The following is a 137,043-nucleotide window of genomic DNA, read 5'->3' as shown; positions in this document are numbered from 1 at the left end:
GATAGGGGTCTAACGACGGCCCTGAGTGCATATAGTAAAACGTCAGATGACCTTCTGCAGTGCAGTTAACCAAACTGCGATGTGGACTGTAGTGACGATTCCGTTTTGTTGTGAACTGTGGTGGTATTAGCCCAAGCCTTAATTTACACTACACTACATTTTTTGTATTACACTACTGAACGGTTGACCATACTGCATGCACTCTACCGAAGTATTTTTACACTTGGCGCTAATATTAGGCGTGTGCATTTCTCCATTCTTTTGAAGAAAGGATGGTGGTCGATCATTATTATAGGAAATATAACTAACGAAGCGCACAAAAATTTGTAACAAAAAAACAGAAAGGTATCACAGACATACTCAATACTTCTGTCAGTTCTATGTGATATACCATGTCATATCTTTTGGCCAGAAACGTCAATAGTGACTTTCTGAACGAACCATTCATTTACAGTGCGGTCCGGTTGAACCCAGCACTCGACCACGACTGGTTGCTGACGAATTACCAGCCATTGAATTGCTGTCAGGTTCATTTGACATGGCACTTTTACTGGATCGGTAGAGAGTCGGCATTTCAAACCAATATAGTCTGTCGTCAGCCCAACTAGCGATATGGTTCGCGAATCAAAAGCTGTGAGTAAGTAGTCCGTCATCCCGCGTTGTTGCTCCCTGGGCACATCCATGAATTTCCCGTCCGCTTTCCAGATGAAGTTCGGATATCTATCGCAATCGCAGCTGTACGTAGTTGTGCACGTAAAAGAAATCCAGGAACGCTCGCGGAACTGGGTTTTTGGGGTTTTGCTAATTGTAATGTCGCCCTTAAAGACTTCTTTCGCCGAGCGGAATTCCCCACGAGTTCCCATCGCTTCACCACGCATAAGCTGTCGTTGCAGTACTGTAGACACTGGACGGTCCCGCTAGCGCCAAAGGTCATGTTGTGGAGGAAAAAGTGGCTGGCATGTCCATGTGTGGCGTGCGTATAGAAATACGCCTCGGACGTGGTCGGTGGTACACTGGAGTTGGCGAAAATCATCAAGTTTTTATGACGCCAGATAAGCTGTTTTGGATCCATGACGCCCGTCGCCAGAGGTGTACAGGAAAACGACACGGTTGTCCCGGTGGCAGCGCGGATGATCTCCTGCTCCACTGCTGGTGGTAAAAACCGGTCGAGGATCGGCAACAGCATCCGACCATCTTGCATTTGCTGCTCGGCTTTTAGAAGGAATGTTTCCACTGAAAAAATTTTTGAAACAGAAATATGTAGAAAACTTGCCGAAGAATGTTGAAAAATCGTAGAAAATCTTACGGGGCGTCAGTTTCGGAGAGGAGGAGCATCCATCGCTCCATCCGCCATCCAGTGTCATTTTCAATATAATTAAAAACCACAGACGGCAACTATGCGAGAGTGCCTGAATCAGCGAGAATAGTTTGAGGAGCACTACAGACCACATCACGCATAGGTCATGACTCCGGATTATACCGTAAATACTGTCGTGTATAAGCGTTCACGCCGTTTAAGGCTCCATGAACAATCTTTACTCTTCCACGCCTGTAATGCTCAATCGGTAGGCACTCGTACTCTCAAACTGTAACAGAAGAACTATGGTGGAAATAAGACGAACGATTCAGGAACACGAGTCAGGAATCCCTCAGGAACAAGCTAACCACAACTTCCGGTCGTAAGTCCTGTGAGGATCGGCAAGAGCTAGGACGATAGTGTCACGAGCAAACCTGTATTCTATGCAATAATCCGGGAACGATCATGTACATCAGAAGGAACAAGTATTGCTGTCTCTTTATCCAATACACATCACAGTTCACAACGCTAGGAAATCGTAATTAGGAAGCAGTCTCAGAAGTAAATCTCAGACTACTGATTCCGATATTAGAAGAAACAGGAACTTATATAGACTTCGCATTATGACATCATATACATCGCTAGTAAAAGAGAACAACAAATCACAGAAGAGATTGACTAGATTATCCGTTGTGTTGCAGGTGGAAGGCGGACAGTCAGCATCCGTACGTACATCCGGCGTATGATCCTACTCCCATACGTCACCCCCACGAACGATGCTTGGCCGTGCCAAAATAAACAATCCATCCCGCAACATCCCAGTGCGATTGTGCACTTCCATCCATCCTGATCCCGATCCACCGCACAATCCACGTGTCCATCTGATGCCCAATGTGACTGTACGCCGCGATTCCGAGAGAGCTAGAGTGTGAAATCTTTGGCGAAAAGGCATCCGGAAGTCCACGGGTTGGCAGGGCGGAGGTCCAAGGATCCAGGAAGGGGAACTATGAATTACTAATACTGTGCCGTTTAAGTTTAGACGGTGCTTTGTATGTACGGAGACGGCATAAGGCTTTATTAGCTGACATTAAATGCTTAAAGTTGAATATGGCTTGTGGTTGATTGAACTATTATGCATTGAACGTACGAGTGAATCATCCGACTGGTATTCTTACGAATTCTCGAATCCAGATTGCACCACAATAACACGGTCAACAACAACAAACAAGCTAGACAAAATCATATAAAGATCAGTACAGATTACTGGTACACAGAACCAAATTTAAACCAGTAGAGAAGCAGTAATAAAATCAAAAAGGCAAAATAGCTTCGGTACAACAAAGTGAGAAACAATATGAGATCAAAGAAGGCAAACAAGGTCAATGGCAAAGGTGAGTCAAGGTTACTTGCCAGCACTGGGAGCCAATGAAAAGAGACCAGTAATACCAGAGCCAGATGCAGCGGCATCCAAACGGCGAGAAACTTCCGCAGCCATCTGACGTCGGCGATCAGCATCCAATTCACGCTGCTGTTGCTGGGCCAAATAACCAGGCACAAAATTATGCTCAGCTGATCCAACAGGGCCGGAAGGCGCGGACGGCGCGCGTGGGCGATCAGCCGGAGAACGGTCGCGGGCATCGCGGACAATCGGCACTTCGGCAAGGGGCAACACGTTTGGTGGCAGACCCGGAAACTCGGCGTTCTGCGGGGCTTGCTGCTGCGCAGGTGGAATGACAGCCGGAGGAACGACAACGGCATTCAAGGCTGGTGGGCCATGTAGATTGACAGCAGGGTTGACACCATTGGGCTCACCTGCAGCAACATTTCCGTTGCCTTGGACCGGATTCGGTGCATTCGCTGCTTGGTTGCCCGGGTCATCAACCTCCATGTTTGTGGCGGCAGCTTCCACTGGAGCAACTGGGTGATCGACTCCATCAGGTACTTCAATAACTTCCGGTGCGCCCAGAGGTCGGCCATTACGACGCCAATGATCGTTTCCACGACGCAAGTTATTGTCTCCAAAGTTCCTATGATTTCCTCGGCCGTACGGACGAAAGTTGCCACGGTAAGCACCACGGGCTCCACCCCTTCCTCGGTGATTATAACCGGCATTATACTGCTGTTGCTGCTGGTTGGAGGACGAATGAAAAATAGCGTCTACCAGCTTATCAAAGGCTCGGTTAGGATCAATAGGCGGCATGCCCAAACTAAAGAAAACTAGTGACCTTAAACGCTAAAAGTGTATAGAGGAAAAGCGTCGAAATCACAGTCTACACACAGTGAAAATCCAGCATGCCAGAAGGCCGAATCGAAAAATCCACAATGCCAATTTCTGCACACTACGCGCAAGTGATTTTATACCTGTCTGCTGGAGCGAAAATTTAAAGTGCGGCAGATTCCATACTAGTAAGAGAAGCAACCAATCAGCGCTTCGCGCTATATCCTTTTAATTCAACGTAATCGGAAAATCAGATCTAATCCAGGTACAACGAAAGATTCGGCACTGGCGGCTACCGCGCACATACAATACACTAACGACCAGTTCAATGACTCAAAACGCGTAAACTTAGAAAAATAAAAATTGGATAATACAAAATTCCTACAACTTCACAGCGAGAGCTACAGAGTAAAAACCAAGAGGACAATTTACTCATCCAAATGCAAATTAATACAAAGAACGAGTGAATCAGCTCATGGAGAATATATACGACATGAAAAGATAAAAACCAGCAAAAATGGATTCACAATTCATCAGAATGCGGCTGTTGTTGAATATAGCCTGCCGGTTCCGCAATCTCAGGTGAGTCCTCGCGGACAACTACGGCAACAGGTGGCACAGCTGGAACAGCCGGCTGCAGAGACGGCAACGGATCTACATCCATCTTCCCCAAGTCAGATCCATCGTCGCCCTCGCAATCAACTACCATGTCCGCGTTCTCATCAGCTTCGACATCAGCACTCTGATCAGGGGATAACACGGCCGAAGGATCCTCACGATCTTCCCCATCGTCCGAGACCGACACTTCGCTTGGTGAAGAAGACGAGGACGGCGAGACCTCCTTGTACTTGCGCTTTTCCCCACGAGTACGAAAATTATACGGGCGTGCAGCAGAGGTTGAAGCCTGCGGTTCAGCATTTTCCACGACACCAGCATCGACTATCGCTTGACGAGCCACCGCATCACGCTGCTGACGATTGGCGATTTCTTTAAACAGACCAATAAAAACAGGATTGAGATAGAGATATTGGCCTCGCAATTCAAGAGCGATAGCTGTAGGAAGCATCTGAGTAAATGCACATAAGTCAAAACGGTTAATCAAAGCTCCGTCACGGAATAAAAAGCGCGACAAATATAGACGTGGATAAAAAAGATGAAAGCGATTTAGTCCAGAAAAATAGGCTTCAGATATAGCCAGCTCACCATTCTTGTTTGCGACAGCCATTCTTGGAAATGCGCCGGAATGCGCTCGTTTGCGAGCCGTCTGCTTGGTCTTGAAGACCGGCCGCGGTGCATCCGGGTTATAGGGCGCGTATAAAATTCCGCCTTTACGCAGATGCACCTCATCTCGCTTTGCTCGCACAGACGGAGTTTCAGAAGATGATGGCTCCTCTTCAGTCAAATCAGGAGTGCCCAACTGTCTCTCCGCCTGCGTCTGCAATTTCTTGGGTGACGGCTGACGAATCTCAACGTCTGGACTGGTAGGGAATGATCCCCGACGGGCACGGCGGCGAACCACAGCAGCATTGCGTCGCAGGATCGTTCGTCGCCGTTGTGCGTCATATCGGCGCTGTAAAGCATGCAATATCGCATCTGTCCGATTCATTGAAGGGTGCTGGACCACTGCTGCACTTACACTTCCAGATGGAGCAGGGGATTGTGCAGAGAACACTGGCTGAGCCGAAGTTCGGCGAGAAACTCGAGACCGAGTGACACGCGATGAAGAACGGGCTTCATCGCTGTCCGGAGAATAACCAAAACTCAGTCCCGCTGTTGCACGACTCGGGCGCGGTGTTCGCGATGCAGTCTTCCGCGCAGTTGCTTTCTTTGCGGGAGGCGACATCCTCAAGGCGTAGAAATGATAAATCGTACGAGACGAGAAGAACAAAACAAAATAAGCGAATGCCAGCTGATGTAGAAAAATGAAGGGATGGAGTGCAGAGAAAAAGCACAACAGACCATCAGCACTGGCACCGACACTGGAAGTACTCAAATACCGCAAACTGCCCCCGAAGCGGTTGACAGGCGACAGACTGAATTTTTGGATTTCCTAAAATTGAAAGTACTTCACACAATGGAACAAAAGGACCAATCTTTTCCGGAAAAAATGGACAATTTTAAAGCGTTGCAGATAGTTTTTAATAATTATACACTTGATGCTCAAATGAACGACAGCCGTCACAAGACGAAGAAGCGAAACACGCGGCTGGGTTACATTTAAAACACAGACCGGAAACCACACAGTTTCCGAGCACACTGTCAAGTCAAGGCGGTTGACAGGCGACAAAATACCGGTACATCGCACGAGAAATATCAGCTGTTCTTTATTAATAGAGAAAGTGAAGAACCCAACAATATTTATCTTTTTGTGGTGACGGGATTTTTCTGTTTCTCATTTACTAGCGCATTTTGTTTTCTCTTATTGCATTTAATTCAATAATTTTTACTAATCATTATGTCAAGACAGCCTGTAGGACCAGCTGGAGAGCCTCTACCATCGCCCGAAACGGACGCGATTGCCCACTACGAATACTGGAAGGGACGGACTCGCGAATCAGTTCAGTTTGCCATGGCAGAGCCTCTACAGCCAAACGAAACCATCCGAAGCCGTCGACAATTGGCGATGCATACGGCAGCCCACGCGTGCATTCTTGAGGCTGACATTACGGGATATTATGTGGACATGTCATCTATCAAGAAATTCATTGTGGAAATGCACGATGATTTCACGGAAGAACGAGTGGATTTCTTCCTCGGCGACGCTATTAATGCTGGAGTCTTGCTCAAGAAGATGAGCCGCGATGGACGTTTCGTGCTCGAAGTGGCCGAGGAAGTAAAGAATAACCGCGATCCAGAGACGAAGGTAATCGACACAACTAGCAAGTTTCGTCGAATGATTCGAGTAATCCTCTACCACGGCCGATATGCCATGTCACGCACCGAAATCCAACACTGGATCTGGACGTTCGACATACATCTGCAGGACGTAGACTACTGGCTGGAGCGCGGGCTGCGCCAACTGGTTAAAAAGAAACATGTCGTCGTCGTCTACGGAAATCTTTTCGTGGATAGTTGCATCGACCTGTGGCTACGAAGCATCCGAGGCTGCTGTCTCTGCACCACTCTAGCCCAAACTATCAGTAAGTACTAAGCAGTTTCGATTTCCCGTAATAAAGTCAGGAAAATGTAATGTAGGTGCTTGGTTATATTAATTTATATACATTTGCGCGTTAAAGGAGGCTAACCATGCTACATACTGCAATTTATCGTACTTTCCGTAGCCTAATTAAAACGACGTATTTTGCAGATATCAAGATGGGCACGATGAAGGTTATCGTAAACGGCAAGGAGACCGAACAGCACGTTGCCGATTGCAGCTTTGGCCATGTGGGGCAAGACGCAGATTTAGTTGTGGATGGGGTTATGGAACGGCTAGAGGCAATCGAGCCCGGGAAGAACAACATCACCAACGTAAATCTGGTAATCCGGGCAAGCAAAGATGGACGCATTGAGCGAGAACCAATTATCACGCTCACTCAGCTGAAAGCTACGGGCGGCCGTCCTAAATACGTTCCCCGATCGAAAAATACGGATACCGAAAAGAAAAGCCAGAAGATGAAGGAGAAGGCTGAACAACCTGGCGCTGAAGTGAGCGCTGCAGAACCAGATGCTATCAAAAAGCCAGACGCAATCGACAAGTTACTGGAACAGGTTGAACGCGAAAAGGATATCATGGATAACTGCAAGGCGCTGGTAAATACGCTGAAGGCTCGAGCGACGATGGATGCTAAACATATCGCATATATCCGTGAGGCGCTGGAACAATGTCTTGCGAACTTGAAAACTGCGAAGGAGAATCTGGATCTGGACTAAACAGCAGTTGTAACATATCTGATAATTTCCGGCGGCTGTCTGATAATTTTGTTCTAAAATTCGGCCGACTGTTATTTCTTCCGTTTAATCTCACTCTTGTTGGTTTAATAATTCTCATTCATACAGATTCTCGTATAGTCGTTAATTATGCTGGTCGGACAGATCTTAATTTGAGATTAATTTTGGATTTATGTAAGGCTTTAAATAATCGGAATAAAATCAGTGTAGGAGAATACGCAGTCGCGGCTGCAGTCAATTCCGATATAGAATGGCCAATTAACAAGGTAAAATCAAATTTCACACCCGTAAGCGTGAATCAAACGCTAAAAACAATTTTAATATTCCATTCTGGGAATAAAGTTACAGAAGCCACCAAAGAAAGGAAAAAAGAATGGAGAGAAACTCGTAAAGCTTGCAAAATTTGTATTCACGCAGGATTGAACCTTGCATCTAGGTGGACAACTAAATCCTGCTCTTGCCCATACGCTAGCATGGCTATACCACATTTCACTTTTAATTTGGCAATCACTAGAGGCGCTGTACTACGAAAATTCACAATATAATAAAAATTCACCACTGAAGCAGCTGATAAGTGTTAAGATTTCACCGTCACCGTGGCTAAAAGATTCATTCCGTCAACGGCAATATTTTCACAATAACAGTAATAAATTCACAAAAGCAAAAAAGATAAGGTTTCAGAAAATGCACATTAATTGTAGGGGACTCGAACCCGCAACCTTCATTGCACCTGTTGTTGTGGTTCAACAGTTCAGTGCACTACGCCACTACAATCTGCGGAGTTAAACTTTAACTTCGCTCACCGGGAGTGAACGAAAAATTAGCGATCTCAACGCCAACATAATGCTGCATATTGATTTAAAAATATAAAACCGAAAAAGAAGGTTTTAAATTAAACGGATTAACTTTTAGGATTTGAACTCTAGACTTGCGAGAAGCGGGTCGGTATGGATTCTTAGTCTAGCCACTACGCCACAAGGTGCTCTACGCTAAAGCCAAGTTAGATTCAACACCGGAAGCGCCATGTCGTGTATAATTAACCTGACTGCAATAAGGCACTAAACCATTAACCCTTCGGCGTAATTTCATCCCACAAAAGTACGAAAATATAGGGCAGAAAAAGGTAGTTTTCCACATGCAGCATGCAACCCTGAGATTAAGACCGGCCGTTAAGGAGGTAGTACATGAGGCGAATGGCCATCATTCATAGCCACTGAACTACGAAGTCATTCGAATACAGACAAACAGACGGCCAAGTGCAATGTTAACCATTGAGTGTGCATACAATTTTACGCCCAGCTCTTTGAGTTTAATTCTAATATTTCTGGGAACTATTGTCAATACTTTTCCCAAGACGACAACAAGAATATAAAACGAAAAAAAGGTAAGTTTCTCAAAATTGCAAATTAGCTGTAAGGGACTTGAACCCGCAACCGTTTCATTTCCCCGTTGCTGTAGTTCAACGGTGCAAAGCACTATACTACGCTGTTCTACGACAGTAACTTTGGAATTCGCTCGTCGGAGAAGAACGTAAAATTACAACGGTCAATAGCAATGCATATTCGATGTCATTATAACAAAATAAAATCCAAAAAAGAAGGTTTTAAGAAATGTGCATTACTTGTAAGGGTTTCGAACCCAAGGCCCTAAATTGACCGAGTCGTAGCGGGGACAAGGCGGACAACCACTACACTACGACGTCTCATGAAGAAGGAAGAAAATCTGAACGGTAAGGGTTGTACAACTGTGTGCCGCTCGTTGGAAACTAATAAGGAATTAACAGTATCACACCGAATGTGTAAGTACAACCAAGTGCAAAAATTTAGGCACGAAAAAGAAGGTTTTAAGAAAACGCTTTTTGATTTTTTGGGATTGGAACCCAGGACCAGCAACAGGTAAACGGATTCGCCTGGTATTGTCCACTTTACTGGACCACTCGACTACAAGAGTCATTGACAAAAATAATACTAATAACACAGCTTGCAGTGTTCATTTTGACACCTCTCAACAGCGATTCACCCAATATTCCCCATGTTAAGTCCCGCTAAATAAAATATAACGATTCATGAGATAAAAACCAAAAAGAGGGACATTTACAAAATCGCGTTTTAATGTAGACTAGAACCTCCAATGACGAAGCAACGGAAGGCACTACTATACTAGCGGGGTCGCTCTACGCAAAATCCTATTGAACGGAAGCGCCGAAGGCGTACACTGACAACAATCCATAGTGAATGTGCCTGTGGCCTACCCACCGAAGTGACCAGCTACTTGCAACCAACACAATGTCCCAACGGAAGTGTAGTCTCGTGCGGTCGTGCGCTACGCTGTTCAGCATTTACCAACAACAGCACAGACGGTGACTACATAGACTTTATTGAACTCGCAACTCACACAGTAAGTAAACAACAAGAACGCCTTGCGGGACGAAACGCAAAAACCATAATGTACCAGCTAAAGAGTGTACAACCCGTGTGGCAAAACACAATCTAAATAAAGGGGAAAACTAACCGTAAACCATAAAAATACAAGATAAAACGATACACTAAATCTACAATATGAGATCTCAGAAGAGACATGAGCGTACGAATAAAAAGATGAAGGCAAGGGAGATCATACGAGTAAAGCACGGTTTCAAGCATTTCGCACAAAATACCAGACATTCTAACAATAGTGGGCAAAATCAGCCTGCATAAATCCACCCAATGATGCGACATCAAGGAGTCTTCGGGGGAAGCTTAGACACTGCCTCCTTGACAGCGATTCTGCCACGCTCAAAACGTTGCTGAGCTTCAGTACGTTCGGCCATCTTCTGAGCGACTATCTCCGTCCATGCGGTAACACGGTTCTCCAGCGCCTGCTTGGCCGCTTTCTTCCTCTCGCTTGCCGGAGGAGTCATGATGATGCGAACGATTGGGAGCAAATCACGAATTCCGCAAATAAGGCTTAAAGCAGCAGAGTTAGCGGAATTAGATCACAGTAATAGTAAATAATTAAATTTAAATAAAAACTCATACTGGGATACATTCAGGATAGGAGTTTGACAGCCGCCCACGCTGGCGACCGCATACTTCGTAACCAGCGAAGTCCATTAACACACGGCCTATGGCAGAGCGTGTATATTGCAACAACACTTCTTACCACCGTCAGCGATTTCGCTAGAGTGTGTATATTAAACGAATATACGCTCGACAATTTACCGCTTTCAACACGCAAAATCCTAACTTCCACAGGTTTTTAATTCGTTTTTACAAAATACTTAAAGCCTATAAAATTACGGATCATTCCATCAGTACAAAATTCATGGAAAACAGAGCCATAACGATGGGCTCGATCACAACTGGAGGAATAGCAAGACAACTAGCAAGACAACGCTCATTTAAACATTCAAAACGCGGCAGCTGTAAAATTATACTGGATTAAGCGTGCCACACTGAGACATCATAAAGAAAGAACGCAGAAAAGGCAGAGAACAGCACGAGATTTAAACAAAAGAGCCATCAAATCATCTGGCGTGCTTTAAAAATACAAACGGCCGATCGGCAAAAATCCTCACTTCCAATAGTTGTGGGGAATGCCACGCAGAGAGTGACGCTGCACAACGATGTGCTTACGCTTCTTCTTGGGCGTCCGGTCAGGACCGAGGTCTTCATCCACCCACAGCATATCCGCAGGCGAGGTTTTGACTGGATCCGGAAAATCCAGCTTGTGCTCTGCCCACCAGTCATCCAAATCTGAATCTGGCTCTTTCCAATCTTCAAGATTGCCAGATCCCCAGATATTTGGAACAGGCTCGTCATCATCCAAGGTGTACAAAATACGGCCACACGAACCCGGGCCATTATTCTCGCAGTCAACACAACAGAGTTCCTCCTCCATCACGCGCTTGTTGTGTTCTACCATGCGCTGATGGCGCTCGCGTGGGGTTTCCGGCGGGTTGAATAAGGATGGCAAGCCAAATTCCTTACGAAGCCGTTCAGATGCTTCACGTAGGACAGGAGTGTCGGGATACAGAATGAAACCGATCTTCAAGTAATACATCTGCATTTCCGACGCACGAACTTTCTCGATCTCTAAAGCCACCTGAGCCTCAAAATCCATTGGCTCGGGTTCTGTAAAATTCAAGGCCATAATTTCGGAATTAGAGAGTTTACAAAGCTCCGAAATAGAAATATACGGGCCGTCCAAAGAACGCCAAAAGTACACAAACTCGGAAATGTGTTCCTGGTTCGCCAGAACATACGCAACGGAATCAGAAAATGTGACGAACTTACGGCGCTTCTTCTCATCTTGCTCAGCACAAATCATACGCCCGCGCTCGGATTTATAAAATTCCATCTCCATTTTAAAAGAAAAGTAGGGATTTAAACGGAAAAGAATGTGAATGAGAAAAGACGAGAGAGCTGCAGATCCAAACATGAAAACTGCTGACACACTGCAGCTGTGCAGACCAGAAACAGCTGTGTGCACTCAAACTGCGACTGCCCTAACATTTGGCTACGTTCGGGCGGTTGACATGCCCAGAGTACTCTACACATTCTAACATGAAATCTAGGATCTTTCTTGAGATTTTTTAGAGTTTTCGTGTTTCCTAACGAGCTTTTAGCTATTTCCACACAATTTGATACTAGCAATAAGAATTTCAACCTATTTAACCAGATTTTATTGCGGAACGGTCCAAATCTATCTCCTGCGGATAAATGGTAAGCCAAAACACAGCGGAGTCTGTACAACATAAGATTATGTCAAAAAGCTAACCGTAAAAGGGAAACGACTGTACAAAAACTTAAAACTAGAGAAGAACTATTTATCTCCAGCTGCGCCAAAGTATAGATGGCCAAGCAAAATATGAACTATACCAGAAAAATAGTAGGAAAAGCCAATTGAATGCTGAGTTTATAGGCAATTGGCTAAACAGCGGCACCCATGTTATCATTGTCGTCATCACGACGTGGACGATGGCGTTTGGCGATCGAAGCATCCAGTTTACCCGGGCCACGCTTCTCCTGTCCTTCATGTAACAGCCAACGAGTTTGTTGCAATTGCTGCTGTTGTTGGGATGACGAGCGCGGATCCGCTGCATTCAGACGATCGAAATAGCGCTGCTCTGCTTCCAAGCGGTGATCCTCGTCAATATTGGAAACCAATTCCTCGATATGCTGATTATACGCGTCCACGAGCGTAACAACGGCACCATGATCTCCCGTTTCCCCCGGGACATAATCCAACGCGGTGAGAAACTCGACAGGATTGCGCACCACATTGATGCCGTAGTTCCGACGGAGTTCGCAAACAATTTGCCCGATGAGCCATCCTTGGCGGAAGTCCACCCGCAGGTAACGCAACAATGCATAGTGTGCGTCCTTTGACAAATCTAGAGTGTGAACAAAGCGGTTGTATTTGTCCAACGTCATCTCCGATCCATTATGGTAAATCTTGCCGCGGAAACGCAATCGAGTTTCGGAGTGCAGCTCGACATAATCGGTGTCCGGATTGTAGGGACAATGTATCAAACCAGACGGGGGAATATAACTCTTTCCTCCACGAGCGTAGTCGTGCGGAGACGGACGAAGGCCACAATCCACCATGCGATGGGACCATTCAAATGTTGGTTCAGGCCATCCAACATGAGGATCGGGATACATTGGCGGCTGAACATCGGCCAAGACATCTGCCAAAACCTGCACAGAATTCTCCGAGGAACTCGTGGTATCCTCATGCTGATAAGAAGGATGTGACGGCACTTTCGGACGATACATTATAGCGGTATATCAGAAATTGTTAGGCATAAAATCAGTACAAGGAAGGAGAACACACAAACGAGACCGAAGGCGACTTAATGACAGACACAAATCTTTGCAGGTATGAATTTGATTTGCTGCCAGCTAAGAGCAACTTTCCTACGCAGCTAATATGCAGGAAGAGCAACGAACGCGACCACGTCACTGCGGACTGTCCAATGGCGAATACGACTACTCAATCCGTACGTACACACAGATTTAATGGGAACTTTCCAAACAATTTTAATGCGTTAAGGAATAAAATTTCAACCCTGTAAAATTTAAAAATAAAAGGAATGTACATATTTAGACGGCCGCTCAGCTTGTTTAATCGTTATTGCATAAGGTACAGATTTTTATAAAATAATCACAATCACGCCTCATTTCCGGCCAGAAGAGACGAAGACTTCTATACAAGTAATCATACGGCGTAATATTACTGTTATACTTATGCAACAACCGCCGATGTACAGACTCAACTAAGATTTTACGCCACTGATAAGGAATGAGAATTTTAGGTACCCTTTTTGCAATGTCCTGTTTTTCTCCATAATGGCAAATAATGCCGTTTACTTTTAGAACTAAAGGAAGATGCCAGGCCGCGTATGCAGATTCCTCAAGAGTGCAATCTCCATCAACAACGGCGTCCCACAACATCATGTCACTGCACTCCATCTGGCGATACTTCCAGAATTCCTGTTTATCAAGGGCGTCATCGGATATTACACCCTGAGGCCAGAACTGCTCAATTGGACGCGCCCAAGCCGGGACTGGAAGAATTCTGTCTTCAACAACTGCTAAAGAAGTTTTTGCTGGCTGCGCCGGCCCAATCTCCATTGCGCTACAGGTAATTGACGAAGTATGACTGGCCAATAGTTCAGCTGGTTCGGATTGACCCCCTCCCGGCTGGGATACATTCAGAATAGCCGGTTCTCTATCATTTGTGGCCATGCGCTTTTTAGCATCAGCCGACGGGTCTCTTTTACGCTTTTTGTCGTTTATCTGGTTCACAAGTCTTTCCACAGGTTTCACCACACGCCCGGAGCGGGTTTTAAGCAATGGAACCGCTTCCATCTGGTTATCCAGATATTCAGCATACTCAGCATCAAGGCGCGACGATGCTGAGTCAACGGATGGAATCACCGGCGGCGGCGCGGGTGCCTCAACTAATTCATCGGGGCACTCCTTCTCCACACAATCGAGCAACTTCGGTAAGTGCTCATCTTGTAGAATAGTATCGACGTCGCGGAAATTATACGGCTTTAAACGGCTGACATGTACAGTGTCAGTTTTGACATTTCCGCGCCGGTTACTTTTACTACATAATGCACTGGCCCTGACTGACGCACGATTTCCCATCCAGCAGTCCAACGGGGCATAAGGGATGGATTCTTCCCCACTTTTCTATGAAGTACGTACACCAAAACCTGATCTCCCGGTTTATACGAGGTATGGGATATATTGGCATCATATCTAATTTTATCTTTTAGTTTATGGCGAAACTCTTCTGCATTCACCAAGTCCAGGGCCTCACCAAGGCCGCGCTGCATCTGCTGTACATATACGTGAGCAGGAATCACGAAATCCTCTTCAAAAGGCAGGAAGTTATTTATCGGTAAGCGCATCTCGGTGCCATGCATCATGAAGAATGGTGAGCGACCCGTTCTCTCCACAACCTTACTGTTAAAAAAAGCACAAAGTGCTGGGAGGAATATATCCCAGTCACTTTGCTGTTCATTAACATACTTCGCCAACGCCTTCTTGATTTCCCCTACACGTTTTTCAACAAGACCGTTACCCTGCTGGTGGCCTGACGCCGTCGGTGCGTGAGCAACACCAGCGAGAGCGAGAAGCTCCCGAAACATTTCAGACATGAAATTACTGCCGCGGTCTGAAGTGATGTGTACAGGCATACCAAAGACCGTGAGGATACGACGATAAAAGAACAACGCCAAAGTGGCAGCGTCATTTCTCTCAACTGCCTCTGCGACTATGTATTTGCTCCCGTAATCTACTGCAATAATTATGTTTTTGTTTCCAGATTCCGTCGTTGGGAGGGCCGGAGCAACGTCAATTGCCCAAACTAACCGGGGAGGAACCGTCGGATTTGACTGGAGAGCACCGGCCGGTGCCGTAGCAAGAGGATTTTGTGCAAGGCACGCCGGGCAAGAGGCACAATAACTTTTAACAGACTCGAACATACGGGGCCAATAAAAATATTTATACATCCTCTTATAGGTGGCCAGGACGCCCAAGTGTGCCGCTAACGGGGAATCATGGTTATCCTGAAGGAACTGAAGCCGCCAGTGAACAGGTACATACATGCAGTAATAGATCTTCCGGTTTAATTCGAACTTGTAGTATACAACGCCCTGTTTCACTACAAATTTGTTTAGATGTAATCTCTCGTGCTCTGACATTTTTTCCTTTTTATTTTCTAGGAGCAGTCGCCATCGGACAATTCGGGCATCGCGAGACTGCTCCTCAGCCCAGTGTGAGGCTTTATCATCCGTAATCAACTTTTGGACTTTATCAGCGTCGAAGGCTTGCATGTCCTCCTGGGAGACTGCCTTCACTTCAGCCGACATCATTTCGAACCGGATGTCCACATAATCCCTCTCCAAAACCGCAAAACAACATTCAATCATCGCTGCATCACCGGCAAAAGGGTAAGTTTGCCGATAATCAAACTCAATGTCCGAGTCGTCGGAGTCGGGTGCCGGTTGCTCTCCTGGATTTCTACTCAGGGCATCAGCAATAACGTTCTCTTTGCCAGGTATGTGAACAGGTTTAGTGTTAAATTGCTGGATATACAACGCCCAGCGCCCAAGGCGGCCAGCGGCATCGCGCATATTATTAAGAAAGACCAATGCTTGGTGATCAGTTTGTACTTCGAACTGATAATCAGAAAGATAGTGTTTCCATTTCTTGAGAGCGCAAATAACAGCATAGGCCTCAAGCTCAGTAGGGAAGTAGAGCCTTTTCTGAGTCTCGGTTAACTTGCGGCTTAAATACGCGATAGGACGCCAGTTTGTTGGCACATCCGTCGGCTTATCTCGCGGGCACTGCATGAGTACTGCGCCGACTGCGATAGTGCTGGCGTCGACAACCACTCTCGACAAGGCCTCTGGATCGTAACGGGCCAGGACCGGCGCCGTCACCAACGCCTCCTTCAATTGTTCCACAGCCCGACACTGGTCAGTTCCCCACTCAAAGGTAACTTTTTTAGGAATTAATTTCTGGAGCGGCTCCGCAATCTCTTGAAAATTCTTAATAAATTGGCGATAATATCCAACCATGCCCAGGAAACGCAGTATATCTTTTTTGTCTTTTATAGGGCCGAAATCCTTAACCGCCTGAATTTTCTCTGGATCCGTACTTATACCAAATTGATCGACCGTATGACCCAAGAACGTAATCGAATTAACAAATAATTCTGTTTTTTCAGGATTAATGGTCCAGCCGCATTCCTGGAGCCGCAGGAAAAGCTCCTGTAAATCCCGCATATGATCAGCCAGGTTTTTACTGAAGACAATAATGTCATCAATAAAACCAACACGTTCCTCCACTTCATGTTCGCAAGCGTCAAATCCATGGCGCGCTGGAAAGCCGAAGGCGCGTCCTTCATTCCAAAAGGTAAGACCTTATACTGGAACGTAAATTCTTCCCCCACCATCGTTGTTTTACACCGGTCTTCTGGTTTAATTTTTATTTGCCAAAAGCCACTCTTTAAATCTATTTTACTGAAGACAGTAGCTTTATCGAGGGCATTTAATATGTCGTCAACTCTGGGAAGCGGGTAACTGCTGCCCATTAACCGTTCGTTTAATTTACGAAAATCCACGGTTAATCGCCGAGATTTATCCTTCTTTTTCACAATACAAATAGGACTTCCCCATGCCGAATTTGTAGGCTCAATAATACCATCTTTAATCATTTCTTGTGTTTTAGCTTGGAGCCACTTGCGATCTTCAAACGATGTACGGTACGGAGGCGTTCTAACCGGCAAACTTGTACCTGTATCCACAGAGTGCTCATAAATGGTACAGCATCCCACAGGACGCGCCTTAGTCGGTAAGACAGCTTTTGCTTGGTAAAAGATGGCTTTTAATTCGTCCTTGCTGGGGCAAATGTCTCCCACTTTAATTTTCGCGAAAGTTTCTTCTGTTTCAGGATCGACAACGGCAACAGCGGATGGCGGCGACTGGATAACCATGCATTCATTTATTTTCTTCGGCACCGGGACTGCCTTTTCGCTATCTGCAGGAATGCCAGTAATCGCTTCTTGACAACTGTGCTGAAACTCTGGAGAGTCCATCTGGTAGACAGCGTCCACGAGCGCGACTTCACCCAGGTTTGTTTCCTCATTTAAAACCAGTGGTTTGTCAGAGACATTTACAACGCATACTCTACAATTTCCGTATTCGTTTAGCGTTAAAACGCCGTCCAGTAATACCGCATTTTTATTTGATTCTGGAATTTTTCCTTCGTAGAGAAAAGGCTGAGTATATAAATACTCATCCTGAAACTCCATAAATTGCTCATCGGACATAGACGTCTTTGCGCGAATAATTCCCTGCGAGTGGGGTTGAATTATCACCGGTGAAGCCGGGAATAACTCCATTTTGAAGCAATCAATCGGACCAGGTTCTGGCTCAAAGCGGTAAATATCATGTTCGACTGAATTAACTTCAACTTGTGCTTGTGCCTGTTTCAGGTGGGCGTCTCTATATGCCAGCTCGATGACATCCTTCGAATACACGCAAGCCGGAATATCTGTGGACTCACGGACGTCCTGAGACCGTTTGGGCAAATTTTTAGCCACCGGCTGTTGTACTACCAGTGCTGGCTGCACTGTCTCAGCTGACATCTGGCTTGCCGCCTCTCTTTCCGCATATTCCCGTCTGATTCTACGGCTGTAACTGGACTTTTTACGCCGAAAAGAACTCCTTCCCGAACCTTCCGGTGATGGTTCGTAATTTCCCACGGTGGGTTGCGCTGGGTTTACAGCTACAGACTCACTCAATGCTTTCTGTTTCTGTATTTCATTCCAGATTTCCCACTGTTCGTTCATATTAACATTTGTCGAGACATCGTAGGTCGCTCTGACATCCTCTGAAACGAACTCAGACGGCTTCGGCGGCGGTGAGTTGCTAATCATTTGAGAGTTTATTTCCCTTTGCTTCTCCGCTTGTATATCTTCGTAGGAAACCGGAAACGGGCCGATGTTAACGGGCTTCATGCTTTCCGCGGGAATAAAGCTACCATTCTCGAATTCACCTGCTGGTGCCGGGTTATCCACAGAAAAGGTAACTTTACGTTTTCCTGTAGCTTTCTGTGCGTGTAATTGCTCCGTGCGTTTCAAGGTTTCAAAATGCCGGCGATCATTAATCGAGTTTCGACAGGCATTGCAGTTCTTTTCATAGCGTTCGACTTCAATTATACAATCAGGCCAGTAAAATAATTTCACCAAGTACGGATATAGCTTTTCATGCCGGCCGTAGGCTTGCTTATGGATTAAAATTTCGTGAAAGCAGGCTATCAATTTCTGTCGCCATTGGTGCGGCACGTAAATTCTCGGGCAAGCACCACTATGATCAGGGACTCTACATAAAATCCCTTCACAGATTACGAACCGATTTATTTCGTACTTAGTAAAATTGGTATTAGCATGCGACGGCTTTTTGTACATTTTGTACCACATCCGGCTATCAACACATTGCTGCTGAGTTTCGCGCCAAAACTGTGGATCTCTGAAACGTTGTTCCGATGGAAACAACTGTTTATCCTGTGGCCTATCCATCGGCGTCATCCACTTCTTCAACTCTGGATTCCGTGCCATGTAAGAAGGATAATCGTGGACTTCATCAACGTCTCTGCGATCGCGTTTAACAGGTATGACATTTAGCAGTTTATTATCCATGCTTAAACATTCCACGGATTTAGCGGATTTTTCTAGGACACCCATATATAGGTATTTTGTTGCAGGATGCTGTTTAAGGACTGCATCCATCGAAGCAATACGAATCGGAAGTTGCAGGGAATCGTCACCCCCACGAACTTGACTGGAGCCAGAATTAAGCACGGGACTAACCGATGTCGGAGACGAGGTACTCGGACTGCTTGCCGGTGACGGCTGAACAACTTTTTCCTTTTTAACTGGCTGCTGAGAAGACGCCTGTTCTCTCCCCCGCGAACTTGACTGCATATTATGTACAACTGTCTCACCGCCTCCCCCACGAACTTGACTTGGTTCTGGGTGTTTCTCCGTTTTAATTTCCTTTTTAATTATAGGTTTAACCGGTTCATCCGCCACCGAGGCTGCTTTAGGGAGATATTGACGAATCATCTCCTGGACAACACTTCGAACAAACTCTTCGTCACGCTGATCTGATCCCTTTTTGATCTGTGCTGTCTGTACAGGTGCAGTTTCTTTAACTACCGTTTTCACTGGGGCATCAGTCACTTTTGTTGTTGGTGGCAATTGGACAGGACGCGGCCACTCCTGCTTGGCTTTTTGTAAGTGTAAAATACAAATTTCTGGATCTGCTTTCGCCAGAATTAAATGGGCTGACTCATATGGTACAAATTTTGCTTCTTTAGCTACGCCAATTCGCTCTGTTAACATCAACGCAGGAATTGTGGGGGACGGCTTAACTCCCGGAGGGATTAGCGGGTCAAAATCGTGCGAGCGAATGACGTCGGACATGAGGTGAGTCTCACGACGGAAAAATGCCGGAGCATTAGGCTGTCTACGCGAGAGACGCCAGGTCATTGTATTCATATCTAATATAAAAGGTTTTGTAGCTAAAAAGTCCAAACCTAAAACAACGTGGTCCCGATCAAAAGTGGAACTCACAAGTACTGCATGCTCGAAAGCCATCCCAAATTCATGGAGGGTGACCACCACCGACAACGGCTCGATTAATTGTCTTCCCTGGTAGGCCGTATGAACGACTCTGCCCTTAATATGATCAGGACACCGATGGATGTTTAATTTTAATTCATTCGCCATTTTCAGAGACATAACTGAAATGCTAGAGCCGGTGTCTAACATGGTTTTCACTTTCTGATAATTAATATCAATTACAGAATACCATGCCTGAGCGTCGAGTGTCGGCAACAAGCACACATGATCCGCTAGCGGGTACTGGGAAAAATCCTGAACTTCCATTTTATTACATTGGGGCGTCGGAGAAGACAAACCAGCAGGTAAGTCTAATTCCATCATGTTAATTTGTTGCTGCGGATTGTTATATCGAGCCAATAATTCCGCAGACGGCTCGTACTGCCGAGGCAGGACAAACTGATTGGTGCAACCTGCCGCTGGATGTAGACCATGACAGCGGAAGCAGATTTCGACTCCGCGATTTGTTCGCCATTTATCCTTCAGGATATTCCGTTCATCAAACGGAGGTTGGCTGGTAGCCTGCTGATTTTGTCGGTAATTCTGGTTATTTTGCTGACGATTATTGTTGTTGTTGTAACCACCGCGTCCGCGATAATTATTATTATTATTTCGGTAATTTCCACGATTATTGCCGCCATTATAGTTATTGTTATTCGCAGGGCCATCCTGTTGGTACTGCGGATCGAAGTTCTGTACCGGTTGTTGGAACTGCGGTTGCATAACCGGCATCATCGGATTCATCATTTGCATCGGAACGGGTATCGGAGCCTGCATGGGGATAGGCTGCGGAAAGGTCTGCGCAAATTGCACCGGGTGTTGTTGCTCAACATATTGCGGCTGTTGAAACACCGGGACTGGAACAAATTGCGGCTGGGAGACATTCAGAACAGGCTGCACAGGAGCTACCAAATTCTGTGGCTGAGGAATTACCGTCTCCGTGTACGAGCGGGAATATCCGCCTCGATTATTCCCATAATTCCCGCGGCCTCCTCAGTTCGAATAATAATTTCCTCTTTGAGACGAGCCACCACGGCCGCCTCGATTTTCGTAATTCGAATTATTATAATTGTTATTACCGGCACTTCTCGGTTCTGAAGGAGCACTTTTCTGTGTTGAATCGGGTGCCTTTTTATCCTTATTCATACGCTTCCATAGCTTCTCGCACTCTTGTAGTTTCTTTTCAAATTCGGTGTAATTTTTAGGCGCTGCATTATATATTTCGCGGAACCACGCCGGTCTGTGCTCCTGAACGCCCTCCAGAAGTGCCTCAACTTGTTCCTCATCAGATACTTTTAATTCTTCGAACCATGGAAGGAAGCTATCTAGGTAAGCACGAACTGGTTCATAGAACTCCAATTTGCGGTTATTCATTTTTCGACGAATATCGGCTTTAGACAAAGAGCCGTTAAAGTGCTCTACAATAGCCGGCTTGAAGAAATCTGACCACGATTTGCCTTTATTGTCCTTCCAGAACTTTTCAAACCATTGAAAAGACGGACCGGTGAATGCACCGATTACTCTGCGACACGTTGTTTCATCATTCCAATTATTTGTGGCTCTGCATTGTTCAACATTCATGAGCCATCTTTGAATTTTTTCTGGATGAGCATCGTCAAAGGCAAGGAGCTTCATGCCACCTACCGTTTTATCGCTGTCCTTTTCCACAAATTTCGCTAAAAGTTCAACAACGCTTTCTTGTGTAAGCGTCGTTCTATCCGAAATTTGGGTCTGTTTATTCAGCCATTCCTCCAGCTGAGGATTTCTGGACATAGACTCATTGCTGGCCGTGCTACTGGGGCGACGGTGTTCATCCTCCATGAGGGCATCATCCATCAGTTCATTTTCTGTATCGGAACTGTCCCTATTTTCTGTTCCTCGCATCTGGCGGCCAGCGTCGTCAGATATTCTTCTAAATACCTCTTGGCGTAAATCTGTTGGTTTATTTTACTTTTGCTTAGGTGGTACTGTTTCCCTGGGAATCTGACTCTCTGAAGACGAGCGTGGCATGGAGTGAGCCTCCGAAAATTCGACTCGCGATACCTGTCTAGGTCTCCGCAAGATGCCAACCGGATTACTGCCAGTGGCTAAAGGCTGATCCACGTATGACGAGAAATTTTGGGGATAAAATGGTGTAAACGCGGGAGGACGTAATACGTCTCCTGTCGCTACCGGCGCTTCCCTTTGAAAGTATCCTTCACCGCCGCCAAGAGCAGCATCTGTATTTCGAAGCTGACGAAGTTCGTCATACGCTTGCTTTAAGTCCACTTCCATCTTGGTAAGTTGGTCTTGTTTTTCATGCCATTCCTTTCGGCATTGCGCATTTTCTTCATACAGTCGATTACACCTTTCAGACTTTTCATATGCATCAGCCTGTGCTGTATTTTTCGCTTGAATCGCGTTCTCACAATTATCACATCTTTTATCCTTTTTCGAATCTTTTAATTCCTTTTGGGCCTTTTGAACATTCTCTCGCTCTGTGGTCAACAGATCCTGTAACCTCTCAATTTCCTTTTGGGACGAATCATCCTTTTCCTTGGGAATATGCATTGGGCCAACTGAGGACACCTTATTCAGCTGTACCCTCGCTTGTGTGAGTTCACGCTGTAGGGAGTCTTCCGCATCTTTGGCTCGCTTCTTTTCATCTTCCAAATCTTTAGTAAGTTTCTGGGACAAATTCTGCGCATCAGTTAGTTTTTTATTTGTGACTTGGTGCGCATCTTTTTCGGCACTCAAATCTCTCAGTGCTTTATTCAATTTTTGGTCTAAATCCACAATCTGTTTTGCCGTATCCGGTGTTGGATGAGCACTGAAGCCATCAATCGTAGCTTTCGCGTTTGAAAGATCTCTCTGAGCATCTTCCAACTGTTTTTCAAAATTACGATTCGTGTCTGTTAAAGTATCGCGCTCATCTTTCATTGCATTAAACGCGGCCTCCGCATTTCTGTTGGCTTGTCTTAAACCGTGCAGATTATCATTCGCAATGCGTATTTCGTTAGCCAATCTATCATTTTCTATTTGTTCATTTTCAAATTTAACACGCATCTCATTGAAATCGTTTTGGAATTTCAATTTTTCATTTCGTTCCGCATCGACACGAGCGTCTAAAGACATTGAATTGCCCATTTCATCTACTTTTGTTTTTGTAGATGCGATGAGCGTGCGGAGACTTTGGATCAATACGGGCATAGTTTGCCGGACTATCAAGCCCACGTCCTGGTCAGTTTCTGCCGCAGCTAACTGCTCATCGACTTCCCTAGCTTGAGTAAGAAAGTCCTCATCTGGTTGCTCAAAATCTTTTTTCCGATACAAAACTGTGTAATTTTAGTTGTGCCGGGTGGAATGTCATTGTTCCACCTCGAATGCTTTTACTTGCTCTTGTTTCTGATCCTTCAGAAATATCCGCTTTATCCGCAGCCGACAACGCTATCAAGTTATTGTCCGACTGGGACGACTGGGGTTCTGTCTGGCTCTCGGCCACGCTTGGAGTTTCCGATATGGGTTCATCCAATATCGCACCGGATGCCTGGGCTGGAATTCTCTCCTTGGCACCGCGCGTGACGCGCTCATTTGCTGCCTGTTTTTTTGGAGTTTTTCCGGTTGCTTTTGACGCTGTAAGTGCTGCTTGGGCCGCCTCTCTTCGTCTATTCAAATCTTCCGTGTATTCTGGCAGCCACCTGTTTGCATCCTGCAAAGCCGCTTTAAACTGCTCATCAGTGATGTCCAGGTAAGCTTCAGGGATACATCCCTCGTACTCAATCCAAGGTTTAAAATGTGCTGGTAATCTCGTTTTGGAATTTAAGTACCGCCTGATTTCCTGGTAATCAATCCATGACTTCCCACAGAATGCATCTTGTGCTTCTGGTGGTTCAACATTAAGAGCAAGGTACATCAAATTCAACGGAATTTCTTTTGCGTTGAATTTGAACCTTGTCTGGGCTCTCGACCCATCATACGCCCCAATGATCACTTTGTTGTCTGGAATTTTACGCGGTGGTGGGCGATTTCTAGGAATCGAACCGCCCAACATTTCTGCTTTTTATTTTAAATAACCTTTGCGGCTATTTAAAATAATACTTACAGTAGCGATTGTGCTACTGCTTCCGAAATTGCAATTGTGCAGTTACTACTACGTCACTTCCCAATCCTCCTTTTAGGTTTGAATTGTTCAGTGATGGTTTACTGACAGCCGACCTTTGCGGTTTCGACTGTAACAAGTTCCTAAAATTACACTGCTGCACTTTGCGTGCTACAGCAATTTAAAATTCGCAGGTCAATCACCGTTTGCCGGTGTTTACCTTTTTTCACGGTCAACTCTCTCTAGCTGCTGATTTTGGCTACCGCTTGCGGCTTGCCTTTATCAGTCTAGCTGGAGATCGTTATCTCACCTGGCCGCTGACAATGGCTCGGCGCTCACTATCTGATTTATCTGCAGGCCAGGTGCACTGACACTGCTGATTACGCTTTCTTCACCACGGTTACTGCTTTGTGCAGACAACCCGGAAATTACCCACACAGGCACCGATTAATTACACAGCCGACCTTTCAGGTTTCGACTGTTTAATCCTACGGTCCAACTTAATTAAATTTAATTTAATTGGCGAGGAAGCTCACCAGTGAGGAAGCTCACAATTGCGAGGAAGCTCGCTGAAAATAAATTAAACTAGGCCAGATCAGGAACGCTGACCTCCTTCGGCGTACCTTTGCGGTTCGACGCTTTTCAAAAACGGACCACTTTTTACCAATAGATTACCATCAAACTTTCCACCATTAATTTTCTGTTACATCGGGAAAATTAAAAGACACCGGTGGGCGCCATGTCGTGTATAAGCGTTCACGCCGTTTAAGGCTCCATGAACAATCTTTACTCTTCCACGCCTGTAATGCTCAATCGGTAGGCACTCGTACTCTCAAACTGTAACAGAAGAACTATGGTGGAAATAAGACGAACGATTCAGGAACACGAGTCAGGAATCCCTCAGGAACAAGCTAACCACAACTTCCGGTCGTAAGTCCTGTGAGGATCGGCAAGAGCTAGGACGATAGTGTCACGAGCAAACCTGTATTCTATGCAATAATCCGGGAACGATCATGTACATCAGAAGGAACAAGTATTGCTGTCTCTTTATCCAATACACATCACAGTTCACAACGCTAGGAAATCGTAATTAGGAAGCAGTCTCAGAAGTAAATCTCAGACTACTGATTCCGATATTAGAAGAAACAGGAACTTATATAGACTTCGCATTATGACATCATATACATCGCTAGTAAAAGAGAACAACAAATCACAAAAGAGATTGACTAGATTATCCGTTGTGTTGCAGGTGGAAGGCGGACAGTCAGCATCCGTACGTACATCCGGCGTATGATCCTACTCCCATACGTCAATACAGCTGGCACTGTAAAGGTACGCGTGTTTCGCGTAGGCGTACCTGTAAGTACGTGTACTGTAAGAATTTACTCGTACGTAGCGATAACTTATTCTCATGATTGACGGCTGTGTGAGAGCAGTTCGACGATCTCACGAAGCTATGGCGACTGCGGGATGAAATCGACGTCACAGCGGTAATGTTATACCGGTATTAATATCCATGTATTGCAGCATATGCAGTGAGTTATATAATATTTTTATAAGTGACGTGTTTGTGTATCAGCAGTACTGCATTGTTGTACTCGAAACTCATATAATTCAAATTTTTAGGTGAAGCCTCCGCATACCACCTTTGGCTCCTGGTATCACCTTTTATACCCTTTTGACTCCTAATATCACCTTTGACCCCGCATACCACTGTTTGATTTATTATTTTTTAATTTTTCATTTTATAAGTAATACAATTTTTACCACCAGCAGCTCAAGACAACATTACATATAAATATACTTACATTACATATACTTTGCAGTAGCTTATCTGCGTAAACACTGATGGACTTACTTTTATTTTATCTGTTTTCACTTTGTTTTGTTCTCCGTCAGCCGCTAATTTATCGTTCATCCCGTAAATAACTGCGCATATTAGGTTGTGAGTAATACTACTAATGTTAACACACAGCAAGTTTGTATTATATAGAAATATTTTACTATACAGTACAACAGCGGTTTAATATCAGTTGAATATTGCTTGTAAAACACAAGGATAATACATAGTGTTATAATGTTTGTTCCGCGGCGATGAAGACCGACGCCGACGCTGCTCTCAATATCCCGCTTCGTCCAACCAACATCTATCTGTATCTGCAACCGACTGCTGTTTATTGGGAAGAAAAGGCTGGATCCCGCGTGTGGACTGGTGATTCTTGGGCGCATAAGGAGGTGCACGGGGAAGCCGATGTGCGGAAGCTGTCAGAGTATATGAACCAGTGCCCGCCGGGAGTTGTGGTGTGGGGGATCCGAAAGGCGGAGATTAGCATACACAATGTACAATACAGCTGCTGCCAGAGCGGCACCGTTGCAGGTACGTAGTTCTGTAACAAATTTTTAGCTGTTTTAATTTCAAAAGATTTTTAGAACACCTTTTTTAAAACAGAAATGTAGATTTACAAGTTACAGTACTTTAGAATTTTAAGACGCACGAGTAAATTTTTTAAAATTATTATTTAATGTAAAAATATTTAGAAGACGGCAACTGATAAATGTAAAACGATAAATATATATATACTTCTGAAAACAAAATTTAATCGAATGAAATCGATCAGTCTGCAAGCGATATCACAGTTAAAACAATAACAACACGTACATATATATCGTATACGGATTTATACGTAATATATCGGTAATAATATCATTATTTAGCAACACATAATATCTATATACTCGAATAGCATTTTTATTTTTTCGTACAGTCGGTAGAAGCACAGATACTTTATTTAACTTTATTTTAACTTTATTTAATTTTAACTTTATTTTAAGGCCACACATATCTGTGGTACGGCCTCTGTCTGCTTGACCAGCTCGGTGGTCAGTCTGGTGGAATTAAGTTCGCTTCCCCAAATTGCGAAATGATATTTTCCTGTTTCCGCAGCAACTCCAAAAGATCGCGCTCTTGGATCGCCGATTTTGCTGCATAGATCACCACAACAGATCACCACAATTACTGCACAAATCGATAGAAGTCGCATATCGGCTGCTAGGTCACGGTTTTCCTTCGCATAATTAAATAGCCTAATGGAAGAGCAGTCCGAGTCCAGAGCGCATGCCACGTCAGACACGTTGTGTCCGAATTTTGTCTCATATACGACAAATTCCGTTTCGGATAAATTAGCCATTGTTGGAACTTGGAGCACAGGTTTATCTGAACTTCCAGATTAGATTAATAATAATTACGAGTACAAAGTTGCAACTTGCATGCCGGCAGCGGGAACGGAAGGTATTCCTTCCTGCTCATCTACGTATATGAAAGTATGCTCCTATGCCTTCATCATAATATATACGGGGAGAGAATGGGAAGTTACATTGTTGATTTATTTATCTTGTGGCGGCTGAGTTAATGTAGTTACTCAATACATCCAATTTGAGACGGAATGTGGCAAAAACCATCCCGATTTATCCATAGTTTTTGCCCACATCCGGTCTATGACAACTTTTCCAGCTCAGGACACATACCCACGGACTCAGATTAGCTTACTTAAGTTTCGCAGAATCGGTAACGGTCATCCAATAATGCCGGGCACTGCTCAATACGGGGAGTGAAACTGACCCTTATCTACACGCTCATGGAATACGCAACGTAAACACCCTACGCTACAGAAGATGGGGGAACAAGCCGGTCTCTCGGAGGTGTTTTTTATTCAAGCAGAAAATTTCCAATTTTATACGCTATCGGTTTCGTCTCATATCCCAGTAGAGCAGCAAAAAACGCTACCGACATTCAGCGAAAGAGCAGTGCAAACAGCGCACACCAAACGGCAATCAGCGATTCAATGGAGACAAACGACAGACTCCTTTGGCCGGGAAACAGGAGTTTGCGAGAGCGGACAACAGCACGGTATCCTCTTCGTTCCGGCGAGAAAATAATCTGATCAACCGGTCTCCGAAACAGCCAGCCATTAACCTACAGTAGACATGCAATCTGATCTTCCACCGTTGTTCAATGATATTTCGCACACATCTATTTAGGACAAGATTCTCTTTCCGCCACATATATTATCACGCTAAGCGGAACCAAATGATTTTCTGTTCAAAGAAAGCGAACGCATGCGAGCCAGTGTGACGCATAAGGCGAAAAAAATGTTTTCTCCCGAGTGCACACTACAAAACACTGATTTTAGCAAGTGACTAAGAGAACGTCAGCTTTAGCACAAAATTATAATTAGCCGGTCTAGAAGTCGGCTTATGACAAGAACGTAAACACAAATGATATCCTAAATTGCATACGCCTGACAAAGGTCCAATAAAATTCTGAAAATTTGATCATTTAAATATTTAATTGCTTTTATCTAGTCAAATTTCATGAGCAGTAGTTCGATTAAATTCAGTTAAATTTATTTCGTAATTAAAATTTGAATTATTTTAATTAGTACCAGCGCAAGTTTACTGTTATGTAAAGTGGGTATGTACTTCCAAATAAACCGTACCATATGCAAATCTGTCATCACTGGATTAGATCAACGCCAACGATCACAAAACGGGCAAGTGGAGAGATTCCGAAAGACACACCAAACCGTCCCGGGTAGCCCCTCCGCTTCACCAAACGACGCACAGCTATGAAGAACACAAACGGTATATCCAGACACAATGTGAAAAATTCAAGCAAGATAGTTAAAAACGAACGTCTGCGCTGCTTACCGTAGCCGCGCGCACCGACCGCCGTCCCTGAACAACACGGATCTCTCTCTCGGACCGTATCCCGCACTCACGACGGCACTACGCATTTTAATACTGCTTTGAACGATGGGGATCCCCGGCCATCCATCCAAAATCTCGCTTCTCGATAACACAACAAATGAGATCAAATTCGTCCCCAAAAACACAGTTTGCGTGGTCCCTTTTCACACCGCATCTACAATCACCTTTCATTATTGACAAAAACGAAAATAAAAACAAACAAAGATTGTTGTTCTTACCAACAAACTTTCAACACCCACAACCACGTGATTGACCGAAGAAAGAGAGAGACACAGAAAGATGAGCAAAGACAGAGACCATCACCCACAAAAGGGACCCGAGGCAAGAATGAAAGCCCGCTACACTTGAAACCACTTCTCCCACATTCTACTGAAGGTGCTCTTCGTGCTGCCTTCTGCCGTGTTCTAAATATACAAATACAGTTACACACAGACTGACCGGTGAGGAAGGTGGACCATGCCGTGTCGCCACCCACTTGGCTCACCACGTCCCCGCCGCCGCTGCTGCTCCCGCTCGGCCCGTTGCCGGGCGATGACAGGTTCAGTCCGCTGAAGGAGTAGCCGGAGGATGTCATCATTTCCTCGCCGGTTCTGTCCACAGTGATTCATTAGATATAGGCAGGAAGCGATGTACAGCATTACGATACAGTGTATGCCGAAAGATATCGCGTTACGGAAATGATCCGCTAGACTTGTCATTTGTACAACGCAACTAGTCCGGCGTGTGTCAATTCTATCGCCGACGTACGCTTCTTGCCAGCGTTGACAAAATCCATGTACAAAATTACTGACGATGAAAATCATAATCGATATGAACACAACAGGATGATGAAAAGCATTCCGCATCAAAAATATTAAATTCCCATTAACACAAATTATTAGATATACTGCACATATGACAAGCAACAGAATAAAAAAATTTAATAATATATAATCTAGCAAAATTTTTTTATTATTTGAAAAACAGTCCCACCTATAATCTAAATGGATGTGAATTTTTAAGCCAAACACTATACCTTCGGAAAAAGGAATGCGAAAGCGCCTCCATGGGGATCAGTCGGTGGGACGGCTCATAGCGGAGCATCTTTAGTACCAGATCACGGAACCGGATGTAATCCAGCGACGAGTGACCCGGTTCTTCCGCACGCCGACCTCCCGGCCCACCTGTCTCCACGCCGAGGATTTTGTCCAGAGATCGTGATCCCGGTGGCAAATACTGTAATATTTCATTAAATCGTTTCAGGTACCAATAATTATACATACATACACCAACAAAATCCTATAAATTCTCACACATTCGAATTTGCAAATTATCGTATTAAGTAGTTTAAATTTTAAAGTAAAGGAAATGTAAATTTCTCTGTACAGCCACTGCCAAAATCAGCAAACGTCAACAACTGCAATAACAGAGAAAATAAAAATAACCGAACATTATCGGCGTTATACTTCACCATTTTCACACAACTGAATTTATTATATTCCTGCATCATGCATTAACACGAGCTTCGTAGTGTTGGGGATGTTATTATTCGGCATTTCGACGCGCCTTGACTAAGTGCAGCAAACTAAAACTTAACGTTTATACGCTCAAGAATAAACATTCTTAAAATTTTTTATTCTCGCACCACATTAAAATTTCAGAGTCAAATTAACGTCAAATATTTTTGATTGAATAAAACAATCAACTGAACTCAGCAAAAAGCAACTCAGGAAGTATCTGTCTTGGTTCGAATTTTTTCAGTCCCAACTCACACTAACCTTTTTCCCATCCCTGGGCAGTGGAATATACGACCCGTCCGGCGCCAGCATAAAGAACTTGGTGGCCTTCTTACTCTTATCCAGCATCTTCTTGGGCGGCACCCCAACACCTCCACAATCTTATTCATCTGGTCGACCTCATCCGCGCCGCAGAACAACGGCTCCCCGGTGTGCATCTCCACTAGGATACAGCCCAGCGCCCAGATATCGATGGCCAGATCATACGGCAGATTCAGCAGGACTTCCGGGGCGCGGTAGAAGCGCGACTGGATGTAGTTGTAGAACTGCTGGCCCATCTGGCACGACGAGCCGAAATCGATGATCTTGATCAGGCTCTTCTTGGGATTGCACAGCAGGATGTTTTCCGGTTTGAGATCGCAGTGGATGATCTGCAGTTCCTGCGAGGAGAGGAACATGAGGGAGCTGAGCAGCTGCTGGGCGAATTTCCGCGTCAGGTTGAGGGAGACGCCGCGGAAGTTGGATTTACGCAGGAGATCGTACAGGTTGTAGGAGAGCAGCTCGAACACCAGACACAGATGGTTCTTCCACATGAATTCGCTCTTCATCGACACTGTTGAAAATCATAAAAAAAAGCTGTAATAGTTAAAATTTTGTTAATGCAACTGCTGCACTGGCTGACTAGCACGCAGCTGCATAGTTTAACGAAGCTGCGAGCATTCGTAGTGCAATGGCCTTGCAAAATATCGTGGTGTTTAGTGTTTACTCTATTATCGTGGTGTTTACACTTTAACATTGACTGCAAAAATGAAGAATCTAACCGAGACAAAATTTGTTTTCGCATCACTTTTTTCTTGGATAAAATTAGCCTCCATTAAAATTAAGATCGCGTAAAGCCAAGAAAAAATTCGCTCACAAAACAAAATGCCCATGGGCCATGCACGCAGCTTAATCACAACAAAACGAAAATGTATGAACTTCGTAGTGCAGTGGCACCCCAAAATGATATGTCACGTTGCTTTTCGCTCTTACAGTAACTAAAATCTAATCTAGACAAAAATCCTTTCGTATCACCTTTTTCTTGGAAAAAATTTACTTTCATTGAAAACGATCGCGTTCAGTCAAGAGAAATTTATTAAATTTAAGATGCATTTACGCATAACCAAAGGCATTACTGTGTACACCACATCACGAAAATTCAGAATTTAGAACCGCAAACTTTAAAGATTGCCCTCAATTGCAGGATGCATTTAATAATGCAATAACACTTAAAATTCCGGAACCATTATGACAATATCGGGAGTTTAATAAAAATCACTGAGTCATTATTACGGGTAATTCCATCAAATCCAAACGGCAATTACGGATGCATTCCACAAAATTCCACAAAATCCAGTTTAAGTTATTTAACCGCTTACCGATGCCGAATTTGGAATCCCCTTGATGGCGCTTAATCATCTCCAGCAGTTTGACTTCCACTTGGGCTTGCAGGAGGAAGGGCTTCTTGTTCTTAATGATCTTAATGGCCACAAATGTCTGCTCCACGTGATCAAAGGCCTTGACAACCTACGGTGCGCACAATCAGCTATGAAATCGCATGGACAAGGCGTATTCAATGCCCCGATTATGTCCTCATTATCGCCTAATTGTCAGCGGAAGCGGCAGTAGTAAAAACGATAATAACAGTAATAACCGAACGATAATCATAATAATAATAAAGCGATAATCGTAATAACATGTTGCCGTTTATACGAGCATTTCCCTGCCAAAAGACGATCAGACAGCTGACAATTACTTCCAAAATCATCAATGAAATTCGACGCGTCGGTAATCAGTACCCGGCCTTCCCAGTTCTATTATGGCAAATTGTAATTATGATAATGCGGTTAAAAACAGATATGGAAAATCGCCAGACAGTCTATCAAAGCAATAAAAATACAGATAAAATAAATACAAAATAAATAAATAGAAAAACAGATCTAAATAAATAGAAAGAAATAAAAAAAATAGTAATACACATAAAATACAGAAATAAAAATATAACTAAGATATAGAAAAATACAGAATAAATTATGGAAAATATAGAAAAAAAATGGAAGTAAAATGCAGAAATAAAAATATAAGTAAGATACAGAAATAAAATATAGAAACAAAAATAGAAAAAAAAATACAGAAGCAAAAATATGCGCCGAGTAAAGAGTAATTCCGCATAATCGCTGACTTATCGCGGCAGCGGCATGCATCCATCTCACTTTTAACTGCCACATTCTCAACCAGTGAATCATCGGCTGCCTTACCTGTCCGAACGATCCTTTACCGATTAATCCGTGCACTTCATACCGCTCCATGAAGCGCTCACCCACACAGATGATGTAATCGTGATTGGCGTCGTCGAAACCTATTCGAACAACCACTCAGACGATTCCATTCATACAGACGGTCTTCACACCCGGTTTACGACGTACCTCCATTGAAGATGATCTCACGTGTCACCGGCGGCGGCCGCGTCATCCCCGCCGCCAGATCCACCAGGCGCAGCGCCTCCGAGGTCAGATTGGGGAGTGGTTCGGAGGCAGGCGGGGCGCTGGGCTGCAGGGCGGCCGGCTGCGGGGGAGGGGGCCGGGCGGGAGGTGGCGGGAGTGGCTCCGAGGCACAGTGGAGGGGAGGAGGCACGGAAAGGCCATTGTGGCCTGTAGTCATTTAATTTCAGTTTTCACAAGTTATAATCACAGAGTTTTGTACCATATTAAATTACTGTACTACCGTACTACGCAACAATTAATTATGCAACAAAATCAAATTCTCTCAAATTGTATCGATTAAAATTGTACCCGAGTATCGCTCTAAGTAAAACAAGTTTCAAATTACAACTAACAGTAAGTAAAAACTAGTTTTTTTGGAAAAGAAAGAATACACGCCAAACATAACGCCGCAGTGGTTTTAAGACACTTTCAAATCAGTCATCTGACGAAAAAGGATACTAAACGACAATTTCACTCTAATAATATTAAATCACAGCAGTTAAAAGAGATGTTTTTAATTGCGTATCCATCATTGATGAAATTTTATTAAATAATTTGAACGGCAAGCTATGAACAACGGCGTCAGTATTAATTTTTAAAGCATTAATTAATTTTTCAATTCGACCAAATACCGCATACACAGTCTGTGTCTAGTGGCTCTTACCCAATGAAATTAAATCACCATGCATCGAGCCATCCATCAACGAACACATGGGATCCACGACTTCGCTACCCAACAAATCAGGCACTGCCGGTCCTTGGCTGGCGTATTTCTGATCATAATAAACCTAGACAAACCAAAAATTCCCCGAATTAATCGCACATGACACCAGACATCGTCACAGCACGCCAACTGGCAAACGTCACACTTTGTTTACCTGATTGATCTGCCGGTAGGTCTTAATCAGATCGAACGACAGCTTACGCAGCGGATTTTCCACCGAGCGGAAGAACGGCACCCCCTTCTCCTCGCCTTCCCCATTCTCGTCCTTCTCCTGCTCCAACCGCCCGCTCTCCTGACTGACATGCACCGGTCCGGCATCCGGCAGCTGGAAGGGACTGGTGCGCAACTGCGGCACGGGCGGATACAACGCCCCACCCCCCATCCCCTCCGCCACCACCACCGGCTGCCAGAACATCACCTGCTCCGGCGGGGGATGGGGCGCCGGGGCCGTGGTCACCACCGGCCACGTCGTCATCTGCACCGGGAGGACGATGAAGGGGTTGGGACCCGGGAGGACCGGGTAGATGGCCGGATAGGGCCGCACAAACCCCCCGGCGGGGGAGGGTAGGGACACCGGCAACGCGCAGCGGACGTGCACCGGGTGGGTGAGGGTCCGCGGATCCCCCGGGGAGGAGTAGGCCGAGATGCTCCCCGGCAGTACGGGTTCCGGCCAACTGGGCAACGGGATGGTGGTGGGCCGCGGGTAGCGCGGGACCATGGCGGCCGGCGGGAGGAAGTAGGTGTCGCCGGCGCTGGTGGTCAGCGGTGTCAAAGGAAGCATGCTGAGGGAAGGCACCGGTTCCGGCTGGGAAGACGACGGGTAGGCGAAGGAGAGAGGCAGGCGGGCCAATGGCCAGGACGTCTCCAGGGGTGCCGAGGGGGGCAGGGGGAGGGCCAGAGGGGGATACGGGGGGAAGTCCGTGGGGACGTTGGGGAGGGAGCCCATTGTCGGGGGTTTCACAGGGGGCTGGTGCAGGGGGGACAGTGAAGTGGGAAGAACATGATTGAAACTCTCTTTCTTATCCTCCACCATTCAAAATCCTGTCAAAAATCAAACATCCACCCGTTATATTCCACCCACTTTCTTCGTGAATTCCATGGTACACTTGTACACTATCCATGAAAAAAATTTTATAATGAGCATTTTATTTTCAGTTCCTAACCATGCCAAGCTTTTTCTGCCAACAAAAAAACTTTAAAATACAAATATTATTTAATATATAATAATCTAATTATTATATAAATTTTTTTCAGCATGATTAATTAGGTTTATTAATTAATCCGTCATATCTCCACCAAATTTCTTCATAAATTCTCCTGGTATAGTGGCATTAAAATTATTTTTATGATGATTATTATCAAATTATGATTTTTTTATTCTGCCAAAAATTTTCCGTCAATAAGCAATGATCAATCCTTAGAGCGTAAATCGTATTCTGAAATAATCAATTATGCAATAAATGTAATTATTAAAGATTTATGTTTGGGCAGATTCCCAATCTGTGAGATTAAATTTTAATCCCCGAATTGATAGAATCTCCAATTCAAAATCACAAATAAAATAAGTCGGTGAAAAGTCAAAAGCGGTGAACTTCTTCACCTTGCGTCAATCACAAACGGACAAATTCTCCCTTCTCAACCGTCACATCGACATTCATATCACCGGTATGACACGCCATGAGCCAGCAGCGCTCCATCCTCGTGTGGGCCAATTCCTCGAAATAACGCTTCTTGACGGGTCGTGACTCACTGCCTTCACGATGCCAGCGTCTCCATCACACACGGCATGTTCATCCCGAATTTCCTCACACTTTTCGGTTTTTGCGTTATCCCCGGATAATCACCGATACACCGTGCACACAAGGATCCCGAATCTGACGGTCAATAGCAAGCAGATCACACGCAGAACAACGCGCGAACAAACGTCAACGACACAGGAAGCCAATGGCAGTCGGGGTTGAAATCAGGTTACGTAAATTGAATTTTTTATGCTATGCGACGCGACCAACCACCTCACACGGATCAAACGGTCAGAGGTTTAATTTAATATAAAATATTCCCTCCGCTGCGATCAATAAGATGGGAGAGATGGTTCCGGGAAAAGTCGAGGAATAAATTAAATAAATAATACAAATAAAGGAAAATTATTTTCTATCAGACGGCGTCGATAGAATACCACTCACGGTTATGTCACGCAAAAGAAAAATACAGCCGCGCACTTTGACTGCGGGTCGAACTTGAAGGAGAGAAATACACGGCCAGTAAGCAGCGGCGGATAATCAAAGCGCCGTTTGGCCAGAAATGTAGGCGAGACAAACTTGACGGCGCACTGTCGAGCGTGTACGTACGTGCTCGGACCAGCTCGGTACACGAGCCTGCAGTGCAGGCCGTGCACTGCACAGGCAGCCGCACTGCCGCAGTAGACGTGTACGTACGTACGTCGGTCGGTACAGACGCGCTGATGATCCATAAACGGGTCGGTGTTGAAATCTCGAATCCGGCCGATGCATAGTGCATTCACTGCATTGGCAGTTTCCAGTAGTAAAGGATGCAACTCAGCGGCATCGCCCTTATCGGTCCACTTTTCACCGCAACTCAACAAAAATTTATAAGCTACACAATTTAATAATGCAATTATTTAAGAGAATTTTTGTTTATTTATTTGTCATCAGCACCGTTTTCGAAACAAAATGATTGAGAAACATCGGTAAAATTAGTTTGGCCGCTCTTTTCAGATGGTTGATTCTCAAGGCGCACGCAGCAGTTCCAGTAAAACTGGAAATCCATTTTCCCATTCCATTTCCCTTTCAACCGGAAGACTGCAAGATAAATAAATAAGATAATATTAATTTTTGTATGGCGAAATAAGTTGATCAACCCGAACACCCAATAAAAAAATTTATAAAATGTTTTGCGTTTTTAAATTCATGTGAGTCTTGCAATCTTGCAGCAATTCGACTGATATTCCAGTGGTACCAGAACCGATTGGAACTGGAACTGCGCATTCGACTGCGTAATGGCAGCCTGTCAGTGCTAACTAGGCCGCTGTTCGCTGATCGACAACGCGCGTTCGTGACGTTTTTGCCATCACTTCGATTTGCAAATCGATGTGGTGAGCGTGTGTTTCTCGATTTATTTGTTCGCTTTTGTCAAAAACGATTTCCGCGTGATTGCTGGCCATTTTTACGATTGCCAGCAGCCTCCCTTATTTGTCCGGGGAAAATTTACACCGACTGACCGAGGTACGTAGTGTTAGATGCGTAGGAACCAGCGAGAAACCCTCGCGCGACTAGTGCAAAATACGGCCACTGACGTCATTTTATCGCTCTGCTTATCATACTTATGCGATAGATGGTCTAAGTCTAAAACTTGTGAACAATTTTTAGTTAAATATCTATTTTACAAAAAACCTGTACGGTGTCGTGCGGTAAACGCACACGATTGTAAAAAGCTGCAATATGGCGTTGATGCGGTTCCCTGGTGCCTGGTGGGGTTTCTGCACTAACACAATTTGACCTGATTTCCTTTCTCTCCTGATTGTGGGCTACATAGTTGTCACAGTACACCAGTACTTGATGTGGCTCCAGCACAACGCAGGCGAACTTTGGCCGCGTGTCACATCATTTTTTTATTGTAGGTTTTCCGATTAGAAATTTTTTTAATTTGTAGGAATTCGAAACTGAAAAAAGTGAAAATTCTTTTAAAAATAACTATAATTAAATAATAATAAATTATAAATACGAGTAGAATGATGTAATAGTTTGAGTTCTGTGGTTCTTGACTTTTCTGAAGAGTTTTAAAATATGGCAACCATTTAAAAAACACGGTGCACAATTAAGTACAGCAATTTTCTTGCATAAGCTTTAGGGAAAAAGTTATAATTTGTAAAAAAATGTACTTTGTAAAAAAATCTAAAGTAAATAATTTGTAAAAAAATCTAAAGTAAATAATTTGTAAAAAAATTTGTAAAATTAAGTAAATGGTGATAAAATGTACATTGTACAGTATACTGTCGTCAAATTGTTAAGGTGTGAAAGAATGGGAATTTTCTTGTATTCGGTTAGCAGTAAAATTTGAATAGTTTAAAAAAATACGAAAATGGCGATGTAGTGCAGCGCAACGTAGCTCGATGTTAATCAGCGCAGAAAATTAAGAAACTGGAAGAAGAGAGAATCAGAGATGGAGAGAGCCAGCTGCAAGCAGGGTTTTCTTCCGTTGTTGAGATGTTCGCCTGCGGTGCTGAAAAATTTGACAAGTTTGTTACTTGTATCCTCTGAGAAAAAAGCATGTTCTATAATTTGAGTTTTTTATATTTTAAAATTTAAAAATATGTATAATGGTTGCAGCTTGAATCCATTCCGTATGACGGACACCGAGGAGTTCTCGACGAATCTGGCCTCGCAGTCCATCGCCTTCCACACCAAGCCAGACCCCATCATCAGCAACGGGATGCCGGGTGTCACCGCCAGCAACCCCCCGACCCCCACGGAGGCCCCGGCGGCGGCGGTGGCGGTCGTCGACGCTCCCGTCGTCGTCGTCGCCCTGCCGACCACCCCGGAGCCGCCCGTCACCCTGGACACGGTGTATCTGTTCCTGGAGGAGGCCGCCAACAAGAACCAGACCCTGGCCCCGTGGAAACTGCACATTGATCAGGCGCGCCATATCGTGGTCTTCTACCAGCTGGACATGCACGGACGGGATCTGCCGCGCTTCTCCAAAGCGCTGCGTCTGGAGCAGGAGAGTGCCGTCAGTCGCTGGGTGAAGGCCACCATCTTCCTGGGCGAGCGCCGGATGACGGATGATTTTGTGAAGATTATTCTCGGCCGCGTGCTGCTGCAGGAAATCGGGGATGTGGAGCGGCTGCTGCAGCATGTGGAGCGCTTTCCCATGGATGCGTCGTTCGAGGGGTCGCCGCTGCTGAATTTGGGCGTGGATCAGGGCGTCAATACCATGCCGATGATGTAAGTGTTTAACTTTATTTTTTAGCTTTTGTAAAATATTTACAAAAATAAATTCATTTAACGAATTTACTTTGCTTTGTTCGAAAAATATTTGCAAAAATAGCGAAGCATCTTAGAGTAAATTTCTGAAGTGCTAATTTTGCCGTTTATCGATTTGGTGCAATGTTTGCACAGTGAAAGAAAACAATTGGGATCAATTTATTAACTACAAATTTTATTATTCATTTTTGTTGCAGTTGCTTTTGTAAATATTTTTTGCAGCTGGCCACTATCGGGACGTTTTAGTTTTGCTGCATAGAACTAATAACAAGCGGTGTTGGTTATTGAGTGACTTTCGTAGTGCACTGGCTAGTTTCCATTGGACCGTCTACATCAGTGTTCAAAGTATTACTGTCTTCTACTTTTGGTGGAATATAATCGTTTGAATGGCTTTATGATTAACGAATTGAACAATACGAGTACAGTTTCACTTTCTAAATTGTTTTTTTTAAAATTTACTGATCAGGGAGTGTTTGAAAAGTTTTGTGGTTAATAATTGTACTTATATACGGAATTCTTTTGGAGTGAAATGACAGCATGTGGGGAAGAGAATTACTTGATAAAATTTTCCGGCTGCTGTAGGTTCCACAACGGCAGTATGACCGTGTACGAGCGCAGTGAGCCGGCGTCCCTGACGGCGCTGCCGCCGGCCACCCTGACCCCGCCGGCCGTGCGCGGACGTCGCGGCCGCAAGAAGGGCTTCAGTCCGCGTCGGGCGCAGACCATCTCCACCCTTCCGGATCCCCCTGCTGCTTCCACCATCATATCCACCGCCCTCACCGCGGCGGGGTCGTCTTCCAACCGGGTGACCCGCTCGGCGCACCGCGGCCTGTCCACCGTCGCCAAGACGATGGCGCCGGCGCCGGTGGCCCCCGTGTTCGAGGTGTCCATTCTCAAGGATCCCAAGCGCTTCTACTGCACCCAGTGCGATAAATCCTACACGGCGCTGCATAACCTGCGCGCTCACACCGACAAGACCCATCCCCTGACGACGGGGGTGACGCTGAGTGGCGGAGGCGGCGCGGTGGTGAAACGCGGACGTGGACGCGGGCGTGGAGGCCGCCGGGGACGGGGAGGGCGGCGGGGACGCGGACGCAAGCGCCCGGTGCCGGCGGCGGTGACGGCGATCGCCCCGCAGGTGGTGGTGCCGGTGCTGAACGGCATGGAGGAGAGCGCCACGGAGAGTGAGCCGCGCGGATCGCAGACGGAAGAGGTGAGCGTTTAACCCTGGCATTTCGCTGCTTTTGCTTTAATATTAAATATTTCTCTTTTGGAATACATCTCACTATGTGCGCAGTTTATTCAATTTGTTAAACAGAAGTGTGCAGTTGTAATGAAAATCTCACGGTTGTGGTTGGCTTTGGATTTTTCGAATCTTTACTACTGACTCCCGCATTTTCTTGGTGTTCCTGTGGTGGCGTTTTTCTGTTGTAACTTTTCTGTCTAAATTTTTAATCGATCTGCAAACCAAATATCCAAAAATGTGGCTTTTTTCCTTTTGTAATTCGTTTGCTGGTTTCCATTTCTACGATGTGTATTGTGGGAATGTTTATTAAAATTTAAAACTGCTGCTTATCTTGCTTGTTCTCCTTCCGTCCTTCGAATTCGAAATAGTTTAGTTATACGAATGGCGACGTAGGAAACAGCGCCAAGCGAAAACATATCGAAGAGAATTTTTTGGCAGTTTAATAATATATCAGGAAACTTATTAAGCCAACAAATCGTAGCCGTGCAAAGGTGCAGGAATATTCAAAACAACTGCCGATCCTTTGATACTCGTTGGGAACAATATCGAAAATTGTTAAAATTGGGAGAATGTTTTGACGAATTTTACATTGATTTAGTTTATGCTTATTTGGCATCAGAATATCAGCAGACGGTTCAATTACGCGTCAAGCAGCAAGTTCGATCCGTTTGGTGTAGTAAATTGTCGGTTAAATCGGCGTTGCGTTGAAATTTTGAGTGGATATTGATTTTATAATAAGTCGGTAGATACAACATGAATTTATTGTGTTAGTTTAGTGTTTATTAATTTGTTTATTGTTTTAATAATTTATTTATTGTTTTTTTTTATTCGTTTTACATAAATTGTTGTAATAATGCAGATGACGCAGGCGGCCGTGGAGGCCCTGGACGGCGCCGGCGGCGCGCCCGGCTCCAGCAGCGGAAAAGGCGGCCGTCATGCCTGCCAGTACTGCGACAAATCCTACACCCAGCGTCACAATCTCACCACTCACCAGAAGAAATGCCACCCGGTGGAGTACGCCTTCCCGGACAGCTACGCCGCCCAGCAGGCCGCGCACCACCACACCCGCGGCCAATCGGGCTCCAGCGGGACAGGAGGGGGAAGTAGCGCGGCCGGGGACGGGAACCCCAAGTACGGCTGCCAGCACTGCGGCCGGCAGTTTGACCGGGCGCAGACGCTCAAATTCCATCTGATCCGCGCTCACCCGCAGGAGGAGGCCAAACGCAACGGCGTCGACGAGGATGTGGACATGGAAGAGGGCCCGGGGACGGAGGAGGACCGCTCGCAGGTGTACGAGTTCGCCGACGCCAACGGCTGAAACAGGGGACGTTGGGGCCGGGGGAATCTCAGTCTCTTCCTTTTTGTCGGCTGATGCGGATGTGTTTGGGTCTCAGTTGTTCGTTAATCGTTGCATTATTTACAAACATATTATTTACCAGTAAAATACATTATGATTATTTGAAATTGCTAGGTCGAATATTTGTTTTTCTTTTTGTTAAGATTGTTTCGCGGCGCGGATTGGTGTTTTGGCACAGGGAATGCAGATTTGTAGGTTTGATGTTTTTTTTTGTTCTTGAGGATGAGGTTGAACGTTGTGTACTTGGTGGAATTCGGTTTGATTAGCGGCTGTATTGTACTGGACTCGGGTTCGTTGCATGGGTAGAGGCGCAATGATTTTGGAGATTTTGTTGTTAAGCATAGCAGGGAATTTTACTTTGGATGAAATTCGTAATAAAGATTTTGTTGTACGTCTCAGCGGTATTGGGCAGTGTTAATGCCCAGGTGCTTATGGCGGGCACCCGCCTTAATCGAGAAGGCGATGCGCACATTTATCAGGCTGCATAACATAACATAGCTATGAATATCTTATATCAGGCTATATCGCTGTAAACATTCAGTATGTACAATACCTACTCGTACTTCGAATCTTCTTCGATATGTACCCACTTCGACTATAATTATGTAAATACGGTATGCTTACCGACATCTCCGAACAGGCAAGGCTGCGAGGTGTGAGCACGAAAGAAAATGGGGCATGGTTGGGAGCGCTGCCGGTTGCCTCCCTTGGCAACCTTCTTACGGACTCCGTGGTAAGAATCGCCGTTGGTTTGCGTCTGGGGGCACCGGTAATTACCCCACACCGCTGTGTATGCGGTGAATGGGCGGATACTCGAGGCTACCATGGCCTAAGCTGCAAGAAAAGCCGAGGACGAATCCCCACACATAAATGCCTGAACGCCATTGTGAAGCGTAGCCTCGCATCTGCTGGTTTCGAAAGCGAACTGGAACCGCAAGGTATCTTTCCAACAGAAAGTAAGCGACCAGACGGAGTTACCTTGACACCATGGGATAGAGGACGAATGCTGGCATGGGATGCTACTTGCGTCAACACAATGGCCATATCGCATATTATTGCGACATCCGCACGAGCGGGAGCAGCAGCAGCACAGGCCGAACAGGGCAAGATCGAGAAATATCGCGATATCGGCCAAGAGTACTGGTTCCGTCCTCTGGCTTTGAAACGCTCGGGCCGCCCGGGCCGGAAGCTGCCCGCACGATAACGGAATTTGGACAGCTCATACAACAAGAAACTGGCGAAAAACGTGCCACGGAATACCTTCGCCAACGGATCAGCATTGAAATTCAACGAGGAAATGCGGCATCGATCATGGGGACAGCGCCATTGGGAGCAAATTTAAATCAAATTCTCTCTGTAATTAGGCCGCCCCTCTCGATTGATGCTTAATAAGAGTGATTGCCTTCTAAGTTACTGTAAATGCTTTGGTGAGGAAAAAAAGAGTTCACTCTACTGCTTACCGTTTTTACATTTTATGTCAGTACTCGTGTAATAATTTTCATTGTCTCCTTACCGACCTTACGCTTAGGAGTTACATGCATTCTGGCAAAAATTCATCAAACTGATGTCGGTGGCATCTTTTTCCATGCAGATAATAACAGAAAATATATATACCAAGAAAAAAAATAATTAGTTACAGGCGTGCACAGAAAGTACAGTACTCGTACACTTATACACTGATACAGGCACAAATAATAGCGTAATCATCCAAGTTTCAGTGTTTCACTTAATCGCAAAACCGGTGTATGTATCCTTTTGGCGCTTGCTGACCAGTTAAAGAAATCCCACGAAAAATCTAGAGTACTCAGTAAAGCAGATGTGGCTCTCCAAAACCATGATCGCAGGATGATTCTAAAGGTCAAAAGATCGCAGCTGCGCTTGGTCAACCGTAAACCGCAAAATTAATGTGACAACGCTGCACAGAAAATCGAGAAAAATTAAATTCTTTCCCCAAGGTTGTTAAAAGTGGCTTTCTGGACGAACCATACATTGCGGGTACGGTCGGGTTGCACCCAGCACTGCACGACTAACGGTTGATCGCGGAGTGAAATACACTCGTAGGCGCGCATGGTCATCTGGCAGGGTCCTTGATGCGGATGGTCGACATCCCGGCACCCCCACGAAATATTCTTGAACGTCACACCCAGCGGATTTAAAAGGTCAGTGGTTTTGGAGTCATACGCTTCCATCAAGAACTCCCGCAGCCCGGGTGGTTTTTTGGAGACAACGACAAACTTATCGTCCAGTTTCCAGATAAATTTAGGCGGGTGTCTACCGCATATGCAATTAAATGTGGTTTTGCATGTGAAAGCAATTGTCGAAAACGTGAAGATTTCGGTGGCGCGTGTTCGAACTGTTGTCATCTCACCGGCAAACACTTGCTTAGCTGAGTGGAATTTCCCCACCAGCTCCCAATGCTTAATCACGCGTAATTCGTCGCTACCATTAATATACTGCAGGCACTGGACGTCGCCGTTGGCATAAAAGGTCATGTTATGGATAAAGAAATGGCTGGCATTTTGGTGTATAGTGCGGGTGTAGAAATACGCCTCGGACGTCGTCGGCGGAGTGGTGTTGGCGGCGATCGTCAGAGGTTGTGTCGCCATACCAGTTGCAGGGGATCAGGAATTCCCGTTGTCAGTGGCGTACAGGAAAACGACGCGGTGGTCCCGATGGGCACGCGCACGACCTCGTGTTCTACTTTTGGTAGAAACTGGTCTAGCATCGGTAACCACATCCGGCCATCATGGGTTTCATGTTCGGCTTGTCGCAGGGATTGTTCCACTAAAAAGTAAGTTGATACGTTTAGTTGGTACAGTGCTATTAAATACTTTGAGATATACAAGCTTACAGGGCGTTAATCTCGGATAGCATCCGTCGCACCATGCTCCTTCCAATATCACCTTCATTGATATGAACAGCCACGTGCCACAACTACCTGGGAGCGCTTGGATATGCGAGAACATTCTAGAGCATGGCGTGCAAAGTGAATTATTATGCAGGTACGGGGTTTTTAGCGAGAATCAGTTCCCACCATCGACGGCTGTGTGAGTGACGCTTCGATCGTCACCTTGTTCGACATCAGCCGCTCAGCCAACCATCCCCTTACTTTGCTTGCGATTGTGCAATCATGGAGTGTATGACTGCGCATAAACCCGTTGAGTCGTCAGGTCGTCTTATTAGCGCTGCTAAATTCATCTCATTTCATTGCTTCCCTGCAGATACCGTAATATTTTAAAACGTACTCGTGCGAAGAAAATTTTTTTCAGTAACTGTTCTCAAAATATGTACATCCTCGTATTCCGACAAGCGTTCAAAGCAAGCTGAATTAAGCGACGCGGCCAACGCGGAGGCGAAGCCGCAGCTGTTTCTTGTATAGAATATTATAATATTGATGTTTTTTAACCGAAAACCAGGTCTAATCAATCTGAATACATAACAAGTAGTACGTACATTATTAACGATAAGCTGAACAGCAATATGGGTTTTAAATTGTGAGGAGCCGGTACGAAGCCATACATCTGTAAATGCGGCTCCTGCAGTAAGTGTTTGAGGAGTGGTCCTAGCAAATCAAACAGTAAGTACGATAAACGTTTAACTGTATAAATAGTAATGTAGGTTCTTGTTTTGTACTTGTAACGTAATATTGTACAAAATGCCGACATGGAAACTGCCGTAATGCCGACATGGAAACCCGGGAGTTTGATCTGCGATTTTGTGCTTCGTGTGGAGCGAAAACAAGTAGAATTAACTATGATTTTACTTTCACTTTAGTTCACCTAATAAGTATTCTTAAATATTGTATCCGAGCAAAATTTTTCTAAATTCCCAGGTCGCTTTGAAAGTGGGCTGGATCGTTTGCGGCATCGTGCCGGCACAGTTCTGGCCGAACGAATTTTAAAAACGAAAATCATGTTATCCAGTTCCGGACCGAGGCCGATCTATTGGTAGTGTCTGTTTAAAAAAATGTTCTGGTTACTGAGAACTCAGAACTATGGGGTGCCGCATGTAGTATAGATCTTGTACTTAATATGCACGAAACTCTTGCGTTCGCACTCACTCAAACACGCTTTAGCATTGTTTTTTAAAAGAAATTGTAGAGCCAGATGATTTTTGTACAAGGGCGTGAAAACCGTTTTCGGTAAGGTGGTTATTGAAAAAATTAACAGATTGATCAAACTGATGCAACCAATGCGACCAAACTGGTAACCCGTAAATCATAAAATCAATGTGACATCGCTCAACTACTCGCATAAACTGAAAAATTAAACTTTTTCCCGAGATTATTAAAAGTGGCTTTCTGGACGAACCATTCATTCCGGGTACGGTCGGGTTGCACCCAGCACTGGACGAGCAACGGTTTATCGCGAAGTGACAGAGACTCGTAGGCGTGCATAGTCATCCGGCATCGTATTTGCTCGGGATCAGCGGCCAGTCGGCATTCGTACGAAGTATTGTATACCAACACACCCAGCGGATTTAAAAGGTCAGTGGTCTTCGAGTCAAACGCTTCGAACAAGAACTCTTTCATTCCGGGTGGTTCATTGGGCACGATGGCGAATTTCTCTTCCACTTTCCATATAAAATCGGGGGTGCGTGTACCGCAAATACAGTTAAACGTTGTCGTGCATGTAAAGGCAATTTCAGAAGCTTGGAAGATTCGGGTGGAGCGTGTTCGAATCGTCGTCATCTCGCCGGCAAATACTTGTTTAGACGAGTGGAATTTCCCCATCAGCTCCCAGTGTTTAATTACTTGTAGTCCGTCGCTACTATTGATGTACTGCAGGCAATCCACGTCGCCGCGGGCATCAAAGGTCATGTTATGGATGAAAAAATAACTGGTATTTTGGTGTACCGTGTGGGTGTAGAAGTACTCTGCGGACGTCGACGGTGGAGTGGTGTTGGCGGCGATCGTCAGGTAGTTATGTCGCCATACCAGTTGGACGGGATCAGGAATTCCCGTTGTCAGAGGCGTACAATAAAACGACGCGGTGGTCCCGATGGGCACGCGCACGACCTCATGTTCCACGGCGGGTAAAAACCCGTCCAGCATCGGCAGTAATATCCGACCATCCTGGGCTTCCTGTTCAGCTTGACGTAGGGATTGTTCCACTAAAAAGTATGATGATCCTTCTAGTAGGAGAAATGCTTATACTAATGCTATAATTAAGCTTACATGGCGTAAGTCGCGGATGACATCCTTCGCACAAAGCTGATTCTCTCATTATCATCACTGACATTAACAGACACATACAACTACTGCGCAGCTCCTGGATTTGTGGGAGCATTCTAGAAAGGTGTACACAGTGAATGATTCCTGAGATACGGGGTTGCAGTGAGAATCAGTTCCCACCATTGACGGCTGTGTGAGCAACGCTTCGATCGTCAGCTTGTTCAGCATCAGCCGCTTCCTTACTTCGCTGACGACTGCGCAGTCATGGAATGTATGACTACGCATAATTCCTCGCGGCCATATTGTATGAACTGCTTTATACAAATATTATAATATTATTGTTAAGGAAAGAATTCTATTATGAAGTAAGTAAATGGGTGACACTTTTGGTTGACGGTAGCAGCAGTTTTCGCTGGTTGGAATGCGGTCCATCATCGGTGCAATGAACAATCTCATTAATTTAAAAACGGTATCCAAGTTTTTCACCACGGGCTGAAGTGTTTTTACTTTTAAGTTCTTTTGAGATTAAATACTGGGTGGATTAACACTAACCTTCGGAACCCGAACCTGGCAACGTAAGAAATTTATACTGTACTAACGTTTGCCGTCTAACAACGATGCGACGCCTACCGTAACCAATTTTAAGAAGCCGGCTATGCGGTGTGTAAAGTGTAAAGTCCACCCGGCGCTACATTATCCCGATGCGCTTCTCACTGAATGATACAAGTATTAGAGTAATCCTCCACGTACAGCTCTTGTCGCATAGCTGTTGCGTCGAATCTGTTTTCGCTGCCTTTAAACGGCGTCCACAAGAGTAAAACTTAGTGGTGGGTACTGCTTAGTCACAGTCCTTAGGGCACAGCGCACCGGCAAGAGAGACGCCGGCATCGCCGTTTCAATCTGCGCTACAAAGTGTTTGGAAGTGCGCGAACGCGTCTCATTGACGTACATGCTATGTGCTATGTACTATAGAAGCTCTCATTGCTTCATTCGCAACTTAAAAAGCTACCAGCGAATTATTTCTCAAAAAAACATACAGCCACTGAAATACGTAAATATACTCATAAACATACAGAAAGAGCCGCGGAAGAAAACAATAAAAATAACTTTTTCTTACCTTAGTCTGACGTGGTCTTCATCACGGTCTCCCGGGCCTTCTTCAGGACAAAGTTGCGCCCAAACTCCCGGCTGAAGATGAACTTTTGAATGCGCTCCACCAAGGGGCGCATTAAGCGCTTGCCTACCTGTCAAAGGGCCAAACGACTGACTGCTCGTCACGATAGCCCGCCGCGTATCTCTGCTCCACCTGTGCTTACATTTCGGATCGCCTAAAAATTTATTTTCCATCAAATGATAGGAGACCCTCAAGAACATCCGAGGCGCAGCCGACGATGACTCCTTGTGTGCGTAATATTAGTGCATGATAGTGATTATACGTACGTACACTGTACTGACTGTGTTATGGATAAAGTTCAAACGATACTGCTCATAACGAGTCGTAAGCTATTTACACCAAAGCTGGATTGAGCTTAAACTGACGAAAACTGCTCGAACCGTTAAACAGAAGTGCCGCATTTACTGGCTTCATAATCGAATCCATTCCTCAATATAACATATGACCATGATAATCATATGAGTTACTATATACGAACGAAGCCTTACAATATGGCTGCTAGGGATTATGCCCAGTCATACATTCCACGTAAATGAGTAAGAACAGCGTTGGTGCAGCAGGACCCATGCAGTCGAACAAGTGACGAAACGTTCACTCGCACACGGGCGTCGATCGTGGGAATTCTTTCTGAAAATCTGTATCTCCGGAATAATTTCACTTTGTACATGTTCCCAGAATGCTCCCGCAAATTCCGGCATTGGCGAGTAGTTGCGGCCTGTGGCTGTTAATATCAGTGAAGATGATATTAGAAGGAGCATGGTGCGGAGGATGTTATCCGCGGTTGACGCCCTGTAAGCTTAAAATTAAGTGCATAGTATCATGGGAATGTATGAGTGTGTTGTGCACAGTCCCTTCTCATGTTAATTGGGACAAATTCTTTATGTGATTGTGTTTACTGAGCATGGTGTTCGCTGATGTACATATTATAAATAAATTACCGTATCAAGATGATTATCATCAGTACTACAGTATGACTATGACTCTCTATGTTAACTATTGCTCTCTATGTTATTACTCTCTATATTACTCTCTATGTGTGACTATTACTCTCTCCTTTCTACAGCTGCATCTGTAGAAGGAATATCACCTTATTTTTTTAGTGGAACAGTCCCTTCGCCAAGCTGAACAGGAAGCCCGGGATGGACGAATGTTATTACCGATGCTGGACCGGTTTTTACCCGCAGTAGAGCACGAGGTCGTGCGCGTGCCCATCGGAACCACCGCGGCGTTTTCCTGTACGCCAATGGCGACGGGAATGCCTGATTCCCTGCAACTGGTGTGGCGACATAACCTCCTGACGATCCCCGCCAACACCACTCCGCCGACGACGTCCGAGGCGTATTTTTACACCCTCGCTACACACCAAAATGCCAGCCATTTCTTTATCCATAACATGACCTTTTATGCCAACGGCGACGTCCAGTGCCTGCAGTATATTAATGGTAGCGACGGATTACGCGTGATTAAACACTGGGAGCTGGTGGGGAAATTCCACTCGGCTAAGCAAGTGTTTGCCGGTGAGATGACAACAGTTCGAACACGCGCCACCGAAATCTTCACGTCTTCGACAATTGCTTTCACATGCAAGACCACATTTAATTGCATATGCGGTAGACACCCGCCTAAATTTATCTGGAAACTGGATGATAAATTTGTCGTGGTCTCCAAAGAACCACCCGGGCTGCAAGAGTTCTTGATGGAAGCGTTTGACTCCAAAACCATTGACCTTTTGAATCCGCTGGGTGTGACGTTCAAGAATATTTCATGGGGGTGCCGGGATGTCGACCATCCGCATCAAGGACCCTGCCAGATGACCATGCGCGCCCACGAGTGTATGTCACTCCGCGATGAACCGTTAGTCGTCCAGTGCTGGGTGCAGCCCGACCGTACCCGCAATGAATGGTTCGTCCAGAAGGCCACTTTTAATAACCTAGGCGAAAAAATTTAGTTTAGCGATGTCATATCGATTATATAAATTTTACGGTTTATGACCAAGCCGCAGCTGTGACCTTTAACAGTCATTCTACGATCATGGTTTTGGTGAGCCAGAGCCGCTTTAGTGTTTGTCTACTGAGTAGACTTTTTTAGGCTTCTTTGACTTGTCAGCAAGCATTATTAATAAACACTGCGATTGGATGAAACTTGAGTATTGCATTAATTAACTGCATGCTTACTTTTGCATTGACATGTAGCTGTACGCCGTACGTATTGTACTTACGTTCTGTGCTCGTCTGTAAGTAATTAACTAGTGGTGGTTGTTAACCACATCAATGCACCGAGCGCGAGCGCTAGTCCGCTGGGAATATGCAGCTATAAATCGTAACACTTGCGTTTAAATACTTATTTAAAATCGTGAGGTGTTTTTGTTTCGATTTTTATTCACGTATTGCCGTCATATAATGATTAACTCCATCATAGACTATGTACAAGATTTCTGAGACTGAACATTAGTCTTATCAAAATCCCACACAGTATATGGATGAACAAAGGTAATACTGCACTTCAGGGCTTTAGACGCGGCTACCAATTGCTCAGCACCAGCCCAAGTGTTAGCTTGCAGCATTCCGTTCAAAAGAATTAACAGTCCTTCTCTGGTTAAATCCGGACATCGGTCTTTTAAGAAGGGGAAGTTTTCAGGACGAGCCATGAAATCAAAAATATTTGTTCGAACTTCGAGGTGACGATCTTCAGTTCCATATAGTGCAAACGACAAAGCACGGTAAAAGCAGTTCCCATCACCCGCAACATTGACGAGTGTCAAGCTTCTATCGGCCAGCGTTTTATTTAAAAACGCGTTCCAGACAGCCAGTCTATTCCTCCCTTCTTCTTCTTCTTCATGGTCAGATTCTTCTTGTGGATAATTTATTTCTATCTCTGCCGGTTCGATGTCGCATACTGATTGCCCTATAAATTGTAACTTGTAAAACAACCCTTTACTTCCATAAACAAGTTGTTACATACCACTGGAAAACGTTGATTTTGCAAGAGCTTCTAATCTGGCTTCTTCCTTCAGCCGGTCAGCAATTACTCTAGACCCAGAAAACTGAATTCTCTTATAATCAAACGTCTTTCCATAAGCTAAATCTTGTAAGCGACGAGTGCGGGAAGAACCCGTAAAACTATGACCGGGAGCAAACTCCTTTTTCCCCAGATCTACCACAGTCTTCTCCATTGTACGGCCCTGGCTGGAATGAATAGTCACAGCATCCGCTTGAACCAGTGGAATGGCAGTCCGACTGCATCGATGTTGCTTGTTTGTCTTGAATTCGGGGCAATCAACATTGGCCCAAGATTTCGTCGTTGGCTCTATCGGAACGCAGTTTACTGAAGCAGAAAAGCACGGCCCGTTATATTTGTCGAAACGCTAATTATTTTTTAACATTTTGGCATACTTATGTTCGTTTTGTTTTGTTCGTTCGTGAAAAAAAAGTGTTTTTTGACGTCAGCTTGATGAATTTTTGACAAGAGTTTTGCAATAATAAATAGGTCATATACTACGAAAACGACCAAAAAAAGGTGTTTGGGCTTGCGAATAAGCGGAAGTTTCCGTGGATGTACATGAATTCGATCAGTGTTATGTACCGGGTTAACTTAGAAAGTATTAGCTTGTTAAAGACTTTAAAAGGATTGTAATGAGAGGTCAGCCGATGATTATGGTCAAATTAGGTTTTGTTATTTTGATCCTAGTATATCGTTTTCAGTTAAAACACATTAAATTATTGGTTTTTCGCTCTAATTAATGCAACCACACCTGCAATTTTTTTGAAGGTCTACCGGCACCGGTTCCGGCATGTCTGTCAGCGGGCGCAGAAGTTTTTTGTTAAAACAGAATGTGGGTGACACGGTGTTTAACCGTGATGAATCGAATAACGTTTTTAGGTTTATCGATTTCCTTCTTGTTTTTCTGATCCAGAGGTTACAGGGTTGTTGTAATGTGGATCTTCTTCCTTGATCTGTATATACTGTATAATGCAATACTTGTACCTAATTCATAACTAGGTCATAGCTTTTTCATAGCTAGGTCACTTTGAGTACTCGTATGATTCGTATCCACAATCAGATCAGATAGATCAATATTCCCACGTACTCGACCCACCAAACCAGAAAAGACCGACCAAAACCAATATTATAGTCTGAAAGCCCGTAGTTAAAAACCCGGCCAGATAATATTCATTTCTTTCGAAACAGCTTCGGCTTCAAACAGCGAAGACGAGTTAAAAACAGAAAATAGCCCGACGTCCAAAATACAATTTTTCTGAATATTATTAGTAGCATTGTAATAAGGTGCACCTGATGATGTTGCCACCTAACTAGAAGACCGGCTTATCGCCGACGGGTCTGCGACAAGTACACGGTGCCCTCGGACAGCAGCATAAGCCAGATCCTGAGAAACAAAATCGGTTAATACTCTATGAATTTAGATCCATGAACAGAAATATTTACTAACAAAAACAATTGTTTCTGAAAATTTTCGTTTTATTCCGAAATAGGGATGCGGGTGTTCGGTCTATTAATAACAGCTCTTCAGCTTCGCCTCCGCGTTTCTTGTGGTCCGCACTCTATGGCCGGTTTATTCAAAAATGATTTTGGTTAGTTTATGGACTAACATTTCAGATTTCGGCGAAGCACAGTAAGTGAAATCCAACAGTGCAAAAACGCAATTTCTTGGCGCTCATGCGCATTTTCATTTACTTTGCAGGTGAACAATGCTAAATTTTGAATGCGGAAATTAACCGAAATCTAACTAACAGTTACTGTCAACTACGCACAAAATACGTACAGAACTGAACAGTGGTGTGGTGGTAATCCGGTCACCCTCCGCCTAACGGACGCGTGCACCGGATAGTGATAGTTTAGTTCACTCGCTCACGTAATGTAGTGGTAGCTCGGTTACTCGCTCAGTTAACGGACTGGGTACACCGGACAGTAACGGTGTTTCGGTTAATGCATACCAACTTAGCCGGCTTTGAGCACTGAACGGATGTAGTAACTCGGTTAGTCACTAACCTATATAGAGGGCTTTGCTCACTGAACACTACTCGTACGGGCAGTCATTTCACTATATAATTTCCAAGAGTCATCTTCGGCTTCGCCTCAGATGCTCTTGTGGTCTACGATCAATTTTCCGGAAAGTCATTTTAGTGCAATTTAAAATTTAACCATACATATATAGGTGGAAATATCGTTTGATATATTGTCCGAAATTTTATAGGAATGATTTTATTACGAAAACACAGGCACAAAACGATTAGGCGCGATTCAAGTATTACGTAACGGCTCAGGGTTGGGGGGTGGGTCCGGCTGGCGTTACCCGCCCATAAGTAATACATGGATAAAGGTCACAAAAGGGTGGGGGGGTGGTCGAAAAAGTTGAAAATTTCCGTTACGTAATACTTGAATCGCGCCTTACAGTGAATTAAGCTGCTGTTCAAGTGGGATGGCTAATCCACCGTACCACGATGTAGCAGCTGTAAAGCTAACTAATAGCCAAAAGGCTGGCATGGTCGGCAAGATGCTGACCGGAAATGAGGTGGCAATTACAACTACCCTAAGTGAGATGAGACGATTCATCCCAGCGTTATCACAAACATCAACGCCGGTCATGGCAGTCACAGCAAGATTCTTATTAGCAAGTAAACTGGGCAAGCAGGCAAAAAGCAAGGTTAGCGAGCTAGCAAGAAGCAAAATCCAAAAATGATCCTAGTGCGCCAAAGTAAAAGTCAAGAGCATCGAGATTGTAGCGGTAAAACGGTAAGATAATGAGATGCTGATGCTGATTCATGATCTTAATGAGGAAGAGAAGCAATGCATGAACCAATAGCAGATGTAGAAAAGCATTTAACAATCCCATTTGGCGGTACTACAATTTTCTATCGTTACAATATGTAGCGTGCGAACAAGCGAGAGCGTGCACACACCGGCATGAAGCAGCACGAATTACATAGCAAGGACACCGCCACATGGAAGCGGGATCAGTTAGATCAGCTGGAGACATGCTGCCGCTGTCGGAATCGGGGTAATGTTGGCGGCAGCGTTGGAGTCGCGGCCAGCGGCGGTAGAGGAGAATAGGCAAAGCACCGAGTAGCACAACTGCAGCCAGCCTAAAATCCAACCAGGAATAATTTATCCATTTAAAACTTATTATTTTATAATATGACACTTTAAATTTACGTATTTTAAAATTTTCTAAATCACCAATCGCCAAATTTTTTATGTCACCAATCTTATATATAATTTAGAGAGCAAAAATGGTGAATTATATGTTGGAAAATTATTCTACTGACCAAACTGAGTGGGTATTCCGGGATACCCAACGGGGATACCAGCGGACTGTGCAGGTCGCTGCAAGGGGGTGTCAGCGAGCTGCTGGGACAGTGGGGGATCCCATCACTGGCAGCGGGCCGGAGGATCGGCGGGGTGGCGGGTTCGTTGTGGTGGCTAATGAGGATCGTGGTGGGACTGACCGCGCTGTGCATCACCGAGAGGAATTCGAGAGCCAGCTGATCCGTATTCAGGCCTGCGAAGATCGAGCCGCGGTCAAAGACCGGCAGCTGCCCGCTGGAGGGTACTGTGTGGACGCCCAGGCGGAAGATCGGGGTGGGCGAGGAGGTGGCCGATGCCGACACCGGCTGCAACCAATAAAAGCCGTAAAAAATATAACCATATACGGTAATTTTTTTTGTGATTATTTTTAAATTATTTAAGTCTATTTTTCATAATTTCTCGAACTGGAATTTAACATTAAATAAATGGTTATGCATTGAATTTAATTTATAAAATTAGTTGATGAATTAGTTAAAATTGCTTTCAATTCGCCAAAAGGAAGAGTCCGGCAGCGCCGGGGAAACTGACCCAAGGAAAGAGCTGCATGAAACTAGAGGAAGCGGACCAGGTCGCCTGCCCGGGAACAGGCAGAAGCTTAGCCGAATAGCAGTAGTGCAAGTAGGCGAACACGACGAGTTGCGACGCGCTGCCCATCCCGGCGAGACCCCAGCTCAGAAAGGTCATCTCCAGACCGGCGACGCTGAACTGCAGCAGCTTCAGGTAGCCCTTCCACTCATCCTGCGACAACATCTGCAACCACACTGTCACAGCAAGGGCCATTCAAGCGTCAGGCACTCCATGTCTGCAAATCGATCCGGTTCATACAGCGTGACAGCGTAAGGGTGTGTCTGCATCACCTACCGTGGGAATCTTAGAAGTCAACGCGGACGTAGTCCACACTGCTGTACGTGTGCTGCATCGGCTGCCGGTCAACCGAGTCTTCATTGCAAAAGCGGTCCAGATCCGGGACACCTATTTACCGGCAAATTAATTTAATTTTCCAAATTTTGTTATTGTTTATTTTACCGATCATCAGTAATTTCCCATAGAAGAACGAAAACGAGGTTAAGAACTCCACATTGTACTTTACAAATTATATTCAAAGTTTATGAGTTATTAAAAAAATCGAAATGCGGTATATTGTATCTGTGAACGAACTCATGCTCTTGTGATGTAACTCATGTTCAGCTTTTCGGTTCTTTAATTATCTGGTTATGTAAAAGTACAATCGGTAAATTGCTTAATAAAATTATGCATTTATTGAACAATTGAAATTAAAGCCATAATTTGCTGAACGCGAATAAAAACTAATAAGCCAATATAAACATAATTACTTTAATTGCAAGTTACCTGTACAAGTTACAATATTAGCACCGAAAGCGCAGTCAGTTAAACGCCGATTAACAGTATCGTACAAATAGAGTACGATGTAATCATGCCGTACACAGATTACACCTCAATCAATTACAATAAATATCCATCATAATGCTTGCTGACCAGTCAGAGTGACCTCGAGAAAAATCTGCGTAGATTAACACTAAAGCAGTTCTACCTTTCCAGTACCATGATCATAAGGTAAATATTAAAAAATAACTAATACAAAATGTGAAAATGACCAGAACATATAATCGCTAATCTGTACACTTCGACGTAGCAAATTCCGGACATTTTCACAATACGGATTCGCGTACCGGACATCAGAGACACGGTATATATCCTCCGCGTTGCTCGGAACTTGTTCCACATGACAAAAACTGCTTACCAAATAATTATTGCGTTTATGCAGCGGGTGATCTTGAGTGACCTTTTGGCAATGAAGATGAAATGTTCGGCCGTGCGATTGACAATGCCTACTCTATTGAATATACGATGAACAGGGTCTCACTGCAGTATTGAACTTATTCAATCAGAAGACATTTCAAATTAACAGTTTAAATTTAAATTCCAACTTTTTTAGAAGTTTAAAGTAAATTTAACGAATTTTAAAATTTAACTTAAAATTTGAAGGGAGTTATGCACGTGAAAACGATTTTCGTAGCTGTACTTTTTCATTTACGGACAAAACCTGCAGAAGATCGTACCTTGACAGCAACTTGACGCCACAGCGAGCGGAAATGAACTGATAAAATTAATTGGGACTGGAAAAAGGTCACTCCCAACAGATTGTCACCGCAAAAGTTAATGATCAGAAGAGGGATAAAAATAATTATTCAGATGAAGAAGTGCCGGCTGATAAAGGTGAAAAAGAGACTGTTGTCATATTTTCATCATCCGGGCGCGCCGGTAGCGTCAGCACCGAGAGTAACTCCGTCTGGACCTCTGTATGATACTGCAGACTGCTGACCATTTCTTTCTGCATTTGCGTTTGCGTTTTCGCCTCCTGCAGCAACTGCTTTTTTTGATTCGCTGAATTCCGGTTTATAATCAGATTATAAACGGAGTGGAGCATGAGAAGAAGAGTGACCGCGGACATTACGCACAGGGAGATGGTCATCCAATAACCATATCGTGCGTACAGGATCATCCTGTACGTGGCACAAGCCCGATCTGAGGCGCAAACAATATCGGTCATGTTGGAATTAAAGCCGTACGAAAGTTCCATCTGCGCCACCCGAGTGGCATTTTGGAAATCCATCGTTAATTTCGGAAGAAGACCGATAAAAACGTCTGTTAAAAAATGTGATTCCAGAGGATGCCGGCATCTGTTTAGTGGGCGCTTAAATACCATCTGAACACTGAACTAAGAGCATGTGTATAATCGATATCAATATGACGATATCGATTTGTTTATTTCATGAAATACGCACATTCATTTTAAAGCGGATGTGGCAAAAACTTGGCAATCCAGCCGGTAGATTAGCGCCACTGCTGCCTGGATCACGATTACCATATCCACAGAGGCCGTTTAATGGTGATATTAGACTTAAAAGCAGCGTTTTTGCGCCATCCTTTTAGGCAAGCAAAAAAAAAACCTTTTAAATGAAATTCCTGCCTGAACTCTGTGCGTATGTAAAGATTTAGCGCTTCTCCGTGTGTCTAATCTATTCATGTGACATCACGTCATGCTGTTTTCCCAGAGCACCGGAAAAAGTAAGAGCATCATCCCGAAAGCACTTTACACAGGCAGCGCCAACCGCAATTACGGATAAGCAGGCTTTGATTCGTTGGCTAAATGTCAAAAAGTAATGATAACTTAATTAAATACTTGTACGAAAAGATCCCAGTGCGTCGCCAGTTGACCATAATTAACAACGAAATGATTTTTACCCGTTTCGTGGCCAGATACGAGATTGTCCCGGCAGTCAATAATTACTGTAATTAACATTAAAAAGCTTATTGTTACAAAAATTATTTTTATTTTTTAATTATTATGAATTGCGTAATTGATTTTAATGCGCACTCGCGTCACAGTGGAATGTCTTCATTCTTGGCGATGCTTTTTAAATGTTACGTAATTTAAGTGAAGTATTAAATTTTAATGCGGAGTATGTGTGATTAAGTACTATTAATTCATAGTTTCAAGTAGGGTATTATTACTATCAAATTTTAAGTGGAAAACTATTATTACTTTGAAATCTTAACTCCATAATCCTATATAATTATGTAATCTTTGTAATTATTATCGCACGGCCAATGGCGACCATTAATGCATAATTTATTTATTTAATATCTTTTTTTCCGTTAAAAATACTACGCGCGTTTACCAAATGCAATGCAGCACAAGAAACCAAAACCAAACAGCTAACAACCATAAATAATGCCGGGAAAATCCCACAATCCACAAGCGACGAATTAATTCCACCAAGAAGAAAAAAACAACAACCAAAATCAAAATTAATAACTAATGCAACCTTCTCATCTGGCAGCGCCTAAACCGACCATCCACTTCCCGCTTTCTGCTGCTGCTGTTGAGCGGATTTGTCCTGCTTCTCCGCGCCGTTGTCCTTGGAGCGCGATCCGCCCTGCGACGAAGGGTGGAACTTCTTGGAGGGATCCCGCGCCATCTCCTGCAGCGTGCGGCAGGGCTGGAACTGGTCGCCGTACAGCTGCTGGAAGTGCTCCATCTTCTCCACCAGCTCATCCGCTCCGTACAGGTCCACGAAACGGAACGGACCTGGTACAAAAATCATAACATAATTACCATTTATGGACACACATCCTTGTTGATGTCTACTTAATGTAAGACAATAAATCATACTGCACAAGACAACAAATCGCCAATCCAATTCTTAAAAAAAGCAAACCAAATCAAAAAATAATTCTACCAGAAATATATCAACCTGATACTTAATCTTTCATTTAAAAAATAAAGAACAGAAAAATATACAGAACATTAAAATGTTTTAATGTCATAATGGGACGGTAACTGACCAATAATTCATTAATTTGTTGTACCGATAGTTCTAATATATACTCGAATATTGTACAATCGGCAATGTATTCGAATATATTGCACAATCATACCTCCCCACATGGGCGGGAATCCCAATCCGAAAACGGCAGCCACATCACCATCCACCTGCAAAAAAAGCGCAATCATCATCATATCATCTCGGTGCAGTAAAACTTCACGATTCCCGATTTACTTTTATTTTTTTAAAAAAGAATTCAAAAAGTGAAATAAATATATTAATGTATACAAAAATTCTCCATATCGAATAAGCCTGCATATGGCTCAATCACAGCGTACCGGTGAATTGAGGATGCCCTCCTCCAAGCACAACACCGCCTCGTTGACAAACCGCGACACCATACGCATCTGCAGATCCTCCACGCTCTCACTACAAAAACATACCATTCTTGCATAATTCTTACCACCGACGGAAGCGTGCACGTACTTCTCCACAACGGGCTTGGTGAGGTACTTCTTAAAGATGGCCTCGGCCTCGGGGTTGACCTCGCGGTTCTTCTTGCCCTCCTCGTAGATGTAGATGCCCTTGCCGGATTTGCGGCCCAGGAAGCCGGCGGCCACCACGTCCTTCAACGCTTGGGGGTTGGCCCCGCTCAGCCGCTGTCCGAACACACCCACCAGGTAGTCCATAATGTGCGAGCCCACATCCAGACCCACCTCGTCCGCCAGGGTGGCCGCGCCCACCGGGAACCCGAACTGCTTGAAGATCTTGTCCAGCTTCTTCGGCTCGTGGCCTTCCTGTTCGGCAATTAAAAAATAACCATAACCACGATGAAATCAAGCTTGCGACATATCAAATTCTCTATTTAATTCAGTAACCATTTAAAATTAACCTTTGCGAATTGAAATTAATATTTTCAAGAAAATTGTACGTAATAACTTTCTTGATAAAACAATCTTAAGAGAAGACAACCGTAAAAGATCAAACAATATTAATCAGGAAAGTAGCTGATGTACTCGTAATATCAAAAAAGAACAATAAAATTAATCGCTTACTGGCGCTATTGCAACCGTTTCTAGCGCGTAAAAGCCTGGCATTCTCGAAAAACTAATACAAAAAATTTATTTTTCTGACCGTCGCCGGTGTACATGATAATATGCATATTATTATCAAATAAGAAAGCACTAAACAACCAAACCCAGCGCCGCCGTAAACTGGTTAGCAAAGTCTACGTAACGCTAACCACTTGCAGAAACCACATTATTAAAGGATAAAGCATATTCATGCATGGAAAGATTATTATACTGAATCAACAGAATGTTAGAACACTGCCAGCACGTTGTTACCTGTAACAGGCGCATCATCTCGATCTGCATGGGCGCCAGGATGCGGGTGGTGTAGAATCCCGGCCCATCCTTCACCGTAATGACAATCTTCCCCTGCTTCAATCCAACGTGCACTGCCGCCGCTGCAAACCAAAGCCCGTCAACAATCAAAACGAGAAAAATCATTCATCACCAAGCAGTAATTATAAACAAAATTTAAACTGGTATACGGACAACATGTTAAGAATGTGTTTTAACGACAATATATCTACACTGTACTACGCTGTTCAATAACATTACCAATCCACCGACCATGTGCGTCACGAATCAAGTCTTACACAAATTCAATGTGCTGGATAGAAATCGTCAAACAAAAATAATTACACAGCGTTGACCAAACTTTAAACAAAAATATATCGCAGTGTTAAAAATACGGTTTATACTAATCTAGCACATGCACCTTATGCGACTAAAAACACTTCCAAAAAAAAGAATGAATTTACGAACCCTATCAAGACCACCAAAAACCGTAAGATACAACCGAAAAACCATGCCACGCAAAAGAACGACGGACTAAAATGATTACTAACTTAATGGTAAGTTACAAGTATGTCCATATTCGTAATTCCCTTATTAGGCAAAACAAAAGAATATTATCAGTGAGGTAGAGCACGATACGAGCAGTCTATCTGCGTCTACGTACCGGCGGTATCCTGGGAGGTCTTGTCGGTGGTGATGATCTCCAGCAGCTGCATCTTGTCCACCGGGGAGAAGTAGTGCATCCCCACCACTTTATCCGGCCGCTTACTGGCCTTGGCGATGTCGGTGATGGGCAGGGCGGAGGTGTTGGAGGCGAAGACGCAGTGCGGCGGAGTGGCCGCTTCCACTTCCTGCAGGACTTTGTGCTTCAGGTTGATGTCCTCGAACACCGCCTCAATCACGATATCGCACTCGCCAAAGTCGTTGTACTTCAGCGTCGGCAGCAGTTGCGACATGATCTTCTCCCGTTCAAAACTGCAAATCACCGGCAAAATTCCATATTAGAAAAAAGCTGATGCGCAAATATAACCATTCAGCAAAATCTGATATATGACAATGGCCCTTTTTTAGCTGAAGATTTTTCAGCCTCACGCATAAAAATCGAAGGCCGTGAGGAAAAATCAGTCGGAAATCAACTGCTGAGTAGATGGGCTTAATTGAATGTCACGCTAGCATTACAGAACCAAATGACCAGAAAACAGACATTTATGTGCCACTGTTCTACGAACTCGTTGTCGAAATATTTACCTCCAAATTACACTATAGCCAGCAACCACGCAGTAGCAGCTTAAAAATTTTAAAGAAAACTAAAGCTAAAAAGGCTAAACTTAGCTTTTTTATGAAAAACCTGAAACTTTTTCGTAATATAAATTTACAATAGTAAATTCACAATTCGTTTTTCTGATTTTCGTAATATAAATGTAGAAAAGCTTAAAAAATTTTTTCGCAAAGAAAATCTATATCAGCGTAATTTAAATGTAAATAAATGCCATAAGGAAGCCACTGTAAATGATAATAAACAACCACTATCAATTAAACAAAAAGTTACAACTGTCCACATGAATTCAAAATCAAAGAAGAAGCGCACCAGAATTTCTCACGACACGTCGCCGATGCGTTGCCTGGCTCAATGTGCCCATACACTACGAAAACACACCACTACCGCAGTGGTTTGTACAGCTACGGTTTTACCTGGTGAATTTCTTCTTCTTAACGGCGGTGGCTAGTCCCTTGGCGATCTGTTCCTGGCCGCGCGCCAGCCCCTTATCGGTGGCATCCTTCAGTATCACCTTGAAGCCCTTGTCCACGCTGACGTGAGCAATCCCGGCGCCCATCAGGCCGGCTCCCAGCACCCCGATCGTCCTGCCAAAACATACCGGATTACTCTCACGCAACGAAGCAAATGACGTACTGGGTCTACTGCAGGAAGAGTTAGGGGTGCCTACTTAATGGGATGCTGCGGGGTGCCGAATCGGTTCTTCTTACAGGCCACTTGTCCATGGTACAGACCAATCAGGGCTTTGCTTTCCCGGGTGGACGACAGTTCACCAAACGCCTGCATCACACACCGAGACTCACCACCAACATGCATACGTGAAACAGCAATCAGAAGCACATAGAAAAATATACCTATATTTAAAAGAATGAACCATTAAAAGTTTTGAAAAATTTAAAACACATACACAATGGTACTTCGATAACAGAAGAAAAGTCTTATAATAAACTACACGGTCGTATTACTGTACTCGTATATTAAAGCTTTGCAAAATTGTTCTCGAGAAAGCCGAGTACGCCCATACACTACGAAATCATACCCATATTCCATCCAGCAACTCGCTAGCACTTAATACCAGAACCAGATCATGGTTCGGCACTCTTATTTCCGAATTATGGTTAGAATTCGACACACTATATTAATGTGTAATATGCAAAATTAACATATAAATTTTTACTTTCATATGCCACAACCGGGCGGGCATTTGCCACGCGTTACGGCATCAGATATAAAAAGTAAAATGTTCAAAATTAAGAAAATAAATATTCAGTATAGGTATGTTTTGCTGTATTTGTACATCTTAAGACGCCAGTGAAATGCGCATATATACAGATATCAAAAGTGAAGGAGAAAACCCTTAAAAAATAAAGGCTTTTTACCTTAGCTTCGGCGTCATAACCGCTGCTTGATCCCTCAGCCAATCCAGTGCGGATCACATCCAGAATCTTCAGCGGCGCCGGATACAATCCCGACGTGGTCTTCATGACGGTCTCGCGGGCCTTCTTCAACACAAAGTTACGCCCAAACTCCCGACTGAAGATGAACTTTTGAATGCGCTCCACCAAGGGGCGTGTACGGTTGGGTTTGAGCTTGCCAGAGGCCAAATCCCTAAGTAATCATACTATTTAGCACCCCAACAAAAGGACAAAGACACTGTAGCGTATTACTTGGCGGCCTGAACGGCAACATCCTCCAAATAGCGGATAGTGTTGGTCTCCGGGTCGGCCAATCCCGGTCCGAGGGGGTCCACGGTCAGATCGATCAGACCCATTCGTTTGGCGTTCTTGGCGCGGATCGTACGGCCGGTCAGCATCATGTCCATGGCGGCGGGCAGCGCCACCTGATAAACGTCCGATTAATTAATTTCCAGAAATTACTTTTGAATACTTTCATATCAAAACCATCCTGTTAATTTTAAACCCGGTTTTATGTCGAAATAACTACGCTATCATCATGTTTTAATGTATTTCCCGACAACAAGTCATAGTTCAATAAACTGATCGATCAACCAAATATCGTAGTGTAACGGCTGTAGTAGCATCATACCCACGTTCAGCAACACGCGTAATAATGATCAACAAATTAAATGCGCACTTTACCGTTATGTAGCGTTCGTAATTAATTTTTTGTTGCTATTAGCCATTATAAAGTCAAGCTGGTCATCAAAGGTATGAATATTCTGTCTATTTTCGTTATCGGAACACTTAACTGATACCGAAGCCAAGAAGCAACGTCGGTAAGCATAAGTCAGATTTGACAGAAAAATACAGATAAAATTAGCGGTATGTTTTCCCTTACCAAATTCAAAGTTCGTTGGGTGCCGCCTGCACCGGGCAGTAAGCCCAGCATCACTTCGGGGAAGCCGAAACCCGTCTTCTTATCGTCCACCGCGATGCGGTACTGGCAGGCTAGAATCGTCTGTAACCAGGACGTTCATCACTATCGGAAGCATCACCAGTTAACCCTCCAGCGGGCGGTGCCCGAAGGAGTGCGAATTTTCTTTTGAAAATCGGGATTTACCGATGAAAAAAATCAATTAAGATAGGGAATTTTTTAGAGTTTGTGCTGACCATAGGTCAGCGGTGGTGACTAGGTGTTTGCCAACGCCAATGCCCATGGACGGTCTACAGCATATAAATGCTTATTTTGTAATAATTAGGCTAACAGGAATAAAGTAAAAGCACTTACTTCATTAAATAGCACAAAAAAGTACTTTAAAACAGAAGTATAGAAGTGGTCAACAATTTGACCACTGGTCAGTAAAAAATTAAAACTGCCAAAACCCGTTTTCTTGCATTTTGACCACTGCTACATATAAAAAACATTGAAACAAGCGATTTTGAGACTAATCCTTCCCAAAACTTTTATCAGTCTCTCCCATCGTACTAAACGAAGCAGTCTTTGTGCAATTTAACATTGCACTTCTTCATTTCTGACACCGAGTTACCTGCGTGCATTGTTTTGCTTTGCACGTTTCCTGGATGTGGCCGCAGTTGCCGGTATGGGGAAAGCGGCGGAAATGGTTCAGATGCAAATGCGATTGGCGCCGAACCAAATGTTAGTTGTCACTAGCACTTTTCGAACGAAATTCATTAGTAACCGGATGTGACCTATATAAGGCTGTTCGGAAACGTTAACATCACTAATGTTATCATTACAGTTCGCAGTTGCCCGAGACTGGTCAAAACTCAAAATTTGCATGTTTTTGGCTACGTGGCTTCACAGCTTTGCTTGCCCAAGCGGTGCATCGGTATTCGGTATCGAAGGTGGAACGTGGCAGAAAGCAGTGTTGTGCTGCCATTTCAATTCACAGAGCTACAATTATACACTGACGGTAGAATTAGAATCTCATCTACAATGCCGACCGCCCGGGTGGTGTTCAGCAACCCCATGTTTTGCCAACCTCCTACAACCAAACCGCATGGCGCATGTTTGGCGTCCGAACCGATATTAAGTTATTCCGGTTACGTAGTGATAAGAATCTGTCGAAAGTGCACCCGCCCGTGTATTCACAACCCTTCATGGGCAATGGTGTTGGCACGCAACACACGTTTTGACGGACTGCGGTCATCTATGGTTCAACTTATAGAATCTGCGTTAGACATTTTTGAATAAAGCGTTGTCATTTGTACCTTGCTGATTTATCTCCGGTTTAATTACTCATCCACTAATTAGTTAATTAGCAAGATCTGCGAGAGATCAGAAAGTCCGAAATTGGTCATTTTTGGACACCTGTAGTTTGTAATTATCTTAAGATACAAGTTTGAGTTCTGTTGTTACTGCTGCTTTAAGGTCCCTTGTTGCTAATTATGCAAAGGGATATCAATTAACTGTTCGCGATCCCTTGGAAAAAAATTCTGAACACCATGTTGCGCCCTGACGCCAATGCCCGTCAACGGGTTAATCAATGAAAATAAAAACAAAATCAAGCAAAAATAATTATTAGTTATAATTATCAAGCAAAATCAAGCATTATTAGTTATAACATTAATACCAATTAAGTTGATAATTTTTTTCTGAAGCAATTAATATATTTAAATTTAATTTCAACAACTCCAAGTCTACGGACACAGTCCATTAGCCAAGCCGCTAAGAATATCTCAATTAATCCACAATCAGATTCTTGATGAAAGTTTACTTGAGCAGTTTCGACAAGCATGTTAATAACGATGATAGTAAGATGCCCAACATGTTAAATGCTAACCTCCAGTCCCCCGCCCAAGCAGGATCCGTACACGGCGGCCACGATCGGTTTGGGACTGTTGGCCATCTTCTCGAACATGGCCTGGCCGCCTTTGGACAGCGCGGTGACCGCTTCCGCCGATCCACACGATTCAATCATACTGCGCACAACACCCGAGCAATTGCTCATTTCAGTTGATTAGGGTCACAAACCGTTCGAACATTGTCGTTCTCACTTGATATCCGCGCCGGCTATGAATGTCCCGGGCTTCCCGGAGATCAGCACCACGCTGGTAATGTCGTTGCGGTTCCAGATTTCGTTCATGATTTCTTCGAATTCATTCTGCAAAGCAAATTAATATTCCTCGAATATCAATAAGACTTTTTTCAAAATTTCATTTCCTCGAATATTAACAGAACCACGTGGAGAATAATAATCAACGATAGTTCTCCTTCCCATGCTACAAATACAGCCAATCCTATTTTTAGACGAACATCGTAGTACAGCGGCTTTAATGGCAACTCGTTTATGGAAAACAGACAAATTTATCACCAATAACAATTACCGATGTACGAGTACAATTCTCCCCAAATTTTTATTTATTCATGAAAATTTGTTCATTAAGCAATAAGAACTAGAAAAGCGAATAAAATCGTAAAAGTGTTATCATAAAAAATGATCATAACTTCAAAGCGCAAATAGATAAGTCTGACCGCGTCGAAAAGCAGCAAACTGTCAGCTATTCCAAATTTGTATCCAGAAATCATAAATGTGTTGGTTACCTGCATGTCGCGGCTGAGCGTGTTGACCTTGGAATTGGGCGCATCAAAGCGCACGATAGCCACTCCGTCGCGGACGTCCAGGTGCAGATGGCGACCGGACTGCTCAGCGCCCGCGGAGGACAACGACTGCAGAGGATCGCGCTGCTTACCGCCTGCCAATAATTTCACAAATCGTTATGAGCAATTTTAAAAAATCGCACTGGTCGAGTGTCGTAATTCTGCGCTGATAAACTTCACATCTATCAATCATAATGAAAATTATTCACGAACCAGGGATAAATCTCAGTTAATGCACAATCCAGTCAACTGCATTAATGATACAAAACCACAAGTTATTATCATTATTATTCATTTTTACAATAAATCATTCAGCTGCACTTGTGACTTATCTATTAAAAAACAGTAAATTGATTAGAAGAGAAAAAAAAATCCATTCCACAAACCTTGCGATGCCAACATGGCGCTGCTGGTGGACATATTTCGGGCTGACCAAGCTGCAAAATACAAATAAATTAATCAAAAATCATCCATCTAATGATTCGCGATTGGCTAGGGCGAAATAACACAAAATAAAAATTGGCAAAACGACTCCTTCGACACTGTGTACTGGCGCCGCAGCAAAACCACCATCGTCCAATAAATAATCAGCAAGTAAATTTTTTTATTGCAAAATTTTATCTTCTTTAAAATATTATGGAATATTTTCTTCTCTACTTTGTTGAAAAAATACGGAAAATTATTTTTCAATTAAAAATACGAGAAACTGACGGCTAAAGCGGAAAACTGCGCCGATCAAGCGCGTGCACTGCCTACCTGTCAAGGGGCCAAACGACTGACTGCCCACCACAAAAGCCCGACGCGTATCGCTCGCCAGGGAACGCTGCACGACGGCCACGGAGGTCCGGGGCAGACCCTGCACCGTCAGCAGCAGTCGCTGCGACTGTCGGCATCCGCTGCGCACAGCTACCTGCCAAGCCATTCTTCACCACCACCTCACAGTCCACTCCACAACCAACTACACCAAAAACACCAGGAAAAATGTTAGACCCCTAGGAATTAGGTCTTCGAGGCTTCCCAGCTCAAAATCTTCTTGTAAACTTGTAAATTCGATACAGGGACTTTAGCCCTTGATAAGGAAATTATCTCTGAAGAATTCACGATGCAAAGTGCGGAGAGATTACGGCGCGCAGAGATGCCACCATGATGCAACGAACCAAGCGTCACAGAAAACGACACTGCTGGTTCCACGGCAAGTTTATGGTGCTGGTTGGAGTTAGGATGTCCGCAACTCACCTGTTCCGATGGAGAACGATGCAGTCTTGATAATAAATTATAAATAATCCGAGGCAAAGAGAATGGCAATGGTGGCGGGGGTGCGGGAGATTTTAGGGATGCTCGGGGTGTTCGTGTGCGTTTTCCGTGTGCGGTGTAAAGTACAAATCACACTGAACTTATCATTCACGCGTTGCAGACTTGCAGCGCGTCAGCCGATAGGCCACACCCCGCTGCGACTGTCTACTGCGGTAGCCGCCGCCTGGCCGCAGTTGCATTTGTAACTGGTTCGATTAACGCAAAATTAACGCCCAAAGAATGTGGCCATTATTTTTTATTTTGATTGTTGTTTTGTATTTGTTCGCGGACTCCACACGATGAAGTTAAGCAGAATCAATTTTTTATTCGGTTTTAATAATTGTAAATGAAGCTAAGAAACTGAGTGAATATGAATGGCAATATCTGTAGATCCTCGCTAGGCAGAATTTCAGTGAAATACGCCAATTAATTAACCCCAGACAAATAATCATGAGCAAAAGCCTAATTAAAAAGATAAATAAAAATGCCATCAATCCATGTCATTACATTCAAAACAAAAAAATTAAGTTTTAAGGGACACTAATTTACCAAACTGTAGCAGTGTGTAGATGCTTTCAGTTTGTACCCCGACCAGTACTGTAACTCTACATCCAAATGGGCTATAGCCATCGTACTACGATATATACATCCAATTTCTTTAGAGGACACTACTTAATATTACTGCATTAAAGCCCAAAGAAATTGAGAATTTCCGGAACACAAATTCACCATACTGTAGCATATGTGCACCAGATACGAGGTTGAATCGATTCAATAGCCATCGTACTACGGTATGCCTTAAACTAAGCGCATCCACTTTCTTTATGTTAAATCTAGCATGAAATGCGCAGCTACGGTACGATGAATTCCCGAGCGTCGATCCAATGCAACAAATTTCCCGAATAATATTATTAAATTTTGTCCACTAAAAATATCATCCATACTATGCGAATCGACAAAAATCTTCGATCAAAAAGGTAGCCAAAACGTCGCAGCGACTGTCATCCACTGTATCAAAGCGACACGCAATCCGTAACCAAAAAGCCAGAGACAGAGAGAGAGAAAAAAAATACAATAATCCGGTCAATAACCAAGCCAAAAACAAACAAAAGCAGGGACCCCCCATCTACTCCATAAATGAAAAAATCACGGAAAATAAAAGATAAATACGCAGACACACAGACACATCATACGATTACCATGCCGCAATCAGTTCGCAACAAACAGTTTTCCCACGCACTGCCACCGCCCAGTTGATCCATCCGACACCCACCGCCGGTATAATCCGGTTGAGAATGGGCATCATCATAACGCCAACCAGACAGTGAAGCAGCGCTCCGCACCCCATACGCCCGCATCCGGCTGGAAACAGGGAAGGAACGGCTGTTCCTCCCCCGTTCCCGCCGGGATCTTTAACCTCAGCAGGCCGCCGCGCTGATATCCTTCCCGCTGCTCTTGGTGATGTTCAGTGTGGTGAAGATCTCGGAGCAGGTCGGATGGATGCCGGTCGTCAGGTCAAAGTCCTTCTTCCGGGCACCTGCAAGCAAAGTTAATCACCAATTAATCGTATGTACTAGACAAACCAAACCAGGCGATCGAAAGTACTTTTCAAAAAATAAATTAATTACCAGTTATCAAATTAATTTAACTGATGTATGAAAAACGATAGGACAATAACAAACTACAAATTTCTAAAGAATAAATTTCAGAAATAAACATACGATAAATCAGCGATATAAAACGCCTCCGACAAATAAACGCTTAAAAAAGACTGAAACTGCAGCCTAAACCAGCTACTCCGTTTTTCGATTTTCAAATAATGGAATGGGTAATAATTACGGTAAAGTCAAAAACGAATGCAAACTAATAAACCCAGTGCTTGCGATTTAAACATTTGTAGAAACGTGCCGCATATTTAAAAGCCGACTTGACAGCTATAAAAGCCACATTACTACGATATCATCTGTACAATAGAGCTGGCACAGCCTATTTAATATCGTAAAGCCTACTTCGACGTATATTTCCCATTCCGGACATCTTCACAAAATGGGTTCGCGTACCGAACACCAGAGAAACGGTATTCTCCGCGTTGTTCCACATGACCAAAACTTTTCGGAACATGGATTACATGGTAAACATTTTTTTTACAAGCTTGTTTTCGAGTTTAATGAAAAACTATCAAGTTATCTAAAGCGGAACAACTCAGAGAATACCCTGTCTCTGGTGCCCGGAAGCGAATCCACCGGGCGAAAATGTCCGGCATGAAAAGAACCCACACTGCCGATTTATGCCGGGCACTATAGACGTATCATGCGGGTGCCACAGAAAATAATGAGACTGTAATTTCTGCCACTCGATAAAATTGTTGTCCCTCACCTAGACGCATTCCCACCGCGTAGCCCTGCGTGATCTCGCCGGCATTGGGTCCGCACACATGGAACCCGATGACCCGTTCGTCCTCCGACTTGAGACACACCAGCTTCGCGTAGCACGCATTATCGGCATGCCCCGGCAGCGTCCATTCCAGCGGCCGGTACAGGGTGTGGTACACCTCAATGTTCTCCTTCCCGTACTTCTCGATGGCCGCCTCCTCGGCGTACCCGATGGCGCCGTACTCCAGCGGGGTGAAGACCGTCGTGGGGATCATGTCGTAGTCGTACACTTCGCTCGATCCGCCGTACAGACGCCGCGCTAACATCGTGCCCGCTTGGATGGCCACCTACAAAAACAACACGATTCCACGATCTTTCCGGGAATGTTATTGACTTTCTCACTCAAGGGTTTGATCAATATTTAACCCAATACAACAACATTCTGCTGATTCATTCAGCCGTAATAATTGGACAACAATATTTTCCTTGTGAAGAAAATATTCAATCCGTTTTAAAATCACGAAATTTATTTTATGGAAATATTTTGCTTTCTCGTAGGCACAGCATAGGATCTGTGCGCCACTGCGCATAACCGTTTGGCTTGCAATCAATGCTTAAGTCTATGGGAAAGCAAAATGGCTAGAATTTGCGCTGTTCGCCATAAACAGCCACAAGTTTAGTATCAAAAAGTTTAAAATTTTTTTTCTACACCTTTTGATATGCAACTAGCAGAGCTGCACTTTGGTATTCACGTAGCGCGAGCGTCTGAAAGTAGTGAGTAAGCGTCCAAGTTTTAGTGGTGGCGTGTCGTTGCGAGGTTATTTTGAACCACGGACCGACTGATCGGTTCAACCTCTTTTTGTCGTACATTGTAATGTACCTAACGTTTTATTTTTTAAATTTACCGAAAACAAAATTCCGATAAATATTGTAGTTTCTTGGGTAAATTTACGCAACTAAAATTGACGTAAATAATGTACAGTTACAGTAATTCTTTGCTTAAATTATACTGCTACCCAAATTTCATAAGCACCAAAATTTCGGAAGAGGTAAGGAATAAGGACAAAACAAATACTGAAATGGTTTTCACGTACCGGCGTTAATTCGGGGCGGCCACACAGCACATCGCCAATGGCATAAACGTGCTTGACATTCGTCTGCTCGGCAATGGCATCCAGTTTTCCGGTTTTGGGGTTGACTTTGACGCCGGCCTTCTCCAGACCGATGGTCCCTGTGCAGGCATCACGTCCAATGGCAAACAACACGGTATTATACTCATCAACAATTTCCTGTCCCTTTTGATCCGACGTTACCTGTCCACCACGAAAACACACATCCATATCATAATACATTCAGTAGCTTAAAAAATAACTTAAGAAATAACCGAATCGACCAAGGAAAAGGCAACACAAGCAAAATAACAGCAAATTATAAAATGAAAAATGAACAAAACAGTAAACACAACAGCGGAAAATAAATCGGACAAGTACTCAAAACGCTCCCTCGTCCAACAAGAGAAAATTTTAAAAAGACCGGTACAATAAATCGCTAGTATCCACCAATAAATATTGAGAAAAAAATTAAAAATACACCAAAAATTCCAGAAACCGATAGTCTTGCTCTGGCGTGCATATTCAAGACACTTACCCTCAAACGGCCCGGTTCGCCTTCCTCCAGCCTCTCGACCTTGGTCGGCACGGCCTGTTTGATGAACTTAATCCCCTTGGTCTCCTCCATGTACTTCCCTATCCTCTCGGCCATCTCCTGATCGAATCCACGCAAAAATATCGACCGCACCATCACCGTCACATCGTATCCCAGTCCGTGCAGGAAACCGGCGCATTCCAGCGCCACGTAACTGGCCCCCACGACCAGCGTCCGGCCGGGCGGGTAGGGCAGGGAGAAGATGTCGTCGCTGGTGATGCAGTACTCCTTGGCGCCGGGGATGTCGGGGTAGCGCGGCCGACCGCCCGTGGCGATGATGAAGCGCTCCGACGTCAGCTCCACCTGCTTGTTCTTGGCCGTCACCGCCAGCATCTTGTGCGGGTCGACGAATTTCGCGTAGGCGTTGTGGTAGGTGACGGTGGCGTCGCGCAGCGCCAACTTGTATTTCCAATTCAACGAGGATATGTAATCCTGTTCAACAAAACAGGACCTGTCACACGACAGCGTCGGATTATGATGCTCTAGTTTCCCTCACGAGATTCTCATATTACAATATGCACGAGAAACGTATCACCCAATTTTGCCGCCAGCATTTTGCAAAAACTGTTAAGTATTACAGTAATTTACTATAATTATAACATTAAAATCGATATTTATTCATTTATACAGTCACATCATATTTTTTAAAGTTTTTAACTGTGGACTAGCGTTTGCACTTATTTAACTGTATCTGATGGCTATTGCCAGTTGAAGTAGCTTTTATTTATATTTATTCATTAATAACTATTAGCAATATTTATTCAAGTATTTAAATTCTATATAATTTTAACAAAATGGCATGAACAATTCTAAATGCTCAGTTTTATTCGAAAATCTCGACATTTTACTCCGTGTTCCACCGAAATTAGGAAATAAAAGTACCGACGAAAAATAAATATAAAAAAGCCATAATAGTCTTCGGCTTGTGAATTAGTTATGAGACATTTTTTCAACGAGACAGTAGTGACAGCGTTGACTAAACTGTCCACCCACCTGCACATTGGTAATCATCGTCTGCCAGTTATGCTTCTTCTCCTCCCCAATCTCCCACCCGTACTTCTTGGCATCCTCAATCCCCTCCCCCAACAAACTGGCCTGGTGCATCAGCTTCTTCGGTATACACCCGACATTCACACACGTCCCGCCCAACCCCCACGCCGTCCCCATCGGCGTCGGCTGGACAAAATCAAACACGGCCACCTTGGCGCCCAGTCCCGCCGCTTCCTTGGCGGCCGCCAACCCGCCCGATCCCCCGCCAATCACCACCAGATCGTAGTCATACTTCCGCTGCGCCACTTCCCCATTGGTGCTTGTGTTGCTGGCGCTGGCGGGGAGGGTGGCCGCCGACCCGCCGCCGGCGTTGATCAGCGGGAGGAGCTTGCCGTCCTCGTGCAGTTTGGTCGTGGCATCACAGCCGCCGATGTGCTGGCCCCGGATGAAGACGTTGGGGACGGTCTTCTGGTTGGTCAGAGAGTGCAGCGCTGACTGGAGCGCTGGACCATTCGGAAGGGTGTCCAGCTCGATGGCGGTGTACTTGACGGTGAGGGTGTTCAGGAGTTCTTTGACTTTTTTACAGAAGGGACAGGTGGTCTTGCTGAAGACGATCACAGGGGTCGAGTCGTCTTTGATCCATTTTACCACCTGTAACGAAGAAAACGCTTAGTGCCCTGCAAAAATTCGTAATATTTTATGCTAATACCGTATCCGCACTCAGTACACAGGAAGGAAAAATGATTAAAGAATATTCTACGACGTCTAAATGCATTTTCAACTGTTTAATCCAAAACAGTAATTTTAATTAGACACTATCATCACAGTTTACCGTTGAACTGGCAATAGCCAAATTAAAGTGATACGAATTAAGTCGTATTAAGTGATAAGAATAAAAAAAAGTAAAAAAGTAAATTCGTAATAAGCGATACGAATTAAGTCGTATTTCACTACAGTATTCACAAAAACAAGAGATGAATCTTCTGACAAAACTGCTTACAGACTTACTGCTTAAAAACTGGCACTGATTTATTTTCGATAATTGCGTTCACACTTCACAGATTGTACTTAGAAAAAATCCAAAAATAAAATAAAAATAAAATATTTAGAAATTTAGCGATTAACCTCCGAGCACCGTGCACAGTCTACGTTCCGCTTAAAACCGGCATTAATTTGAAACAGCAGTAATTACAAAATCTACACAAGAACTGCACTGCATCATTTACCTGCAATAATTCTACTTGAAATATTAGAATACAAGAAAGTACTATCGATTATACGTCCGTGCTTTGAATGCAAATTTCAACAGACAATGCAAACACGATATCCTAATTGGAAAAATTACAAAAACGCCCTGTCAGCCTACATTCTGCCGGCAATGAAAGACACAACACGCACTGCTGTGTGGGACGGATGGCATTTTTCCATGATAAAGCCCCCTTCTAAACCGCCCATGAACAAATATCCGACAAAAACACTTGTGCCGATACGTTATGGATTATGATGATAAATAGTCCGCACAACTCCCAGCTGACATTCACGAAAAACAAACGCCAAGCCGCATTTCCCTCGACTGCGTCGATACGACTTGGCATGCAGTATTCAAGGACGCTTTAACCGGAAACGTATCCTGCGGCGTTTTTCTTCTCAACACCGGGGATATTCACAGCAATACCTATTCAGTGGTAGCGATCGATTTATTGAGTTCTAATCAGCGCCCAATCCCCGTAAACGTTCTCTGATCCCGCTTGAACCCCACCACGCAGACCGAGTGGTTCTTTTCACATCAATAGGGAGTGTCAAGAGGACTGCAGCGAAGCGGATGCTGCAATCTATCCCATTACGTTAAATACGCTCTTTTTTCTTCAATTTTCCAGACGTTAATTTAACGTCTTTCTTATAGAGCGCAGGAACTAATCCTTAATTCCTTAAACGGAATTTCTGACAATTTAATTACACGTAAAGTCGACATATCTACTGCACCTCTCGGATTTCGTGGCCTTTACGATTAGAATCACGCAGTGAAACACAGCAATTTATCAGCTTTATTATTTATGAATTCTGACCTCCTGCCCAGAAATCCTTCAAAATACTCCAATTAAATTATGAATTATTAGCAAGTTAAAGGTTAGAAAATTCAACAGATATTTTTCAATTAATGCTTCATCTACGCTGTATACACAGGTGTTTTCCATCTTCAACTAACTTGTAAGTGTAAGTCCACGAAAAGCCACAACTCGCCTGGTTATCACTAAAAACGGCCATTTATTTATGACCAATCGATGGCATTTATACGGGAAAGTTTACTGATAAATAAAATTAAAACCTTACAAGTTTACAATTAATAACAAATTTGTTTGGGCACTTTGGCAAAGAAAATCTAGGTCCACCTAACGAATACTGCCCACAAAAACGTCACATTGACCTACAAATGAGAGCAGACGCTTTCCGCTTTCACGAACAAATCTGGCATCGTCTCAAAACTCTTCAGTAGATGTCTGATAAAATTCATCACTGAAACTTACGTCACCAGTACCCTGCCACAATTTTTATAAATACATAAAATATTATTATATTATTAAAATATTATTAAAATATTTCACAAGTACGCTGTACGCATAACATAATACGAGAAGAAATGGCTACTTAATATGTCCTTTTAAAAAATTCTAGATTTAGTGATTTAAATATATAGATAATTATTTATAAAAAAGTAATTAAATTAAATAAATAACAATTATCTGAGTTAAAGTTAACAGTATTTTTTTAGGTTATATTGTTATAAACCAGAGTGCTAATAAGTACTAATTTATGAAATCCGCCTCCTATCCTACGAACCTGTGCTTTATTTTTCTCCAATTCCCGTTCTTCCTCCGTGATGGGCGGCATATTTTCCGTACAATCAGTGGAGTACAATCTCCTTATGGACAACTGAGGATCAGCGCGCCAGCATGAACTGCACTGCGCTGCTGTTGTTGTGATGAGTCCGGGGACCCCACAGGAACCCACCGCCTCGGGCGTCCCTCTCCCTCCTCCACGGACGACACGGGAGCGGGGCGTAGAATAATCACAATGATGGACAACACCACCGGATCGACACACACTCCGAAGTAGGGAAAATGAACGCTGTAAAACGCGGGGCCGATCAGATGCTGCTGACGGGTTACAAGAGAGTGGCGTTAAACGTGATACAGCATGTCGCTGCTGTCTAGCTGTGCCAGCCCACAGCCAACCTGCTTGCCTCAAACCAGTTATTAACATCGTACAGAGAGAGCATTTTCGCTAGAAAGACCGCAGAAGAATTAAGTCAATTGTCTCGTGTGTGATAGCATGATTTATCGATGGCAGACTGCGGTAGAACAACGATTTGATAATTAGAAATTCTCTGATTTCATAGAATTTCTGGTAATTTTGTTCGGATTTTTTTGTGCTGAGTCTTGACTGTTGTCGGGCTGTCAGCTAGCCACCGAACCGTGATGCAGCATTTCGCCGTAGCGAAGTAATGTAAATGTACGGCCGGTCCGCGGTTCGACGGCTTTCAGACCGTCGAAAAACTGCAGGAGTTTTAAAATTAATAAAGCGCTGTACTCGTACTGTTTGTGCGCGCCCCGCCCTGCGCAGAATGGATTTTGAAGTTTCCGTTCACGTTGATCTGCTTTGTGTTATACCAGCGTTGACTGCTTGTCATTTTTTAAAGTTCTAATGAAGTTATTCCCAGACGCAGATTAAAAATCTAGGTTTAAAAGTATTTTTGGAGGAGACAAAAATTATGTAACCGACAGAATTATTTCAGGAACACAGCTGTGAGCAGTGCGCTGCGTAGTGGCCCATTGATGCGTTTCAACATGCTGTCGGATCAGCTGACTGGCTTGAGAAGTTGGAAAACTGATTAGGAGACTAGCGGCCACTGTTTGACTGATACCGATACCTTTCCGAAGAGAATGTTAAAATTTGGCGATAATCAAATCAGTAATTTCAGCAGCCTGTCTCTGCTGCATCATGGCTCGGCCATTCTTGAAGCTGTGATTATTTTAATTTCCGACACTCCATTGCGCTTCCGGCCGATAATGAGCACATGCTGCGATGCCGGGGAAGTTGTCCTTCCGGTCACGATTTTGGCGCATGTGGAAGATGCACTGCATTCCGCGATGACATTTGTTTTACTTTCCAGTAATTAGCAGCTGAGTTGCTGTATTACAATAATCGAGACAGGCAAATAAAGGCAGGTGTACATCTGTACCTGCACAAGTTGCCACGTAATAACAATTCCGTTAGGGGCCGTTTAAAACGCGTTGACAGTCGCTTCTAATTATCTGTACTGTAGCTATTATTTATTATTTTGTAAAACTATTATTTTGTAAAAGCTAATATTTTGTAAAAGCGAGCGTAATTTAATCACTTTATTATTATTTTAATGACACTTTATTAAATACCGATTTCACTGCAGCAGTACATAGGTTAAACTGTAAAATTCCTTTTACCACATAGATGTATTTTATCGTTGTACACTGAGTGCATATATCTTTATATCTTTATATTCATACAAGCTTACCGACCAAATCGTATTTATGCGCCGTTTTAATAGGCTCGTCAACGCGTGGTCAGTTTAAGTCCAGCTTGGTCTTAAAAAATTCCATATTTTCCATAGGTGTGCCAATAGATTTTTGTTTGTTTTTATTACCCAGTGGTCAGAAGATGGTTTCACCAGGTCTTAAGTATAGGAAACGTAAAGAGCACTCGAAGAAGTAAGTACTGTATTCACTGCACAGTTATGAAAAGCCAATAACACAATAATGACTGTAACCACGGAGACTATAGCGGATGCATAAATACTTGCTCTTTAGGTAGAGAATTATATATTATTACGTCATGCAAAGTCCATACGTATTTCAGAGCGTCAAAACGTCAGAAATTCAATACGTATGAACGTCAGAATGTAACACCGTCAGAACGTCATACAGTAAAAACATCGGAACGTTAGACGTTCTAACGTTATAACGTTAGAACGTCAGAACGTTAGAACGTCAGAAAGCCAGAACGTCATAACGTTAGAACGTCAGAACGTTAGAACGTCATAAAATCAGAACGTTATAACGTTAGAACGTCAGAACGTCATAAAATCAGAACATTATAACGTTGGAACGTCAGAACGTTAGAACGTCATAAAATCAGAACGTTATAATATTAGAACGTCAGAACGTTAGAACGTCGGAAAGCCAGAACGTCAGAACGTCATAAAATCAGAACGTTATAACGTTAGAACGTCAGAACGTTAGAACGTCATAAAATCAGAACGTTATGACGTTAGAACGTCAGAAAGTTAGAACGCCAGAACGTCAGAACATCATAACGTTAGAACGTCAGAACGTTAGAACGTCATAAAATCAGAACTTTATAACGTTAGAACGTTAGAACGTCAGAAAGCCAGAACGTCAGAACGCCAGAACGTCAGAACGTTAGAACGTCAGAACGTCATAAAATCAGAACGTTAGAACGTCAGAACGTTAGAACGTCAGAAAGCCAGAACGTCAGAACGTCATAAAGTAACAACATGAGAACGTTAGACGTTAGAACGTCCGAACGTCATAAAATCAGAACGTTATAACGTTAGAACGTCAGAACGTTAGAACGTCAGAACGTTAGAACGTCAGAACGTCAGAACGTCATAACGTCAGAAGGGCAAAACGTCATAAAGTAAGAACGTTAGAACGTAAGACCGTCAAACGTTAGAACGTCAGAGCATCAGAACTTCAGAACGTGAAAAATTAAAATTGTCAGAACGTCAGAAATTCCGAACGTCAGCCTTCATATATTTTTAATGACCTTTCCAAAACAATGCCAATACTGTCCAGTACTTAAGTGCCGAGCGCGGATGCGCGAGGCTACCTTGTATTCATACAATCTTACCGACCAAAACGTATTTATGCGCCGTTTTTATAGACTCGTCAACGCGTGGTCAGTTTTAGTCCAGCTTGGTCTTAAAAAATTCCATATTTTCCATAGGTGTGCCAATAGATTTTTGTTTTTTTTAATTAACCAGTGGTCAGAAGATGGTTCCACCAGGTCTTAAGTATAGGAAACGTAAAGAGCACTCGAAGAAGTATTCACTACTGCAGTCTGCACAGCAATACAAAGTAAGTACTCGTACTTAACATGATGACTGTATTAAACCACGGAGACTATAGCGGATACATATTAATACTTTCTTTTTAGTATAGATAATAATTGTTACGAGGTATATGAGCAATAAATTAGTACCCAAACGTCCATAAAAGGTACATCGCCCAGTATGTCGCTTATACAGTATCTATACGTCACAACGTAAAAACATCAGAAGTCAGAACGTCAAAAAACAGAACGTCAGGTAATCCGAACGTGAAAAATCAAAAACGTCAGAAATTTAGAACGTCAGAATATCAGAACGTTAGAACGTCAGAATGTCAGAACGTGAAAAATTAAAAACGTCAGAACGTCAGAAATCCAAAATGTCAGAACGTTAGAACGTCAGAATGTCAGAACGTTAGAACGTCAGAAGGTCTGAAAGTCAGAACGTGAAAAATTAAAAGCGTCAGAACGTCAGAAATTCAGAATGTCAGAATATCAGAACGTTACAACGTCCGAATATTAGAACGTTAGAACGTCAGAAGGTCAGAAAGTCAGAACGTGAAAAATTAAAAACGTCAGAACGTCAGAAATTCAGAATGTCAGAATATCAGAACGTTAGAACGTCAGAATATCAGAACGTTAGAACGTCAGAAGGTCAGAAAGTCAGAACGTGAAAAATTCAAAACGTCAGAACGTCAGAATGTCAGAATATCAGAACGTTACAACGTCCGAATATTAGAACGTTAGAACGTCAGAAGGTCAGAAAGTCAGAACGTGAAAAATTAAAAACGTCAGAACGTCAGAAATTCAGAATGTCAGAATATCAGAACGTCAGAACTTTAGAAAGTCAGAACGTTAGAACGTCAGAACGATAGAACGTCAGAATATCAAAATGTCAGAATGTGAAAAATTTAAAACGTCAGAAATTCAGAACGTCAGAATATCCGAACGTTAGAACGTCAGAATATCAGAACGTTAGACCGTCAGAAGGTCAGGAAGTCGGAACGTGAAAAAATTAAAAACGTCAGAACGTCGGAAATTCAGAACGTCAGAACTTTAAAACGTTAGAAGGTCAGAACGTAAGAACGTCCGAACGTAAAAAATTAAACCTTAGAACGTTATTACGTCTTATGAAATACGACTACAAAAGCGTATATACGATTTCAATCTTAGTCTTAAATAAATCACATTTTCCATACCTTCCCAATTATCCAAAATTTTTACAATTTCCTGTGTGCTTATGTCTTATTTGAAAATATTCATAATTTCCAGTACTGAAGTGCCGAGCGCGAATGCGCGAGGCTACCTTGTACTATATATATAGTAAAGTGTAAAAAAAATAAAACAATAGTACGATTGTGAAAGATTTAGGAGAATATATTATATAAACATGCATTGTACAAAGTACCATATACCTATATAGATATTTATATAGATATACGAGTATATTAATATCTATATAGTATTACAAGGAATATACATAGATATCTATATGCGCGGCTGTCAAGCCAATAAGTAAAAATATTTTTCAACACCACTTTGCGACTATTTACTTCAAAATATTCAGTACGTGTGAGCTATTTATTCGGCAATAGCAGTTCACGCAGTAATAAGCCCACGGACATCAACCAAAGTAAAATTCTATCTATTCATATCATTATATTTATGTCAACTTACAATTAAACTAGTACAAATAGTAAATATAGATATACAAAATTGTGCATTCGAGCAGTTTTTCGTTTCACTGCGTTTTCATTTTTATGTCCGGCACTTTAGCGCGCCAAAGCGCTGAGCATAAAAATGTACTTAATTGCGCAGCTTCTACAGCACTTACAGATACTATACGCAGACTACGCAGTTACGCTAATGCATTTCTTATCGTTAATAAATTATATACAGCCTTTTTAAAGTGTTTTTCCTCTCAAGGTTAGAATCACCTCTTACCGTCGCACATGGCGTCGCAGTTAAACTTTTCAGTTACAAAGGACGATAATCGCATTCAGTTTATGATAGACATAATTGAGTAATGCATGGGCACGCTGACTGTTCCGTTCCACGTAAGGTTGAAGAATTATGTAGTGCAAAGGCTCGGAATCATTGCATAGATGTGATAAGAGAGCTGACACCCAAGTGCGGTAGTCTGTGTGTTACCTGTTAGTGGTAGCCAGAAACGATGTCGTTCATTTTTTTATGGTAGCGTAAACAGTTGTTAGTTGTACTGTACATACACCGTTTCATGCAGCCAGCATTTTGAAGTGACTGCTGTAAAAATGAATGCCCACTGGGTCTCCTCATTTCTAATCCCCTTTCTCTCGTTAATCTCCAGCAGCCGTGCCTCATGGGGCGACCGCAACAACGTCTTCCAGGATTGCCTGAGTCGATGTCTGCGGCGCAGCTGCACGGTGCCGCGGGAACTCCTCGACGAGTTGCCCGCAGCGCTGGAGGAGGATGACAACGGCGACCGTCTGACTGCGTGGACTAACACCCACCCGTGGTATCTGCGGGCCCTGTTGTGGGAGTGCGAGGACGAGTGCAAGTACGAGTGCATGTGGACCACCGTGGACGTCTTCCAGCGGGAGAATCTCACCATTCCCCAGTTCTACGGTAAGGTACGCCAGCCATGACTTTTCCGAACGCAGTTTTTTAACATTTGAATATTATTATATAATATAAATGGAAAAAAATGTTGAAAATCCGCTGATGGATAGAATGCGTAGAAGTTTTCTTTTTGACGTAATAAATTGTAAAATAAATGAACGTCCCACAGTTGATAAATCAAAAATTAATTTTGTTCACGTATGTGATTTATTTATGATTTTTTTTATAAATCATAAATGGATCATAATTATGAATATCAGTTCATCGATAGCATCCGGAAATTTTGTGTTTTGCTGTTATTTTCGAGTTTTATTTTTTGTGCAATAAATTAACAAACAATTGCATTTCGTAGTCCGTAGTTGGGAAAATATCGAAATTCGGTTTTCCTATCGTGCTTAGATGAAACACACGCACCGTGGTTAAAAGAATTTCATAGACTGGATTAGACTAACGACCGTAAATTTCCAGCCAGTCACGCTGGTGAAATTTTACCATTTTTTGGTTTTTATTAGATTTCAGTATGATTTTGTGGTATTTTTCTGGTGATTTAGCAGCTTAAGCTGGTCAGTTTTATTAATGTTTTAAAATGTTTGTAGTGGCCGTTTGTCCGTCTGTTCGGGATTCAGGAGCCGGCGTCGACGCTGTTCTCGGTGCTTAACGGCGTGTCCCACTGCTGGATGCTGCAGAAATTCGTCCAGAATGTCCCCTCATCGGCGCCCATGTTCCGTGTGTGGTTTCTCTATGGCTTGGTACAGCGTTTATTTTTCGCTGTTTAACAAGTGTAAGAAAACCGGTTTCTGTGTCCTACAGGCATCGATGAACGCGTGGTTCTGGTCGGCGGTGTTTCATACTCGCGATTTCTCCTTCACCGAGGTAATTAAAAACTTTTACTATTACTTCGGGTTTTTAAAATAAAACATACTTAATCAATAATCATCATGTGTAAGCGTATGCAGTTACTGTACATTATTTACTCTTACGTGCATTTGATATACAATTTATTTTGTAGAAAATGGACTATTTCTCCGCATTGCTGGGCGTGCTGTTCTCGTTTTATGCCTTTTTACTGCGGTGAGATTCTTTTTATTTTGATGCTTTTGAATAAATTAACTGCGCTTTTGGCACACTTAATGTTTTATGATGTTGTGCTAACCGTCACTTGATCGTAACGAATATTTTAATTGATCGTTTTGATCTAAAATTATATACTGTGCCGGTATACAAGTACCAGTAATGCAAGTGTTATCCTCCTTTAATAACTAATTTATTTAATGGGGGTTAGATTGTCGGTCGTTATTTGATGCATAGCTTTTTAATTACTAACGGTGATTGCATCGATATGCCGCTTTGCAGGATTTACGGATGTGGTCGCGGGAAAACCTGGATAATTCCGGCTGTTCCCCTGTTGATTTTTTACTGCTATCACGTCCACTACCTGTCCTTCGTCCGCTTCGATTATGGCTACAACATGCTAGCTAACATTACCGTTGGTAAATTTTTATGCAGATATCACGTAAAAACATATGGAAATGTGCACGTTGTCAGCTGTGAATTTGCAGTACTGACGTCGGCACTCACTGGTCAGCAGTAGCGTTATCGTAGTGTTTTGGCTTAATAGTTGATGCATGAATAGTGGATACATCAAGTTCAACTGTTCAAGTACAAGGTTCGACAAATTGGTTTAAATCTATGGGCTTTTATAATTAAATTTTTCGTCTGTTTTTTTAATTCCTGCAGCATAGGCTGAATAAGTATCTAGTGTTTTAATCGAAATAATGATGAAATAATAATATATTAAATAATTTATTTTCATGCCTGTAGTGAATTGTTCACGTTTTCCAAAATGAAAAATGTGTACAGGCAAAGAAGGTGCATTTGCCGAAGTCGATTTTTTTTTAAAAATTCATTAAACATCGCCTATCAAAACGCTTATCCACTTGCAGGTGTCCTAAACTCCCTGGGGTGGCTGTTATTCTGCATCACCGTCGCCCTCACCAACCGCCACGCCCGTGTCCCGCGCTCCGTCTGGAAATGCGCCCTGAGCGTCCTCGCCGTGGACGCCCTGATGCTTCTGGAACTCCTCGACTTCCCGCCGTTCCTCTGGACCTTCGACGCGCATTCTCTGTGGCATCTAGGGACCATCCCGCTGCCGCTGCTGTGGTACCGCTTCCTCATCGACGACTGTCTCTACCTCCACCGCCTCGAACAGGCGCCCAAACGGAAATAAGCCGCCGGTTAGGGAAAGGTCGGGAGGATCTGCTCCACCGCTCGCTGCAGGGGTTTGACGGTGTTGCGAGGGTCCTGCTGCTGGCGGTGGGCCATCAGGTGGTGGGCGTGTCTGAGGAAATCGTGCTTGTGCTGCTGGGATTGTTGGCGGAGGTCCCGAGCGTACTGGTCGGTGGCATGGCGGAGGGCGGCGTCGCGGATGTCGCGCTCGGCCTGGGTAAAAGGCAGCTCTTGTGAAGTATTCTGATTAAGTTTGTCTTACCATTTTTATGCGTTTTTGGTGTTTTGTATTTTTTGCATTTTTCAAATCGCGGGATTTACGTTGTACTGTGTACAGTAAATTTGATAAATAAAATCCAACGCAGAAAATGCCTGCTGTTCCGGAAAAAAATTTAAAATTGGAAAGAATCAAAAAAATTAGGATCTTAATCTTAATTAAAACTTTAAACGTCATTGATAAGTTAAGTATGATAAGTTCAGTATGATTGATAAAAATTAAGTATGCTATTAAGTGCTGCGGTTTAATTGCTGATACTGTATTTTAATTTTTTTACTGGTTTCTAGACCAAAGCGAAAAATCAGACATGTGCTATGTAGTAGCTTACTTTCTGTTGCTGCCAGATGTTCTTCCAATCTTTTCTCCCTTTTTTCGCTTCCTCCTCTTTTTCTTTGGTTTCTCCGTGAAATGCTGCGACGTCGGCGATGATTTTTTCGGCGAATTGCTGTTTTAGAGATTTTTCCAGCTCGTTCATTTCAGCCGCGTCTTTAACCTAGAGCACATACATGTACAATTTAAAAAGCACAAGCAGCAAACACATCGGAAATAAGGAATAAATTATTAAAAAATCATCTGTTGAGCGGAAATTATTTGGCGGACTGACTTGTTGGCCTCGTTGTCGTGTGCAGTCGTCGATGTCTTCCTGGCGTTTTCTCAACTTTTCTGCCAAGATTGCATCCTGTTTGTCCAAATATTCCTTAGATTTGGCACCGGCGGCATCGTCCCATTCACGCTGAATCGCTTCGGCGGCGATGCGGCGCTCTTCCGCCAGTTGGACGATAATTGACGATTTATCCACTTTATCCCTATTTCCGAACACCACACAAATATTGTTTTTTATTATAAAATTTGTCATCATTCTTGCAACACTAATTTTGTACCAGTAAATAATGTAGTTCAAAATTAATTCGATTTTTTTTAAATTTTTTGCGCTTATGTATTTTGCACGTAGAAAATCTCGTTGAAATAATTTATTTTCTTTTATGGTAGTCATTTTTGTTGTAAAATGTATTTTGTGACATTAAATATAATTTTTGTTACACGTATAATCTAATTTGCGCTTATTTATGCCAGTGTCACCTTTCTAACTGGGCTTCATATTCATTATTATGGATGATCTTCTCTAGCTGTTCCTTAATAAACGCCCTTCTCATCATCGTTAGCACACTCTCCTCCTCGTCCTCCTTTCTTCTAACCTCGTCATCCAGCCGACGCTGTTCATCCAGTAACTTGCGAAAGTGACCTTTAGCAACCTCCCGTTCTGCCTCCTCCATTTGTCGCTCTTTCTCCAGCTCTTCATTATGCTCCCGGATATGTTGCGCCTGCCGGTGTATATAGCCGAAATCATGCCGCAACGGAGGTTCATGCACCGGTCGATGCCCGCTCAAATATTCCCGCAGTTCCTCGCCGTCCGCCCATAATTGTTGTTTGCGTTCCGCCGCTTCTTGTCGCTCCTTTTCCACGAGGGCGTTATCGTGGTCGATCATTTGCTGGAAGATGCGTTGATCACGAGCGTCCTGCCGGCATTTAATGCACGCGGAAAGTGTTGATTGGGCAGTGTGGCTGTTTAGGGCGTCGGTTTCCATTAGAGCGCGCTGCATTTTGTCAGACATTTCAACACAATATTTAATCGATTTTCTACTCATATTTACATACTTGCGACGGACAGTATGTTAATATTAAATTTAGGAAATAATTATGACGATTGTTATATGCCGTTGAGCTAAAAGAGGCGAATAAAATTTATGACCTTTAGAGTTTTAATTTCATCGCGGTTGTTGAAAGCGGTGTTGCGAGCTTTTTGCAGAATTTCGAAGGCGCGGGCAGCGGTGTGCTTCTGAAGATCGGCTATGTTATCTTTGTCGAGATCGTCTAACCTTTCTCGATTTATCCGTAATTCTTTTTCCGGATCAGCCTGCGTCAAACGGGATAAATAAGCACTTTCTGTGCTAATCATCTAATTTCTTAAAAAGTAAAAACGTATCGACGTAAAAAACGCAGTAATTCGACTGCAATCTGCGGATAAAGGTCATGCATCTTTAAAAATGCAAAATAATTACAACTATTTTTTGCGTCGTTATAATTATAAAAAAGCAAAAATTAGTATTAAAATGCTTTACTTTAATAATTACGGTGGCAATAAAAAGTCAGAGTGATTCAAGTTTAAAAGCACCTTGTGGAGATTCCTCCAGGTGGCTTTCAGCTTAGCCGACTCCATCGCCATCCGATCCTTAACGGCCATCTCGTGACACGCCGTCGTGACCTCGCCCTGATAATTGCCACGCCCATCCGCCCCCGACAGATCCACATCGCTCAGACTGTACCCCTCAGGGGGCGCGCGCTGCTCCTCGAGGGACGTCCGCCGTCTGGCACCGTCCGGACTTGTTGTCACCACCAGCTTACTGAAGGGATCGTCGTCGTGGTCCGCACATGTGTGGGCCGTGTACAGCGGCGGCTGGGCCAGATGACGGATATGCAGCCACTGGTTGGGCGTCATTATCTCCACCGTGGCGGGAAAGGGTGCGGCGTGGGTGGGCGGTTGAGTCAGGAGCATGGCGAAGGGACGCTGGGGCTCGGCTGGGGAGCGGCGGCCTCCGCCGCCCGGAAAGCGGGGGATGGGTGCCTGCGCGGGAGACGGTGGGACGGCGGGGGTCGCGCTGTGTAACGCGCATTTTGAATAAAAGCCACTAATAAGATGTATATTACGAAGTTTCTTGACTCTTTTACTCTGTTCCGGTTAATTTTCAAGTAAAAAGATCTATTTACGCAGCAAATTAAGTATATGACACGAGGTACATAAAAATTCTCTTTATAATTTTCCGCATAGTACGTGTGTGAATGTTTTCTTACCGAAGTCTTTGTGCACGACAATTGTATGCTCGTTCATTCTGCTTTGTACTCACAGTATAAGTATGGTTGTACGAGTATAGTACAACGGAATTACCGTACAATTATGACTGTAAGCTGCATGATGAAAGTTGAGTAGGTAATAAGTAAGTAATAAAATCAAAATATTTAATTCCTGGTGCTTCTTGCCCACATAAATTTTGTGTATTGTACGCACACGTCGTGCAGACACTGCACATACTTTATATTGCACTACACACGTAGTTAGGTATACAGTATTAATTTTTATGGTGCACAGTATTTAGTGCGAGGAGCTACACTTTATTTGGAATTACAAACAGGCAACTTACATAACTGAAAGAGTGCTACAAAGTACAACATGCTTGCTGCTGCTCACGAAACGTGCGAAATACTTACTTGGTACTTACAATTAGTAACACAACCATAAGTGTTAGGCCAGACACTTACCACGAGTACGTACTTAAGTATGTCCGATGTCGTAAAATAATCTTAACTATCAGTATTGTTTTCACTTACCGGTATGTTGGTTTCTCATGTACGAAGGTAATAAAAATTGCTCCTTCCAGTACTACCGGTAGTACTTCTACTGTACGTGTACTTGCGAGCTCTGTTTACGCGGAACGCTTTTGATACTGTAATTCATAAACAACATTCAACTTTTACGAACTGGTACAGTACACGCGATACTACTGCAGATTTCTGGCTGATCGTGAGATGTCGTACCGCTACTCTGTAGCTCGGTTTGTACTGTAGCCATGGAGAAGTGCATATCCCGAATCGAATAAGAATCCGTTACCCGATTTGGCCTAATTAGAATCAATCGTATAAGGCAGTACATTTTTCCTATGAGGGACCTCTTCACAACTTTTGCGCAAAAGTTGTGAAGAGGTCCCTTCCTTTTTCTAAGCTGTGATCAAGCGGCAAAATGGATCCTGCATGAGTCCAGGACTGTATTTCGTTGTAATCGCAGCTGTTGTAGACTTGTAGTGCAGTAGTACTCTAGAATTTAACTACCGTATTCGGTGCAACGAAAATCAGAAGTGCTCATGGCAAAGAGCTGGCACCAAATTCGTGCACTTTCGCTTTCGCACACTTCCAGACTTTTTTTTGTAGCGATTTATGTCATTCTGTAGCTCAATGATTCCCCCACACTTACATCATTTTGCTCGAATTTTAAGATGAATTCTAAAATGAAACGAAAAAAGTGCCAAAATCGTAATGCCCTTAACACCGGCTGTACAAAATGAACCGCTTTCGTTATCTTTACGGCTACCGTGCAACTCCAGCGACTTGCTAATGGTTTTGCACTTTCACCTGCAAAACTGAATGCTTCCTTTATTCGTTAACTGGGAAAGGCATACAGCCGCAACAACAATCAAGTCAACAAGCCGAGCAATGGGACGTCTGGCTACAAATATGTGTTTAACGCTTATCATGATGAAAACGGAGGCATCCGTTATCTAATGCAACTGATGAAAAATTAGTCATAAACACGCATGCACTTCTGGTCAATATTTATTTGTTTAAGTCCAAATAATTATGCAAATAACTCCCAGAACCTTTTAAACTTTTGCACAAGTACATCAGTTCCTGTTACTGTATCTTAAAGTGAGGTCAAGGTCACGGTGTTGGCGCCACAAACATTACAATCTTCTTGCTAATGCAGGGTACTGATTGTGTGCGAGGATTTGCAAAGTGTACTCGAAATTACGCCCAACACGATTTAAACCGTGGCACACGAGCAGGTGCAGCGGTTAACGCAGCCCTGTTCTTGCAACCACGGCTTTCCATCATGCCGGTGCTGTGTTTACTGTTTTTAATAGCATCAGCTAACACTGCGGCAGTCCTCGGCTCACAGAGTGTTACACCATGGGATCAACGCGCGCAGTTTCCTGGATGTCGCGGTGTACGTCGGTACCGGATATGATCTTTTGTACGGTAGTCCCGATGGAGCGAGTTTAACCACCGACGGTATGGACTCCGGTCTGAAGGTAGCGAAGAACGTCTTGCATCAGACCAAGCAGCTAGAAGGCTGCATTGAAGAAGCCAGCTGCGTCCAGTTCGATACATCCTTCACGGATCAGGTCTTCTCCAGTGACATCGATTTTCGCTCCTACCAAGAGTTTCATATATATTGCATGATTCGTCATGGAAGATCGAGGGTGAGGTCGGTTTCTGGATCTTTAAGACGCGCGGCCGGGCCAGCAAGACTGCCAAAGAGCTGGTGGTGGCATTTCAGAAGTTCGGGAACATTGTTCTCAGCGCGCGTAATCCGACCAACTACGGAGAAATTGCCTATCGTTACCATGAACACGTGCGCTTGTCCAATAACTTCATGGCGGCCGTGTGTCACCTGCCCAATGACTACGAAGAAGGCCCGTACTTGTCGTTTATCAAGGAATGGAGCGCCTGGGGAAATGCGTGACATCGAGGAAAATTTAACAAAATCTGGCCGTTAAAAGTAAACTTCATGGCCGTTAAAAGTTCGGTTGTTGATAAGGAAATGCTACGGATATTTTGAGTAGATTACCTTTTAACCCGAGAGAGGACAGAGACTTTGGTGGTTTTTTTAATGTTTAAAATTTAACCATCAAGAATGTACCAGCGCTTGCTACTTATTTAAAAAGTTGATAAAATGAATGGTCAAGTCCAAACTCCAAATACTGGCGTTTGCGTTAGTTATTGTGATTTTAAATATGCTATCGTGTTAACGCCTTTTTGTCATTTTAGTGCATATTCTTATTAAAATGTTTTATTATGTTTTGCCCAGCACTATGCGTTACTTCCTGATGCAGTGCCAGCACTGAGCTTTATCCAGAACTCAGATTCCAGAACGGACTGGTACAATTTCGGAAAATACATCTGGATGGAGAACACGTTGGAAGTGGCAACGAGAGCAACCAATGGTGTGCGATGGAGCTTATCGTGATAAAGGAATGGGCGAAGGAAATAACTTGCGAAATCTCTTATGTAAATATGTAAATTATGTACTCTTATGTAAATTTTGAAAACTGCGCGGTACAGAGTAAATTGACCGCAGATATACTGTACAGTTACTGTTGTAATCGCAATATTCTATGTAAGCAATTCGAAATAAACGATTCCGTTTTCTCGCAGTTATCCTTAAAGCTGGCGCACGACTGATGATACATTTTTTAAGGTTAGCCGAGTATAAACGCAGTATGTGGCAACAGTTTTCTACACAGAATACATCTGTCTCGAGTGCATGCAAGAATGCTCAGTAAGACAAGTTCCACACAACACACGTTTCCCTTCGAAAGAAACAGTCGCCATATGGCAATTAGGTTGTCTCGTGTTTTTCGTATTCGCAAAAATAGATAGTCTGTTCTAAAGTGTTTTCGCCGATGGTGTTGCTGGTTTCGGAATAGGGAGCTGGCTGGGAAAAAGTCACAAATGTAATAACGGTCGGAATAACTCGTTCCGTATTGGGCGTAGGAACCCATACTATTATGCTTTGGTGCGATGTAGTCAGTGATTTCAGTCTGGCCGTCATACCGGAAACCTCTTGACAGACTTTGCCGATAGGAAGCAATGTAAAGGGTGAATCGCTCGGTAAATAGAGCGGGGTGTTGGTCGGGCCATCGTCGCGGCAGCAGAAGTTCAGGTGTGTCGAGGCCGTGGTAAAGGTTCCATCAGGTGTATTGCCGGAAGTTTTATGCGAGAAGGGCTGGGTCGCGGTAATGACGCCAGTCACATGTACCTTGTAGGATACGGACATGTTACCAACGCCTGGGAAACTGCTGGGACACGTCCCGCCTTTGCGGAACACACAGTACGAACCGCGCTGCCAGTACGCCGGGCCACCGTTCTGTGCTCTCTCCGTCCGTTTCGTGCAGAAACTGGCCATCCAAATACTGCAAAATCCGTATCCGGATGACATGAGCCCGACCCAGCCGTACGGGTTCTCCATATACCCTCCTGGTGCATGGGACGCTGCATGGTGTCGCGGCATGTACAGTGTCAAATTGCGGTATCCGCTCGCCCAATCTTTTGGGCACCGGAATCTATCCGGCACCAGCAACGAGTACTGTCCTTTAGGCCAGCTGGGCTCAAAGGTTCGGTTCACCTCGGCTAGTTCATCGGGATTGATATTGGATAATTTAGGATAGTCTTCGATAGCTTTCGCCATAATTTGTTTAACGCGGATGGTTTGATTACGATTATCGTCGAGTAGAGGACATCTGCCGATGAATTGTGCAGAATTGCGGAGATACCGCATATCCAGAAAATAATCCATTTTCCGCAGCGCAAAGGTTATGGGAGCCGGGCGTTCTTCCGAGCCGATGATCAGGTGGCTGGTGTAGGAATTATTTGTGGCGGACATTACCGTGTCGATCATTCTGGAGTTGAGGCTGCTGGACATGCTGGCCGAGGCAAACACACCCAGGTTCAGCGACCCCGAATCACTGGACCTGCAAGTAAAGAATATTGTTTTTGTCGCAGACTCAGATACAGCGGAAAGGGAGTAGGTAAGGCGGCTTTGTGCTCTAGTGAAAATTCAATAATTTCTCGTATATGAATAAGATATTCGAGGTCACAGTACAAATGTTCTGTAGGTTTGTAGTAGTAATGCGAAAGCCTTTCGTAAAGCAACGTTTGTTCTCGCGGGGGTTCTTATAGCAGAGGTGCCGATAATGAACATACGTAAAGTGGATTCCTCTTGCGTAGTGTATACTGCGCATTTGTTTGCAACATGTCTGCTTACGTGAAATTTTCCATGACCGTTTTTGTGTACTCCGACTTTGTAATAATCTTCCGTGATGTTACGCGCTTCCCCATTTTGGCGCTGATCACCACATGGGTACCCCATTCCTTGATAAACGACAAGTACGGGCCTTCTTCGTAGTCACTGGGCAGCTGACACACGGCCGCCATGAAGTTGTTGGACAAGCGCAGGTGCTCATGATATCTATAGGCGATTTCTCCGTAGTTGGTCAGATTGCGCACGTTAAGCACAATGTTCTCGTACTTCTGAAATTCATCCACCAGCTCATTGGCAGTCTTGCTGGCCCGGCCGCGCGCCTTAAAGATCCAGAAGCCGACCTCGCCCTCGATATTCCACGAAGAATCATGAGACTCTTGGTAGGATCGAAAATCGATGTCACTGGAGAAGACCTGATCCGTGAAGGACGTATCGAACTGGACGCAGTTGGCCTCTTCAATGCAGCCTTCTGGCTGCTTGGTCTGATGCAAGACGGTCTTCGCTACCTTCAGACCGGGGTCCATACCGCCGGTGGTTAAGCTGGCTCCATCAGGACTGCCGTGCAAAAGGTCATATCCGGTACCGACGTACATCGCGACATCCAGGAGGCTGCGCACACTGTAAATGTTCTGGGCCAAAGAGAAGCCGGTACGATTCCATGGTATCGCAGTCTGTGAACAGCTTATTGTTGCAGTACTGGCTGCTGCTAAAAGCAACCATAAACTGTAATAAAATTTCATGTCGACACTAGAATCAGAAAGCACACTTTGCTGAACCATACCTTAGGTGTAAAAAGTGCTGTCGTGTACCTTGTCGCGTGCCGGTTTAAATCGGGTTGCGACGTCGTCTAACATACCGTTAACGTTAGGCAAAATTCGCCGCTCACAATAATCAGCATTCACTCGCATTACTCGAACAAAGAAGAAAGATTGTAGTATTTGCGGGGCCATCGTATCATTCTGACCTCCTCGTAGCGCCCATAAATAACAAGGAAAAAGTTTCGCGGAGCTTTGACCAATTATCAGAGTATCAACAAAGGTCAATAAGCCGAACTATAAGATTGGTCAGGATGGTTAGTGACGTTTATCGTGCCGAAAACGGGGACGTTCGTTATCTACCCCAAATTGATTGAGAATTGATGCAGTACGATTTTAGTCAATTATATTTATTCGAGCAAGCGGAAATCGTTGTGCAAACAACTTTTAGAAAGTTTGTTGATCCAAATTGTGGGATATGATACAACCTTGCATGGATAGAATGTCTTCCTGTGACCTTCTACTCCTACTGCATGTGCGCCTAGTTAGAACTTACGATCACACTGGTGAACTTCACTGGTGAACTGTACGTATATACGTACTAAACGGGAAACATATATATCTATATGTTTCCCGTTTTGTACAATCAGTTGTTCTGTTGGTGAGATACGATACACGTACAATTGTACACCACTAACCAGGGCACATTTTCCGGGTCCAAATTCAAAAAAATTCCCATCTTTTGCAGGAAATTAGTAAATACCCATAGTGTAATTAAAAAAATAATTTCATGCGCTGATATTCATGGGCGTGGCCAGAAAAAATAAATGAACACCATAACGCTACATACAATTATTACAATGCACTGTACAGGCCGTTTATGTAGTCTTCTGCCGAACGGTACTCGTAGTGTACAAATGCGAAATGCTTAAAAAATTAATTGCATGTGCAGAGGGCGTCGCCCAGAATAACAGTTTTAAAAATAGATTACAGGTACGAGTACACTACTGTAGTATTGCAGCTAAATGGTCGGCAAACGTAATGACAACATTATGTTTCTGAAATTTTATTAATTAACAAACAAATCTTGTGTCTTATTCTCTCAAGACTCAAAGCACGGATACGCGGCATAGTAAACCTGAAACAATATAGTTATCAGAAGATAGTCAGCCCATAAAAACGAAATATGCATGAAAATGTGATCGAATACCTGCAGAGCTATTGTATCTGTATCTCGTAGTCGATTTTTGTAAATTTGTAATGATGGGCGGCGCCTTATTAACATTATTTTGCACATAAAATCATTTTTTAAACATTTCGCAGTCGTTCAGTACTCGCATCCTTCAGCAAAACAGGAGATTTTTCACGGTTATTAGTACAGTACGAAAGCAGCCTGCACGAGTACTGCAAAAACAGCGCATCGTAATAGTACGTAGTATTATGGTATTTATTTATTTATTCTGGCCACGCCCTTGAGTGTCATGCAGCACATGAAATAATTTTTTTAATTATACTATGGGTATAAACTACTTTCCTGCAAAAGATGAGAATTTTCTGAATTTGGACCCGGAAAATGTGCCCTGGTAAGCAATAAATACACTAAACAGATAAAAATTAAGTAGATGGTGGAACCGTTGAAGTATTCATTTATATACTACGACATATTGCAAAACCACTGGAGACTGGAGTTACAGATACAGTGCGGTATGTCGATACTCGGTATCTGTAAAATAAGTAACGAAAACGGTTTAATTTAATTCGTAAATTGTAGTATTGACTGGTCCTCACGGAAACGCTTTGAGTTGGACTGTCTCCAAGTCTGAAACTGTTTGCAGTTACGATTCAGCGACCATCAATTGATTTTTCGGCCATAGCCGGCCGATTGTTGAACCTTTGCTCAGAAATTAGACGGAAAATGTCCAAAAGGAGCGACACAGTAGGAGTCCTTGTAACCATGCACCGTTGTTGGTGTTTGTTGTTATTTTCCGCGCGTCTTTAATTTTGTTCGTGATGCAAAGCTGCTGTTGCTGTATTTAAAGAGATTAGCTGCTGTTTTAGTCTTCTTTGTTTATTTTTATTTCAGCGTTTGTCGTTTGAGTTGTTATAGGTTTTGACAAAATTAATGTGTTCCCGTGCGCGTGAATCGAGATGGATTTTTTTTGTTGATTTAAGTCCTCCGGTGTTGCCAACTACGTACGAGTATAGAAGTACGGATGCCTGCTGAATGTTTACAGTAAAGGCTACCGGATGCATATGTCCATATGTCATCCGCCATTTAATAGACAATATTACTGTATTATTAAAACTGTTTGGCAGTGGAATGTAACAGCCGAGGAGCCACCACCGGATGGCGGCTAGCTGCTCTGACTGCGCGCAAATTTTCAATCACCCAGATTTTCAGTGTTTCACTTTGAATACTTTGCCGGTTTGTTTCCCGGCATTGCTATTGTTTCGGCGGAAAAACTGAGCCTACTCGGATCTCCTCTGTTGCCAGCCGCAGTAGTTCCGATGATCGACGAGAAGATCCGTCAGCTGGAAGTTATGTGCAGCCGACTTCAGCTGATACCCAAGCACCAAGCCCTGTTTCTACTGAAGAATTGCCTGGCGGTGCCGAAAATCGTCCATGTTTTGCGCACGTCACTGGCCTGGATGTTCCCAAAAGAGCTGTACAGACTCGATCAGGTGTTTCGCGAAGCAGTGGAGACCATTACGAATGTACGAATGGACCACCCGACCTGGCTGCAAGCCTCCCTTCCCGTTCGCTTTGGCGGTTTGGGGATCAGACGCACGGAGAAGCTAGCTCCCTCTGCCTATTTGGCATCGGCTTCTTCGTTGCACCCGCTGATTTCCAGACTGTGCCCGAAGCTAACGGCTACGGATTTGACATCCGCCACGTGTGCCTGGAAAGCGTTAACCGAAACAGATGAACTTCCGCCCCTAGCGTTGCGCCACGTCCAAAAAGCCTGGGACACACCTGCGACCCTGAACGCCTTATCAAAGCTGGCCGCGTTAAGGGTCTCAAAAGAGGAAGTCGCTCACCTGAAGGCGGTGTCAGCGCCGGAATCCGGTGTGTGGATCCATGCGTTGCCCGCAGCGTGCCTTGGTAACCTGTTGGATAACAACGCCTTCCGTATAAGTGTGGCGTTGCGTCTGGGAGCTCCTATTGTCACTCCTCACGTGTGCGTCTGCGGCAGTCTGGTCGACGAGCTGGGCCGTCACGGGCTCCGTTGCAAACGGTCAGCTTGGAGGCTGCCACGACACGATGGAATCAGTGGAGAATTCACCCGTGCTTTGAAAACCGCAGGTTTTCCGGCCAGAATGGAGCCAAAAGGTCTGTCCGTGAAAGATAAAAAACGGCCAGATGTGATTACCCTCGTCCCGTGGGAGCGGGGAAAACCACTGGCTATTGACGTAACCTGCGTGGACCCACTCGCCGCGTCGTATATCGACCGTACTTCCGTGTGCGTCGGTGCAGCAGCGGAGCAGGCGGAGAGAAGAAAACTGTCGAAACACGGCTGGCTACAACCAAGATACAATCTAGTAGCTGCCGCCTTGGAAATTTACGGACCCTGGGGAGGCGGAACGAAAAAACTCGTGGGGAAGGTCGGCAACTGCATGGCTTCCGCCACAGGCCAGAAGCGGGCAAAAGAGTTTTTTAGACAGCGGCTATCTATTCAAATGCAACGGGGAAACGCGTTATGTGTCATGGGTACGATCCCCGAGCAGGATAGCATTGAAGAAGTGTTTTTGTTATGAATTTTGTTTTAGTACTTAGTATGTACTTGTATGTGATGCTTATTAAAAGTCAGTTTTTAACTTTGAATATTTTAATTTGTCAAACATTTTTTTCTATTTTACTGTTTTATTACGTTTGCCCGAATGAAATGGGCTGATATTTTATGGATTGATCCTGCAATCAGGTTATTTCTTAGCAGTTAGAATTATCATATGTCAAATTCAATACCTAAGTACTGTACAGATAGGACAGATATGTTGTTATGCAGGACTTTCGGTTTATAATTAGGAGTGAGAAAGAAAACCTCCATATTCTCTGGATTTACCGTTTACGTTTTCTTAGCTATACTTATGGCCTTGTGGGAATCTGATCAGTCAGCGCTGCTCACAATCTGTGTCGCACCAAGGGCACTAATCTTGCTGCGCACGACTTAGAACTCATGGAATCCGCGAAGATTCTGCCTCGTGCAGATACTGCTGCGCGCAACAAGCGTATCCTCGTTGCCTTCGATTTCGACCACACGATCGTCAATGATAACTCTGACACCTTTATTCTGTCCCTTCTGGATACCCCTTTACCCGAAGAGATCGAGGACGTACGGGGCGAAAAAGGCTGGACGGAATACATGGATGCCATTTACGGGCACCTGCACTCTCTTGGAATCTCCACGGCAGCGATACACCAGCACCAGGAGCGCGTACCGCTGGTGGAAGGCGTCAAGGAATTTTTGGAATTTCTGTCCACCAACAAGTGAGTTTTGAAATTAGAATGTAAAACCTGGGTATACGTAGGTTTTCTGGTAGACTGTAGGAACTACAAGGAAGTAAGTAGGTCCAAAAAACTTTAAATTTACATTATTTACAGTAATACTACGAGTACTTAATAATATTATGTCGTTGCGAAGTATAAACTTCCCGTGGCGGTCGCAGTGTGCCCGCACATCGTTTTCGATGCTAGAGTTGTTAGATTTGTTTCTTTAATTGAGTTTGAGTTAAAATTTTGATTTAAACTGTAATTTAATAGTAATCGATGAGCCACTGGCCGGGTGGTTCTCATCATCTTCACGAGTCATGCAGTAAATTTAGCAATGCAATTTAGCAATTTCTCCGTGTTAGAAAATGGTGAAAATTGATATTTGCATAAAAAAGCGTAGTGCAGTGGATATAAACTCTCGCGGTATGGTCAGTCTCCACTCCCATATTGTATAAATAGTAGAATTAACCACATCGGTCCACGTGTGTGAAACTTAGCAGTAATTGATATGTTAATCAGTTTTTCTTGTAGTATTTTCATTTGTGGTTTTGTGTTTGTGGTATTTGCACTGCCGTAATTTTTAGAGACATCGTGGACTGCGCGATCATCTCCGACGCCAACGGTCTCTTCATCCCGTGGATCCTGGAGGCCCACCACCTCCTGGAAGTCTTCACCGGCCGCATCCACACCAACCCGGCCTGGATCGACGACACGGACCGGATGCACATTGCGTTTTATCACACCAACACCTGGTGCGAGTTAAGCGCACGGAATATCTGTAAAGGCGCTGTATTGCGCCGGCTCTGCTATCCCAACGCCCAACAGGAAGATGTGCCGTCCGCAGCGGAAGAGTTGCTGAAGCCGCTGGATGACGGATGTCTCTATGATTGTGTGATATTTGTGGGTGATGGGCAGAACGATTACTGTCCCAGTTTACGGTTGCGTCCGCAGGATTTTGTTTTTGCACGGCAGCGGTTTCAGTTGGTGAATTTGTTGAAGAAAAACGCGGAGTTGGTGAAAGCGGGGGTGTTTACATGGGCGACCGGTTATGATATGCTGGAGAAAACGAAGACGATAATAAAACGATAATTTTATCATTTATCTGCGACATTTCGTTATATTTTTTCTGCCATTAATGTTTCTAACCATCAGTATTATTTTTCTCTGTTACGAAAAAGCTCAAGACTTACGCTGCACGCTTCGACGAATCGACGCATAGCAATGATGGTACACAGAATATTTTTTCCCAAATGCAAAATCGGTTTAAAATTTGGAATGATTTTTTTATTTATCATGATTAATATTCGCAGTAGTTTAAAAAATTGAAAGAAAATGTTCACGCAAGAATAATTACATTATTTAAACTGCAAGGTTCATAGTTATTAATTAAATTAACAGATAAATTCGCCCCGTTTTTGTTGTTGAGACTTAGTCCATCAGAGGACTTCCGAGGGTCATAAGAAATCGCTAACAACTTGGACAACGTCGTGTGGCGGCGTTTAAGTAGCCTTGCTGCATTTCGAGGGCACATCCGCTCAGCGCCGGCTCCGGACACTCCGCTAAATCGGCGCCTTGGGGATACCGGGTGAGATCCGCCGACCGGCGACAGTAGGGTGCCAGCACGGCGTCGATAATCCCGTCAATGCGGTAGAGAGCCTGGGCGTCCAGTTTATTCCAGGGGATGCGCGTGTTGATCTGGAACTGTGGCTGATCGCAGTTGCCGGTCCGTATATTCACCTGACCACAGCTGTATTTGATGTAGAACAGACGAGGCTCGATGTATAAAGTCTGATATATACCAACCGCTGTAAAAATTTTGTCTTTTTTAATAATTATTCTAAAAAATATGAAAAGAGAATTTACTAAGCAATTATCGTGTTAATAATTAAATTACAGTAATAAACTAAAAATTTGACAATGAAATTACAAGCGCATAGAAATTCCTCGCATGGGATAGCACAATAACTGGACATGGTAGCATGGATACTTAGTTATTGGCAATGCACTACGTAACTCGTATGCTGCGGATCATGATGCCGAACGCAACACCTGATCACGAATTACTGCGATCATGATATCCTTCGATCGTGCACCTCACGACTCAAATAATTATTCTATTTTAACCGACCCAAATAATAATTATGGTTTAAACGACGTACTACTACTAAAAATAATCAAAAAACATTCAGAAATGTAGACTGTTAGGTAGTTAAAATGGTTCCTGGATTTGCCGATGGCGCCATTGAATAATGGATGATACATATATTTAACTCAAAAAATTAATTTTCAAATGAAACTTTATTTAGGTTAGTAACTTTTTCGCTATCACCCTGACAAGAGCATTTCGATTTACCGGGAGGCCCTTCGCCGTTTGACCACAGGAATCCATCGAATAAGCCGGTGATCATAATTTTCCCCACAAAAATCAAAGAATCGCAGGTTATGGTAGTGGAGTTGGCCGGTGCGGCGTTCGTGGAATTATGCCAGTCGGCCGACACCCACGAGGCGACTGCCGGCTGGTTCAAGATGATGTTGTAATCTTTGACAATGAAATGGTAGTTGAGAACACCGTTGACGGCGACCGGACCGTACACATTGTTGTTACGATAAAAGTACCATTTTCCCAGAAACTGCAAAATTGAAGAAGAAGTTGTTACCACCAGTTCGTCGCTTTCTGTGCGTACGTAAATTAGGAAGTGACCTTTATATGTACAACGCCGCGAGTTAATTACTGTAGGTACCCGCAAGTGAAACTGAACACAATTTTATAGTTTAATACTACAGTTTATCATTAATTGTATATGTATGTACAATACATATAGCCAATATAATTGTTATACACCTATAGTTAAGTTACCGGCATAAGTAAGTTGGAACGGTTTGTATGGAAATTAAACAATTTATAAGCACCTGTTCCGGCTGCACCGTTACATAAGCACCAGGGATAAAATTGGGTAAAACACGTAAACATTGATATGGCTGTGCCGGACTGGCGTACGGGACATTGTTCCCGGGAGGTGGAGGTCCTGGGGGATAAAATGTACCGTACGGTTGGCACAAAACTCGGCAATCTGTGATGCAATCGCAACATCATTAGTATGTAATCCACTTCATGCACTGAATGATTCCATAAAATATAAGTTGCAATTCTTTACGCATAATTATGCTGGTACGTCAAATATTTCCGGGTAAATTTTTATATTTCTTAATACGAATTATGCATATCTAAAGGTCATTCCAATTTTAACGCACATAGAAAGGTAAGCGCCAGGAATTGCAGTATAAGGCCGATACTGTGGGGCATTTTGCGATCCCAACAACGTATTAATAAGGCGTGCGCTCTGTAGAGGTACGTCAACTGATAAACTAGCACTACGAATTTACAAAATACAAATACGGACCGCATATGTACGATTAAGGACGTGGTGAAGTTTGGTGCTAATTCTATTTTTGCAACCACTGAATTGCGGTCGCATTCACAGTATTTCCCGTGGTCCGTGGTATTAGCCGAGACATGTATCGCAGTTCCACAGGTTTACTATACAGATATTACCCAATCCACTGAACAAATGCAAATTCATATAGGTCAACAGCCAGCAGCATCGGACGCGCATATCGGCCGGTGAAATCTTCCGAGTACCGGCGTGCTGCAGCCCCTCCTTGAAAACAGTGCAGACATTATAAGATTGCGCCTGTTGTTGGTTCGATAGACTAATCGTAAAAGGTTTTCATAAGTACCGGTGCAGCATGTTTTTTTATGTATGAGATCGAAAACAGGCAGAAGGTAAAACTGGAGCAATACTTCAGGATTTACATAACTTTATTCTATACAGCGCGGTGTTTGCTGAATCACTGAGCATGGGAATGTTACGGCGCCACAAAACATTGGCATGTTAGCGATCGTTATTACTATGTAAAATTAATTAACCATGTATTATGCTTCCAGATCCGCCCATAACGGCATGGAGCCCTTGGCAAGTTTTAAAAATACAGTAACAGTTATCCGGTACATAATATTGCACAAACAGTACAGTACAGTAATACAGTACACTTCTACATATTTATTGATTATTGTCATGATATGCTCGTAGAAAGAAGGTGTCGACACATGACGGCTTATTTCAGAAGACCACGTGTGCTGTACACTGTGTACAGGACGTATATCACGGATGTCAAAGTAAGCCCGGCCAAAAGCAAATTAATTTGCTACGACATCATAGTTTTATAATTAATGTATACGAGTATAGTAGCCAATCAATATTTACTTGTTACAAAAGCTGTCACCAATTTGCAAATAATATACCCACACTCTCAAATCAGCGGTACTTTATGCACTACGACATTACAAGAGTTTCTTATACGTTGAAAGACAAGGTAAGTATGTATGTATTTGGCTGTAATTCTCTTGGCAATACCGGAACCCGCTCCACCCTCCTGCCATTTATGCAACATTCACCAATTCGTCCCATGTTGAAACAGGTGCCTTCTCCTCCGCTGTCGGGCACCCGTACAGTCTCTCGATCATCATTACATCGAGAGCGCTCAATTCGTCGTGCGTTCCCACATCGGTGACCTTTGGGAACTTGGGCACGATGGTGAGAATACGCGGATCGGTGGCGAAGGCATGAACGGGATAATGCAGAATAGAGCGATAATCGTACGGCAGACCCAGCGTGTCTCCATCCGGCACAATGGCGAAAACGTTTCTTAAATCTATCAATATTGGAATCAGCTAGTATACTTGAGGAAAAAATAATGACTAATATACGAATATGGTAAAGTTAAAAAAATTAGCAATAATAAACATATTTCAATTTATGTACGACGTATACTGACTGTTATAAAGCCCTTGCAGCAAAATAGAGCAATGCGAACTTACCGTCGCGGATATTGTCCCAGTTAATGGTAATGAACTCGTCTCTGTCCGAGCGTGTGTGTTCGTTATAAAATCCCAGCGCGTGCAGTAGTTGGCGTAAGGGTTCTCGGTGACTGGTCAAGCAGACCGTGGATAAGGATACGTCTTGTTCGCCACGCTGACGCCCCACCATGGATGAGCACCTGTATAATCATTCAGTTTTCGGTAGCTGTTCTTAAACACAATATAACTATCTTTATTGGGCAAAAAGGCCATCAATATAACAAAATATGCATTCGCGTAATACTACGTAAAATGATTTGAATTTAAACGTTAAAGAAACACAGATATTAATTTAGCGAAATAATTAATAATCCATTGATATTTATTTCTCGTTTAATTATTCCTGTTTAAGCAAGACGAGCATGCAGTACTCGTAAAGATGTACCCGGTATAATAGGCATCTGTATAGCGATTGCCTTTCGCTTTAAAAACTGTTGGAACGATTCCACTACACTTACCACAAGCTTTTCTTGAACACGACGTAGTCATCCTCCGTTGTGTGCTCGACAAATTGCACACAGTTGCCGGTAAGCCGGCTGATCGTCTGCATGGATTCCCGAACAACATCCTTTTGTTTCGCAGCTAAAGGTCAGAATTCGGAAACATTACGGTTACACAGTATGGTTTGGAAACATTCGGAAACATTATGGTTTCTTTTGTTACCACGTAGTCACGTTACTTACTGAATGTCTCACGCCCATAGAATTTGTAGGGAATGGTATTGTTGGGCCACAAGGCGTCCTTATTGCGTATGGCATAACCCGCCGCCAGAACAGGAAGAACACCCGCCGCCAGCAATATGTACACGCCAAAGTACCGCATATTTATTGTTTGGCTGGTATAAGTGCCCACCTTTCACACAAGCAAAAGTAAGGAGCAGGTGATGCCGCTTTTTTATATCCCTTATCGACGACGGAAATTGTTAACGCCTATCTTATATAGCCTGGAAGCACGCAAATTAATCATGACAATCCGCGACATTTCTCTATTGTACGATAGAAACTGATGCCAGAAATGATGAAGCGAAGATTATGTTTTAATCTTCATTTTGACACAATATGTCGCTAGCAGCGAATAGAAAATTTCCGCCGAAGGCCTCCTGCTTTGTTCATCATTTCGTCATTGTACCTACAGACAAACGCTTAAGGCTAAGGCACTCTGACTTAAGGCCCCCACAGACTTCGGTTTGTCACACGTTTGAAATGATTGCCGTGAGTGTAGAACAAAACTGCTTGCTGCAAGGTGAAGCGTTTCAAGCAAATGATTGTGAGACAACTGAATGTGAGACGATTTGTTTGGAAGTACTCAATCCCATATACTTCATGGCAAACATGAAGCAAGCCCTAAAAGTAGGCGGTCGATGGGCAGATACTGCAGTCCAAGACCGGCACAAAAGGCGCTGGACGTACAATTCTATTATTATTATATTGTATGTATGTTCGCATTTCACAAAAGTCCGCATAACACTTACATTCCTTTTTAATAAAATTATTTGTGCATAAAATATGGAAGGTGTGCGTAAAAAAACCATTGGACATGCCACGTTCCAGCGAATTTTATCGCACCGTTAGTGATTTTTTTCATACTTTCGCACGTCACCTGCTCAGTTTGACAAACTGCTGGAGATGGATGTTCCCTTGGCGAGCATTCTTTTTGCACGTTTCCCCCGGAAAGGTGATTTCAAGGCCAATCGCTTTCCACGCGTTCCGCTTCATCGGTAGTTTTTATATGTGTCATCAGTCCGGCATTAAAGACAAGGATAACTTCGCACGAGCTCAATTACCGTTTTCTCAACGGCAGCACTGATTTCCGACATATTTAATATATTGAGAAAGATCCGAAAACACAAAAATACAAAACTGAATACCGGCTAGGACGTAGAAATGTTCTTGGAACTTGTTTCGAAGTTTTGCTTATTTAACAATATTTGAAAGGAGATGTGCTGTTATTACAATGCTATCGCTTGTTCACTACTGGACTTCGGTTGCGTCAGTGTGGTCAGCACGCCCGCATTGGCCAGAGGCCTTCAAACATGCTTGAAGAGGAACGATTTCCCCTCCCCCTTCAAACACCTGTTTGTCACACAGTTTTCGATTCCCCACATACATTGTTTGACATGAGTTACACTCATTGAATTACGGTTTCTACTTTCTACACATACTTGCGTCAAATATTGCTTGACACTCGCTTCAAACGTGCGACAAACCGAAGTCTGTGGGGGCCTTTACTGACGCAATATCCTTAAACAGTATTTTGATTTTGAAGTTGATTTATAGCTGCAGCTTATTTTACCGGAAAACGTATCCTTAGGTTAATGGTGACCTTCGATTTACCGTAATATAGTCACTACTGAGTACTTGTTAACCTGTTACACATACCGCAACGAGCAGGACATCCGAGGTCGAGATTCATATTTTATAATGTACATTGAGTAATTTGACGGCTTACCAGCTTTTTTTACCGGCTTTGTTTTCTTAGCATTTGGCTGCCATTTTTAACCGGCCAGACACGGAAGTCCCGTTAACCGGGTTGTCTGCTCTTGATTCAAGAAAGAGCCGCTAGTACGAGTACAGAAATTTCTATTTATATTCAATGGAAACCGCATTCGAGCGGCAGAACTAAAATAGTACTCCAAATTTACATGTTGATTTTATCTCGAATGATTTTAATTTTGTTTCAGTTTACGCTCTCCTTCCTTAATATCTCTCTACTTCAATACTAAACTGATATAAGCCTACGGAACACGATCACACCGCCATTCAACAACAACAACAGCTTCTTTATCCAACAAAACCCGAACCAAACCAGTTTTATTAACTGCATTTTAATTTTAACGTTAGCCATCAAAACCACAGAATTAAATCTGCCAGTGCTCCGTCAGCACCTGCACACTCTTCACCATCCCCCGCCCCATCAGCCCCACATCCTCCAGCACCGCCGCCACATCCAGCACCCCCGTCATCCGCCCCTTCTCCCTGATTCCCACACTGTGCCCCGCCCACGGGAACTCCTCCACCTTCTCCACTTCCTGCGCCGCGAACGCCGCGCGCTTCCATTTCACCATCACGGCGTGTCCGCTGGGGTCCGCCATGAAATACGCGCAGTGGTCGTAGGCGGCGCGTAACTTCTCCACGTACGTGGAGACGGTGTCCAGGTCCACGATGATCCCGGCCGGGGAGGTGTCCGCGTCTTTCTGGGCACGGTATTTGAGCAATGGAAGGTGGGATTTTTTTGCTTTGGTTTGGGGGGTTTTCGCGGGGAGTTGCTCGTGGGCGCGGCTGACGCTGGCGGGTTTTAGATGGATGATCACGTCCCAGTCGTCGCCGCTGATCAATTTCCCATGGAAAATCACCTGCAATTAGTCGAACCGGCTTATAGCACTGAACGCTTTTGCCAAACGATAACAGATAAAAACTTCAAAAGATCCCACGCAGTATGCCAGTATCATAGAAAAATCCAGACAACTGGAACGTCGTTCAGTATACCCATAGAAACCAAACTGTCCACTTTCGTGTTATTTTAATCCACACCAAACTGACAGCAATGTTCAACTTCCACAGCTTACTGAAAGAAAAATTTTAAACCAGTCGAACCATTTTTTTTAAACCATTTTTCTTCTACAGTAGGTTAATTGTTTCGTATAGAAAACAAAGATCTTCGAAACATTTGAAGCATTAATGTTGGCCGCTCTGGCGGTTATGCGCACAAAAAACTACACCATAAAAAATAAAATACAGAAACAATACCACAACAACAAAAATGTAAAAAATAAAAAAATAGGATAAAAAATAAGAAAGAGAATAACAAAAACATAGAAAAAAATAAAAAACAACAGAATAACAAAAAATTCAAATAAAAATAGAATAGCAAAAACGACAGAAAAATCTCTGAACTGCTTGTTAATCTAGCGCATATTTCTAGGATATAGACTATAGCAAATAACTGTTCTAGCATCATGGCGGTTGTGTAAAGTACGCATCCGCAAACACCAAATTCCACTGCACTACGACATTCACGTACATTAACATCCGTTTCTGCCTTGGTCACTGGACCCATGCGGATATTTTCCGCGATCGTCAGTGCCGACTGCGCCAACAACGTCAACCGTTTCAGCACAATCCCATTGGGATAGGGTGTCGTCCACAATGACGTCCGCTCAAACGGGACCGCAATCCACATCGCGGCTCCCTCTTTCTTTGATCGTTCCTCCGCAACCTCACGCCGAACCTCCGCGATATCTTCCGCTTTCAGTTCATCACTGAAATTGACGATCAAGGGATCTTTGTGCCAGTTGTGGTGGGATAAACGATGCAGGAAGCGGAGAAATCCCAATTCTGGTGCCACGGGACAGGTGTGGCCGGGATCGGGATGGAGGTATACGGACGCCATGATCAGTTCCACGGCTTCGGCGGAGAGGTATCCGGATAGCAGCTGGCAGGCGGTCCAGCGTTTGGCCAGCCGGCAAGCCACACCTGAATATCAACACAATTATTATTTAATTATCAGTAATTTACGGTATTCATCAATTATCCGTGAAATTATCCAATTAATGTTGACTGCAAGTCTGTAATTTAGCTGCCGTTTTATGTGTGGCACACATTCGCCCGCCATTATAATATCACTGCAGTGGTTTTCGTAGTGCAAGGGTTCATTGAAGGAATAACATTCGATTTTAAACTAACATCAGTTCAGTGCACTGTGATTGATAAAATCATCAGAATATTTTTTTACTCCGTTTTTAAATAAATGCAGCACCGCGGCACATGATTAAACCAATAAAAAACGTTGTTGCTATTATTAACCATCGCTACAATCCCTAAATCCAATTAACATAATGTCTATTTACTTTTTAATGATTTGTTAAAAAATTGTTCATTTTTTTTCTAGTTTTTCAATCCAGTCTCACTAATCTGCGCTGCGACTTGCGTTACAGGATTGAAAACTTATTTTATCATATCGCATTTCCTACCGAAGCTCTCGTTCAGCCTGGCCACACCGGCCACCCCACTAGCTAGCTTCGGCAACAAATCATACTCCATCCGCAGCCGCGCAAACTCCTCCGTATCCTCCATCTTCACCCGCCCATCCGGCAGCACCACCCGCCGACTCAACTGCATCTCCCCGAGATACACCACCTCCAACCGGAAACACCAGCCCTCCTTCCACACCAGCACATCCTCGACGCCCCGCACCACCACCCGGTAGCCGGCTTCCTTCAGATACTCGGCGAACTGCAGCTGGAACGCCGTTTTTAACCGCTGGATGGCTGGGCGGTCATCCGGCCACCGGGAACTCCCCTCCAGGACCACCTGCACCGGGAGGGAGCGGGTGAAGGGCGGCGGGGTGCGGTGTTCGGGGGCGAAGGTGGCCGGGAGCGGGGGGAAGGGCTCCGTGTGGCGAAGGGCCGGCGCCGTGCTGCGGATGGCCGTGATGGCCAGCGGGAGGTCCTGGATGTTGCGGAGATCGCGGGCGAGGGTGTCGTAGGTAGTGGTCAGGGTTTGGAGGTACTCTTCGCCCGAGGTATACGCCGGCCAGTCCTTGGGAAGTTCAATTCTACACGGAAAAGCGGAACACTTGTTTAACTAGTAACTTCTCAGACTGGCAGACTAATCAAGTAAGTAATTCAGAAATCAGAAATAACACGTGTTTCGTAATAAATGTATTTTTTATTACGAAAGACGTGTAATTTCTGACCGCTTATTGTATTTTTTCAAATGAACCATTATTCTTATCACTTCGAGTTTTGGTTTCTAATTAATTGCTAAAGTACTACTAACTAGAGTAGTAAAATAAGATGAACATAAGGACTGCCACTTAAATCATCAAATGTCACACAATATACTTTGCAAGATATTGTAGTGGAGTGGCGCATACATATACGCTTTCGCCTTCCAAGCGCTAGTTGCGACTGTTGCGTACACTAATTAACAAGAATTAGTAGTTGCTTTATACGTTGCTTACATTAAATATTTCTGCTGAATAATTTTTTAATTTTCTCCCGCCACCAGACTGAATGCCTCATTTTGCCAAGTTTTTTTTACAATCCGCAAAAACGGGCTACACCATACTCAGGCATACTGCGTTATCTAGACGCGACAAAACCTTAACGCAAAAAATTGTCAACTAAGCAATCTGCAAGCCTGAATAAATATTCGCAGAAAGACTGATGATCCAAATAACACAACAGGACAATAACGAATAAATACATCAAATAACAGCAAATAATGCCTAAAAGAAAATCATATAATAAAAATAAATAAAAAATGCGTAAACTAAATAAGCAAGAAAATTTAAATTAGAGCAATACAAAAAACGTAAAATTTTTTCAAACAGTATGAGAAATTATGAGAATAAATAAATAAAAAAAATTATGAGAAATAAATAAATAAACAAAAACGTTCGGGAAGAAATTTTTCCGAAAAATGTCCAAAAAATGCGACAGATGTTACAATTCCTTACCGCTGCAACGCCAAGGTTTCCATCCACACATTCCCCGTAGAGCGCACGCACGCTCCCCCCACCGCACAGTGCCGCTGCAGCACCGTCCGCACAATCTTCCCGCACACCGTCCGCTTCTCCATCCGCGTCCCCGTCCCGCATGGCCACACCACCGCCTCCCGCAGACTCCCGTCCGGGAAGCGCCGCAACTGGCACGCCGTCCCCCAGAACCCGCGGAACCCCTCCGCCTCCGGCCCCCCGCCCTCCGGACCCTTCTCCACCGTCTCTGTGTACTCGTGCTGCGCCAGCCTCAACCCGATGCTTAACGGGAACACCGGGGAAGACAGGAAGGTCGGTTGGCGGAATCCCACCTCCAGATGGGATACGCGGGGTCCCAAAGCTTTCAGAAGAAGGGAATGGATGGTGCGGGTGATGTCCGTGAGGGTGGCGGGGGAGGGGAGCTGGGAGGAGAGCGCTTGGAGGATCTGGGGAGTAGAGATGCTGTCGATGTGGATGATGTGGTCGTAGGTGAGGTTCCAGAGGTGCGCGTCGATGACGGCTGGTTTCTACATGAAAACAAACGCATCAGGACGTTTTGCATGGCACTTGTGGTGTTGAAAGCGCGAATATTTTAGGAAAATTATTGGATAAATATTCAAGCACCTCGTCGACAGGTATCTCCACGACATCGTTGTCTGGTTCGCGTTTGATTCGGACTCTCTTTTTAGATGGCTGCTCCGTTGGCTCATCGCGCTGGAGCGATTTCTTGCTCTTTTTCGTTTTCATGCTCACATACAACAAATCAACCTTACTAACTACAGGAGCAAAGGGTCTACAAATTTCGGACGAAAACTGAAAACGCAAACGCAACCACGAAAACGATAACAGAGAATCAAAAAAAATAAAGATCGTACGAAAACTCACAAACAAACAACAAATTTTATTTCGATTTTTGCTTCTCTTCAGGATTTTCGTTATTCTCTTGAGCCGCCAGTAGTAAAAGTCCAAGCCAACCGCATGCTTTAATACACGTAGCCCCAGGCAGCCGCACGCTTGGCATAGCGTGTTCTACTCGCGTGTCTAGCGGAAACGATATCGATAACAGCGTGCTGCATTTTATTTCCTTGATTTTTCATTTTTCCATCGTTGATTTCGTCGAATTTCTTTTTGATTTTGTTACTACCAGCTACCTGTCTGGAGTATTGTGGATTTTATAAAGAGCGAATATCTGTGCTAAATATGGAAGCTCCAACGAATACGCCAGCAGCGGACGGTGTCCGGCCGGATGTCGTGGAGAACGGCGTGGGCTCGGGAGATTGTCAGGTACCTTTTTTCGCTGCTGCCGTGGCACAGCTGTTTCTGTTAAATTTACCAGTCTGAGTTGTGTTAGGAAGTTTCTAGTTTTTTTCTTTTAAAAACTAGCATTGACGTGAATAATTAAATTCCTAAATTCGTTATGGTTTTTATCTTCTAGTTAATGTTTTTTTCAAAGTTTTCTTGCTTTGTAATCGATTATTTAGAAGTAAGAAGTAGTGAGTCAACGATTTCCGGATTTCATCATTCGTGTTTTCGTATGGTGATGACGCGCCTGCCTTGATGATGCAATCCGCAGTAAACTGGCACACACTGTGATTTTTCTCACGATAACGTTTTCGTTTCTCCCACCTTTGCACCGAACTGTATCGAGTTTCGGAAAAAAACGTTATGAAAAATCTGAATGAGTCAATCTGAAATCCGTTCATCATGTTCGGAACAGCGAACCCACGGACTCTCTTCATGGTTCTTCGTTACTGCGCTGCCGTTCACAAACGTCAGCTTGAGCAATGTTTCCCTTTATATGCGCTCTCTTCGACAAGTGGAAAATATTTTTCGATGACGTCAGCTTTGCAGGTTGTTGTTGTCGACCTGTTGTGATCCCAAAATTTCGATATTTTTTTACTTCCAAATTTTTTGCATGTTGTGGTTTTTGATGGTTCCAGGTTGTTTCATTCTTGCTGTCGTGTATTAATAATTTCCATGGCAGGAATAGGTTTCCCAGTGCACACTGCAATCGTTTAAATTCTGTTTGCCATAAAAAGTTTCCAAATTGCAGAAAAACGCCGAACAACTGGCCAAATTGACCCTCGACAAACCGGAGAAGCCCCAGAAAAAGGGCGGTCCCCGTCGCCCTCAGAAGACGCCCCTGTCCCCCACGGAGTCCAAAGACGACACCGCGGGGGAACATGCCGCCGGGAAATTGATCCTCAAGAATCCCAAGGTGCGTCTCAATTTTTCGCCTATTTTTCCGACATTTTTTACCGTTTATACGAAATTTTAGGTACGAATTTAATGTGCTTTATTTTATTTTTCTCGTAAATTCCCATAGGGTACGCGGGATTTCAATGGACAGCAGATGGCCATTCGGGAGAAGGTGTTCAGCATTATTACGGATTGTTTCAAACTGCACGGAGCGGAGAATATCGATACACCCGTGTTTGAGCTGAAAGTATGATGTTTACGTTATTCGGGATATTGTGACGGTTTTTTTCATGGTTTTTCTGTTTAGGAAACGCTAACGAACAAGTATGGTGAAGATTCCAAGTTGATTTACGATCTGGCCGATCAGGGCGGAGAAATGCTGTCGCTGCGTTATGATCTCACGGTAAGCATATTTATTTTGTAGCGTGTTTTTGTCTTTGTGGAAATTAATTATTGACTGTTCGTTAGTTCGCTTTTTTATCGACATCTGATCATTTATTTTTTATTGCTTTTTTTAGTTTTTCTTTTAGGTTAGTTTTTTTATTTCCATATTGCTGTAACAAGATTTATGTAATGTTATTGTCAGTTTCCGCTTTGCTAAAAAATTCTAAAATATGTTCTAGTTGGGATCGCGATTTGTTCATATTTTAGTTTTCTTATACAAATTATTTGGCTAATTTCTCCGTGTTTTTAGGTTCCTTTAGCGCGGTACTTGGCCATGAATAAAATCACGAACATTAAACGATACCACATCGCCAAGGTGAGCGGAACAAATTGTCGTGTTTACGCTGTTTTATGCTTTGCCAGTCGCGTTTGGTAATGTCAGCCTGCACGGGGATGAATGGTTGTTGTAAAATTGGGTGTGAAAATTATTTGTTGTGGATCAGGTGTACCGTCGTGATAATCCATCAACCGCCCGCGGTCGTTTCCGCGAGTTCTACCAGTGTGATTTCGATATCGCCGGTCAGTATGATCCCATGCTGCCGGATGCGGAGTGTCTGCGCGTCACAGCGGAAATCTTGGGGAAACTGCAAATTGGTGACTTCGTGATCAAGGTACGCAATGGAAATGTTTGTATCTGTATTCATGTATCGACTGACTTGTGTGCGCTGTTAATTTACTGAATTTGCTTACTGATTTTTGTTTAAATTTTTTATCCTTTTAATTTGGATTTTTTATCATTGCCTACTGCGCAGGCTTACTGTAGTTGTATTTTATATGACTTTTGCCGAATAAGTATTTTCTTGACGGTAATTCTTGATTTTATTAGGTGAATCACAGAGAAATCCTTGACGCCATGATGGAGCAGTGTGGCGTGCCGAAGGATATGTTCCGCACAATCTGTTCTTCCATTGACAAACTGGATAAGACGCCCTGGGATGAAGTGCGCAATGAAATGGTCAATGAGAAGCATCTGGACCCGGCCGTGGCCGATAAGATTCACCACTACGTCGGACTCCGGTGTAAGTTGTTGGTTGTTTTCTTATTGGCCAGAGTACTTATTTCCTAATTTGTCAGTATTAGATTTTAACGACTGCTCACTTTTTTAATTTTTTAATGCTTCATATTTTTTAAATAAAGAGCACTATTTTTTTACTGGTTTTTGCGGCTCGTTTTCGAATCTCGTCTAAGTTTCGTTCTTAGAACTAATCCACATCGTTTTGGGTTAACGATTTCTTTGCCAATCTTAGCCATATCGGTAAATGCTGATGTTAGTTCACAAAGTAGCGATAGTTGAGTCTACAGAGAACCATGTTGGTGGCATGGTGATAGATGGTGACAAACGTAGAACGAGGGCTTTGTGGTGGAACCGTTAAACCATTGTGCTGTAAGCTCCTTAGCGTACATCAGCTGTAAATTTGTTTATTGTTGATTATTGGGTCATATTTTTATTTTGCTACAGCGGAAGGCAATGCCGGTTCCTTTGTGGATATGCTGCTGAATGATCCTCTGCTGGGCCAGCACGAATCGTGTCGGCAAGCGTTGGAGGCCATGCGGCAGCTGCTGGGGTACTGCGATCTGTACGGGATCGGCGGGGTTATCTGTTTTGATCTGAGTCTGGCACGGATTGGATTACTATACCGGAGTGATTTATGAAGCCGTTTTACAAGGTAGGGGGATTTTTACCAGAAATTTTATATATTTATTATGTGAAACTATCGTTGATTTTAATTTTTTATTTCTGATAATTTGGTTTAGATTTGTTTCAGCACTGTAATAATTACACATGGCTTTACTTGGCCACGGTGCGTAAATGATTATCCGATTATCCAGACAGGAAAACTTCGAAAAGAAGGATGCTATGAAATCGCATGTGCCTCTGCGTAAAAACACTTATTAACGAAGAGAGCGTCTGTTTTGGCAGGCCATGTCGCGGGAATGGCGGAGAGCGTGGGCAGTATTGCCGCCGGCGGACGCTACGACAATCTGGTGGGGATGTTCGACGCCAAAATGTCTACCAAGGCCAAACAGGTGCCCTGTGTCGGAGTCAGTATCGGCATCGAGCGGATCATGGCCATTATGGAAGCGCGCGCGGAGGAGAAGAAGGAGAAGCACCGCTCGGTGGAAACGGAGGTGTACGTCGTGACGGCGCAGAAGAATCTGTTTCTCGAACGGCTCAAGATCTGCCGGGAACTGTGGGACGCTGGAATTAAGGTCAGTTGATGGAAGGCTAAAATGCCAGAAAAATGGTTTTTGAAAATTTTGTTTTTTCTGTTTCGTTTTAGAATTTTGTTGGTTTTATAACTGTAGTTGCCAAACTGGGATTTTCTGTTGAATTTCTTGTTTATTCTCGTGATAAATTGCGATAAAAAAATTATAAATACAAAAATTGTACGGGAAGCAACCATATCTGTTACAGTGTAAAAACTTTAAGCAGATTTTTTTTTATTTAAAATTCTTTAAATATTTTTCGAACTTTTTTCAAGATTGGTGAGCATTTTTACGCGTTCGGGAAAGTACTTTTAGGGCCATTGTACTACGTTATATCCCAGCATCTACAGCATTTCTTGCGAATTTCTGGCAGCGTTAAAATGCGGCTACCGTGTGATACAAGACGTTGGCAGCAGTAACATCGATTTTATTTGTTTCCGACAGTCAGAGCATTCCTACAAGCAGAATCCCAAATTTCTCGTTCAACTGCAGCACTGCGAGGAGAACGGAATACCCTGGGCGGTTATTCTAGGTGAATCGGAATTGCAGAATGGTCTGGTCAAACTGAAGAACGTCGCCACTCGCGATGAGGTACATTTATTCTCGGAATAATTTTAATTGAAGTATAATACTGCTTATAATAAAAATATTAATATTTTAATCTGATAATGCTGTTTAAAACCTAAGAAATATCAACGACAAAACTGCAGCATTGTTATGTTGTTCTCTAGGTGGAGGTCAAACGGGACGAACTGGTCAGCGCCATCCGTGAGCGGTTAAAGCCGAGTGGAAATTGAGAAGAACTGGATTCGATAGTTTTTTTATTATTTAATGTTAGCGTGATGCTGGGTCGGTGCTGAGCGATTAGGCGACATTGGCTGGTTTGATGCGGAGACGGCGCTGTTGACGCCGCGTTTGACGAGGGCGTGTGACGTCCGCCAGGAATGTAGCTGAGGGTGTGCCTGCCCGGAAATGAGAAACATTATGTTGCGAAAGTGTTGTTCTGTTCAGAAACGAATTAAAGCGATACAAGAAAAATACAGATAGAGAAATGCGAGTATAAACACTGAAATGATTACATGTACGACTATCTGAAACGATAAAACCCAAGAATATAAAAAATTTTTGTCTGTACAAAATTTACCAGAAATGTTGGATGCGATACTACAGAGTAATCAGCCTTACCCGAATAACTTTTTTCCAATAGCGTAACACACAGGAAAGGTCATGAAACTCGGCAAAGTGACCGATACCACAGGTGGGTAGTTGTCGGCAACTTGTCGAATTAAAACCGCAAATTTTCAGCTGTTTTACAGAACTATAGGGAGTCATCAGATCCAGGACCATCCAGCATGTCAGGAAACTGTGACATACAAATATGTAGAAAAACGTTGTTCTGAACGCGGTCCCAAGATGAGCAGTGAAAGTGTAATATTATAGTGACCCTAAGTGATTTAAACCGAAGAAAACCATCAGTATCATGCTTGAACTTATGCAGAATGAACAACTGTTCAGTAAGTAGTTTTTAATTAGAAACGACTGTTATAACCGTACCGCTTGCGGTAGGGTATACTCGCATGTATTTCGGGAAAGACTTCAAGATCGCGCATAAACTGTTTTTAGAATACGACTACAAAATGTACATTACAGCCAGTTATGCATCAAGCATAAAACGTTAAGGCTGAGAAATTAGTTTGCACAGAGCAGAATTGTATTAAGACGCGGGCAATCGGATCGGTACAGGGCATCGTAACAAACGGGGACGTTCGAGGCTCGAGCTGATTGTTCTGTTGTCGTTAACCCAGAAGTCCGACCAGCCACTGAAGACCTGTTTACCGGGTTGCCCGTTCCTGATACATGAATAAATGAATGAATGAATGCGTGAATGGTTTGCGGCGCAACAGAACAAAGACCACGTGTCCCACGCAACGGGCCGACCAATGGACAATTTCCAGGACAATGGCACATTTGCCACACAGTGTAGTGCACATGCTCTACAATGAAGGGCCAATCGTCATTATCGTCGTCGTCGTCGTCATCGTCGTCATTATCCTCGGCCCGTCGGCCGAGCAAATTTTTTGAAACCGCAGAATGGCTCGGCGACACTGCCACGTGGTAATCAGCCCGATCACGTCCAAACAGGCCCCCGGGGGAATAATCAGTAGCGGTCCCAGCCAGGGCGGTATACCCACCGTGGCATTGTACCACAAAACATAGCCAGTAAGCCACCAGAGCTTGAAGAACAATCCAGGAGAATAGAACTCAACAGTCCCCACAACCGTCACTACGCTGACCGTGGCCAGTATGGCCAGCAACAAATTAAATCCCATGGCCCATAGCAGGCCATTGCTTTCGCTCCAGGCGACAGACACCGACATGTCGTCCTCCATATTCGCTGCCAACAGGAACCATTTCCCGCGCAATTTTCGCGTAACGTAGCAGAGGAAGCAAGCATTCCCGAAACCGGCAAAGGCGAAGGTAGTACATGCGTCTATAAAGGTAGACAGATACTCCAAAAAGAATGGACGTTGGCTTGGCTAAAAAAAGCAAACGCAGAACTGTCGAATCGCAGAACACTCGGCCGGGAAAACTATATTTGTGCCATAAAACATATTTCTTTAGTCTATATACCGCCTAGACGTCTATTGAATATTCCCTAACTCTCAAAATTAACCCACAAACAATTTACGCAGTAAGAAAAGATCGTCCTACGAAAATTCGTTTCCCCTCTTTATTTTTTGCCTTTTGTCACGCGAAAATGTTTTTGAAGTACATATAACATAGTAAATGGCTGAAATTAACTTGTACGGTACAAAGATATGTGAATAAATGACTGCGTGAAGATATTCTTGATTAACGTTGAAAAAAAGGAACGAAAACGATCAAATAGTGCGGGTGCACGTTTTCTGGATGTTGAACCGTACACGGAGAATAGGAAATCAAAAATGAATCATCCCCACGCTCATCAGAGAGGAGCTGCAGCGAAACTCCGACTCGTTCCTTCCTAAAGTTTTAGTTCTTTTGCTATCGTTTCCATGGTCCTACGAGGCGGTATCACATCGGCCACTGCCCTATTATCTAGTGATGAATAATACAGTTTTTAAAAAATAGTTCCTAATTTTATGATTTTTTGGTGATGCCAATGCTAAGCAAAAATTTCTGTAAGCGCCCTCGTATATATATGTATACATAACCGCATGCTAAGAGCCTTGGGGTTGTTAAAGAAGGCTGCAGCTGATATGATTCTGATTTTGTGATTATTTTAAAACAAAATATAAGAGTAAACATAATAGTACAATACGTTGCGAGTGCTCCTGATAAACTTACCCGTTTTTTAATAATTAAAGTTTATAAAATGTATTCATCCGGTACAACATTAGAGAATCGTCGATGGTCGACAAATTAGTAAATTACGACGGCAATCATACTGTACTGTCCTTCAGAGGATAATTTTAAGCCGTTAAAGGATTACCTGCTCTTGGTGTTCGCGTCCCTTATTTTCATGACGCTTATCGCCCGATTGGGATTGCATAGATTTGACGACAAGGACTGTACATATCAGCAGGCCGCGGGCGAAATACACGAGTACCAACCGTCGTATGAGGCGCTTGATAGGCTTGGCAGAAGAGCTCTTCTCCACAGCTTTTCTCATCACATCGTCAAAGGCAGGATCAAACGTGGAAAAATCACTACACGAGCGAGAACGGATAAGATGCAAATCACTACACGAGCGAGAACGGATAAGATGCAACGGATTCTGCACCTTTCGGATCGCAGAGTCATCCAGGGCCATGATCGCTACAGCTTGGCTTCAGAACTACTGGTAAATACTTAGATTTGGTAGAAATTTTATAACATAAAATTTAAAACCGAAGAACGGTTTGTGCAACAACGGTTTACCGCAGCAGCCAACGACAACTCAATAACACTGGCTGAGCCGAGAATGTCGTAGTTGTACCATGTACATAGTACAACATACGGTACTATAATATTATCTCATACTGTACTCACGGAATACCCATGTTCCAGAATGCCGCTAATGCACTCGCTGAGCTGACGATGTATTATTAGCGCAATGCGAGCTAATAATCAATGCCATTGACAATGTGCTCACTGGAGAGTCGAGACTATGATAAACCATTTCATCTGTTTTGCGCTGTTGCTACATGAAGCGACTAGAGCATGAGACGATCAGGTTTAATTGTCTTTTACATACATTCTAGTGATTCTGCCACACCGGCATCAACCAAGTACGACGGAAACCGGTTGCCGCACGACATTTTTATAGTAGCAATACTGCAATCGGGAGTACTTAATTCAGCGTCTTCTACAACCTCCGGCGCCAAATTTGAAGTCCCGATGCGTATTGCCAAGTCTACGCCAACCAAAACCTTGTCAACGTCTTAAACGTTTTTCCACGGTGGCGGTAAACCATTCTCCACTGTCCGTTCCTACAGAGTCGAACTAGATGCGGAGAAGGCGCTGTTGACGCCGCGTTGGACGAGGCATGTCGCTGAGGGTGTACCTGCCCGGAAATAAGAGAAATTATGTTGCACAAGTGTTGTTCTGTTTAGAAACGAATTATAGTGATACAATAAAAATACTGTACAGATAGAGAAATGCGAGTACAAACACCAAAATACGAGTATTATCGTTATTACGTGTACGAGTATCTCAAACAAAACCGCAAGAATATACACATTTTTCTATATAAAAAATTTACCAGAAATGTTACAGGCGACACTACATCTCCAATTAGTCTAATCCGAATAACTTTTTTTCCAATAGCGTAACACACAGGAAAGGTCATGACAACTCGGCAAAGTGACCGATACCACAGGTCAGTAGTTGTCGGCAACTTGTCGAATTCAAACCGCAAATTTTCAGCTATTTTACAGAAGTATAGAAGTCATCAAATTCAACATGTCAGGGAACTGTGACATACAAATTCGATAGTTTCCTTCGAAAACCATCGATATCAAGCTTGAACTACCGCATTTTTAAAGCAGAGATTTAGTCTAGATGTTGTAAAGGGAAATGCTGCTGCTGTTTTGGGCACGTACTTTGGGTATGCGTTCTAAAATGACTGACAGCGCTAACGATTTTGGTTGTTTTTTTTTATGTTTAAATGTGAATCATTTTGCGTAGTATTCTGCGTAGAGCCCCCAAACAGTAGCAAATTTTTGTACGGCTACGTACGGTTTCCATTACGGCCCACGGCTACGGTACACGGCAGAAATAACTGGATTGACCGTACCGTATACCGTTATGGCAAGCCCATTGTAAAACCGTGTTTTTGTTTTATGGTTATTGTACGGCACTGTTACCGTACCAATTTTCACTACGGTTACGTACTGTTGTGCCGTACAGTATGCCGTATACGGCAGTACAGTATAAGTACTGTTTGGGGGCTCTAATTCTGCGTATGCACTTTTTATTGTATCGATGGCTTTTGTCCAATAAAGAAAGAAAAGCTTGAACTTATGCAGAGGGATCAGTACGATAACACAAACCAGCCAGTGCCCACTGAGTACTGTTTTCAGTAAGCAGTTTTTATTTAGTAGCGATTTATTTCTAAATATGTACAAAGCGAGCTTCGCTCAACAGTAACAATCAAATGAAGAATTTGTCCCAATTAACATGAGAAGGGACTGTGCACAGTAACGATTGTAATAACTGTACCGCTTGCGGTCCGGTAAACTACCGCATGTATTTAGGGAAAGACTTAAAGATCGCGCATAAGGTTTTTCTAGAATATAACTACAAAATGTACATTACAGCCAGATATGCATCAAGCATAAAACGTTAGACTGTAAGGCTGAGAAATTAGTTTGTTCAGAGTACTGTAGAATTGTTGTTTTAAGGCGCGGGCAGTCGGATTGGTAAAAAGGCATCGAAACATACGGGGATGTTGGAGCTGGTTGTTCTTTAGTCGTTGAGACGTTAACCCAGAAGTCCGGCCAGACATTGAAGACCTGTTTACCGGGCTGGCTGCTCCTGATACATGATTGAATGAATAAATGAATGGACGAATGCTTTCCGGCGCAACAGAACAAAGACCACATGTCCCACCCAAATGACCGACCACTGGACAAGATCCAGGACAGTGTAGTACACTCGCTCTACAATGTAGGGCCAATCCGAGTCATTATTGTGAAGCCCCTCGGCCGAGCAAACTTTCTGAAACCGTAGAATGGCTCGGCGACACTGCCACGCGGTAATCAACCCGATCACGTCCAAACCAGCACACGGGGAGGATTGCCAGGAGCAGCCCCAGCCGGGGTGGTGTGTGCGCCGTGGAGTTATGCCACGATGCATAGCCAACATGCCACCAGAGCGTGATGCACAATCCAGGAGAATAGAACTCGATAATCCCCACAACCGTCACCATGCTGAGCGTGGCCAGGGTGGCCACGGTCAAAGTAACTCCCAGGGCCCATAGCAGGCATTACTTACGGCCCAACCGACAGACACCACCATGTCGTCCTCCATATTCCCTGCCAATAGGAACCACTGTCCGCGTAACTTTCGCGTAATGTACCAGAGGAAGCCAGCATTGTTAAGACCGAAAAGGGCAAATATGGTACATGCATCTATAACGGTAGGGATATACTCCAAGAGGAATGGACGTCGGCTTGACTAGAAAAAGCAACCGAGAACCTGAGTCTACTACCAGATATATACTCGTACATGTACACGTAATATACTGTACTATATGTAGTCAGCTATACATGTATAATGTAATTACACTATGGCAGAACTATAGAATCAAAATAGTTGCAAGTTGCACTAATTTAACTCATCAAGTAACATACGCATAAAAATTTATTTAAAAATATTGTACGCAGACGCCATTCTTTTCAGAAACCTTTTCGCTGTTAATCATATTCAGAAATCACATCATACTTATACATTGTGCTTACAAATTTGCCGCGAGTAGGTTCTGCATAGCATTCAGTTACAGTACGTACATCCACTCAGTCTCGCTCGGAACTCGGAAGGGATAATTATACTTGGGCCATAAAATATATTTCTTTAATCTATATGCAGTAGTTCGTAGACACTAGACGTCTATTTACAACTTTCAAAACGAACCCACAAACAATTTTCGCGGTACAGAAAAGATTGTCCCAAGAAAATTTCTTTCCTCTCTTTAGTTTTTGCCTTTTGCCATGCAATAATTTTTTTGAAGGAAGAACTGGTTGAAACTTGTGAGTACTAAGATATGTGAATAAATGAGTGCGTGACGATATTCTTGATTAACGCGGGAAAAAAGGAACGAAAAAGATCAGAATGCGCAGGTGCACGTTTTCTGGATGTTGAACCGTACGGCGAATACCGAATCTAAATCGAGGCGGTATCACATCGGCCATTGCTCTATGATCTAGTTATGAATGATACTGCACTGTCTTTCAGAAGATAATTTTAAACCGTTAAAAGATTACCTGCTCTTGGTGTTCGCGTGCCTGGTTTTCATGACGCTTATCACCCGATTGGGCTTGCATTGATTGCTTTGACGATCAGGGCCGTCCAGAAAAGCAGGCTGCGGGCGAAATACACGAGTACCAACCGGCGTATGAGGCGCTTGAAAGGCTTGGCATATGAGCTCTTCTCCACAGCTTTTCGCATCACATCGTCGAAGGCAGGATCAAACGTGGAAAAATCCACCCACGAGCGAGAACGGATAAGATGCAACGGATTCTGTACATTTCGGATCGCTAAGTCATCCATGGCCATGATCGCTACAGGCTTGGCTTCAGAACTACTTCAGAAGTACTAAAAGATTTTGTAGAAACTTTATAACAACCAAAGCCAAAATCAAAAATGATATAAAAACCTGGATGTGCAACACGGTTTACCGCAGCCAACAACAACTCAACAACCCTGGCTAAACCGATTTTGTCGCCGTAGTACCATCATACCATCCACATACGGTACTATATCTCAAATAAACAGAGAAGGTACTCACGTGTCAGAGTACCACTCATGGCCTCGCTGAGCTGACGATGTAATTATTAGCTCGCACTATGATAAACCATTTCATCTATTTTGCACTGTTGCTGCATGAAGTGATAAGAGCAAGCGAGGATAATTGATGTACGGTATAACTATAACTGTCTTTTCCATACATTCTACCAGACCGGCATCAACAAAGTACGACGGAAACCGGTTGCCGCACGACATTTAATTAAAAGTAGCAGTGTTGCAATCGGGAGTACTTACTTAATTCCGCGTTTTATACACCCTCCGCGCCAATTTTGAAGTCCCGATGCTTATTGCTTAGTCTACGCCAACCAAAACTTTGTCAATATCTGGAGCATTTTTCCACGGTGGTGATGAACCGTGCTCCACGCCCGATCCTACAGAACCGAAATGACTGCGATCGAATCAAACCTAAAATAAATTGTTCTTGCGAATTAAAACGCGGAACGGTAGTTGCCATTCCAGAAACGTTATTCTCGGTGTGTATTGGTAATTTTGGATTTTTGTTTTGTCGACAAAACAAACAAGCACTGCGAGCAGAACAGAATAACTACCTTAGGCGGTCAATCTGAGGCGCAGCGGCATTTCAAGACAGTCCGCTCGCTACTCCGGTCGGAAACAACGGCGCCATCAGTGATGATAAAAATTTTTTACTTAACTAAATTTGGCATTTATAATATAGCTTTCCCCAAAATTGCTAACAACTGCTCTAATTATCATAGACAAAACTACACCTTGTTACGCAGTCACTTCCTTATTGCGCACTTCCTTATTACGTCATCACTTCCCTATCCCGTAATTTCCGCATTAGTGTTCCCATATATAGTACACGGCACGGGGACATACTAAGTCCACAGACCTAGTAAGTAAGTCGACAGAGTCCCAACAATTCCGAAGATGTTGAGACAATCGCGCCCGAAGAGCAGAGACGGAAATAAAGAGGCAAGCAAAGAAAGGTTACGCAGGCAGAAAACAGACACACTTCCGGGAGCGGCTAAAAAAATTCCAAGTGACGAAATCAGTGGAACTATATAGCTTGCATACTCGAAAAAAGCAGTAACAGCCGCAAATTTTCCAGTTCCGCTTTGGAACGGAAAATAAACGATCTGAAATGCCTTTCTTGTGCTGGACTTCAACTTATCGCATATTTTGATCACTGTGCATGTGGGTTTCCATCGGTAACCGGGTGTTAAATTTCTACACCCAACGAAAAGATACGAATAACTTCCATAATGTATTAAAAATCTTGCTCAATAAATTTTATCAAAAGCAATTCACTAAAAGGAACTGGGCTGGGTGCAGTGATGGAGAACACTTGTACAAATTTCTTCCACCGTTAAACGTAAACAAATCTCAATTCTCATTAATTTCGAGTTTCTAAAAATTTTGGCTCGTTTTGATTATTATAAGACAGTGAAGGAAGTCAACTAGCGAGTCGCGTGGTCAGCGGTTATTTATGTAACGCACCATGCACTGGTGTGGTGTTCAGTCGGCCCCGCCTTTTTCGCAGGGCTGCGGCCCTCGGCCCGGGGAGAAGGGTCACAGCCCGGGCTGTAGCCCTGCAGTGAACGATATTTTTGCAAATAGCATTTGGAAAATGAAAAATAATATTAAAATTTACCGAAAGTTGGTATTTTTTGGCGAGCTTTTCTTAATTTTCACAGCGTTGTCTGTTTTTTTTTTATGTGCCGAACACGGCTAAACCGACATACGGGAGGGTAGCTAAGAACGTTTCGTGTTTCACTGCAATACATGGAGGACCTGCCGCCAGCTAGAAAGCCAAGATAAATCATGGGACATATAACTCGACCATCCCCACAACCATTATCATGCTGACCGTGGCGGTAATGGTGAACGCGAAATAAATTCTAAGGCATGCTTGAATGAACACACGTTCATAACAACCTGCAGTATTCCATATATTCGCTGCCGATAGGAAACGAGGCTCGTGCATCTTCCGCACACAGCGCCACATCGCCGAAGCACTGAATAAATCGGCAAAGAGCACTGCAAGACCGGCTCCAAATAAGACAGGAAGAGGCTCCAGGAGGAATGGAAGAGTACTGTTATTCCATTTTAGATAATGCTCATTGCTCAGTAAAACTCTCCATTGGTCGCACAGTGCCTTTGTAGGATATGCTGTAATTTTTGACTTTAAAGCACACCTCGTCTCGATTTTCAGTGAAACCCAGAGGAAGTGTGCTTTAAATTCATTCTTCGCGTTCCGGGTTTTCTTGTTCATCGCTAGAATCAGAACGATCTCGCATATTTGAAGACAAAAGATCTAGTGATCTACCTTCAAATATAAGCAGGTTGCGGTTAAAAGAGAGCAGTGCCAGCTGTCGTATAAGGGCATCAGTGCTTTGCGTACGAGTTCCTTTCGAGAGCTCTTCTCATCACATCGTCAAAGACAGGATCAGACCTGGAAACACGAGCGAGAACGGATAAAATGCCGGGGTTTCGGCGCGTATCAGTTGGTAGACTCATCCGTGAGGACCATGCCTCTGTCGTCCGAAATGCGACAAATTCATGGCCAGTAACGTTAGGGCGTGACTTAAGAACTGTTCGGATTATGAAGAACACGGGCAGGAATTAAGAGGAATAAAAATTGTACAACTCCTTTACTGCATCAGCCAACAGCAAATCAAAACACTACGTAGCTCGCGTACGCTACAGTCAATAACACTACAATCAATAACACTACAAATCAATAGCACGCGCCGGTTCCGGCGCGTGCTATTTCCGTGGAGGAACGATAAACCAGTGGTGTGTGAATTGTGAAATGATGTACTTACAGATACTAGCGGTGGTTGTTAACCACATTATTGCACGAGCGCGAGCGTCAATATGACTGAGTAGTGGTACTGGGTTTGTGGAATTGGGAAAGTGAGCCGTGACGCTCTTCGTGGGGCGTGAGACAAATTTATGCTCTTGACGATCCGTTAATTGCAGCACCTCGCGCTTCGCGCTCGGTGCAAATTATATAGGTGGCCGATGCGCTTGCGCAAACATAGATAGCTTGTACATCTCGGCGGCCGGTAGATGCGGCGGAAATGAATATAACAGCACGCTTTGCCGAAGTACTGTACATTACGATGGCAGATCTACTCTGTATATCATGTGTCGTCTTGCTGTGTAACGATGGGAGCATGGAGACCGTTTGCTTAAAAATTATTCAAAGACCGAATGCAAATGTTACGAGTTTCAGAGCGTGCAATGTTGATTCCCCGTTTAGCCGAACGTCTCTGTCAAACAAACGCTTTCTAACCTCTGCAGCAATTCTTCACGGTATGTAGTTGTGGCGGGATTGTAGAAAAACTGCAGACGGGTGATATCACAGTCAATGGAAGTGGACGACTGTCAGAAGTTAACATTCGGAATTCGAATGCAGAACGTTAAACCAAACATTAACAACGGCATTCTTAAGGTGGCATGAACAAGCCCGGGCTATACTTTAACGCGATGTACTGTACATTGCCGCTTGTCGGGAAAAGCAGCTGGTAGTCACTGTCGGCCGTTGATCGTGGCCGTGGGATATCGTGCTCCCTTTTAACAACCCTCCAATTTCTTAGCTGTTCTGTTGATTGACAGACTGTTTTGTAACACCATAATTATAATAACAATCCTCTCTATGATACTGGGCTAAATTTTTATTTGAATATGATTTACTGTGACTCAATGAGCGATATTTGTCAGAGCACATCTACAGATAGTTGTAAATATTTGTACGTATATCGAAGAGTATTGCTGCTAAGGTTCGAAGCTATTCAAAACACCCAAAACTTTAACATAACGGGAGCCCAAATTAGCCGCTGTCCAGTTAGCTGAATTTTGACGCGTTGGAAATGGCTCGTGGGTAGCCGTTTGAATGGGATCCCACATCCGTCGTGATACGATGTATGACACTTTTACACGCGGCTTCAGTTTTGCCGGGATCCCAGCTGTTCGGTCCGCCATGTCGTATGAGTGTGTCTACCTGAACTTTAATTACTTTCCATCTTGGCTGTGATAGAGGACGCATAGTCATAACCGAACTGCACAGAGAGGACTAACGGAACTTGCAGGGAGAGAACTAATGGAATATATGCAGAGACTAATATTCGAAAGCACAGCCGTATTGTGTGATTGTTGTTTTTGCTGGGTTCTTCAAAAAAACGGCTCGGTTTACCTACTCATTAATCATATGACTCTTCCGAATGTCAAGAAATTTCGCGAAGGACTGACATTTATAATTGCTGACCTCATGGGATTATACCAAGTTTGATGAATCCAGTGCACGCAGTATCTGCACTTGTAGCATAGTTGTACGAACGAATTTCATTTCATTCATCCAAGAAAGATACATATTTGCTTTATGACGACGGCAAAGCGCGGTCCTGGAAAATTAAATGCGCTGTTATCATTGGCCAAAATATAAAGTACTTGTAACCGGTTATTTGAATCTGATTAATTGAGAAGAGTTTTATTTGTTGTTTAAGCGGTTTGTGTTAAGGATGCGATTGCCGGGTTGATGGGGGAAACCGCGTTGTTGGCGCTGTGTTTGGTGAGGGCGACGCTCATGCGAGCGAAGAACGCATGCTGGTATGTTCAGGAAGGCGAAAATGCCACTATAGACGAGCAAGAGTACAAAAGAGAATGGTTTTACTTCCGGTACAATAGCAAAAAATGATAAGCTTGAAATGTTAAATAAGCAAGTTGTTTAATAAGAAGTTGTTACTCTGGCAGTAGAAAATGCAATTTATTTCGGGAATTCTTTGTTATACATATATTTTTTCTTGTACTCAGAAACTGCAAAAATAAACATTATCATAATAAAAAAAAATTACAGGACATCCGTTACTTTTTCGCTCATTCTATTACACCTAGAAGGAGCAGACGATTATGTACACCGCAGACGATTATGTACAATACATAGCAGACGGTTATTAACATAAACAGAAGATAATTAGAAAACATTGATTGATTATTCGATTAGACTCGAAGGTTACTCTAGTTTTTCAGAACTGGGGCAATAGTTGCGGATGCATGGTCGGATCGGTGAATAAATAACAAAATTTATGAAGAAAACTTTGTTAAAAAAACAAATGAGCTAAACATGTTCAAGTCGTCAAAAGGTCGACGCTGTGAGTGTGAGCAAAATTGGGCGATCACCGGCCCAGTTTCAAATGCAAAATCAAACGCACGGTAAACATTCTCCCACCTTGAAATACAATCAAGCAACAGTATTTAATCGAAAGTACAGCGGTATCACAGTCTAGTCAGAAACTTCCATAGAACAATAATACAAGACCGACTAAATTAAAATTAACAACTCATTTTTAACAACAAGCATATGATTAGGTGGGCATCATGGAGTCATCTCACTTTCCGAGACGAACACCCGAAAGAGCTTTATCCATGCCAAACGGGCAGCTCAAGTTAGGTAAGGTCTTTCGAAAATGGCTAGCTATCTGCAGTCAAACACTCAAACCAATAACAATATGATAACCCAAACTAGCAGTGTTAAGCCCACTGAGTGCTGTTCGCCAGTGTTCGGTAAGTAGTTTTTGATGATTGAGTCCAATAACTGTACCGCTTGCGGTACGTTAAAATATCGTATGCATTTTCGAGAAAGACTTGTACAACATCCATCGCGCATAAAACTTTTTTAGAATCTGACTGCAAAAACAATTATGCATTAAACGAGAAACCTTAGACGATAAAGTTAAGAAATTAGTTTGTAGAATTGTGTGAAGACGTAGGAAGTCGGGTCGGTACGAGGCATCGTCACACAAGGTAGCGTTCTCGAGCTGGTTGTTCTTTATCGTTAACACATAAGTCCGACCAGGCCTTAAAGACCTGTTTACCGGGTTGTCCGCTCCTAACACATGATTAAATGAATAAATGAATGCGTGAATACTTTCCACCGCAACAGAACAAGGACATGTCCACCCAGATGACCGACCAATGGACAAGTTCAGGACAGTGTAGCACACTCGCTCCGCAATGATCGACCACCAATCAACGCTGTTATTGTCAGCCCGTCGGCCGAGCAAATTTTCGAAACCGCAGAATCGCTCGCCGACACTGCCACGCAGTAATCAACCCGATCACCTCCAAACCGCCACACGGGAGAACAACTAGCAGCAATTCGAACCGGTGCGGTACGTACAGGATGTAGTGGTGCCACAGAATATGGGCGACAAGCCACCAGAGCGAGATGAAGAATCCAGGCAAATGTAACTCGACAATCCCCACAACTATCACCATGCTGACCGTGGCCAGAACGGCGAGCGTCAAATTCAGGCTCAGGTTCCATAGCATGCCATTGCTCTCGACCCATCCGACAGGCATTGACATGCCGTCCTCAGTCTTTGCTGCCGACAGGAACCACTGACCGCGCATCTTGCGCACAGTACCAGAGAAAACAAGTATTGCCAAAACCGGCGCAGGCGAAGGAAGTAAATCGGTTATAGCGGTGAAGAGATACCCCAGCAGGAATGAATGTTGGCTTGACTAGAAAGCAGCCACAGAAATATAGGTTCAGATAGAACTAACAGACCGGCACAAATTTAGCTAAGTGGTGTACGCACAAACATTTATTTACAAATCTTCTGCTCTAATGGCTTTTAGAAACCTTTTCAGAAACTTCCATAGAACAATAATACAAGACCGACTAAATTAAAATTAACAACTCATTTTTAACAACAAGCATATGATTAGGTGGGCATCATGGAGTCATCTCACTTTCGAGACGAACACCCGAAAGAGCTTTATCCATGCCAAACGGGCAGCTCAAGTTAGGTAAGGTCTTTCGAAAATGGCTAGCTATCTGCAGTCAAACACTCAAACCAATAACAATATGATAACCCAAACTAGCCAGGGTAAGCCAGTGCCCACTGAGTGCTGTTCGCCAGTGTTCGGTAAGTAGTTTTTAATGATTAATTGAGTCCAATAACTGTACCGCTTGCGGTACGTTAAAATATCGTATGCATTTTCGAGAAAGACTTGTACAACATCCATCGCGCATAAAACTTTTTTAGAATCTGACTGCAAAATGTACAATTATGCATTAAACCGAGAAACCTTAGACGATAAAGTTAAGAAATTAGTTTGTAGAATTGTGTGAAGACGTAGGAAGTCGGGTCGGTACGAGGCATCGTCACACCAGGTAGCGTTCTCGAGCTGGTTGTTCTTTATCGTTAACACATAAGTCCGACCAGGCCTTAAAGACCTGTTTACCGGGTTGTCCGCTCCTAACACATGATTAAATGAATAAATGAATGCGTGAATACTTTCCACCGCAACAGAACAAGGACATGTCCCACCCAGATGACCGACCAATGGACAAGTTCCAGGACAGTGTAGCACACTCGCTCCGCAATGATCGACCACCAATCAACGCTGTTATTGTCAGGCCCGTCGGCCGAGCAAATTTTTCGAAACCGCAGAATCGCTCGCCGACACTGCCACGCAGTAATCAACCCGATCACCTCCAAACCGCCACACGGGAGAACAACTAGCAGCAATTCGAACCGGTGCGGTACGTACAGGATGTAGTGGTGCCACAGAATATGGGCGACAAGCCACCAGAGCGAGATGAAGAATCCAGGCAAATGTAACTCGACAATCCCCACAACTATCACCATGCTGACCGTGGCCAGAACGGCGAGCGTCAAATTCAGGCTCAGGTTCCATAGCATGCCATTGCTCTCGACCCATCCGACAGGCATTGACATGCCGTCCTCAGTCTTTGCTGCCGACAGGAACCACTGACCGCGCATCTTGCGCACACAGTACCAGAGGAAGCAAGTATTGCCAAAACCGGCGCAGGCGAAGGAAGTAAATCCGGTTATAGCGGTAGAGAGATACCCCAGCAGGAATGAATGTTGGCTTGACTAGAAAGCAGCCACAGAAATATAGGTTCAGATAGAACTAACAGATCGGCACAAATTTAGCTAAGTGGTGTACGCACAAACATTTATTTACAAATCTTCTGCTCTAATGGCTTTTTAGAAACCTTTTCGGTAAATGATAATATTCAGAAACTCGCGCCATACATTGGCATACAAGTTTGTCGCGAGTGGGTTCTTTATCGTATTCCGTTAACGTACATCCACATCCGGTCGTTTATGAAGGCTGCAGCTGATATATACAGCTGCTGCAGCTAAATAATTACTGTAATCGTTTTTTAATATGGAATATATACGTACCAAGGACTTTTGGTAAGAAAAACTATTAGTATTACTAATGCTTTAAAGTTTATCAATTAATGTCCTCATACAGTTCAAGCCCTTCAGTTTTAGAGAACTCCCGGTGGTCACAGAATCAAACTGTAAAGTCCTTCAGAGGATACCCCCAATTTCAAACCGTTAAAAGATTACCTGCTCTTGATGTTCGCGTTCCTGGTTTTCACGCTTATCACCCGATTGGGATCGTATATATTCGACGGCAAGGGCTGCATATATTAGCAGGCCGCGGGCGACAGACACGAGTACCAACCGTCGTACGAGGCGCTTGAAAGGCTTGGCATACGAGCTCTTCTCCACAGCTTTTCGCATCACATCGTCAAACGCAGAATCAAACGTAGAAAAATCACCATACGAGCAAGAACGCTTTAAGTGCAGCGGCTTCTGCACATTTCGGATGGCGGAGTCATCCATGGCCATGATCGCTACAGGTTTGGCTTCAGAAGGATTCAGATTTCAATTTGGAAGAAATTTTATAACAACCGTAACCGAACCAAAAATCAATAAATTGACATACAAACCGTGCATGTGCAACACGGTTTACTGCAGCAGCTAACATCAGCTCAACAACACTGGCTGAGCCGAGCACATACTCCTTCCTCTATCTATCTTAGAGGATTCTCATCATCAGAATAGCGCTGTACTTCCTGAGCCGATGTACAGTCATCTGCGGCTCGTGCATCATCTGCTGTACGATGCTCGTACGTCATCTGCTCAGCAAAGACATTTAATAATAACTGCTGAGCAGGATCATGTACGAGCATTATTAGCTCGCATGTTAATCCAAATTGAGCTGACTCAAGGCTATTATGAACCATTTCATCTGTTTTGCAGGGTTCCTGCATGACTCTCTTAGAGTAAGTGACGAATATTGCTTAATTGTACTTCACATTTCAGTGTAACCCAATAAACTCCTGCAGACCATTCTACCAAACCGACATCAGCCAAGGCCCAAGCGCAACGAAAAGCGGTTCTAAGCGCTAAAATCGCTTTATCGGTACCTTTACATGCTCAGTTTTTTCGTCCGGGTTTGTACTTTGTACATACCGGAAGAGACGTGAATATCAGAGGTGCCCATTTTCAGACGAATAAGTACATAGCAAATAACTAGAAAAACATTGACAGACATTGTCCTAAACATTAGCTTGCAAGAATTGTGGTAATAAGGTAATGTCTCGGAAGGCCGGATCGGAGAATGAGATTGGAGAAGATGCGGTCGTTAATTGAGTTGGTTAATCAAGTGGGTTAGTCATTAACACAGAAGACTTCTTTCCGGCGCAGCAGGACAAAGATGATATATCCCACCATCATGACCAGCCAGTCGACAAGATCCAGTAAACGGTAGCAAACTCGTTCAATCACAATCCATAGATCAGCATCATCATTGTCGTGGCCGTCGGCCCAGCAAATTTCCCGAAACTGCAGAATGGTTCGGCGACACTGCCAAGCGGTAATCAAGCCGAACACCGCTAAGCCGACACAGGGCAGAATAACCAGTAGCACTTCGACCCGGTCCGGTATGTCCACGGTATTATAATTCCAGAGAGCATAGCCAACATGCCACCAGAGAGATATGAACAATCCAGGAGAATACAGCTCGATAATTCCCACCGAGATCATTATGCTAACGGTGGCCAGAATGGCGGACGTCAAATACAGTCCCAGGGTCAATATTAAGTCGTCGCTTTCGAACCAACCGACCGTAACCGACAGGCCGTCGCCCATATTCGCTGCCGACAGGAACCACTGACCACGCATCTTTCGCGCACTATACCACAGGAAGACAGCACTGCCGAAATCGGCAAGAGAGAAGGCAACACACCCGACCACAGCGATAGGAAGATGCTCCAGGAGGAATGGCGTCTGGTTTGACTAAAAAACCGTGCAGCGGCACAATTATACAGTAGAATCAGCACAGTTGCAACTAAGTAAAACTGAAAACGTAAGCATAAGTCATTACCAAATTCTTTAATTTTGTACTTAGATGTTTTTCTTTTTAGAAACATAATTTTCGCTAAAAGATTGTATTTAAGAATCACGCGCCATACCTTATAGACATACAAATTTGATTAGACTGCGTTACGTTACATATTACAACCAGTCTCACTCGAAAATGAATACAACCACAAACTTGTTTTTTTTAGTCCTATCATTATATGAATTTATATGTTTGCAGACTCAACGCATACCGTAAAATCCGATATTAACGCCCCCCCCGAAATTAACGCCCCGTGCGGTTTTAAACGCCCCCTCTCGTAAGTCACGAAATAATAAAAGCCCCCCCCCGAAATTATTGCCCCGGGGCGTCTAATAATTTGCGGCGCCGCCCTTTTTTAGTGTGTTGTCGGTACGGTCTTAGTGGTACATCTTGCTAATTTAGCTAATGCACACCCTTAAACCATGATTTTACGGTATATTCTGTAAAGTATAGCTGCATGCTAAAGTGGCTGTTACTGCAACTGATATAATTGAGATTGTTTTCTAAAGTTAATTCAAATGTACTCGTACAAGTCCAACGTTAGAAAATTCTCAATAGTTGCACAATTGCTCTGTATTGTCCTTCAGAGAATATTCTTTTAAACCGTTGAACGATTACCTGCTCTTGGTGTACAGGTTCCTGGTTTTCACGCTTGTAGAAAGAATCGGCTCGCATAAATTCGACGCCAAAGGGTGTGCATATTAGCAGGATGCGGACGAAAGATAGCAGTGCCAACCGTCGTATGAGGGGCTTGAAACGCTTGACATATGCGCTCTTCCCCACAGCTTTTCTCATTACATCATCGAAAGCAGAGTCAAACGCGAAAAAATCACTACAAGAGCGAGAGCGGACCATATGCAGCGGATTCGGGACGTATTGGATCGCTGAGTCGTCCATGGCATTGGCCACTATCACTACCGGCGTGGCAGATACGAACTACTTGGATTTTTAAAGAATTTTATAACAAATTAACAACCAAAACAAGGGAATAAAAATGATATGAAAACTGCTAAAAGCTAACAGCAATCAATAACACTGGCTGAGCAGGGTACAACTACGCAGTACACGGTATGCCTTCTAAAATACAGATACTCAGAATAGCGCTCTACGTGGTAATCGCTGAGCTTACGATGCATTAGCTCGCATTATCAACATATTATGCTGACCGAAGATTGTGAGAAGCCACTTCATTATTTAAGCAGTCTTGCTGCATGACACGATTAAAGCAGACGGCAAAAAGTTTATTGCTATACATTTTACGTACTACCAAACCGGCATCAAAGAAACGCGACAAAAACCGGTTGTCGCACTACGTTTTGTTGTAGCAGTACTGCAGTCGGGAGCAGTTCAGAGTCTTCTTTATGATCAGAAGACGGTTAGGTGTACCTCTGTAGCATACATGCGCCGACCGGCACTTTGCCGGTTGTCATCAAAAAGAGGCGCGCGCACCGTGGCTGACCTTTCTGGATACCACACTGACAAACTCACTGATGGCATCAGTTGTAAAATTTTATATTGTCATTGTTTACTTCTGTCTGCTACGAAAATATTCTTTAGAAACGGAAGATCTACGTACATATATTAACTGTAAAGCCCTTCCCGCTAAATTTTGGATAAAAAACCAAATGAAAATAAAAACTGATAACGCCAACGGATTCGGCAAAAAGCCTGGAAATCCCACCCCATAAAGCTTGAGGCGACTTAATTCCCTTCATGGACCCAGGACACAGAAGACTTCTCGCCGACGGAGAAGGACAAAAATAAAACTATCGCATGCGCTTTCTGAACAGCAACAGCCAACACTCATGCGCCGACGAGTACTATTAAACTGACTGAAACCATGAAAAAGAGAACCCTATCCCGTCAGGAACATTATCGTCGTGCCCGTCCGCCCGGAAACTTTGTCGAAGGGAAGAAATGTTCGGCGACAATGACAGGCGGTAAACAAACCGATCGCCTCGAATGCCAAAACCGGCACGTGGAAGAACAGTCGACAGCAATTCCAGCCGGGGGCGGTACGTGCACGGTGTTATAGTGCCAGAATACATAGCTAGCATGCCACCAGGGAGAGATGCACAATCCAGTGGAATACAACTAGACAATCCCTTGGACCAAAATCATGCGGTCCATGGCCAGTATGACGAACGTCAAATACAGTCCCGTGGCCCGTATCAGGCAGTCGCTTTCAAACCAACTGACAGAAACCAATGTGCCTTCCCTGGCATCCTATTTCCTGCCGAAAGAGATCACTCCCCGTGCATCTTTCGTGCACTGCAATATTAAGGTGTTTTTTCCTTCTGGTTTATCTTTAATCCTTGATAAACTGTTTAAATAACGCAGTGCCACCAGAAATGCCACGTACAGTAAATGAATGCTACAGATGTTTGCTTCGTTTGGTGAGGACAATATTACCCACTACTGCAAAAAAAAACTTTTCCGTATACTTTTAAATTTCCTAAATATTTTCTGCATTGCGCAATGTTTCCGTTTTTCCCTAGCTTTAGTGAGAGGCGAGAGCCAAGGAATCACGTTATGTTACAGCCACTGTTCTACGTTATGTTACAGCAATTGCTTGTATCTGTACATTGTTTCTTGCGGCTTGTATGGGTAGCGTTAAAATGCAGTTGCCATCGGAAACAAAACGTTGGCAGCAGAAGCGTTGATTTTGTTTGTTGCTGACAGACGGAGCATTTCTACAAGCAGAATCCCAAACTTCTCGTCTAACTGCAGCACTGCGAGGTGAACTGGATACCCTAGTCGGTCATTTTGGGTAAATCGGAACTGCAAGAGCGGTCTAGTAAAAACTGAAGAACGTCGCTACCCGCGCTGAGGTCAGTTTCTTACCTGAATAATAAGCAGGTTGCGTTTTGCACGAAGGGGTAACGATTGACGACAGCATCACCAACGGTATAAGAATGGACCTTCATACAGATAAGACTTTTTTTTGATTGTGATGCCTCGAAGAATTGTTGTAAAGGCTGTTTTTTTGTGACAGCTATCTTGACCGTTTGTCTAGTACAACCTCGTGCAGGTGACAACATCAGGTGGAGGTCAAATAAAACGGACTGGTCAACGCTATCGAAGAGCGGTTAAAGCAATCCGGAAGCTCAGAAAATTTGGATTTTGCACATTTTTTTATTAATAATAACTGTACGATGGATGTTAAAGTTAGCACCAGGCAGTTTGGCTGGATTATTTGTTTGATATAAACGGCATTATTGTTGGCGCTGAGTTTTGACAGAATCAATAAACATGCGGGCGAAGTAGCGCGTGCCGTCGCAGTATTGCCGGTCAGTCTGCCAGAAATGTACCAGAGTAACTGAGGATGTATCTCCCGGAAATGGGATAAAAAGCGGAAAAAACTTAACACATGCATTCTACAAAAGCGTAAGTTTACAAAATAGTGGAAATATACGAAATAGTAGAAATTACTATACCAAATTTTTGCAGGTAAAAAATTCGTCGATGCCATGATTGCCATCCAAGGCAGCTTTCCGAGTTAGCAACCGCAATTTTTCAGCTGTTTAACAGAATCATAAAAAGAAAATTACATATTTATAGCATAAAAATTTTGTATAAAATCGGTGTTCCGAACTCGTTCACAGGTGGGCTTAAAAGCGCATTTCTAAAGGGATCTTTATTGATCCAAAACTGACGAAAACCTTTAACATACCGCTTGACCTTATCCCGTATCCGAATGAGATTATAAACGATTAAGGGGTGATTACGAAACAGAACACCAACAAACGATAAAGACAGAAAAGCAGCTTGCAAAACTGTAACGGCGAGGACGGTCAGGTCGGTGACAGTAATGTTGCACATCAAGACGTTCGAGTCGATTACATAGTCTTTAATCATTAACACAGAACACTACTTTGCGGCGCAGAAGGTCAAAGACAACGTATGCCACCAAAATAGCAGTCCAGTTGACAAGATCCAGTACAATGTAATACAAGCGCTCTAACGCGCCCACGAATAGATCCGGGTTGATACCAACCTCCTCCCAACAAATTTTTCGAAACCGCTGAATCGTCCGGCGACACTGGAGAGTGATCATCCAGCTGGAGGAGCCTAAATCGACGCACAAGAGAGTGACCAACAATACTTCGCACAGCGCCGCGTCCACGGTCAACCGATGCCACAATGTATCGACACCATGCCAGCAGAGAGCCCAGGATAGTCCCGGAAAATGTGACTCAATAAGCCCCACTCCCATTAACATGCTGACAGGGGCAACAATGGCAATCATCAGTTGCCCGTCCGTGAATACTTGCAGGAGCTGACTTTCATAGCAGGCTATAGACATCCACGTGCCTTCCCGCGCATTCACTGCCAACAGGAACCAATATCCATGCATCCTTCGCACACGGTGCCACAGCATCAAGGCATTGCTTAGATCGGCAACAGAGCAAACAAGACCAGGTGCTCCAACAAAATAAAGATACTCTCGGAGGGTTTGAGGCATGCTTGTCTAAAAAATAAGGAGTCGCATAATTATTGAGGCGCTCAAAACAGTTTTAGCCAATCACGTACAATGTATTAATCTTAGCAAAAGACGATACATAAAACAAATACCTACTTGAAAATACTGACAAATGAACGATTCTCGTACAATTTACGCAACGGAGAATACTGCCGAATCCCATTACAGATTCTTACTGTTGCCGCTCACGATAGATTTTGTAAGTACTCGTACCGAATCGCTCAAATCAAAAACTTCAGCAGAATGCTGAGAAGTAAGCATGCACAGACGTCGTTAGACACACACTACGTAAAGATAGTTCCCACTTCACAACAATTGCGTAAACACATGTTTATCGGTAAGCGCAGCTGTGTATATACGTGACTGCACGTCATATAACAATACACGTACAGTGAAACCTCTCTATAAAATACAGGCACGGTTCCATCCATTTTGTATTTTATATCGGGGTGTATTTTATGCAGGGACACTGCCCCCAGGGGCAGTGGTATATATTGGGGGCGTGGGGGGCGAGGGCAGAGCAAGGTTTTATTACTTTAACAATTAACAAGACAGCAGCAAGCACATACACATACACAAGAAACACAATTCAACCTAGATATTCTGAAGTTTACCAACAGAAAAACTTTCACGTTTCCGCTTAGAGTTCATCTTTTTGTGGTGTAAGTGACTGTATGACTGATGAAATAACAATGTTCTGCTGCGATGCACTTTGTAAAACTAATTAGTATTTACACAAACAATTTGGAGTTGATTATTATTAAGTATTCGATTGATTGGTGTGAGCTGACTGCATCAATCTGCATCCGGTTAGCTGTATGCAACTGTATGCAACCGGTGCTGAATGTTATGTAGAGGCTCTCTACACCGATAAATATGCATTCGGTTCCGCGAATAGTGTATGTAAGGCTTATAAAGAGGTGAATGCTATAAAGAGAATCCCCCTATGTTATAGTCTACGAGCCGATCCGGTTCCTTACGGTCTGAATGTTATAGAGAAGGGTATTTTATAAAGAAGTGTATTTTAGGAGAGGTTTCACTGTATACTGTATACACATTAAATATATACATACATGATACAACTACAAGTATTATATCTATATATATATATACATGCCTTTTCCCAGTATATAGTATTGTAGCGATAGTATTTGTACGAACGATAAGACCGCCCAGTTATGATGAATCATTCCATCGCGTTATGAATTTGTCCACTTTACCGGCTAGTTTCCTTTCTCATGAACTTCTAGAATTCAGTCTTGTGCTCAGCTTGCTACAGCTTGCATCTACTTGATCGTTCCTCTTGCTGAAACCCTTGCTTACAACCTTGCTGTGTTCTTGATTCCCTTGTCATTAAACATGCCTTGAGTTACGTTGTTGCGTTTGACCGCTTGGGATGAACTAGCGTCATCCCAATCGGAGCCACCTGTGTAATTGTGTACATCAGTAAGAGCGTCCTCGGCCAGCATCGTTGCCGGCCGTGCCACCTTTCACACCAACAGCCGTTTAATCGTGGTAAAGGCTGATCGCCACCCCAC

At 43.6% G+C, this 137,043-nt stretch overlaps 20 protein-coding genes across 35 annotated transcripts; 5 read left to right on the top strand and 15 right to left on the bottom strand.

Annotated features, from left to right (window-relative positions):
• Window positions 1-10,826: 10,826 nt before the first annotated feature.
• On the bottom strand, window positions 10,827-11,750 carry LOC129599859 (uncharacterized). The gene is made up of 2 exons (XM_055498200.1): window positions 11,681-11,750; window positions 10,827-11,518 (listed from the first exon to the last, which is right to left on the bottom strand). The coding sequence occupies exons 1-2, from the start codon at window positions 11,748-11,750 to the stop codon at window positions 10,959-10,961; spliced, it is 630 nt and encodes a 209-aa protein (XP_055354175.1). The 3' UTR covers window positions 10,827-10,958.
• A 16,114-nt stretch (window positions 11,751-27,864) lies between these two features.
• Window positions 27,865-36,182, bottom strand: LOC129599837 (dual specificity tyrosine-phosphorylation-regulated kinase mbk-1-like). Its single transcript, XM_055498165.1, is given in 13 exon segments — window positions 27,865-28,144; window positions 28,668-28,794; window positions 28,879-29,092; window positions 29,377-29,528; window positions 29,954-30,153; window positions 30,696-30,796; window positions 30,799-31,266; window positions 32,072-32,219; window positions 32,951-33,051; window positions 33,119-33,343; window positions 33,840-33,963; window positions 34,054-34,940; window positions 35,500-36,182. Coding segments are annotated over 10 exon segments (2,409 nt in total). The 5' UTR covers window positions 34,933-34,940; window positions 35,500-36,182; the 3' UTR covers window positions 27,865-28,144; window positions 28,668-28,794; window positions 28,879-29,081.
• Window positions 36,183-36,952: 770 nt separating this feature from the next.
• Window positions 36,953-41,893, top strand: LOC129599836 (uncharacterized). The gene is made up of 4 exons (XM_055498164.1): window positions 36,953-37,141; window positions 38,246-38,860; window positions 39,482-40,112; window positions 41,005-41,893. The coding sequence occupies exons 2-4, from the start codon at window positions 38,262-38,264 to the stop codon at window positions 41,461-41,463; spliced, it is 1,689 nt and encodes a 562-aa protein (XP_055354139.1). The 5' UTR covers window positions 36,953-37,141; window positions 38,246-38,261; the 3' UTR covers window positions 41,464-41,893.
• A 1,362-nt stretch (window positions 41,894-43,255) lies between these two features.
• Window positions 43,256-44,660, bottom strand: LOC129599843 (uncharacterized). 2 transcript variants are annotated; one of them, XM_055498180.1, is made up of 3 exons: window positions 44,537-44,621; window positions 44,354-44,469; window positions 43,256-44,286 (listed from the first exon to the last, which is right to left on the bottom strand). In XM_055498180.1, exon 3 carries the CDS (start codon window positions 44,106-44,108, stop codon window positions 43,440-43,442), a length of 669 nt encoding a protein of 222 aa, XP_055354155.1. In that variant the 5' UTR covers window positions 44,109-44,286; window positions 44,354-44,469; window positions 44,537-44,621; the 3' UTR covers window positions 43,256-43,439. The 2 variants fall into 2 exon arrangements, with proteins under 2 accessions (XP_055354155.1, XP_055354154.1); XM_055498179.1 differs by having other exon boundaries at window positions 44,354-44,660.
• A 927-nt stretch (window positions 44,661-45,587) lies between these two features.
• LOC129599840 (uncharacterized) lies at window positions 45,588-48,657 on the bottom strand. 6 transcript variants are annotated; one of them, XM_055498173.1, is made up of 4 exons: window positions 47,992-48,657; window positions 47,793-47,919; window positions 46,679-46,791; window positions 45,588-46,614 (listed from the first exon to the last, which is right to left on the bottom strand). In XM_055498173.1, the coding sequence occupies exons 1-4, from the start codon at window positions 48,047-48,049 to the stop codon at window positions 45,743-45,745; spliced, it is 1,170 nt and encodes a 389-aa protein (XP_055354148.1). In that variant the 5' UTR covers window positions 48,050-48,657; the 3' UTR covers window positions 45,588-45,742. The 6 variants fall into 6 exon arrangements, with proteins under 6 accessions (XP_055354148.1, XP_055354149.1, XP_055354147.1 ...); XM_055498174.1 differs by having other exon boundaries at window positions 47,793-48,003; window positions 48,338-48,657; XM_055498172.1 differs by having other exon boundaries at window positions 47,793-48,657.
• On the top strand, window positions 48,243-49,973 carry LOC129599842 (uncharacterized). The gene is made up of 2 exons (XM_055498178.1): window positions 48,243-48,640; window positions 48,950-49,973. Exons 1-2 carry the CDS (start codon window positions 48,526-48,528, stop codon window positions 49,795-49,797), a joined length of 963 nt encoding a protein of 320 aa, XP_055354153.1. The 5' UTR covers window positions 48,243-48,525; the 3' UTR covers window positions 49,798-49,973.
• A 3,857-nt stretch (window positions 49,974-53,830) lies between these two features.
• On the bottom strand, window positions 53,831-56,393 carry LOC129599858 (uncharacterized). Its single transcript, XM_055498199.1, has 5 exons — window positions 56,255-56,393; window positions 55,035-55,145; window positions 54,702-54,975; window positions 54,134-54,478; window positions 53,831-53,950 (listed from the first exon to the last, which is right to left on the bottom strand). The coding sequence occupies exons 3-5, from the start codon at window positions 54,951-54,953 to the stop codon at window positions 53,831-53,833; spliced, it is 717 nt and encodes a 238-aa protein (XP_055354174.1). The 5' UTR covers window positions 54,954-54,975; window positions 55,035-55,145; window positions 56,255-56,393.
• A 1,423-nt stretch (window positions 56,394-57,816) lies between these two features.
• On the bottom strand, window positions 57,817-67,571 carry LOC129599868 (trifunctional enzyme subunit alpha, mitochondrial-like). Of its 2 annotated transcripts, XM_055498211.1 has the most exons (17): window positions 67,424-67,571; window positions 66,944-67,145; window positions 66,574-66,624; window positions 66,131-66,282; window positions 65,584-65,690; window positions 65,370-65,508; window positions 63,464-63,583; window positions 62,833-63,005; window positions 62,545-62,773; window positions 61,836-61,945; window positions 61,582-61,752; window positions 60,554-60,864; window positions 59,872-59,993; window positions 59,012-59,322; window positions 58,864-58,954; window positions 58,638-58,692; window positions 57,817-58,287 (listed from the first exon to the last, which is right to left on the bottom strand). In XM_055498211.1, exons 2-17 carry the CDS (start codon window positions 67,107-67,109, stop codon window positions 58,043-58,045), a joined length of 2,553 nt encoding a protein of 850 aa, XP_055354186.1. In that variant the 5' UTR covers window positions 67,110-67,145; window positions 67,424-67,571; the 3' UTR covers window positions 57,817-58,042. The 2 variants fall into 2 exon arrangements, with proteins under 2 accessions (XP_055354186.1, XP_055354185.1); XM_055498210.1 differs by having other exon boundaries at window positions 58,864-59,322.
• A 796-nt stretch (window positions 67,572-68,367) lies between these two features.
• LOC129599864 (thioredoxin reductase 1, cytoplasmic-like) lies at window positions 68,368-76,692 on the bottom strand. Of its 2 annotated transcripts, XM_055498205.1 has the most exons (7): window positions 76,475-76,692; window positions 75,385-75,672; window positions 72,550-73,197; window positions 71,500-71,988; window positions 70,947-71,165; window positions 69,857-70,199; window positions 68,368-69,017 (listed from the first exon to the last, which is right to left on the bottom strand). In XM_055498205.1, exons 2-7 carry the CDS (start codon window positions 75,433-75,435, stop codon window positions 68,899-68,901), a joined length of 1,869 nt encoding a protein of 622 aa, XP_055354180.1. In that variant the 5' UTR covers window positions 75,436-75,672; window positions 76,475-76,692; the 3' UTR covers window positions 68,368-68,898. The 2 variants fall into 2 exon arrangements, with proteins under 2 accessions (XP_055354180.1, XP_055354179.1); XM_055498204.1 differs by lacking the exon at window positions 76,475-76,692 and having other exon boundaries at window positions 75,385-75,948.
• A 3,916-nt stretch (window positions 76,693-80,608) lies between these two features.
• LOC129599867 (post-GPI attachment to proteins factor 3-like) lies at window positions 80,609-83,830 on the top strand. Its single transcript, XM_055498209.1, has 6 exons — window positions 80,609-81,260; window positions 81,846-81,998; window positions 82,060-82,122; window positions 82,259-82,320; window positions 82,603-82,739; window positions 83,193-83,830. Exons 1-6 carry the CDS (start codon window positions 80,922-80,924, stop codon window positions 83,474-83,476), a joined length of 1,038 nt encoding a protein of 345 aa, XP_055354184.1. The 5' UTR covers window positions 80,609-80,921; the 3' UTR covers window positions 83,477-83,830.
• Window positions 83,170-87,259, bottom strand: LOC129599865 (GRB10-interacting GYF protein 2-like). 3 transcript variants are annotated; one of them, XM_055498208.1, is made up of 7 exons: window positions 87,137-87,259; window positions 85,926-86,409; window positions 85,503-85,667; window positions 84,833-85,347; window positions 84,357-84,558; window positions 84,081-84,245; window positions 83,170-83,688 (listed from the first exon to the last, which is right to left on the bottom strand). In XM_055498208.1, the coding sequence occupies exons 2-7, from the start codon at window positions 86,304-86,306 to the stop codon at window positions 83,485-83,487; spliced, it is 1,632 nt and encodes a 543-aa protein (XP_055354183.1). In that variant the 5' UTR covers window positions 86,307-86,409; window positions 87,137-87,259; the 3' UTR covers window positions 83,170-83,484. The 3 variants fall into 3 exon arrangements, with proteins under 3 accessions (XP_055354183.1, XP_055354182.1, XP_055354181.1); XM_055498207.1 differs by lacking the exon at window positions 87,137-87,259 and adding an exon at window positions 86,603-86,849 and having other exon boundaries at window positions 85,926-86,439; XM_055498206.1 differs by lacking the exon at window positions 87,137-87,259 and adding an exon at window positions 86,603-86,849.
• Window positions 87,260-89,828: 2,569 nt separating this feature from the next.
• Window positions 89,829-92,123, bottom strand: LOC129599847 (uncharacterized). Its single transcript, XM_055498187.1, has 2 exons — window positions 91,347-92,123; window positions 89,829-91,053 (listed from the first exon to the last, which is right to left on the bottom strand). The coding sequence occupies exons 1-2, from the start codon at window positions 92,120-92,122 to the stop codon at window positions 89,922-89,924; spliced, it is 1,908 nt and encodes a 635-aa protein (XP_055354162.1). The 5' UTR covers window position 92,123; the 3' UTR covers window positions 89,829-89,921.
• A 1,864-nt stretch (window positions 92,124-93,987) lies between these two features.
• On the top strand, window positions 93,988-97,698 carry LOC129599846 (pyridoxal phosphate phosphatase PHOSPHO2-like). Of its 3 annotated transcripts, none has more exons than XM_055498186.1 (3): window positions 93,988-94,034; window positions 96,177-96,584; window positions 97,172-97,698. In XM_055498186.1, the coding sequence occupies exons 2-3, from the start codon at window positions 96,274-96,276 to the stop codon at window positions 97,674-97,676; spliced, it is 816 nt and encodes a 271-aa protein (XP_055354161.1). In that variant the 5' UTR covers window positions 93,988-94,034; window positions 96,177-96,273; the 3' UTR covers window positions 97,677-97,698. The 3 variants fall into 3 exon arrangements, with proteins under 3 accessions (XP_055354161.1, XP_055354159.1, XP_055354160.1); XM_055498185.1 differs by lacking the exon at window positions 93,988-94,034 and adding an exon at window positions 95,923-96,018; XM_055498184.1 differs by lacking the exon at window positions 93,988-94,034 and having other exon boundaries at window positions 95,913-96,584.
• LOC129599845 (uncharacterized) lies at window positions 97,699-100,029 on the bottom strand. Its single transcript, XM_055498183.1, has 4 exons — window positions 99,840-100,029; window positions 99,498-99,658; window positions 98,941-99,217; window positions 97,699-98,392 (listed from the first exon to the last, which is right to left on the bottom strand). The coding sequence occupies exons 1-4, from the start codon at window positions 99,991-99,993 to the stop codon at window positions 98,055-98,057; spliced, it is 930 nt and encodes a 309-aa protein (XP_055354158.1). The 5' UTR covers window positions 99,994-100,029; the 3' UTR covers window positions 97,699-98,054.
• Window positions 100,030-100,665: 636 nt separating this feature from the next.
• Window positions 100,666-102,472, bottom strand: LOC129599855 (zinc metalloproteinase nas-6-like). The gene is made up of 4 exons (XM_055498196.1): window positions 102,189-102,472; window positions 101,964-102,087; window positions 101,467-101,645; window positions 100,666-101,300 (listed from the first exon to the last, which is right to left on the bottom strand). Exons 1-4 carry the CDS (start codon window positions 102,325-102,327, stop codon window positions 101,029-101,031), a joined length of 714 nt encoding a protein of 237 aa, XP_055354171.1. The 5' UTR covers window positions 102,328-102,472; the 3' UTR covers window positions 100,666-101,028.
• A 1,691-nt stretch (window positions 102,473-104,163) lies between these two features.
• Window positions 104,164-108,866, bottom strand: LOC129599844 (nucleolar protein 6-like). Its single transcript, XM_055498182.1, has 5 exons — window positions 108,607-108,866; window positions 107,965-108,509; window positions 106,475-107,058; window positions 105,526-105,977; window positions 104,164-104,857 (listed from the first exon to the last, which is right to left on the bottom strand). The coding sequence occupies exons 1-5, from the start codon at window positions 108,727-108,729 to the stop codon at window positions 104,363-104,365; spliced, it is 2,199 nt and encodes a 732-aa protein (XP_055354157.1). The 5' UTR covers window positions 108,730-108,866; the 3' UTR covers window positions 104,164-104,362.
• Window positions 108,867-109,079: 213 nt separating this feature from the next.
• Window positions 109,080-113,865, top strand: LOC129599834 (histidine--tRNA ligase, cytoplasmic-like). The gene is given in 12 exon segments (XM_055498163.1): window positions 109,080-109,266; window positions 110,036-110,200; window positions 110,309-110,428; window positions 110,489-110,584; window positions 110,876-110,941; window positions 111,069-111,236; window positions 111,452-111,644; window positions 112,085-112,244; window positions 112,246-112,292; window positions 112,547-112,836; window positions 113,278-113,424; window positions 113,565-113,865. Coding segments are annotated over 12 exon segments (1,602 nt in total). The 5' UTR covers window positions 109,080-109,182; the 3' UTR covers window positions 113,631-113,865.
• A 931-nt stretch (window positions 113,866-114,796) lies between these two features.
• Window positions 114,797-120,788, bottom strand: LOC129599839 (uncharacterized). Of its 4 annotated transcripts, none has more exons than XR_008691974.1 (5): window positions 120,279-120,788; window positions 119,290-119,472; window positions 116,306-117,358; window positions 115,758-115,911; window positions 114,797-115,370 (listed from the first exon to the last, which is right to left on the bottom strand). XR_008691974.1 is itself a non-coding variant. In XM_055498170.1 (5 exons), exons 3-5 carry the CDS (start codon window positions 116,614-116,616, stop codon window positions 114,828-114,830), a joined length of 780 nt encoding a protein of 259 aa, XP_055354145.1. In that variant the 5' UTR covers window positions 116,617-117,358; window positions 119,290-119,472; window positions 120,279-120,784; the 3' UTR covers window positions 114,797-114,827. The 4 variants fall into 4 exon arrangements, 3 of the variants coding, with proteins under 3 accessions (XP_055354145.1, XP_055354146.1, XP_055354144.1); XM_055498170.1 differs by lacking the exon at window positions 115,758-115,911 and having other exon boundaries at window positions 116,306-116,522; window positions 116,597-117,358; window positions 120,279-120,784; XM_055498171.1 differs by lacking the exon at window positions 115,758-115,911 and having other exon boundaries at window positions 116,306-116,522; window positions 116,845-117,358; window positions 120,279-120,784.
• Window positions 120,789-127,485: 6,697 nt separating this feature from the next.
• LOC129599853 (uncharacterized) lies at window positions 127,486-129,604 on the bottom strand. The gene is made up of 2 exons (XM_055498194.1): window positions 129,180-129,604; window positions 127,486-128,693 (listed from the first exon to the last, which is right to left on the bottom strand). The coding sequence occupies exons 1-2, from the start codon at window positions 129,462-129,464 to the stop codon at window positions 128,052-128,054; spliced, it is 927 nt and encodes a 308-aa protein (XP_055354169.1). The 5' UTR covers window positions 129,465-129,604; the 3' UTR covers window positions 127,486-128,051.
• A 462-nt stretch (window positions 129,605-130,066) lies between these two features.
• Window positions 130,067-132,143, bottom strand: LOC129599854 (uncharacterized). The gene is made up of 2 exons (XM_055498195.1): window positions 131,641-132,143; window positions 130,067-130,916 (listed from the first exon to the last, which is right to left on the bottom strand). Exons 1-2 carry the CDS (start codon window positions 131,917-131,919, stop codon window positions 130,290-130,292), a joined length of 906 nt encoding a protein of 301 aa, XP_055354170.1. The 5' UTR covers window positions 131,920-132,143; the 3' UTR covers window positions 130,067-130,289.
• Between the last annotated feature and the right edge of the window lie 4,900 nt (window positions 132,144-137,043).

Source organism: Paramacrobiotus metropolitanus, unplaced genomic scaffold, assembly GCF_019649055.1.
Source record: "Paramacrobiotus metropolitanus isolate TYO unplaced genomic scaffold, Prichtersi_v1.0 Parri_scaffold0000156, whole genome shotgun sequence".
Classification (NCBI taxonomy): Eukaryota; Metazoa; Tardigrada; class Eutardigrada; order Parachela; family Macrobiotidae; genus Paramacrobiotus; species Paramacrobiotus metropolitanus.
This window is presented reverse-complemented; position numbering and strand designations above follow the sequence as displayed.

Coding starts and splice junctions, on each gene's coding strand:
- LOC129599853 (XM_055498194.1), bottom strand. CDS start 129,464: ATGGCCATGGATGACTCCGCCATCCGAAATGTGCAGAAGCCGCTGCAC. Junction 128,694..129,179: donor AACGCGAACATCAAGAGCAG/GTAATCTTTTAA, acceptor GCTGCTTTCTAG/TCAAGCCAACATTCATTCCT.
- LOC129599842 (XM_055498178.1), top strand. CDS start 48,526: ATGCTCCCGCAAATTCCGGCATTGGCGAGTAGTTGCGGCCTGTGGCTG. Junction 48,641..48,949: donor TTATCCGCGGTTGACGCCCT/GTAAGCTTAAAA, acceptor TTATTTTTTTAG/TGGAACAGTCCCTTCGCCAA.
- LOC129599858 (XM_055498199.1), bottom strand. CDS start 54,953: ATGGCCCTTGCTGTGACAGTGTGGTTGCAGATGTTGTCGCAGGATGAG. Junction 54,479..54,701: donor TCATGCAGCTCTTTCCTTGG/GTCAGTTTCCCC, acceptor TATTGGTTGCAG/CCGGTGTCGGCATCGGCCAC. Junction 53,951..54,133: donor CGGAATACCCACTCAGTTTG/GTCAGTAGAATA, acceptor GTTGGATTTTAG/GCTGGCTGCAGTTGTGCTAC.
- LOC129599845 (XM_055498183.1), bottom strand. CDS start 99,993: ATGCGGTCCGTATTTGTATTTTGTAAATTCGTAGTGCTAGTTTATCAG. Junction 99,659..99,839: donor CCTGGCGCTTACCTTTCTAT/GTGCGTTAAAAT, acceptor ATTGCATCACAG/ATTGCCGAGTTTTGTGCCAA. Junction 98,393..98,940: donor AAACGGCGAAGGGCCTCCCG/GTAAATCGAAAT, acceptor AAATTTTTACAG/CGGTTGGTATATATCAGACT.
- LOC129599836 (XM_055498164.1), top strand. CDS start 38,262: ATGACGGACACCGAGGAGTTCTCGACGAATCTGGCCTCGCAGTCCATC. Junction 38,861..39,481: donor GTCAATACCATGCCGATGAT/GTAAGTGTTTAA, acceptor CGGCTGCTGTAG/GTTCCACAACGGCAGTATGA. Junction 40,113..41,004: donor GCGGATCGCAGACGGAAGAG/GTGAGCGTTTAA, acceptor GTAATAATGCAG/ATGACGCAGGCGGCCGTGGA.
- LOC129599839 (XM_055498169.1), bottom strand. CDS start 116,626: ATGGCCCTGGATGACTCTGCGATCCGAAAGGTGCAGAATCCGTTGCAT. Junction 115,371..116,305: donor GACGCGAACACCAAGAGCAG/GTAATCCTTTAA, acceptor TGCTTTTTTTAG/CCAAGCCAACGTCCATTCTT.
- LOC129599859 (XM_055498200.1), bottom strand. CDS start 11,750: ATGGAGATGGAATTTTATAAATCCGAGCGCGGGCGTATGATTTGTGCT. Junction 11,519..11,680: donor GCAAGATGAGAAGAAGCGCC/GTAAGTTCGTCA, acceptor TGAATTTTACAG/AACCCGAGCCAATGGATTTT.
- LOC129599843 (XM_055498179.1), bottom strand. CDS start 44,108: ATGGCGACACAACCTCTGACGATCGCCGCCAACACCACTCCGCCGACG.
- LOC129599868 (XM_055498210.1), bottom strand. CDS start 67,109: ATGGCTTGGCAGGTAGCTGTGCGCAGCGGATGCCGACAGTCGCAGCGA. Junction 66,625..66,943: donor GTCGTTTGGCCCCTTGACAG/GTAGGCAGTGCA, acceptor TGTATTTTGCAG/CTTGGTCAGCCCGAAATATG. Junction 58,693..58,863: donor AGGGCATCCTCAATTCACCG/GTACGCTGTGAT, acceptor CTTTTTTTGCAG/GTGGATGGTGATGTGGCTGC.
- LOC129599855 (XM_055498196.1), bottom strand. CDS start 102,327: ATGCGGTACTTTGGCGTGTACATATTGCTGGCGGCGGGTGTTCTTCCT. Junction 101,646..101,963: donor GTGTTCAAGAAAAGCTTGTG/GTAAGTGTAGTG, acceptor ATGATTATACAG/GTGCTCATCCATGGTGGGGC. Junction 101,301..101,466: donor CTGGGACAATATCCGCGACG/GTAAGTTCGCAT, acceptor CAATATTGATAG/ATTTAAGAAACGTTTTCGCC.
- LOC129599865 (XM_055498208.1), bottom strand. CDS start 86,306: ATGCTCCTGACTCAACCGCCCACCCACGCCGCACCCTTTCCCGCCACG. Junction 84,246..84,356: donor CACGACAACGAGGCCAACAA/GTCAGTCCGCCA, acceptor TATGTGCTCTAG/GTTAAAGACGCGGCTGAAAT. Junction 83,689..84,080: donor ACATCTGGCAGCAACAGAAA/GTAAGCTACTAC, acceptor CCTTTTACCCAG/GCCGAGCGCGACATCCGCGA.
- LOC129599840 (XM_055498172.1), bottom strand. CDS start 48,049: ATGTTCTTGAGGGTCTCCTATCATTTGATGGAAAATAAATTTTTAGGC. Junction 46,792..47,792: donor GAAGACCACGTCAGACTAAG/GTAAGAAAAAGT, acceptor ACACCTTTCTAG/AATGCTCCCACAAATCCAGG. Junction 46,615..46,678: donor TCATCCGCGACTTACGCCAT/GTAAGCTTAATT, acceptor CATACTTTTTAG/TGGAACAATCCCTACGTCAA.
- LOC129599864 (XM_055498204.1), bottom strand. CDS start 75,807: ATGTTAATAACTGGTTTGAGGCAAGCAGGTTGGCTGTGGGCTGGCACA. Junction 70,200..70,946: donor GCCGCCCCGAATTAACGCCG/GTACGTGAAAAC, acceptor TTGTTTTTGTAG/GTGGCCATCCAAGCGGGCAC. Junction 69,018..69,856: donor CGCGGTGGGAATGCGTCTAG/GTGAGGGACAAC, acceptor CTTTGCTTGCAG/GTGCCCGGAAGAAGGACTTT.
- LOC129599844 (XM_055498182.1), bottom strand. CDS start 108,729: ATGAAAACGAAAAAGAGCAAGAAATCGCTCCAGCGCGATGAGCCAACG. Junction 107,059..107,964: donor GAAACCTTGGCGTTGCAGCG/GTAAGGAATTGT, acceptor TTTTCCGTGTAG/AATTGAACTTCCCAAGGACT. Junction 104,858..105,525: donor AGGCAGAAACGGATGTTAAT/GTACGTGAATGT, acceptor GACTAATTGCAG/GTGATTTTCCATGGGAAATT.
- LOC129599846 (XM_055498186.1), top strand. CDS start 96,274: ATGGAATCCGCGAAGATTCTGCCTCGTGCAGATACTGCTGCGCGCAAC. Junction 96,585..97,171: donor GAATTTCTGTCCACCAACAA/GTGAGTTTTGAA, acceptor CGTAATTTTTAG/AGACATCGTGGACTGCGCGA.
- LOC129599867 (XM_055498209.1), top strand. CDS start 80,922: ATGAATGCCCACTGGGTCTCCTCATTTCTAATCCCCTTTCTCTCGTTA. Junction 82,123..82,258: donor GCGATTTCTCCTTCACCGAG/GTAATTAAAAAC, acceptor TTTATTTTGTAG/AAAATGGACTATTTCTCCGC. Junction 82,740..83,192: donor GCTAGCTAACATTACCGTTG/GTAAATTTTTAT, acceptor ATCCACTTGCAG/GTGTCCTAAACTCCCTGGGG.
- LOC129599847 (XM_055498187.1), bottom strand. CDS start 92,122: ATGGTTCAGCAAAGTGTGCTTTCTGATTCTAGTGTCGACATGAAATTT. Junction 91,054..91,346: donor ACGGTCATGGAAAATTTCAC/GTAAGCAGACAT, acceptor CTTTACTTGCAG/GTCCAGTGATTCGGGGTCGC.
- LOC129599854 (XM_055498195.1), bottom strand. CDS start 131,919: ATGGACGACTCAGCGATCCAATACGTCCCGAATCCGCTGCATATGGTC. Junction 130,917..131,640: donor AACCTGTACACCAAGAGCAG/GTAATCGTTCAA, acceptor ACGGTTTTTTAG/TCAAACCAGACGCCATTCCT.